Source organism: Oncorhynchus mykiss, chromosome 8 (assembly GCF_057628025.1).
Source record: "Oncorhynchus mykiss isolate SJ-2025 chromosome 8, ASM5762802v1, whole genome shotgun sequence".
Classification (NCBI taxonomy): domain Eukaryota; kingdom Metazoa; phylum Chordata; class Actinopteri; order Salmoniformes; family Salmonidae; genus Oncorhynchus; species Oncorhynchus mykiss.
Window position 1 is genome coordinate 4717843 of NC_143029.1, and position 144179 is coordinate 4862021.

A 144179-nucleotide genomic window follows, 5' to 3' on the forward strand; every position below is an offset into this window, starting at 1 on the left:
AAGCCTGAGGAGGAATGGAGGTGTCATCTCTTCTCCTCTCTGGTCTCCATTGACAGGTGGCACTTTGATCTCCAGCGCTCGAGGGCTTTTTGTCAACCCCGTGCATCTTGTCTCCGCTAGTCTCTGCCTCGTGCTGGTCCTACTCCAGACCGGATGGACAAACGCGCAATCACAGCGGAGCTTCAAGTGTGCACGTAATTAAAGTGTGATGTGATGCAATGTGATTCACCAGAATCAGACCATTACTACTGCTACTACACCTTCATTATAGTAGACCAGGGATCATCAACTATCACTTCCAGTACCCCATTATAGTAGACCAGGGATCATCAATTATCACTTCCAGTACTCCATAATAGTAGACCAGGGATCATCAACTATCACTTCCAGTACTCCATAATAGTAGACCAGGGATCGTCAACTATCACTTCCAGTACTCCATTATAGTAGACCAGGGATCGTCAACTATCACTTCCAGTACTCCATTATAGTAGACCAGGGATCGTCAACTATCACTTCCAGTACTCCATTATAGTAGACCAGGGATCGTCAACTAAGACTGCTGAACAGTTAATCAAGTGGTTACCCTGACAATTAACATTGACACCCTTTTAATTACTTATGTATCTTGTTTTGCACTGACTCTTTATGCACACTGACTGGACTCTACCCACACACTGACTGACTGGACTCTACCTACACACTGACTGGACTCTACCCACACACTGACTGGACTCTACCCACACACTGACTGACTAGACTCTACCCACATACTGACTGGACTCTACCCACACTGACTGGACTCTACCCACACACTGACTGGACTCTACCCACCCACACTGACTGGACTCTACCCACACACTGACTGGACTCTACCCACCCACACTGACTGGACTCTACCCACACTGACTGGACTCTACCCACACACTGACTGGACTGTACCCACACTGACTGGACTCTACCCACACTGACTGGACTCTACCCACACTGACTGGACTCTACCCACACTGACTGGACTCTACCCACACACTGACTGGACTCTACCCACACTGACTGGACTCTACCCACACTGACTGGACTCTACCCACACTGACTGGACTCTACCCACACACTGACTGGACTCTACCAACACACACTGACTGGACTCTACCCACACACTGACTGACTGGACTCTACCCACACTGACTGGACTCTACCCACACTGACTGGACTCTACCCACACTGACTGGACTCTACCCACACACTGACTGGACTCTACCCACACTGACTGGACTCTACCCACACTGACTGGACTCTACCCACACACTGACTGGACTCTACCACACTGACTGGACTCTACCCACACACTGACTGGACTCTACCAACACACACTGACTGGACTCTACCCACACACTGACTGGACTCTACCCACACACTGACCGGACTCTACCCACACACTGACTGTACTCTACACACACACTGACTGGACTCTACCCACACACTGACTGGACTCTACCAACACTGACTGGACTCTACCCACACTGACTGGACTCTACCCACAGAGTGACTGGACTCTACCCACACACTGACTGGACTCTACCCACACACTGACTGGACTCTACCCACACACTGACTGGACTCTACCCACACACTGACTGGACTCTACCAACACACACTGACTGGACTCTACCCACACACTGACTGGACTCTACCCACACACTGACCGGACTCTACCCACACACTGACTGTACTCTACACACACACTGACTGGAGTCTACCCACACACTGACTGGACTCTACCTACACACTGACTGGACTCTACCTACACTGACTGGACTCTACCCACACACTGACTGGACTCTACCAACACACACTGACTGGACTCTACCCACACACTGACTGGACTCTACCCACACACTGACCGGACTCTACCCACACACTGACTGTACTCTACACACACACTGACTGGACTCTACCCACACTGACTGGACTCTACCCACACTGACTGGACTCTACCCACAGAGTGACTGGACTCTACCCACACACTGACTGGACTCTACCCACACTGACTGTACTCTACCCACACACTGACTGGACTCTACCCACACACTGACTGGACTCTACCCACACACTGACTGGACTCTACCCACACACTGACTGGTCTCTACCCACACACTGACTGGACTCTACCCACACTGACTGGACTCTATCCACACACTCACACATACTTCACTGACACTCCAAAACACACACACACACACACACACACACGCCGCACACACACACACTTTAATAACGCTGCTGCTACTCTATTTGTATTAAACAGTGCATTAGAAAGTATTCAGGCTCCTTCACTCTCTTTCTCTGTTTGAGATTTGTTTTAAACACATTTAATATGTAAAAATCTACACACAATACATAATGAAAAAGGGAAAACAAGTTTAAAAAACAGAAATACCTCATAAACATAAGTATTCAGACCCTTTGCTATGAGAAATTAAACTCAAGTGAATTCTGTTTCTATTGATCATCCTTGAGATGTTTCTACAACTTGATTGGTGTCCACCTGTGGTCATTTCAATTGATTGGACATGATTTGGAAAGGCACACACCTGTCTATACAAGGTCCCACAGTTGACAGTTCATGTCAGAGCAAAAACCAAGCCATGAGGTCGAAGGAATTTTCCGTAGAGTTCCGAGACAGGATTGTGTCGCGGCAGAGATCTGGGGAAGGGTACCAAAACATTTTATAGCATTTTTATAGCATTTATAGCAAAACTGAACAATTGGAGGAGAAGGGCCTTGGTCAGGGAGGTGAACAAGAACCCGATGGTCACTCTGAAAGAGAGCTCCAGAGTTCCTCTGTGGAGATGACAGAACCTTCCAGAAGGACAACCATCTCTGCAGCACTCCACCAATCAGACCTTTATGGTAGAGTGGCCAGATGGAAGCCACTTCTTAGTAAAAGGCACATGACAGCCCGCTTGGAGTTTGCCAAAAGGCACCTAATAGACTCTCAGGTCATGAGAAACAAGATTCTCTGCTCTGATGAAACCAAGATTGAACTCTTTGGCCTGAATTCCAAGCGTCATGCCTGGAGGAAACCTGGCACCATCCCTACGGTGAAGCATGGTGGTGGCAGCATCATGCTGTGGGGATGTTTTTCAGCGGCAGGGACTGGGAGACTAGTCAGGATCGAGCAAAAGATTTACTGAACAAAGTACAGAGAGATCTTTGATGAAAACCTGCTACAGCGAGCCCAGGCCCTCAGACTGGGGCGAAGGTTCACCTTCCAACAGGACAACGAACCTAAGTACATAGCCAAGACAATACATGAGTGGCTTCGGGACAAGTCTCTGAATGTCCTTGAGTGGCCCAGCCAGAGCCCGGACTTGAACCCGATCGGACATCTCTGGAGAGACCTGCAAATAGCTGTGCAGCTATGACAGAGCCTGACAGAGCTTGAGAGGATCTGCAGAGAAGAATGGGAGAACTCCCCAAATACAGATGTGTCAAGCTAGTAGCGTCATACCCAAGAAAACTCGAGGCTGTAATCGCTGCCAAAGGTGCTTCAACAAAGTACTGAGTAAAGGGTCTGAAAACTTACAGTATGTCAATGTCATTTCAGTTTTTTAGTTTTATAAATTTGCTAAAATTTAAAAAAAAATAATAGTGTTTTTGCTTTGCCATTATGGGGTATTGTGTGTAGATTGATGATGAAAAAAATGTTTTAATCAATTTCAGAATAAGGCTGTAATGTAACAAAATGGGGAAAAAGTCAATAGATCTGAATACTTTCCAAATGTATTTCCTAATTGCCTAGTCACCTTCACCCACATCTACGTACTGTATTACATCAACTGCCTCATACACCATGGATATTGACCCAGTACTGGTACACCTTGGATATTGATCTCAGTCCTGGTACTCCTTGGATATTGACCCAGTACTGGTACTCCTTGGGTATTGACTCAGTACTGGTACTCCTTGGATATTGACTCAGTCCTGGTACTCCTTGTCTATTGACTCAGTACTGGTACTCCTTGGATATTGACTCAGTCCTGGTACTCCTTGTCTATTGACTCAGTACTGGTACTCCTTGTATATTGACTCAATACTGGTACTCCTTGTCTATTGACTCAGTCCTGGTACTCCTTGGATATTGACCCAGTACTGGTACTCCTTGGGTATTGACTCAGTACTGGTACTCCTTGGATATTGACCCAGTACTGGTACTCCTTGGGTATTGACTCAGTACTGGTACTCATTGGGTATTGACCCAGTACTGGTACTCCTTGGATATTGACTCAGTCCTGGTACTCCTTGTATATTGACTCAGTCCTAGTACTCCTTGGATATTGACTCAATACTGGTACTCCTTGTCTATTGTCTCAGTCCTGGTACTCCTTGTATATTGACTCAGTCCTGGTACTCCTTGGATATTGACTCAGTACTGGTACTCCTTGGATATTGACCCAGTATTGGTACTACTTGTATATTGACTCAGTCCTGGTACTCCTTGGATATTGTCTCAGTACTGGTACTCCTTGGATATTGACTCAGTCATGGTACTCCTTGGATATTGACTCAGTCCTGGTACTCCTTGTATATTGACTCAGTACTGGTACTTCTTGTCCTTTGACTGAGTCCTGGTACTCCTTGGATATTGACTCAATACTGGTACTCCTTGTATATTGACTCAATACTGGTACTCCTTGGGTATTGACTCAGTACTGGTACTCCTTGGATATTGACCCAGTACTGGTACTCCTTGGGTATTGACTCAGTACTGGTACTCCTTGGGTATTGACCCAGTACTGGTACTCCTTGGATATTGACTCAGTCCTGGTACTCCTTGTATATTGACTCAGTCCTGGTACTCCTTGGATATTGACTCAATACTGGTACTCCTTGTCTATTGTCTCAGTCCTGGTACTCCTTGGATATTGACTCAGTCATGGTACTCCTTGGATATTGACTCAGTCCTGGTACTCCTTGGATATTGACTCAGTACTGGTACTTCTTGTCCTTTGACTGAGTCCTGGTACTCCTTGGATATTGACTCAGTCCTGGTACTCCTTGTATATTGACTCAATACTGGTACTCCTTGTGTATTGACTCAGTACTGGTACTCCTTGTCCTTTGACTCAGTCCTGGTACTCCTTGGATATTGACTCAGTCCTGGTACTCCTTGTATATTGACTCAATACTGGTACTCCTTGGATTTTGAATCAATACTGGTACTCCTTGGGTATTGACTCAGTCCTGGTACTCCTTGGGTATTGACTCAGTCCTGGTACTCCTTGGATATTGACTCAGTCCTGGTAATCCTTGGGTATTGACCCAGTACTGGTACTCCTTGGATATTGAACTCAGTCCTGGTACTCCTTGGATATTGACTCAGTCCTGGTACTCCTTGAATATTGACTCAGTCCTGGTACTCCTTGAATATTGACTCAGTCCTGGTACTCCTTGGATATTGAACTCAGTACTGGTACTCCTTGTATATTGACTCAGTACTGGTACTCCTTGTATATTGAACTCAGTCCTGGTACTCCTTGGATATTGACCCAGTCCTGGTACTCCTTGGGTATTGACTCAGTCCTGGTACTCCTTGGATATTGAACTCAGTACTGGTACTCCTTGGATATTGACTCAGTACTGGTACTCCTTGGACATTGACTCAGTACTGGTACTCCTTGGATATTGACTCAGTACTGGTACTCCTTGGATATTGACTCAGTACTGGTACTCCTTGGATATTGAACCCAGTACTGGTACTCCTTGTATATAGCCTTGTTATTGTGTTTATTGTGTTGCTATTTCATTTGTCTTAGTTTTTAATGCTGAACTGTCGGGAATGTGCTTGTAAGTAACCATTTCACTGTTCAGTCTACAACTGTTGTATTTGGTGCATGTGACCAATAACATTTGATTTGATTTAATATTGAGTTAACCCCCCACACACACACACTTTTTGTGCTCAGAACAGCCTCAGTTCGTCGGGACATGGACTCTACAAAGCACTCCACAGGGATGCTGACCCCTTAATGACTCCAATGATTGTGGACCATTCTGGATGAGCACAGGAAACTGTTTGCGCATGAAAAACCCAGCAGCATTGCAGTTCTTGACACAAACCGGTACACCTGGCACCTACTACCATACCCTGTTAAAAGGCACTTAAAACTTTTGTCTTGCCCATTCACCCTCTGAATGGCGCACCTACACACTCCATGTCTCAGTTTTCTCAAAGCTTAAAAATCCTTCTTTAACCCGTCTCCTCCCCTCCATCTACACTGATTGAAGTGGATTTAACGCCAGGGTGACATCGATAAGGGATCATAGCTTTCGTCCTAAAATGTATATATTTCTTGATTCCATAATTTTTCTTTTAGATGCGTGTGTGTGTGTGTTGTTAATTGTTAGATACTACTGCACTGTTGGAGCTAGGAAGACAAGCATTTAGTTAGATACTACTGCGCTGTTGGAGCTAGGAAGACAAGCATTTAGTTAGATACTACTGCACTGTTGGAGCTAGGAACACAAGCATTTAGTTAGATACTACTGCACTGTTGGAGCTAGGAAGACAAGCATTTAGTTAGATACTACTGCACTGTTGGAGCTAGGAACACAAGCATTTAGTTAGATACTACTGCCTCTGTTGGAGCTAGGAACACAAGCATTTAGTTAGATACTACTGCACTGTTGGAGCTAGGAAGACAAGCATTTAGTTAGATACTACTGCACTGTTGGAGCTAGGAACACAAGCATTTAGTTAGATACTACTGCACTGTTGGAGCTAGGAACACAAGCATTTAGTTAGATACTACTGCACTGTTGGAGCTAGAAACACAAGCATTTAGTTAGATACCACTGCACTGTTGGAGCTAGGAAGACAAGCATTTAGTTAGATACTACTGCACTGTTGGAGCTAGGAACACAAGCATTTAGTTAGATACTACTGCACTGTTGGAGCTAGGAAGACAAGCATTTCTCTACATGATTTGAAGGGGATCATATCTTTCACCTGGATTCACCTGGTCGGTCTATGTCATGGAAGGAGCAGGTGTTCTTAATGTTTTGTCCACTCAGTGTATGTCTAGCTCAGCTCGGGGGTGTCACTCAGTAAACTCAGTCAGGTGTTATGCCATAAGGCCATGTCAGTTCAGGAAGATATTTGTTCATATTCACTGAATTCACATTGAGTTGAATAGAGAACATTAAATGGTTTATGTTTTAGAGTCTGTGTCATCCTGAATGACAGCTTGCTGGCAGCTTAGTGTATGAGGTTGGACCCACAACCCCTTCTGACTGAGACGGATGGATTAACTCATAGCTCAGACACAAATGGAACCCTATTCCCTACATAGTGCATTACTTTAGACCAGAGCCCTATTCCCTATATAGTGCACTACTTTAGACCAGAGCACTATTCCCTATGTAGTGCACTAGTTTTGACCAGAGCCCTGTGGATAATAGCTCTACACTGGGAATAGGGTGCCATTGGGGAGGAGATCAATATATGTGTAATTGAATGATTACGTACACACACACACACACACACACACACACACACACACACACACAGAGAGAGAGAGAGAGAGAGAGAGAGAGAGAGAGAGAGAGAGAGAGAGAGAGATCCATCCATCCATTTGGTACAACAAGAATGTCATTCAGAGGGTGTGTTCGAGTGGTAATCCTAACTAAGCCGACTGTAGACGGAACTCGGGGAGTTGCATCTTGCAATAGCCAAAAGTAAGACCCTGTAGTGGTTTTCCAACAGAAAAGTTCTGATCGTAACTCAGAAACTCTGTTTCAGTCACTTCTTTGGCCACGGTTGCGTGGGTCAAACAAAAACACCCTAACGATTGGTTGATACATAGTTCCTCCCACAATGCAGCAGAGGACGGCATGGTACAGTGGGTGAGTATCTACTGCAGAGAGACCTGAAGGAGACTTCCTCAACACCTGCATGACCTTTTGATCACTTTATTATTAAAGTTCATGCAATCGACAAGTTGTCGCAAGTCGGACATTTTCTATACCCATAATGTAACAACGATGGTCTCCGACTTGACAAAAGTGATCCACTCGAACGCGCCCAGTGACTAGGCAATCAGGCTATATCATAATAAACAGAGTAGCAACAGCATCTGCAAAGTGTGTCTATGTGTCACGACTTCTGCCGAAGTCAGTTCCTCTCCTTGTTCGACGGTCGACGTCACCGGTCTTCTAGCCATCGCCGATCCAATTTTCATGTTCCATTTGTTTTGTCTTGTTTTCACACTCACCTGGATTCAATTCCCTAATTACATGTTGTATAAGTTCCCTCTGTTTCCACCCATGTCCTTGTCGGGAATTGTTTATTTGTACGTTCTTGTGCCATGTGTGACTGGTGCGCTATGGGTTTTGTACCCATGTGCTATGTGTTACTGGTGCGCTATGGGTTTTGTACCCATGTGCTATGTGTGACTGGTTCACTACGGGTTTTGTACCCATGTGCTATGTGTGACTGGTGCGCTATGGGTTTTGTACCCATGTGCTATGTGTGACTGGTGAGCTATGGGTTTTGTACCCATGTGCTATGTGTGACTGGTGCGCTATGGGTTTTGTACCCATGTGCTATGTGTTACTGGTTTTGTACCCATGTGCTATGTGTTACTGGTTTTGTACCCATGTGCTATGTGTGACTGGTGAGCTATGGGTTTTGTACCCATGTGCTATGTGTTACTGGTTTTTGTACCCATGTGCTATGTGTTACTGGTTTTGTACCCATGTGCTATGTGTTACTGGTTTTGTACCCATGTGCTATGTGTTACTGGTTTTGTACCCATGTGCTATGTGTGACTGGTGAGCTATGGGTTTTGTACCCATGTGCTATGTGTGACTGGTGAGCTATGAGTTTTGTACCCATGTGCTATGTGTTACAGGTTCACTACGGGTTTTGTACCCATGTGCTTGTTGTTTTATATGCCGTTAGTTTTATATATTAAATTTGGCTATTCACCAAGTTCTGCTCTCCTGCGTTTGACCTCCCAGCCACCAGTTACGCACCCCTTACACTATGTGTGAGTGTGTGGCGTCACTCACTTTTAACAGAGGACAAAACTGAATAATTGTTTTTCTTCTGATAAATCTGCAGTTCCTCACGATAAAAGGACAGCGATTAATAAAGTTTGTTTTCAAAGTCAGTCTGTCAGCTCGTTCAAATCTGTCTCAGAGTTAATTTGATTAAAAGCTTCAACGGAAGGTCTCACAACCATACAGCTGTACCAACAACTACAGTCAAGTCAAAGAGGGGACAATGGATTCATAAATGAGGAAGACCTACAAGTGGGGAGATTTCTCTCCTCTCTCTCATTTTTTTTACAGACACAGATTTAAAAAAAAAAATCTCATATCACTAATTTGCTGATCCATACCTGTCATATATTTGCTGTATTTGATAAACGGTATTGTCCTTCAACTTGTAGGATTTGAAATAAGAGTAGTCATATTACAAATCTGGCGGTATGAAATAGTTATTTTAGCTGTATACGCTATTCATTAGAAATAGAAAGAATACAGTGGGAAAAAACTCTTTAAAGCACAATACATCTGTACATAATTGTACCTGAGAAATGGTTTTGCTATAAAGAACTCTCTGACCCCCCCCTGTTAGTTTTCTGTCATGAGAAGACCCACTCACATGCGGAGGACGAGCTCTTCAAGAAGCTCTTCATCGGGTACAACAAGTGGTCCAGACCCGTACCCAACATCTCAGACGTGGTCATCGTCAAGTTCGGACTCTCCATAGCACAGCTCATTGATGTGGTGAGTAGCGACTGACAGGACCTGTGGACAGAGGAAGAAAGGGACAGAGAAACAGAGAAACAGTTACAAACAGAAACAGAGAAACAGTAACAAACAGAAACAGTAACAAACAGAAACAGAGAAACAGAAACAAACAGAAACAGTAACAAACAGAAACAGAGAAACAGTAACAAACAGAAACAGTAACAAACAGAAACAGTAACAAACAGAAACAGAGAAACAGTAACAAACAGAAACAGTAACAAACAGAAACAGTAACAAACAGAAACAGAGAAACAGTAACAAACAGAAACAGTAACAAACAGAAACAGAGAAACAGTAACAAACAGAAACAGTAACAAACAGAAACAGTAACAAACAGAAACAGTAACAAACAGAAACAGTAACAAACAGAAACAGTAACAAACAGAAACAGTAACAAACAGAAACAGAGAAACAGTTACAAACAGAAACAGAGAAACAGTTACAAACAGAAACAGAGAAACAGTAACAAACAGAAACAGTAACAAACAGAAACAGAGAAACAGTAACAAACAGAAACAGTAACAAACAGAAACAGAGAAACAGAAACAAACAGAAACAGTAACAAACAGAAACAGTAACAAACAGAAACAGAGAAACAGTAACAAACAGAAACAGTAACAAACAGAAACAGAGAAACAGAAACAAACAGAAACAGTAACAAACAGAAACAGAGAAACAGTTACAAACAGAAACAGTAACAAACAGAAACAGTAACAAACAGAAACAGTAACAAACAGAAACAGAGAAACAGTAACAAACAGAAACAGTAACAAACAGAAACAGAGAAACAGAAACAAACAGAAACAAACAGAAACAGTAACAAACAGAAACAGAGAAACAGTAACAAACAGAAACAGTAACAAACAGAAACAGAGAAACAGTAACAAACAGAAACAGTAACAAACAGAAACAGAGAAACAGAAACAAACAGAAACAGTAACAAACAGAAACAGAGAAACAGTAACAAACAGAAACAGTAACAAACAGAAACAGAGAAACAGTTACAAACAGAAACAGTAACAAACAGAAACAGTAACAAACAGAAACAGAGAAAGAGAAACAAACAGAAACAGTAACAAACAGAAACAGAGAAACAGTTACAAACAGAAACAGTAACAAACAGAAACAAACAGAAACAGTAACAAACAGAAACAGAGAAACAGTAACAAACAGAAACAGTAACAAACAGAAACAGAGAAACAGTAACAAACAGAAACAGTAACAAACAGAAACAGTAACAAACAGAAACAGTAACAAACAGAAACAATAACAAACAGAAACAGTAACAAACAGAAACAGTAACAAACAGAAACAGTAACAAACAGAAACAGTAACAAACAGAAACAGTAACAAACAGAAACAGTAACAAACAGAAACAGTAACAAACAGAAACAGTAACAAACAGAAACAGTAACAAACAGAAACAGTAACAAACAGAAACAGAGAAACAGTTACAAACAGAAACAGTAACAAACAGAAACAGAGAAACAGAAACAAACAGAAACAAACAGAAACAGTAACAAACAGAAACAGAGAAACAGTAACAAACAGAAACAGTAACAAACAGAAACAGAGAAACAGTAACAAACAGAAACAGAGAAACAGTTACAAACAGAAACAGTAACAAACAGAAACAGTAACAAACAGAAACAGTAACAAACAGAAACAGAGAAACAGTAACAAACAGAAACAGTAACAAACAGAAACAGAGAAACAGTAACAAACAGAAACAGTAACAAACAGAAACAGAGAAACAGAAACAAACAGAAACAAACAGAAACAGTAACAAACAGAAACAGAGAAACAGTAACAAACAGAAACAGTAACAAACAGAAACAGAGAAACAGTAACAAACAGAAACAGTAACAAACAGAAACAGAGAAACAGAAACAAACAGAAACAGTAACAAACAGAAACAGAGAAACAGTAACAAACAGAAACAGTAACAAACAGAAACAGAGAAACAGTTACAAACAGAAACAGTAACAAACAGAAACAGTAACAAACAGAAACAGAGAAACAGAAACAAACAGAAACAGTAACAAACAGAAACAGAGAAACAGTTACAAACAGAAACAGTAACAAACAGAAACAAACAGAAACAGTAACAAACAGAAACAGAGAAACAGTAACAAACAGAAACAGTAACAAACAGAAACAGAGAAACAGTAACAAACAGAAACAGTAACAAACAGAAACAGTAACAAACAGAAACAGTAACAAACAGAAACAATAACAAACAGAAACAGTAACAAACAGAAACAGTAACAAACAGAAACAGTAACAAACAGAAACAGTAACAAACAGAAACAGTAACAAACAGAAACAGTAACAAACAGAAACAGTAACAAACAGAAACAGTAACAAACAGAAACAGTAACAAACAGAAACAGTAACAAACAGAAACAGAGAAACAGTTACAAACAGAAACAGTAACAAACAGAAACAGAGAAACAGAAACAAACAGAAACAAACAGTAACAAACAGAAACAGTAACAAACACAAACAGTACCAAACAGTAACAAACAGAAACAAACAGAAACAAACAGAAACAAACAGTAACAAACAGAAATAGTAACAAACAGAAACAGGGAAACAGTAACAAACAGAAACAGAGAAACAGAGAAACAGAAACAAACAGAAATAGAGAAACAGTAACAAACAGAAACAGAGAAACAGAAACAAACAGAAACAGTAACAAACAGAAACAGTAACAAACAGAAACAGTAACAAACAGAAACAGAGAAACAGTAACAAACAGACACAGAGAAACAGAAACAAACAGAAACAGAGAAACAGAAACAAACAGAAACAGTAACAAACAGAAACAGTAACAAACAGAAACAGTAACAAACAGAAACAGAGAAACAGTAACAAACAGAAACAGAGAAACAGTAACAAACAGAAACAGTAACAAACAGAAACAGAGAAACAGTTACAAACAGAAACAGTAACAAACAGAAACAGAGAAACAGTTACAAACAGAAACAGTAACAAACAGAAACAGAGAAACAGAAACAAACAGAAACAGTAACAAACAGAAACAGAGAAACAGAAACAAACAGAAACAGAGAAACAGTTACAAACAGAAACAGTAACAAACAGAAACAGAGAAACAGTTACAAACAGAAACAGTAACAAACAGAAACAGAGAAACAGTTACAAACAGAAACAGTAACAAACAGAAACAGAGAAACAGAAACAAACAGAAACAGAGAAACAGAAACAAACAGAAACAGAGAAACAGTAACAAACAGAAACAGTAACAAACAGAAACAGAGAAACAGTTACAAACAGAAACAGTAACAAACAGAAACAGAGAAACAGAAACAAACAGAAACAAACAGAAACAAACAGAAACAAACAGTAACAAACAGAAACAGTAACAAACACAAACAGTACCAAACAGTAACAAACAGAAACAAACAGAAACAAACAGTAACAAACAGAAACAAACAGAAACAAACAGTAACAAACAGAAACAGTAACAAACACAAACAGAGAAACAGAAACAAACAGAAACAAACAGAAACAAACAGAAACAGGGAAACAGAAACAAACAGAAACAAACAGAAACAAACAGAACCAGAGAAACAGAAACAAACAGAAACAAACAGAAACAAACAGAAACAAACAGAAACAAACAGAAACAGAGAAACAGAAACAAACAGAAACAAACAGAAACAAACAGAAACAAACAGAAACAGAGAAACAGAAACAAACAGAAACAAACAGAAACAAACAGAAACAAACAGAAACAAACAGAAACAGAGAAACAGAAACAAACAGAAACAAACAGAAACAAACAGAAACAAACAGAAACAGAGAAACAGAAACAAACAGAAACAAACAGAAACAAACAGAAACAGAGAAACAGAAACAAACAGAAACAAACAGAAACAAACAGTAACAAACAGAAACAAACAGAAACAAACAGTAACAAACAGAAACAGTAACAAACACAAACAGTACCAAACAGTAACAAACAGAAACAGAGAAACAGAAACAAACAGAAACAAACAGAAACAAACAGAAACAAACAGTAACAAACAGAAACAGTAACAAACACAAACAGTACCAAACAGTAACAAACAGAAACAGAGAAACAGAAACAAACAGTAACAAACAGAAACAAACAGAAACAAACATAAACAAACAGAAACAAACAGAAACAAACAGAAACAAACAGAAACAAACAGTAACAAACAGAAACAAACAGTAACAAACAGAAACAGAAACAAACAGTAACAAACAGAAACAAACAGTTACAAACAGAAACAGTAACAAACAGAAACAGTAACAAACAGAAACAGAGAAACAGTAACAAACAGAAACAGTAACAAACAGAAACAAACAGAAACAGTAACAAACAGAAACAGAGAAACAGAAACAAACAGAAACAGTAACAAACAGAAACAAACAGAAACAGTAACAATCAGAAACAGAGAAACAGAAACAAACAGAAACAGTAACAAACAGAAACAGTAACAAACAGAAACAATAACAAACAGAAACAATAACAAACAGAAACAGTAATAAACAGAAACAGTAACAATCAGAAACAGAGAAACAGAAACAAACATAAACAGTAACAAACAGAAACAGTAATAAACAGAAACAAACAGAAACAGTAACAATCAGAAACAGAGAAACAGAAACAAACAGAAACAGTAACAAACAGAAACAGTAACAAACAGAAACAATAACAAACAGAAACAATAACAAACAGAAACAATAACAAACAGAAACAGTAACAAACAGAAACAATAACAAACAGAAACAATAACAAACAGAAACAATAACAAACAGAAACAGTAATAAACAGAAACAAACAGCAACAGTAACAAACAGAAACAATAACAAACAGAAACAGTAATAAACAGAAACAAACAGCAACAGTAACAAACAGAAACAATAACAAACAGAAACAGTAATAAACAGAAACAGTAACAAACAGAAACAGTAACAAACAGAAACAGAGAAACAGAAACAAACAGAAACAGAGAAACAGAAACAGTAACAAACAGAAACAGAGAAACAGAAACAAACAGAAACAGAGAAACAGAAACAGTAACAAACAGAAACAGAGAAACAGAAACAGTAACAAACAGAAACAGAGAAACAGAAACAAACAGAAACAGTAACAAACAGAAACAGTAACAAACAGAAACAGTAACAAACAGAAACAGAGAAACAGAAACAGTAACAAACAGAAACAGTTACAAACAGAAACAGTAACAAACAGAAACAGTAACAAACAGAAACAGACAAACAGAAACAAACAGAAACAGTAACAAACAGAAACAGAGAAACAGAAACAAACAGAAAAAGTAACAAACAGAAACAGAGAAACAGAAACAAACAGAAACAAACAGAAACAAACAGAAACAGAGAAACAGAAACAAACAGAAACAGAGAAACAGAAACAAACAGAAACAGAGAAACAGAAACAAACAGAAACAGTAACAAACAGAAACAGGGAAACAGAAACAAACAGAAACAGTAACAAACAGAAACAGAGAAACAGAAACAAACAGAAACAGTAACAAACAGAAACAGAGAAACAGAAACAAACAGAAACAGTAACAAACAGAAACAGAGGAACAGAAACAAACAGAAACAGAGAAACAGAAACAAACAGAAACAGAGAAACAGAAACAAACAGAAACAGTAACAAACAGAAACAGAGAAACAGTAACAAACAGAAACAGTAACAAACAGAAACAGTAACAAACAGAAACAGTAACAAACAGAAACAGAGAAACAGAAACAAACAGAAACAGAAACAAACAGAAACAGAGAAACAGTTACAAACAGAAACAATAACAAACAGAAACAGAGAAACAGTAACAAACAGAAACAGTAACAAACAGAAACAGAGAAACAGAAACAAACAGAAACAGTAACAAACAGAAACAGAGAAACAGAAACAGTAACAAACAGAAACAGTAACAAACAGAAACAGAGAAACAGTAACAAACAGAAACAGTTACAAACAGAAACAGTAACAAACAGAAACAGAGAAACAGAAACAAACAGAAACAGAAACAAACAGAAACAGAGAAACAGTAACAAACAGAAACAGAAACAAACAGAAACAGAGAAACAGAAACAAACAGAAACAGTAAAAAACAATAACAAACAGAAACAGTGAAACAGAAACAAACAGAAACAAACAGAAACAAACAGAAACAGTAACAAACAGAAACAGAAACAAACAGAAACAGTGAAACAGAAACAAACAGAAACAAACAGAAACAGTAACGTAAGAGAAGAAACAGGGAAACAGTGACGAACAGAAACAGATAACAGAGAACAAACCAGCATCCGTGTGGAAATATCTTGTCTTGTTGTCGATGCCCCTGTGAATTGAGGCTTTTCTGAGTGCAAAACGAGGTGCTACTCAATATTAGGGTACTGTTCCTAATGTTTTGACAACCTCCTGCACCTCATCACTTCAGGCAACTTTTAACATGCTTTCCTATTGGATCACGGTTTCTCCGTGAACACTGCAGCCCTTGAGACAGGAAGAGAGGGAGAGAGCGAGTGCAACTTCACATCCATCAGGAGATTAAAGCGAAATGCTGCTGGCTATGTTATGTCTCTTTCTTGAACGTCATGAGAACCTCTACTGTTACTTTCCTGTAGGGAAAGGGCTCTCCAAACCTGTTCCTGGAGAGATACTGTCCTGTAGTAGCTGTCCAGGAACAGGGTTGGAAAGCCCTGGTATAAACCTACAGGACAGCAGCTCTCCAGGAACAGGGTTGGAGAGCCCTGGTATAAACCTACAGGACAGTAGCTCTCCAGGAACAGGGTTGGAGAGCCCTGGTGTAAACCTACAGCATTTCCCTCTACCCCTGTATTTCTCTGTATTTCTCAGTCTTTTGCCTCCTCTGTTTTCCGTTTACCTTTTTTCTTTCCCTTTCTGCAGGACGAGAAGAATCAGATGATGACCACCAACGTCTGGCTGAAACAGGTGATTCTGTCCATTCAGTATATATAGCATGTGTGATTCAGTCCATTCAGTATATATAAGCATGTGTGATTCAGTCCATTCAGTATATATAGCATGTGTGATTCAGTACATTCAGTATATATAGCATGTGTGATTCAGTACATTCAGTATATATAACATGTGTGATTCAGTACATTCAGTATATATAGCATGTGTGATTCAGTACATTCAGTATATATAACATGTGTGATTCAGTACATTCAGTATATATAGCATGTGTGATTCAGTACATTCAGTATATAGAGCATATGTGATTCAGTCCATTCAGTATATATAGCATGTTTGATTCAGTCCATTCAGTATATATAGCATGTTTGATTCAGTCAATTCAGTATATATAGAGCATGTGTGATTCAGTACATTCAGTTTATATAGCATGTGTGTGACTGAGGTGTTTCAGTACATTCAGTTTATATAGCATGTGTGTGACTGAGGTGTTTCAGTACATTCAGTTTATATAGCATGTGTGTGACTGAGGTGTTTCAGTACATTCAGTAGGTGTAATTTTTATTAGGATCCCCATTAGCTAACGCCGTAACGCTAGCTAATCTTCCTGGGGTCCAACACCAGTTAACAAGTTAACAAACAACCACAAATCAAGACTTCACAAACATTACAAGTAGACAATACATACAATACAAGTAGGAGATGCTATGGTGACCAGCGAGCTGAGATAAGGGGGGACTTTACCTAGCAGGGTCTTGTAGATGACATGGAGCCAGTGGGTTTGGCGACGAGTATGAAGCGAGGGCCAGCCAACGAGAGCGTACAGGTCGCATTGGTGGGTAGTATATTTGGGGGTGACTAGAGAGATATACCTGCTCGAGCGTGTGCTACAGGTGAGAGATGCTATGGTGACCAGCGAGCTGAGATAAAAGGGGACTTTACCTAGCAGGGTCTTGTAGATGACATGGAGCCAGTGGGTTTGGCGACGAGTATGAAGCAAGGCCAGCCAACGAGAGTGTACAGGTCGCAATGGTGGCTCCATGTCATCTACAAGACCCTGCTAGGTAAAGTCCCCCCTTATCTCAGCTCGCTGGTCACCATAGCATCTCCCACCTGTAGCACACGCTCCAGCAGGTATATCTCTCTATTCACCCCCAAAACCAATTCTTTCTTTGGCCGCCTCTCCTTCCAGTTCTCTGCTGCCAATGACTGGAACGAACTACAAAAATCTCTGAAACTGGAAACACTTATCTCACTCACTAGCTTTAAGCACCAACTGTCAGAGTAGCTCACAGATTACTGTACATAGCCCACCTATAATTTACACAATTTTGAACATGAAAAGTTATTAATAAACAAATTAGGCACATTTGGGAAGTCTTGACACAACATTTTGAACAGAAATGCAATGGTTAATTGGATCAGTCTAAAACTTTGAACATACACTGCTGCCATCTAGTGGTCAAAATCTATATTGCACCAGGGCTGGAATAATACATTATGGTCTTTCTCTTGTATTTCAAAGATGATGGTACAAAAATAACAGTTGTTTTTTTCTTTGTATTATCTTTCACCAGATCTAATGTGTTATATTCTCCTACATTCCTTTCACATCTCCACAAACTTCAAAGTGTTTCCTTTCAAATGGTATCAAGAAAATGCATATCCTTGCTTCAGTTCCTGAGCTAAAGGCAGTTAGATTTGGATATGACATTTTAGGCGGAAATTGAAAAAAAAGGGGCGGATCCGTAAGAGATTTTTAATAACAATATTATCTATCTGTTCTGACCATGATAAAACTGCGTCCAACATGATGCCTAGTAGTTTCGTTTTTTTCACTTGCTCTATATGCGTTCTATTCATCGACAAATTCAAGCATATATCTTGAACCAAATACAATACACTTAGTTTTAGAAATGTTCAACACCAATTTGTTCATATCAACCCACTCAGACACCATTCTTAGTTCACTGCTCAGTACATCTGTTAGCTCATTAAATTCTGATGCTGCGCTATACATTGTAGTCATTAGCCTACATGACCACTCTTGCTTTCTTCATTATTGAAGGTGCATCATTAGTGAAGATAGAGTAGAGAAGAGGGCCTAGGCAACTTCCTTGAGGAACACCACAGTTTATATCTTTATTGTTTGAAAGGATGCCATTAAATAAAACGTTTTGCCTTCTCCTGGATAGATAGCTTCCCATCCATGGTAGTGCTGCAGACTTAAAACCATAACATTTGAGTTTACCTAGTAACAGTTTATAATCAACTACATCAAAAGCAACACTGCACCAACTAACTTCCTGTCTTCCATACTCATTAACCAATCATCTGTCATTTGTGCTAAGGCCGTACTCGTAGGATGCCCTTCTTTGTATGCATGCTGGAAACCCGTTATCCGACCATTACATGAGAAATAATCCTAGATTTGTACAGATATAATTTACTTAACACAGGCAGCAAGCTTATAGGACAACTATTAGGACCATTGAATGCAGATTTTTTTAATTCTTAGGTAGTGGAATAACCTTTGACTCCTTCCAGACTTCTGGGCCCACCCCATACATCAAGCACTTATTACAAATATGAGAGATTGGAGCTGATATTTGGTTAGCCGTAACTCTAAACAATTCGGTGTCAAGATTATCTGTACCAGGTGACTTGTCATCCGAAAGAAACAACAGCGTCCTTTCTACCTCTTCCCTTTCTACTTGGTGAAATTCAAACCTGCATGGCCTCTCCTTCATGATCCAATCTTTTATAAGGTTATATCACATGGAGCCATCAGTTGGAATCATAGCATTCCTCAACTTGTCCACTTTGCCGGTAAAATATGAATTAAAGTAGTTTGCAATGTCATGTGGTTTCGTAATAAATTTACCATTTGATTCAGCAAAAGAGGCAGGCATGTTTGAATTCCTACCCATAATAGTGTTCAACGTTCTCCACAGTTTTTTCCCATCAGCCTTCACTTCATTGATTTTGCGCTGATAGAATCACTTCTTCTTTTCTTTGTTTGTCTTGGTCCCCAAGATTTCTTAATTTACAATAACTTTGCTTAGCAAAACAGAGTGCCAGATTTATCTGCTATCTTTCTGACGTTATAACGTTGAATCATTACATTTCTCAGCTCATCATCAATCCATGGGGGGCACCATTTGACCTCACAGTGCATTTTCTGAAAGGGGCGTGCTTATCAGCTGTACTCATCAATAACTTCTTAAAAGGGGCGTGTTTATCAGCTATACTCATTAATAACTTCATAAAGGGGCGTGTTTATCAGCTATACTCATTAATAACTTCATAAAGGGGCGTGTTTATCAGCTATACTCATTAATAACTTCATAAACAAACTTAGTGGCATTTCAGGATCATCCTCACTACACACTTCTAACCATTGTGCATTCTTAATCTCATCCACAAATTTGTCCTGATTGAACCCTCTGTAGGACCTTGGGTAGGTTACCTGAGGGCCAGCCTTTGGTATTTTAGTATTCCTAGTGAGTGAGTCCTGATTGAACCCTCTGTAGGACCTGTGGTAGATTACCTTAGGGCCAGGTATTGTAGTGTTCCTAGTGAGTGAGTCCTGATTGAACCCTCTGTAGGACCTTGGGTAGGTTACCTGAGGGCCAGCCTTTGGTATTGTAGTGTTCCTAGTGAGTGAGTCCTGATTGAACCCTCTGTAGGACCTGTGGTAGATTACCTTAGCGCCAGCCTTTGGTATTGTAGTGTTCCTAGTGAGTGAGTCCTGATTGAACCCTCTGTAGGACCTGTGGTAGATTACCTTAGGGCCAGCCTTTGGTATTGTAGTGTTCCTAGTGAGTGAGTCCTGATTGAACCCTCTGTAGGACCTGTGGTAGATTACCTTAGGGCCAGCCTTTGGTATTGTAGTGTTCCTAGTGAGTGAGTCCTGATTGAACCCTCTATAGGACCTGCGGTAAATTACCTTAGGGCCAGCCTTTGGTATTGTAGTGTTCCTAGTGAGTGAGTCCTGATTGAACCCTCTATAGGAACTGTGGTAGATTACCTTAGAGCCAGCCTCTGGTATTGTAGGGTTCCTAGTGAGTGAGTCCTGATTGAACCCTCTATAGGACCTGTGGTAGATTACCTTAGGGCCAGGTATTGTAGTGTTCCTAGTGAGTGAGTCCTGATTGAACCCTCTATAGGACCTGTGGTAGATTACCTTAGGGCCAGGTATTTTAGTGTTCCTAGTGAGTGAGTCCTGATTGAACCCTCTATAGGACCTGTGGTAGATTACCTTAGGGCCAGGTATTGTAGTGTTCCTAGTGAGTGAGTCCTGATTGAACCCTCTATAGGACCTGTGGTAGATTACCTTAAAGCCAGCCTTTGGTATTTTAGTATTCCTAGTGAGTGAGTCCTGATTGAACCCTCTATAGGACCTGTGGTAGATTACCTTAGAGCCAGCTTCTGGTATTTTAGTGTTCCTAGTGAGTGAGTCCTGATTGAACCCTCAATAGGACCTGTGGTAGATTACCTTAGAGCCAGCTTCTGGTATTTTAGTGTTCCTAGTGAGTGAGTCCTGATTGAACCCTCTATAGGACCTGTGGTAGATTACCTTAGGGCCAGCCTTTGGTATTGTAGTGTTCCTAGTGAGTGAGTCCTGATTGAACCCTCTATAGGACCTGTGGTAGATTACCTTAGGGCCAGCCTCTGGTATTGTAGTGTTCCTAGTGAGTGAGTCCTGATTGAACCCTCTATAGGACCTGTGGTAGATTACCTTAGGGCCAGGTATTTTAGTGTTCCTAGTGAGTGAGTCCTGATTGAACCCTCTATAGGACCGGTGGTAGATTACCTTAGGACCAGGTATTTTAGTGTTCCTAGTGAGTGAGTCCTGATTGAACCCTCAATAGGACCTGTGGTAGATTACCTTAGAGCCAGCTTCTGGTATTTTAGTGTTCCTAGTGAGTGAGTCCTGATTGAACCCTCTATAGGACCTGTGGTAGATTACCTTAGGGCCAGCCTTTGGTATTGTAGTGTTCCTAGTGAGTGAGTCCTGATTGAACCCTCTATAGGACCTGTGGTAGATTACCTTAGGGCCAGCCTCTGGTATTGTAGTGTTCCTAGTGAGTGAGTCCTGATTGAACCCTCTATAGGACCTGTGGTAGATTACCTTAGGGCCAGGTATTTTAGTGTTCCTAGTGAGTGAGTCCTGATTGAACCCTCTATAGGACCGGTGGTAGATTACCTTAGAGCCTCTGGTATTTTAGTGTTCCTAGTGAGTGAGTCCTGATTGAACCCTCTATAGGACCTGTGGTAGATTACCTTAGGACCAGGTATTTTAGTGTTCCTAGTGAGTGAGTCCTGATTGAACCCTCAATAGGACCTGTGGTAGATTACCTTAGAGCCAGCTTCTGGTATTTTAGTGTTCCTAGTGAGTGAGTCCTGATTGAACCCTCAATAGGACCTGTGGTAGATTACCTTAGGGCCAGCCTTTGGTATTGTAGTGTTCCTAGTGAGTGAGTCCTGATTGAACCCTCTATAGGACCTGTGGTAGATTACCTTAGGGCCAGCCTCTGGTATTGTAGTGTTCCTAGTGAGTGAGTCCTGATTGAACCCTCTATAGGACCTGTGGTAGATTACCTTAGGGCCAGGTATTTTAGTGTTCCTAGTGAGTGAGTCCTGATTGAACCCTCTATAGGACCGGTGGTAGATTACCTTAGAGCCTCTGGTATTTTAGTGTTCCTAGTGAGTGAGTCCTGATTGAACCCTCTATAGGACCTGTGGTAGATTACCTTAGGACCAGGTATTTTAGTGTTCCTAGTGAGTGAGTCCTGATTGAACCCTCAATAGGACCTGTGGTAGATTACCTTAGAGCCAGCTTCTGGTATTTTAGTGTTCCTAGTGAGTGAGTCCTGATTGAACCCTCTATAGGACCTGTGGTAGATTACCTTAGGGCCAGGTATTGTAGTGTTCCTAGTGAGTGAGTCCTGATTGAACCCTCTATAGGACCTGTGGTAGATTACCTTAGGACCAGCCTTTGGTATTGTAGTGTTCCTAGTGAGTGAGTCCTGATTGAACCCTCTGTAGGACCTGTGGTAGATTACCTTAGGGCCAGCCTTTGGTATTTTAGTATTCCTAGTGAGTGAGTCCTGATTGAACCCTCTATAGGACCTGTGGTAGATTACCTTAAAGCCAGCCTTTGGTATTTTAGTGTTCCTAGTGAGTGAGTCCTGACTGAACCCTCTATAGGACCTGTGGTAGATTACCTTAGAGCCAGCCTTTGGTATTTTAGTATTCCTAGTGAGTGATTCCTGATTGAACCCTCTATAGGACCTGTGGTAGATTACCTTAGGACCAGCCTTTGGTATTTTAGTGTTCCTAGTGAGTGAGTCCTGATTGAACCCTCTATAGGACCTGTGGTAGATTACCTTAGGGCCAGCCTTTGGTATTGTAGTGTTCCTAGTGAGTGAGTCCTGATTGAACCCTCTATAGGACCTGTGGTAGATTACCTTAGGGTCAGCCTCTGGTATTTTAGTGTTCCTAGTGAGTGAGTCCTGATTGAACCCTCTATAGGACCTGTGGTAGATTACCTTAGGGCCAGGTATTGTAGTGTTCCTAGTGAGTGAGTCCTGATTGAACCCTCTATAGGACCTGTGGTAGATTACCTTAGGGCCAGGTATTGTAGTGTTCCTAGTGAGTGAGTCCTGATTGAACCCTCTATAGGACCTGTGGTAGATTACCTTAGGACCAGCCTTTGGTATTGTAGTGTTCCTAGTGAGTGAGTCCTGACTGAACCCTCTATAGGACCTGTGGTAGATTACCTTAGAGCCAGCCTTTGGTATTTTAGTATTCCTAGTGAGTGATTCCTGATTGAACCCTCTATAGGACCTGTGGTAGATTACCTTAGGACCAGCCTTTGGTATTTTAGTGTTCCTAGTGAGTGAGTCCTGATTGAACCCTCTATAGGACCTGTGGTAGATTACCTTAGGGCCAGCCTTTGGTATTGTAGTGTTCCTAGTGAGTGAGTCCTGATTGAACCCTCTATAGGACCTGTGGTAGATTACCTTAGGGTCAGCCTCTGGTATTTTAGTGTTCCTAGTGAGTGAGTCCTGATTGAACCCTCTATAGGACCTGTGGTAGATTACCTTAGGGCCAGGTATTGTAGTGTTCCTAGTGAGTGAGTCCTGATTGAACCCTCTATAGGACCTGTGGTAGATTACCTTAGGGCCAGGTATTGTAGTGTTCCTAGTGAGTGAGTCCTGATTGAACCCTCTATAGGACCTGTGGTAGATTACCTTAGGACCAGCCTTTGGTATTGTAGTGTTCCTAGTGAGTGAGTCCTGACTGAACCCTCTATAGGACCTGTGGTAGATTACCTTAGAGCCAGCCTTTGGTATTTTAGTATTCCTAGTGAGTGATTCCTGATTGAACCCTCTATAGGACCTGTGGTAGATTACCTTAGGACCAGCCTTTGGTATTGTAGTGTTCCTAGTGAGTGAGTCCTGATTGAACCCTCTATAGGACCTGTGGTAGATTACCTTAGGGTCAGCCTCTGGTATTTTAGTGTTCCTAGTGAGTGAGTCCTGATTGAACCCTCTATAGGACCTGTGGTAGATTACCTTAGGGCCAGGTATTGTAGTGTTCCTAGTGAGTGAGTCCTGATTGAACCCTCTATAGGACCTGTGGTAGATTACCTTAGGGCCAGCCTCTGGTATTGGAGTGTTCCTAGTGAGTGAGTCCTGATTGAACCCTCTATAGGACCTGTGGTAAATTACCTTAGGGCCTTTGGTATTTTAGTGTTCCTAGTGAGTTCAACCAGGTTATGATCACTGTAACCTGGTGCCACTGATACAGCTTTAGAACAACGTTCAGCCATGTTAGTAAAAATGTGATCGATACAAATTGATGATGTAATACCAGACCTATTAGTGAACATGTTCTGGTTGGTCAAAACTTGGGTCAGGTTGCATGGCAACTGAAATAATTTTCTTTCTCATTGGACAGTTGGTGTAAAAAAAATATTTAAAAAAAATCAGTATTCATATCTCCCCAAAATATATTTCCCTATTGTTAGATGATACCTTATCCAACATTTAGCAAATTACATCAAGATATTTCACATCAGCACTAGGTGGCCTATAGCAGCAATCAACTAGTATAGGTTTCAAATGTGATCAATGAAACTCCACCCGTAGCGCCTCTAATCCATTCAACATTCAACATCCTGACGTTGTTTTACTGGAATGTGATTCTGGATGTAAACTGCAACTCCTCCCCCATATCTATTTCTGTCCCAACTTGAACAAATTATATCTATGTATAGAGATCTCAGCATCCTCAAAGGAAGAGTTCAAGTGAGTCTCTGATATTGCCAATACATGAATATTGTTTGACTGCACTACACAGCCTATTTCATGAATTTTGTTCCTTTAAACTGCATATATTTTAAGGGAGCAACTAACAGACCTTTCTTTATGAGATGTATATGTCCAAACATGAATCAATAGTTGGAATCTGAGAGAGAGAATACTCAGTCTGTGTGTGTGTGTGGCTGGAATGACTTGTGTCTGTCGCTCCTCCTAACTCTATGGGAGGGAGGGTGAACAATCAGTTTGTTATTCCTCAGGTATGCTATGTCACCTCGTTCTCTTGCAGCCTTCATAGCTGCTAGTAGTTCCTTTCTTCTTTGACGGACTGAATCAGAGAAATCCTCATTGATGAAGATGAAGGACCCTTTAATCTCTTTTTAAGGCATTTGGCTTTTTCAAGGACTGCAAGCTTATTGAGGAACCTGAAGAATTTCACTACATTTGGCCTGAGTCTGGTTCCATTGGCACCAACATTGGCACCACCATTGGCACCACCATTGGCACCACCATTGGCACCAACATTGGCACCACCAGTGCCCCCTGGTCCCCAGACCTGTGAGCAAGTTCCAGCTCAACCTGTTGATCCAATTGTAGCTCCTCAGGAGACAGCTTTTGAACCTTGTCCTCTGATTCAGCCCATGTCCCACTTCGGCTCTCCTGGATACCATCTATTACAATAATATTTATCCTTGATTGCCCATTCAGGTAATCAGCCTTCCCAGACATGTTCTGGAGGTCCTCCCTGACTGTGGTGATTTCATTCGGCCTTCCCAGACATGTTCTGGAGGCCCTCCCTGACTGTGGTGATTTCATTCTGCCTTCCCAGACATGTTCTGGAGGCCCTCCCTGACTGTGGTGATGTCATTCGGCCTTCCCAGACATGTTCTGGAGGCCCTCCCTGACTGTGGTGATGTCATTCGGCCTTCCCAGACATGTTCTGGAGGCCCTCCCTGACTGTGGTGATTTCATTCTGCCTTCCCAGACATGTTCTGGAGGCCCTCCCTGACTGTGGTGATTTCATTCTGCCTTCCCAGACATGTTCTGGAGGCCCTCCCTGACTGTGGTGAATTCATTCCACATAGAGGAACTGTTTCTGGGAAGTGTATCCTGTGTGGTCTTCAACACATCCACATCCTTCTGTATGAACAGAAGGCTTGTTTTAATGTCTTGTACATCTTCAGTCAGGTCGTCCAGACGTTTGTTGGTCGACTCCATGGTCATTTGTATGAAGCTTTTAAAGTTATTTTCCTGCTGAAGTAGGATTTCCTCATGGAAAACGTTCTGCTTCTGCAAGAGTTCACCTACCTGCCCAGCAGAGATGTGATCCTCATCTTTTTTTTCAGAGGCATGACAGTACTAATAGTAGGACGAGCCCGCTATTCACTCCGTGAAATGAGAGAAGCTGGCAGTAGAAAACTCTGGAAATCGGTAGTCCTAAAACCCGAGATAAATAGAAATGCGGTCCTAGCATCAAGGGCTAACCGGTTAGCATGCTTGGTGTCCAGCAGTAGTAGATCAGGTTGCCTAGCTTGATAGCTAGTAGCTAGGCTAGCTTCTTCGCCAATGTAGTACCACCTTGTTTGAGAAAAGGATCCCGGAACATATATCAGCGGTCCCAACGCTAACTGCGTCCCAGGATCCAGATATGAATAGGAAAACTACTGTAAACTTTTATTATCTAAGTAGGTAGTTTATTGTTAAAGTAAAACAAATCGAGTCTCTAGTCTTGTACTGCGCATGATGATGCAGAGTTTCCTCTAGGATTTTGCCTAGAGGACACCCTGCATATACAGTGGGGCAAAAAAGTATTTAGTCAGCCACCAATTGTGCAAGTTCTCCCACTTAAAAAGATGAGAGAGGCCTATAATTTTCATCATAGGTACACTTCAACTATGACAGACAAAATGAGAAGAAACAAAAATCCAGAAAATCACGTTGTAGGATTATTTATGAATTTATTTGCAAATTATAGTGGGAAAATAAGTATTTGGTCACCTACAAACAAGCAGGAATTCTGGCTCTCACAGACCTGTAACTTCTTCTTTAAGAGGCTCCTCTGTCCTCCACTCGTTACCTGTATTAATGGCACCTGTTTGAACTTATTATCAGTATAAAAGACACCTGTCCACAACCTCAAACAGTCAAACTCCAAACTCTACTATGGCCAAGACCAAAGAGATGTCAAAGGGCACCAGAAACAAAATTGTAGACCTGCACCAGGCTGGGAAGACTGAATCTGCAATAGGTAAGCAGCTTGGTTTGAAGAAATCAACTGTGGGAGCAATTATTAGGAAATGGAAGACATACAAGACCACTGATAATCTCCCTTGATCTGGGGCTCCGCGCAAGATCTCACCCCGTGGGGTCAAAATGATCACAAGAACGGTGAGCAAAAATTCCAGAACCACACGGGGGGACCTAGTGAATGACCTGTAGAGAGCTGGGACCAAAGTAACAAAGCCTACCATCAGTAACACACTACGCCGCCAGGGACTCAAATCCTGCAGTGCCAGACGTGTCCCCCAGCTTAAGCCAGTACATGTCCAGGCCCATCTTAAGTTTGCTAGAGAGCATTTGGATGATCCAGAAGAAGATTGGGAGAATGTCATATGGTCAGATGAAACCAAAATAGAACTTTTTGGTAAAAACTCAACTCGTCGTGTTTGGAGGACAAAGAATGCTGAGTTGCATCCAAAGAACATCATACCTACTGTGAAGCATGGGGGTGGAAACATCATGCTTTGGGGCTGTTTATCTGCAAAGGGACCAGGACGACTGATCCGTGTAAAGGAAAGAATGAATGTATTGTGGTATTTTGAGTGAAAACCTCCTTCCATCAGCAAGGGCATTGAAGATGAAACGTGGCTGGGTCTTTCAGCATGACAATGATCCCAAACACACCGCCTGGGCAACGAAGGAGTGGCTTCGTAAGAAGCATTTCAAGGTCCTGGAGTGGCCTAGCCAGTCTCCAGATCTCAACCCCATAGAAAATCTTTGGAGGGAGTTGAAAGTCCGTGTTGCCCAGCAACAGCCCCAAAACATCACTGCTCTAGAGGAGATCTGCATGGAGGAATGGGCCAAAATACCAGCAATAGTGTGTGAAAACCTTGTGAAGACTTACAGAAAACGTTTGACCTCTGTCATTGCCAACAAAGGGTATATAACAAAGTATTGAGATAAACTTTTGTTATTGACCAAATACTTATTTTCTACCATAATTTGCAAATAAATTCATAAAAAATCCTACAATGTGATTTTCTGGATTTTTTTCTCATTTTGTCTGTCATAGTTGAAGTGTACCTATGATGGCCTCTCTCATCTTTTTAAGTGGGAGAACTTGCACAATTGGTGGCTGACTAAATACTTTTTTGCCCCACTGTATGTAGCATGTGTGTGGCTGAGGTGTTTTCAGTACATTCAGAATGTATACTGTAGCATGTGTGTGACTGAGGTGTTTTCAGTCCATTCAGAATATATACTGTAGCATGTTTGTGACTGAGGTGTTTCAGTACATTCAGTTTAAATACTGTAGCATGTGTGTGACTGAGGGGTTTTCAGTATGAATTACGTAATTGGTTTGTTAAAGGGTTAATAGGCTCTTTCTGATGAGACCTCGAGGACCTGAACAACCTCTCGTCTCCTTGTGTGTGTTCTCCTCTTAGGAGTGGAATGACTACAAGCTACGCTGGAGACCGTCTGACTACGACAACGTCACATCCATCAGAGTCCCGTCTGAACTCATCTGGGTCCCAGACATCGTCCTCTACAACAAGTGAGTGACAGCGAAACTGTTGTTTGTCCTGAAATGGTCGTCATTAACGTAAAAGCAAAGTAGAGTTCGGGAGACTCCACGTCTAGTCCTATTTCAATGGTTAAATGTCGCCATCTACTGGGTTCCTGAATCATAAGCTTAACATCATAAATGGTTGACATTCAACAGATGCTCTTATCCAGAGTGAATTACAGGCACAATTAGGGTGCAAGTGCCTTGCTCAAGGGCACATCAACAGATTTTTCAACTAGTTGGCTCATGGATTCTCACCGACAACCTTTCAGTTACTGGCCCAATGCTCTAAACCGCTGGGCCGTCGTTTTCTCAAAAGTAATTTCCCGCTACAATGAGCTGACATCTGTGATCCCGTCTACATGTTATGGAGCACGACGCCACTAAGGATTTCATAGATGACAGGAGTCAATGTACCTGTTTCTGTTAGAGTGTTAATGATTTAACAGCAGCTGTAGGCCCAATCTTGATAAAGTTCTGATCTTAAACAGCCATCCCATCCCCAGTAATATACTGCCATGTTATCCTGATCCTAGAAATCCCCAGTAATATACTGCCATGCTATCCTGATCCTAGAAATCCCCAGTAATATACTGCCATGTTATCCTGATCCTAGCCATCCCCAGTAATATACTGCCATGTTATCCTGATACTAGCCATCCCCAGTAATATACTGCCATGTTATCCTGATCCTAGCCATCCCCAGTAATATACTGCCATGTTATCCTCCTCCTAGCCCTCCCCAGTAATATACTTCCATGTTATCCTGATAGACTTATCATTATGCTGCCATGTTATCCTGAACCTAGCCCTCCCCAGTAATATACTGCCATGTTATCCTGATCCTAGCCATCCCCAGTAATATACTGCCATGTTATCCTGATCCTAGCCATCCCCAGTAATATACTGCCATGTTATCCTCCTCCTAGCCCTCCCCAGTAATATACTGCCATGTTATCCTGATCCTAGCCCTCCCCAGTAATATACTGCCATGTTATCCTGATCCTAGCCCTCCCCAGTAATATACTGCCATGTTATCCTCCTGCTAGCCCTCCCCTGTAATATACTGCCATGTTATCCTGATCCTAGCCCTCCCCAGTAATATACTGCCATGTTATCCTGATCCTAGCCCTCCTAATAGTTTTCTCCTCATCTAAATTTATTCAACTTTCACGGCTGAATGTATCAGATTAAACTCCTAGTATTTAATGACTGGGTTTCACCTCATCAAGCTCTTCTGTATGATCACTATCAGTTAGTGAAATTAAAAAGGTGTGTGTCTGTGTGTGTGCGCGCACGCGTGTGAGAGATTTGAGGAAGATGTAATGATAGACGTATCATTATATCTCTAATCTACAGCTATTATCAGTGCGTATTAAAGCCATGATCAGGGATGTGTAGCTCTTCAGAAGAGGAGATAAATTACAGACTGCAATAGAGGAGATAAGTTCTGGAGATTGTTCCTGGAGGATCATAACTCTCTACCAAAACAATGGCTCTGAGTCATGTGTGTTTTGGTGTGTAAATAAACAAGTTGTGAGGTGCTGATAAGGTTCCTGTCATATTGAAATGTCAAATCCCAGCTAGCACATAACGTTCTGAGAACCTTATGTTTCTTAGAGCTTGGTGAGAGTGTGGTCGTCCTATGGTTATTTCACAAACAACCTTCCCGTCAATGTTCTGGGAATGGTGCAGGATAGGTGCTTGGCTTTGGAACATTCTCAGCACATTTAAGGAACTTGACAAAATAACTTTCTTTTCTTGGTATTTCATTATATTAACAGAACGTTTCCTAAATGTTCAATTTAACATTTAATTTCAATTTTGGTAATATTCTAGAAACGTTCTCCAACTGGTTTGGAATGGGAGTGTTCGGGTCCTACTAGCGAGACAACTTCCGGTAAAACTGAAGGGCGTGCAAGTGTCTTATATCTTATACATATAAGTGTCTTATATCGGATGAAAGCCTAAATTCTTGTTAATCTAATTGCTCTGTCCGATTTACTGTAGCTATTACAGCGAAAACCTGCCAAGCGATTGTTTGAGGATGGCACCCCACATCAAAATATTTTTCCACCATCACAGGTTTCATACATTCACAAATAACAATGAAATATTAATTTACTTTTTTGAAAATCTTCCTCTGATTTGTCATCCAAAGGGTCCCAACTATAACATGTAGTGTTGTTTTGTTAGATAAAATCCTTCTTTATATCCCAAAATGTCAGTTTGGTTGGCGCCCTCGATTTGAGCAATCCACTCGTTCAACTTGCAGAGATAGGAATCCGAACATCTACCCCTTAACTTTGTTTCAACAAGTCAAAATGCGGTTCTATTCACTCCTCAGATACTTTAAAATGTAATCAAACTATACAATTTCTTACGGAAAGAAGTATGTTCAATAGGAAACGCATTTTAGCAGGTGCGTAATGTCGTCATGTCACACACAAAAATGAATATCCAAGACTGTGTCCTTCTGCTAAAACAGATATTTCTTATTTGTTTTTGAAGTTACAAGCCTGAAACCTTGAACATAGACTGCTGACACCCTGTGGAAGCCATGGGAATTGCATCCAGGGAGCTCATTTTCAATATGACCGTACTCTTGCATTTCTAAGAAGATGGTCTCTCCAAAAAACTCCAGTTGGTTTTGCTTTGGATTTTCTCCTACCATTTTTATTGTGTTATATTCTCCTTCATTATTTCAACATTTCTACAAACTTCAAAGTGTTTTCTTTCCAGTGGTACCAATTATATGCATATCCTGGCCTCTGTGCCTGAGTAACAGGCAGTTTACTTTGGGCACATCATTCAGACAGGAAGTGGAGGAAAAAAGGGTCCTAGCCCTAAGAAGTTTAAGAATGTTAAGAAATAACGTACTCCTGTGGGAATATTATTAGGTCAGCATAACGTTTCATACAGGCTTCCTTATGGTTCTATTTAAATGTTCTCAAATTTTTATGAGAACGTTAAGAAAACTTTAGTAATCACATGTGTAAGTGTATGCCAAAGTAACCTTCACATAACCGATAATTTCCGTTCTCAGAACGTTAATAAAACCTCTCAGGGAACCTTTCAGATAACAAGAGTAAAACGTTCTCAGAACCTCCCTGGAGCATACTAAAACGTTCTCAGAGCCTCCCTGGAACCTAAGTAAATCGTTCTCAGAACCTCCCTGGAACCATAGTAAATCGTTCTCAGAACCTCCCTGCAACCTAAAAATGAGCTTTCCCTGAACAGAGGAAATGTTCAATTCTGCTCTCAAAACATGACAAAGACTCAGTTTTATCGGTCAGAAAATGTATGGCTTCATTCCCAGAACCAATTGGAAACCAAAAATGTATGTTCCACTACCCAAATATGCTAGCTGGTAAGTGGCCTTAACAATATTTTCAGGGAGCTAAATTTGCAAAAACTGGACTATTTACCAGATTGACAGAGTTATGTATTGCCTAACCCTGATAGTTTCAAGAATAATCTAAAAACGATTTTAATCATCGTTAGATTATTAATGTAAAGTCTACAACAATTCACAATGTCTAACACTGTACTGTACAACCATATAACTTTGTACAACAGGTTGGTCCAAACAAGTATTGTAATTTGTTGAGAAGCATGCATATATATATATACACAGTTGAAGTCAGAAGATTACATACACCTTATCCAAATACATTTAAACTCAGTTTTCACTTAATTGTCAATTCCTGACATTTAATCCTAATAAAAATTCTGTCTCAGGTCAGTTAGGATCAACACTTTATTTTAAGAATGTGACATGTCAGAATAATAGTAGAAATTTTTATTTATTTCAGTGTTTACTTCTTTCATCACTTTTCCAGTGGGTCAGAAGTTTACATACACTCAATTAGTATTTGGTAGCATTGCTTTTAAATTGTTTAACTTGGGTCAAATGTTTTGGGTAGCCTTCCACAAGCTTCCCAAAATAAGTTGGGTGAATTTTGTCCCATTCCTCCTGACAGAGCTGGTGTAACTGAGTCAGGTTTGTAGGCCTCCTTGCTTTTTCAGTTCTGTCCACAAATGTTCTCTGTGATTGAGGTCAGGGCATTGAGATGGCCACTCCAGTACCTTGACTTTGTTGTCCTTAAGCCATTTTGCCACAACTTCGGAAGTATGCTTGGGGTCATTGTTCATTTGGAAGACCCAATTGCGACCAACTTTAACTTCCTGACTGATGTCTTTATATGTTGCTTCAATATATCCACATAATTTTTCTACCTCATAATGCCATCTATTTTGTGAAGTGCACCAGTCCCTCCTGCAGCAAAGCACCCCCACAACATGATGCTGCCACCCCCGTGCTTCACGGTTGGGATGGTGGTCTTCGACTTGCAAGCCTCCCCTTTTTTCCTCCAAACATAACGATGGTCATTATGGCCAAACAGTTCTATTTTTGTTTCAACAGACCAGAGGACATTTCTCCAAAAAGTATGAACTTTGTCCCCATGTGCCGTTTCTGGCTTTTTTTATGGCGGTTTTGGACCAGTGGCTTCTTCCTTGCTGAGCAGCCTTTCAGATTATGTTGATATAGGACTTGTTTCACTGTGGATATAGATACTTTTGTACCTGTTTCCTCCAGCATCTTCACAAGGTCCTTTGCTGTTGTTCTAGGAATTATTTGCACTTTTCGCACCAAGGTACATTCACCACCGCTGCGGGGTCCCATGGTGTTTATACTTGCGTACTATTGTTTGTACAGATGAACGTGGTACCTTCAGGCATTTGTTAATTGCTCCCAAGGATGAACCAGACTTGTGGAGGTCTACAACTTTTTTTTCTGAGGTCTTGGCTGATTTATTTTGTATTTTTCCATGATGTCAAGCAAAGAAGCACTGAGTTTGAAGGTTGGCCTTGAAATACCTCCACAGGTACACCTCCAATTGACTCAAATTATGTCAATTAGCCCATCAGAAGCTTCTAAAGCCATGGAATCCTTATCTGGAATTTTCCAAGCTGTTTAAAGTCACAGTCACCTTAGTGCACGTAAACTTCTGACCCACTGGAATTGTGATACAGTGAATTATAAGTGAAATAATCTGTCTGTAAACAATTGTTGGAAAAAATACTTGTGTCATGCACAAAGTAGATGTCCTAACCGACTTGCCAAAACTATAGTTTGTTTACAAGAAATTTGTGGAGTGGTTGAAAAAACGAGTTTTAATGAAAGTGTACTTGTATGTAAACACCTAAGTGTATGTAAACTTCCGACTTCAACTGTATGCATATGACGCAAAAAATAGGCTACTTGTTTTGTATCTTAGAAATCACTGCGCACCTCATCAGCCCAACCAAGCAACTCATTAACTTGATCTCACTGTAAAAAGCGTCTAGACATTATCACCCATTGCTTAGCAGTAGGGGTTTTTAACAACGAGGTACCGACGGCAACAAAAGTTGTCATCTGCCTCTCCGACCGTCTGCCTCCGACCGTCTGCCTCTCCGACCGTCTGCCTCTCCGACCGTCTGCCTCCGACCGTCTGCCTCTCCGACCGTCTGCCTCTCCGACCGTCTCCGACCGTCTGTCTCTCCGACCGTCTGCCTCTCTGACCGTCTGCCTCTCCGACCATTGTTTGAAGTTTGAATAGCGCTCTCCCCCGGCCTATATTAACATGTCAGGACGACATATTGGCGAAACCTTATGCATCAGCATAATGTTTCTGGATATATAAAACGACTTGACAATAGAACAAAAGGAAATGCAGCTGGTTTCCTGTCTCTCCAGCTTCAGTTTGAAGTGATTGTGTTAGCTGTGTAGTTGGCTAACATTCACTAGAAAGAGCGTCACAGTGGGTGATATAAATAGTCAGTGTTATAATGACAATTTTCATTTATTTTTTACCTTTGTTTAACTAGGCAAGTCCATTAAGAACAAATTCTTATTTTCAATGACGTTTTTTTGGAACATTGGGTTAAAACCTCTTTGGGCTAGGGGGCAGAATTTTTACTTTTGGATAAATAGCGTGCCCAATTTCAACTTCCTGCTACTCATGCCAAGAATATAAGATATGCACATTATTCATATATTTGGATAGAAAACACTCTGAAGTTTCTAAAACTGTTTGAATCATGTCTGTGAGTATAACATAACTTATGTAGCAGGCAAAACCCAGAGGACTAACTGTTCAGATTTTGTTTTTGCCTCTCTCTGTTCCCTGACCTGTTATTGCCAAGGGATATTTCTTAGGTACCTGTTTCCAGTTCCTACCGCTTCCGCTGGATGTCCCCAGTCTTTGGAATTTGGTTGAGGTTATTCCTTTGTGCAATGAAGAAGTAGGCCAACTCGGAACTGGGGACACTTTTGTGAGTTGCGCAAGACGTGAAAAGTGGCGCTGGTTTGTTTTCTTTCCTGTATTGAACACAGATTTCCCCGTCTACAATTTGATCGATTATTAACGTTTAAAAATACCTAAAGTTGTATTACAAAAATAGTTTGAAATATTTTGGCAAAGTTTATAGGCAACTTTTGAAATATTTTGTAGTGATGTTGCATTTTTTGTAAGCTGTTTTTTTCTGGATAAAACACGCTTTATAAATGGACATTTTGGATATATATGGACGGAATTAATCGAACAAAAGGACCAATTGTGATGTTTATGGGACATATTGGAGTGCCAACAAAAGAAGCTCGTCAAAGGTATTGCATGTTTTATATTTTATTTCAGCGTTTTGTGTAGTGCCTGCAGGGTTGAAATATGCTAACTCCTTTGTTTACTGCTGGTGCTATCATTAGATAATAGCTTCTTATGCTTTCGTTGAAAAGCCTTTTTACAATCTGACATGTTGGCTGGATTCACAACGAGTGTAGCTTTAATTGAGTATCTTACATGTGTGATTTAATGAAAGTTAGAATTTTTATTTTATTTGAATCTGGCGCTCTGCATTTTCCCTGGCAATTGGCCAGTTGAGACATTTGCGTCCCGCCTATCCCTAACTAGTTTTAACTGCCTTGATCAGGGGCAGAACGACATATTTTTTTACCTTGTCAGCTCGGGGATTTTATCTTGCAACCTTTCGGTTACTAGTCCAACACTCTAACCACTAGGCTACCTGCCCGCCCAATAATGACCTTTTCTGTATATTTGGTCCGGCAGTAGGCTACAAGTATAGCCTGTAGTGTATATCTGCTTGATGAGCAAGATGATCGAGGCACTAAATTCAGCAGCACGGATAGCGCTAACACTTTCAGCAGAAGCACTAGCTGTGCCTTCCCACAGCAATCTGCCAGAACAAACGGTGCCAATCGAACTAACGACCTGAGGGTTTGGCTGGTAACGATGCCAATTATCTACGGTACAACAGCAACACAGCCGTGCAACAAAAACAAAAAAGGTATTTTAACACGCCCTCTCGTGTAAAAACCTCTGTTCTGCTCTCCTCTCCTCCCTCCAGTGCAGACGGTGAGTTCGCCGTGACCCACATGACCAAGGCCCACCTGTTCTACAATGGGAAGGTGCGCTGGGTTCCCCCGGCCATCTATAAGTCCTCCTGCTCTATAGACGTTACCTTCTTCCCCTTCGACCAGCAGAACTGTAAGATGAAGTTTGGCTCTTGGACCTACGACAAGGCTAAAATAGACCTGGAACGCTTCGAGGTATGGGATTGTATCAATCAAATCAAGCAAGCAATGTTGTACATGTGTTGTACAAGATGTGAATGACGTGGATAACGTGTGAATGCACAGTGTTTATTTGTTATACAGATCTTGAACCAGGCTACTGTATATGTTATTGCTAACTCCATTGCTGTCAGAAGCTAGTTTTCCATCCAACTCGCGACAGATTTTCATGTTAATTTTCTAGAATCGGCATAAAGAAAACAATTTTCCCCACCAGTGGTATTTCCATCAAACAGACTTGTCTGTTAAAATCCGTGGGTGATGATGTAGTGCACACAAAATGTACTTTTTCCATTTAAGTTTTCCAAGTGCAAAATAAACATTTAAAGTTCAATGTGTTTCCATCACATTTTATACGGACGACTTTGTCACAAAGAAACTGTTGCGTAAAATAGCAAATGTGAGCTTGATGAACTTCACAGTTTGGGGAAAGTGCATGGTGATGAGCTTGATGAACTTCATAGGGTGGGGAAAGTGCACGGTGATGAGCTTGATGAACTTCACAGGGTGGGGAAAGTGCACGGTGATGAGCTTGATGAACTTCACAGGGTGGGGAAAGTGCACGGTGATGAGCTTGATGAACTTCACAGGGTGGGGAAAGTGCACGGTGATGAGCTTGATGAACTTCACAGGGTGGGGAAAGTGCACGGTGATGAGCTTGATGAACTTCACAGGGTGGGGAAAGTGCACGGTGATGAGCTTGATGAACTTCACAGGGTGGGGAAAGTGCACGGTGATGAGCTTGATGAACTTCACAGGGTGGGGAAAGTAAACGGTGATGAGCTTGATGCTCTTTTCCAATACAACTCGAGGGTCTTATTCTGGTGACGTGATCATCGATGCATGGCTGCCGATTGACAAATCTCGCTCTTTTGTCAACAATAATCTCATCATGCTGGATGTGCCGAGAGGCGGAAAAAGATCCCAATTGTCATACTTGAGTAAAAATAAAGATATCTTTAATAGATTAATTAATTAATACATTTTACTACTTCACTCAAGTGAAGTAACCGTCGCCTAGTAAAACATTACCTGAGTAAAAGTCTAAAAGTATTTGGTTTTAAATATTAAAAATGGCAAAAAGTGTCTGAATACTTTCCGAATGCAGTGTATGTAAGTAACAAAATTAAATGTAATTGCTAAAATACTTAAGAATCAAAGTAAAAGTATGAATCATTCCTTATATTTAGCAAACCAGACGATTTTACTGATAGCCAGGGACACACTCCAAGGCTCAGACATAATTTACAAATGAAGCATTTGTGTTTAGTGAGTTCACCACATCAGAGGCAGCAGGGATGACCAGGGATGTGCTCTTGATAAGTGCGTGAATTCTCACAATTCTCCTGTCCTGCTAAGCATTCAAAATGTAACTAGTACATTTGGGTGTAAGGGAAAATGTATTGAGTAAAAAGTACATAACATTTTCATTAGTTGTCAAAAATATAAATAGTAAACTACAAATACCCCCCGAAAAACTACTTAAGTAGCAAAATGTATTTTTATGTGCAATAAGTCATCACGCACAGCCTTTTATCCGCAACAAGTCAATTTGATGGAAACATATCATAGGCCAGGTCGCAATTGTAAATGAGAACTTTTTCTCAACTTGCCCACCTGGTTAAATAAAGGTGAAATAAAAATAAATAAATAAATGAATATAAATAAATCTGGTGGGGAAAACGCGCAGATTTGCATGAAAATCTGGCGCCAATTGAATGGAAACGTGGCTAGTGTCAAGCCACACAGAGAGTAGAATCACACTGGCACCAGACAAGTGTGACAAAGGAACACTTGAAGCTCATCTCCATCCCCTAGAACCCGACAGACCCGAACCACTATATTTATACAGTATGATATAAGTTTATAGATGTCTTGTGATGCCATATGAAGTCTTTGAAGAGTGGGACGGTTGATCTCTATCCCCTAGAACACTGTGGATCTGAACAACTACTGGGAGAGTGGAGAGTGGGCCATCATCAACGCAGTGGGAACCTACAACACCAAGAAGTACGACTGCTGTCATGAGATCTACCCTGATATCACCTACTTCTTCATCATCAGACGGCTGCCTCTCTTCTACACCATCAACCTGATCATCCCCTGTCTGCTCATCTCCTGTCTGACCGTCCTAGTCTTCTACCTCCCCTCAGGTAGGTCCTAGTCTTCTATCTTCCCTCAGGTAGTTCCTAGTCTTATATCTCCCCTCAGGTAGGTCCTAGTCTTCTATCTCTCCTCAGGTAGTTCCTAGTCTTCTATCTCCCCTCAGGTAGGTCCTAGTCTTCTATCTCCCCTCAGGTAGATTCCTAGTCCCCCCCCAGGTAGGTCCTAGTCTTATATCTTCCCTCAGGTAGGTCCTAGTCTTCTACCTCCCCTCAGGTAGGTCCTAGTCTTCTATCTTCCCTCAGGTAGTTCCTAGTCTTCTACCTCCCCTCAGGTAGGTCCTAGTCTTCTATCTCCCCTCAGGTAGGTCCTAGTCTTCTATCTCCCCTCAGGTAGGTCCTAGTCTTCTATCTCCCCTCAGGTAGGTCCTAGTCTCATCTCAGGTATGGTCCTAGTCTCCCCTCAGGTAGGTCCTAGTCTCCCCTCAGGTAGGTCCTAGTCTCCCCTCAGGTAGGTCCTAGTCTCCCCTCAAGTAGGTCCTAGTCTCCCCTCAGGTAGGTCTTAGTCTCCCATCTCCCCTCAGGTAAGTAGATTAACAGAGAATGTCCGTAATGTTACCGGTGTAAAACGGTTGGCTAGTTAGAGGTGAAGCTAGTAGAGTTTCAATCGGTGACATCACTCACTCACTCAGAACTTGACGTATTTGTTGTTTTCCTTTTTGCTCTGCAAGAGCCACTGCCTTTTTGGAGCAATAACTAATGATGAGTTGTCGGTGACTGTTGTTCGATGTGTTCAGAGGGTCCCTGGTTCGAGCCCAGGTTTGGGCAAGAGAGACGGAAGCAATACTTTTTAATTTTTTTTTAGCTAACGTCCCCATCTAGTGGAGGTTTTGGAACATCACAGGTTGATACAACTGAAAATAGTCCAGATTTCACACACATATTGTATATATACAGTGCCTTGCGAAAGTATTCGGCCCCCTTGAAATTTGCGACCTTTTGCCACATTTCAGGCTTCAAACATAAAGATATAAAACTGTATTTTTTTGTGAAGAATCAACAACAAGTGGGACACAATCATGAAGTGGAACAACATTTATTGGATATTTCAAACTTTTTTTTGCTGTAAGTCGCTTGGGGTATGTCTCTATCAGTTTTGCACATCGAGAGACTGAATTTTTTTCCCATTCCTCCTTGCAAAACAGCTCAAGCTCAGTGAGGTTGGATGGAGAGCATTTGTGAACAGCAGTTTTCTATGTGATAATGTCTAGCTGAAAATGTGGAGGTGAAGTCCAGGAAGGTCTTCACTTCTCCCTGGTTCTCCGCCTGACAACTCCACTTCCTGTTGTTGTCCTTCCTCTGGAGAGTCGCAGTCAGAGTGATGTCACAGTCAGAGTGCTGTCACAGTCAGAGTGCTGTCACAGTCAGAGTGCTGTCACAGTCAGAGTGATGTCACAGTCAGAGTGATGTCACAGTCAGAGTGATGTCACAGTCAGTGTGCTGTCACAGTCAGAGTGATGTCACAGTCAGAGTGATGTCACAGTCAGAGTGCTGTCACAGTCAGAGTGCTGTCACAGTCAGTGGTCTTTGTGAGCTGGTATCCGGAGTCTCCCTGCAGCTCAGTACCTGTCTCATCCACCCAGCTCAGACTATCATATAAGAAACAGCTTCCAGTTCCAGCCCAGATGGTCTGAAAGCACCTTAAGGTCACTGGTCGATCAGGCCTTAGATCCCTGGGGGTGGACAACGACACTAAGACAGAAATTAATATATTTTAACTTAACTGTTAAAGATACATAAAATACATATATTAATGGATTATTTGACTAAAAACCAACTGGGTTGAAACAGTGATATTCACTGGTAAGAAGATTCACATTCACAAAAGCAACCTCTCCACGTTGGGGTCCACCCTCGGTAAAGGTATTGTAGACACTGGTATTATCCAGCATCCTCGGCTCTGACATGCTGAACATGTCGAGAGCAGTCAGACTCTCAGACCCTCAGTCTCTCAGCTCCTCTCTGAGGTTTCTGTTCTAACCTGTCCCTCCACAAACCAACTCAGTGATGGGCTTGTGGAGATCTCCAAAAACACCATGCAATTGAGGAGCAGTTTGGTTAAACCACGTTGGGACACAGCAGACTGACGTCGTTTCCCACATTGGAGTACAGAGAGTCACCACTGACCCCTGGATAGAGAGAACACGTTCCAGGATAGAGAGAACATGTTTCTGGATAGAGAGAACACGTATCTGGATAGAGAGAACACGTTTCTGGATAGAGAGAACACGTTTCTGGATAGAGAGAACACGTTTCTGGATAGAGAAACGTTCCAGGATAGAGAGAACATGTTTCTGGATAGAGAGAACACGTTTCTGGATAGAGAGAACACATTTCTGGATAGAGAGAACACGTTTCTGGATAGAGAGACGTTCCAGGATAGAGAGAACACGTTTCTGGAATAGAGAGAACACGATTCTGGATAGAGAGAACATGTTTCTGGATAGAGAGAAAACGTTTCTGGATAGAGAGAACACGTTTCTGGATAGAGAGAACATGTTTCTGGATAGAGAGAACATGTTTCTGGATAGAGAGACGTTCCAGGATAGAGAGAACACGTTTCTGGAATAGAGAGAACACGTTTCTGGAATAGAGAGAACACGTTTCTGGATAGAGAGAACACGTTTCTGGATAGAGAGAACACGTTTCTGGATAGAGAGAACACGTTTCTGGATAGAGAGAACACGTTTCTGGAATAGAGAGAACACGTTTCTGGATAGAGAGAACACGTTTCTGGATAGAGAGAACACGTTTCTGGATAGAGAGAACACGTTTCTGGATAGAGAGAACAAGTTTCTGGATAGAGAGAACATGTTTCTGGATAGAGAGAACACGTTTCTGGATAGAGAGAAAACGTTTCTGGATAGAGAGAACACGTTTCTGGATAGAGAGAACACGTTTCTGGATAGAGAGAACACGTTTCTGGATAGAGAGAACATGTTTCTGGATAGAGAGAACACGTTTCTGGATAGAGAGAACACGTTTCTGGATATAGAGAACACATATCTTAGAAAACGTCTCTTTTGTGCACATTGTGGTGTTTTGTTTTGGACAGTTACATGCTGAAATACAAATTCTGTGTTAAATAAATAAATACATACATCATTAAAACCATTTAATGCTGAACTTTAGGCTTCTAGTGAACAATGATACTCAACATATTTTGAGTTGAATGTGTGACTCAAGTGTTGGAGTGGTTGTTTAAACGGCAGTCCAAGAAGCCCCTTTCCCCCATAGCAGGGTTTGAGACGTTGTTTAAATGACAGTACAGGAAGCCCCTTTCCCCATAGCAGGGTTTGAGACGTTGTTTTAACGGCAGTACAAGAAGCCGTTAAACATTCCCAGTGGGTCAGAAGTTTACATACACTCAATTGGTATTTGGTAGCATTGCCCTTAAATTGTTTACTTGGGTCAAATGTTTTGGGTAGCCTTCCACAAGCTTCCCACAATAAGTTGGGTGAATGTTGGCCCATTCCTCCTGACAGAGCTGGTGTTACTGAGTTGGGTTTGTAGGCCTTCTTGCTCGCACACGCTTTTTCAGTTCTGCCCACACATTTTCTATAGGATTGAGGTCAGGGCTTTGTGATGGCCACTCCAATACCTTGACTTGGTTGTCCTTAAGCCATTTTGCTACAACTTTGGAAGTATGTTTGGGGTCATTGTCCATTTGGAAGACCCATTTGCGACCAAGCTTTAACTTCCTGACTGATGTCTTGAGATGTTCCTTTAATATATCCACATAATTGTCCTACCTCATGATGCCATCTATTTTGTGAAGTGCACCAGTCCCTCCTGCAGAAAAGCACCTGATGATGCTGCCACCCCCGTGCTTCAAAGTTGGGATGGTGTTTTTCGGCTTGCAAGCCTCCCACTTTTTCCTCGAAACATAATGATGGTCATTATGGCCAAACAGTTCTATTTTTGTTTCATCAGACCAGAGGACATTTCTCCAAAAAGTATGATCTTTGTCCCCATGTGCAATTGCAAACCGTAGTCTGTCTTTTTTATGCCGGTTTTGGAGCAGTGTCTTCTTCCTTGCTGATTGGCCTTTCAGGTTATGTCGATATAGGACTTGTTTTACTGTGGATATAAATACATTTGTACTTGTTTCCTCCAGCATCTTCACAAGGTCCTTTTCTGTTGTTCTGGGATTGATTTGCACTTTTCGCACCAAAGTACGTTCATCTCTAGGAGACAGAACGCGTCTCCTTCCTGGTACCTTCAGTCATTTGTAAATTGCTCCCAAGAATGAACCAGACTTGTGGAGGTCTTGTCTTTTTATGTTCCAATGATGTGTAAATGACAAAGTAGAAGTCCTAACCGACTTGCCAAAACTATAGTTTGTTAACAAGAAATTTGTGGAGTGGTTGAAAAACGAGTTTTAATGACTCCAACCTAAGTGTACGTAAACTTCCGACTTCATCTGTATCTATCAGGTGGTTGAATTATGTTGAATATCATATTTGATAAGTCATAGTTTCTTTGAACTTGTTTCAATGTTGACAGTAAAATGTTATATTTGAATCAATTTCATTGTTGCAATTTCAGGCCTTCGACTTAAATAAAGACATACCTACCTATATTGAAATAAAATGTGAAGCCACAGTCAAACAATTCCTGCCTGAACAGTGACTCCTACTGGTATATGAAGGCTAATGTATGTCAGTGAGAACTAGTCTACTGTACCATCCAGATGCCTACCTCTATGTACCCTGTTCAGCTTTGGAAACAAGCAGCGTTCGTTTCTTCTGAGCGGTCATGTCAACACCTATGGATACTGATGCACGTCCATACTCCTTTGCGTTGACCAATAGACTACCCGAATAATGTCGACAGGTTAAAAGTAACTCCTTCTTCTTTTCTTAAACAAGCTGTATGTGAAAGTGAATTCGGAGTGAGGTTGGGTTTATTTTGGCTACGTTGACATCTGATTTACCCAAAGGACACCATCATTTCAACGTGAAGCTAAGTTTACTATCATTCATTCATGACTGATCTTTTGAAGTTACCATTAGCTCTATAAATACGATGCCAAATTCATGATATTAATATTAAACCTTAACATTTGGAAATTGTCTTTTACAAATATGATATTCATCATTTATATGGATGAGATAATATCCAAATGTAAGTGTCTCTTTTTTGATTTCACAAATGTTCTATTCTATTTATAGGGCTAAGTTGCCAAAAGGCAGTCTTTTCCATGGTAACAAACCTTTCTGTTTAGTTTATACCCCTGGTAAAGGCAGTCTTTTCCATGGTAACAAACCTTTCTGTTTAGTTAATACCCCTGGTAAAGGCAGTCTTTTCCATGGTAACAAACCTTTCTGTTTAGTTTATACCCCTGGTAAAGGCAGTCTTTTCCATGGTAACAAACCTTTCTGTTTAGTTAATACCCCTGGTAAAGGCAGTCTTTTCCATGGTAACAAACCTTTCTGTTTAGTTAATACCCCTGGTAAAGGCAGTCTTTTCCATGGTAACAAACCTTTCTGTTTAGTTAATACCCCTGGTAAAGGCAGTCTTTTCCATGGTAACAAACCTTTCTGTTTAGTTAATACCCCTGGTAAAGGCAGTCTTTTCCATGGTAACAAACCTTTCTGTTTAGTTTATACCCCTGGTAAAGACAGTCTTTTCCATGGTAACAAACCTTTCTGTTTAGTTAATACCCCTGGTAAAGGCAGTCTTTTCCATGGTAACAAACCTTTCTGTTTAGTTAATACCCCTGGTAAAGGCAGTCTTTTCCATGGTAACAAACCTTTCTGTTTAGTTAATACCCCTGGTAAAGGCAGTCTTTTCCATGGTAACAAACATTTCTGTTTAGTTAATACCCCTGGTAAAGGCAGTCTTTTCCATGGTAACAAACCTTTCTGTTTAGTTAATACCCCTGGTAAAGGCAGTCTTTTCCATGGTAACAAACCTTTCTGTTTAGTTAATACCCCTGGTAAAGACAGTCTTTTCCATGGTAACAAACCTTTCTGTTTAGTTAATACCCCTGGTAAAGGCAGTCTTTTCCATGGTAACAAACCTTTCTGTTTAGTTAATAACCCTGGTAAAGGCAGTCTTTTCCATGGTAACAAACCTTTCTGTTTAGTTAATACCCCTGGTAAAGGCAGTCTTTTCCATGGTAACAAACCTTTCTGTTTAGTTAATACCCCTGGTAAAGGCAGTCTTTTCCATGGTAACAAACCTTTCTGTTTAGTTAATACCCCTGGTAAAGGCAGTCTTTTCCATGGTAACAAACCTTTCTGTTTAGTTAATACCCCTGGTAAAGGCAGTCTTTTCCATGGTAACAAACCTTTCTGTTTAGTTAATACCCCTGGTAAAGGCAGTCTTTTCCATGGTAACAAACCTTTCTGTTTAGTTTATACCCCTGGTAAAGACAGTCTTTTCCATGGTAACAAACCTTTCTGTTTAGTTAATACCCCTGGTAAAGACAGTCTTTTCCATGGTAACAAACCTTTCTGTTTAGTTAATACCCCTGGTAAAGGCAGTCTTTTCCATGGTAACAAACCTTTCTGTTTAGTTAATACCCCTGGTAAAGGCAGTCTTTCCCATGGTAACAAACCTTTCTGTTTAGTTAATACCCCTGGTAAAGGCAGTCTTTTCCATGGTAACAAACCTTTCTGTTTAGTTAATACCCCTGGTAAAGGCAGTCTTTTCCATGGTAACAAACCTTTCTGTTTAGTTAATAACCCTGGTAAAGGCAGTCTTTTCCATGGTAACAAACCTTTCTGTTTAGTTAATACCCCTGGTAAAGGCAGTCTTTTCCATGGTAACAAACATTTCTGTTTAGTTAATACCCCTGGTAAAGGCAGTCTTTTCCATGGTAACAAACCTTTCTGTTTAGTTAATACCACTGGTAAAGGCAGTCTTTTCCATGGTAACAAACCTTTCTGTTTAGTTAATACCCCTGGTAAAGGCAGTCTTTTCCATGGTAACAAACCTTTCTGTTTAGTTAATACCCCTGGTAAAGGCAGTCTTTTCCATGGTAACAAACCTTTCTGTTTAGTTAATACCCCTGGTAAAGGCAGTCTTTTCCATGGTAACAAACCTTTCTGTTTAGTTAATACCCCTGGTAAAGGCAGTCTTTTCCATGGTAACAAACCTTTCTGTTTAGTTAATACCCCTGGTAAAGGCAGTCTTTTCCATGGTAACATAACTGTTCTGTTAAGTTGCAAAATACACAAAACAAAGGTTTTTTCTTCTACTTAAATGTGTGAAAAGCCTAATCCTTTACTGTAAATTGATATTTTGTGGTTAAACTGAAATACCACTTAATAATTTCTTGATAATTTCTCTCTGCCCAACATTAGAAAAACAGATTTGTTCTATACTTGTGTTTGTGTGTGTGTGTGTGTGTGTGTGTGTGTGTGTGTGTGTGTGTGTGTGTGTGTGTGTGTGTGTGTGTGTGTGTGTGTGTGTGTGTGTGTGTGTGTGTGTGTGTGTGTGTGTGTGTGTGTGTGTGTTTTGGGGGGGGGGTTGGATTGGTAGCAAAAATACACATTTCCATTTCCTGCAAGATAGTAAGTAAAGTCTGTTTGTTTCTTCTTCTCCTCTTTCTCCTCGTTGTTTCAGACTGTGGGGAGAAGATCACTCTGTGTATCTCCGTCCTCCTCTCCCTCACCGTCTTCCTGCTCCTCATTACGGAGATCATCCCTTCCACCTCCCTGGTCATCCCTCTGATTGGAGAGTATCTCCTCTTCACCATGATCTTCGTCACTCTCTCCATCGTCATCACCGTGTTTGTCCTCAACGTCCACCACCGCTCCCCGGGGACCCATAAGATGCCTCGGTGGGTCCACTCTGTCTTCCTGGACCTGATCCCCAGGTGGCTGTTCATGAGGCGACCCGCGCCGGACGGACGGAGACGCAGGTTGTTGATGCTCCAGCAGGGGGCAGCGGTGGCACGGTACCAGGGACGGACCATCAACCCCAGACCAGCAGGTTAGGTGCTGATAATGATGAGGACCACATGGGAAATAAGTCCCTAGTCTCTGTTTGCATCCCAAATGGCACCATGTTCCCTATATGCTTCCCTGACCAGGACAAATGGCACCATGTTCCCTATATGCTTCCCTGACCAGGACAAATGGCACCATAGTCCTTCTAAACTGCCCTGACCAGGACAAATGGCACCATATTACTTCTATAATGCCCTGACCAGGACAAATGGCACCATATTCCTTCTATACTGCCCTGACCAGGAAAAATGGCACCATGTTTCCTATATACTGCCCTGACCAGTACAAATGGCACCATATTCCTTCTATACTGCCCTGACCAGGACAAATAGCACCATATTCCTTCTATATATTGCCCTGACCAGGACAAATGGCACCATGTTCCCTATATACTGCCCAGACCAGGACGTACCACCAACACCACTACCAGACTACCAGATGAGTTTCTTTACATTTTTAACCAGAAAGTCCCATTGAAGTCAGATAACCTTTTTCCTAGGTGAGACCTGAGGCCAAATCCACAAAGAGCCTCTTTAGTGATAAGAGTCCCACCTAGTGGACAGATATTTAGGAGACCTCATGAGCTGTCCTCACCAGTTCAGAGTTGAGGCCTAATTCATAGTATATGCCTAAGTACTTATAAACTCTAGGATAATAAATAATCACATATTTTTCTTTAAATTATTTCATGAACCTAAATCCTGTTATTTCAAGTTGTCCCTTTGGAGCACATGCTGAAGCGATTTAGAGTAGATGAACGGGGCCGGATAAAGATTTCACAGGCCGCAGGGCTTTGTTTTTTTCAGAACAGCTTCAGTTCTTCGGTTCATGGACTCTGCAAGGTGTTGAAAGCGTTCCACAGGGATGCTGGCCCATGTTGACTCTACAAGGTGTTGAAAGCGTTCCACAGGGATGCTGGCCCATGTTGACTCCGATGCTTCTCACAGTTGTAGTTGGCTGGACGTCTTTTGGGCATTTGATCATTTTTGACACATGAAACCGTTGCAGAAATCGTTGCAGTTCATGACACAAAGCGTTGCGCCTGGTACCTACTACCATACCCTGTTTAAAGGCACTTCAATCTTTTGTCAAAGGATTCTCAGACCATGAGATCCAAAAATTCTCTGGTCTGATGAAACCAAGATTGAACTCTTAATGCCAAGCGTCACGTCTGGAGGAAACCTGGCTCCATCTCTACGGTGAAGCATGGCGGTGGCGGCAGCATCAACCGTGTGGGGATGTTTTTCAGCGTTATGAACTGGGAGACTAGTCAGGATCAAGGGAAAGATGAGTGGAGAAAAGTACAAAGAGATCCTTGATGAAAACCTGCTCCAGAGCACTCAGGACCTGAGACTGGGGTGAAGGTTCACCTTCCAACAGGACAACGACCCTAAGCAACACAGCCAAGGCAACGCAGGAGTGGCTTCGGGACAAGTTTCTGAATGTCCTTGAGTGGCCCAGCCAGAGCCCGGACTTGAACCCGATCGAACATCTCTGGAGAGACCTGAAAATAACTGTGTAACCCCATCCAACCTAACAGAGCTTGATTTTTTCTTATGTTTTATGATGTTCATATAATGTTCATATGATGTTCATATGTTTTTAATCTATATATGTTGTATTTACTCCCATAGAAGAGACAACTCTTTGGGGCCCTTCCCAGACCCATATTAATCCCAGTCTTCCACTAACAACCACTCTCAGTGAACATGTCTTTAAAGTCCAAGACTAGAACATCTGCGTCCTGAATATCAGCCCTATATGTATTTCAAATTTCTCAAATTAATTTCCCTTCTTTCTCCCAGGTCTAGGCCTTCCTCCCTTCCTCAGCACCTCAGCCAGCTGGCTCCGGGACGGAGGAGGGACAACGGAGGACCTCCAAAGACGGACCCTTTGTTATGAGGACCTTGAGCTGGGGGAGCTGACGTCTTACTTCTCCTTCCGTCCTCCGTCACCCAGACCTCCGGGCTCCACCCCTCCGCCCCAGCAGAACCATCCACACCCAGGGGCAGGGCAGCCTCATAACCGCCTGGATGGAGGGGTTGAAGGAGGAGGAGGTGGGGTGAATAGAAGGGTTAACCCGACCCAGCGACCGGCTAACTTGGTGTCAGACTCTAGAGAGATAGAGTTCCCTCTGTCTCCCAGCGTGATACGTGCTCTGGAGGGACTGCACTATATCGCAGACCACCTGAGGGCAGAGGACGCAGACTTCAGTGTGAGTATTTATGTTATACAGATCCTTTGTATTCCACTAAAAGGATCTTTCCATTTCTGAAATGCCAAGTATCTACAATGACTACCCAGAAAACCATTTGGCAGTGACGGTACACCGGTATACTGGTTATGACAGGCATACAGCAACACAGATGAACGAGGTAGCATTTGTAGCTCTAATATTGCACATAGCCTCTATTTTTTGTTGTTGTAGAACATTCAATTACAATGATTGTTCAATTTAAACCATCATGTTCATTGCACTCAATCCAACTAAAAGTGTTATCATTCATTCATATGTCTCTCTCGCTCATCTCTCTCTCATCTCTCTCATCTCTCTTTCTCTCTCTCATCTCTCTCATCGCTCATCCCTCTCTCTCTCTTTCTTTCTCTCATCGCTCTTTCTCTCTCTCATCTCTCTCTCTCTTTCTCATCTCTCTCTCTCTTTCTCATCTCTCTCTCTCATCTCTCTTTCTCTCTCATCTCTCTCATCTCTCTCTCCATCCAGGTGAAGGAAGATTGGAAGTACGTTGCCATGGTGATCGACCGTATCTTCCTGTGGATGTTTATCATTGTGTGTCTCCTAGGAACCATTGGACTCTTCCTCCCTCCCTGGCTGGCTGGCATGATATAGGACCTGGACTCTTCCTCGCTCCCTGGCTGGCAGGCATGAAATAGGACCTGGACTCTTCCTTCCTACCTGACCAGAATGATATAGGACCTGGACACTTCCTTCCTACCTGGCCAGTATGATATATGACCTGGACTCTTCCTTCCTACGTGGCCAGCATGATATAGGACCTGGAAGCTTCCTTCCTTCCTAGCTGGCCAGCATGATATAGGACCTGGACACTTCCTTCCTACCTGGCTGGCCAGCATGATATAGGACCTAGAATCTTCCTCCCTCCCTGGCTAGCCAGCATGATATAGGCCCTGGACTCTTCCTCCCTCCCTGGTTGGCCAGCATGATATAGGACCTGGACTCTTCCTCCCTCCCTGGCTGGCCAGCATGATATAGGACCTGGACGCTTCCTTCCTACCTGGCTGGCCAGCATGATATAGGACCTGGAAACTTCCTTCCTACCTGGCTGGCCAGCATGATATAGGACCTGGACACTTCCTCCCTACCTGGCCAGCATGATATATGACCTGGACGCTTCCTTCCTACCTGGCTGGCCAGCATGATATAGGACCTGGAAACTTCCTTCCTGCCTACCTGGCCAGCATGATATATGACCTGGACTCTTCCTTCCTACCTGGCCAGCATGATATAGGACCTGGACACTTCCTTCCTGCCTGGCTGGCCAGCATGATATAGGACCTGGACTCTTCCACCCTCACTGGCTGGCTGGCATGATATAGGCCCTGGACTCTTCCTTCCTACCTGGCTGGCCAGCATGATATAGGACCTGGACACTTCCTTCCTACCTGGCTGGCCAGAATGATATAGGACCTAGACTCTTCCTCCCTCCCTGGCAGCCTGAATGATATAGGACCTGGACTCTTCCTTCCTACCTGGCCAGCATAATATAGGACCTAGACACTTCCTCCCTGGCTGGCCAGCATGATATAGGACCTGGACACTTCCTCCCTGGCTGGCCAGCATGATATAGGACCTAGACACTTCCTCCCTGGCTGGCCAGCATGATATAGGATCTGGACACTTCCTTCCTACCTGGCTGGCCAGCATGATATAGGACCTGGACACGTCCTTCTTACCTGGCTGGCCAGCATGATATAGGACCTGGACTCTTCCTTCCTACCTGGCTGGCCAGCATGACATAGGACCAGTACTCTTCCTCCCTCCCTGGCTGGCCAGCATGATATAGGACCTGGACTCTTCCTCCCTCCCTGGCTGGCTGGCATAATATAGGCCCTGGACTCTTCCTTCCTACCTGGCTGGCCAGCATGATATAGGACCTAGACTCTTCCTCCCTCCCTGGCTGGCCTGCATGATATAGGACCTGGATTCTTCCTTCCTACCTGGCCAGCATAATATAGGACCTAGACACTTCCTCCCTGGCTGGCCAGCATGATATAGGACCTGGACACTTCCTCCCTGGCTGGCCAGCATGATATAGGACCTAGACACTTCCTCCCTGGCTGGCCAGCATGATATAGGACCTGGATACTTCCTTCTTACCTGGCTGGCCAGCATGATATAGGACCTAGACACTTCCTCCCTGGCTGGCCAGCATGATATAGGATCTGGAAACTTCCTCCCTCCCTGGCTGGCCAGCATGATATAGGACCTGGACACGTCCTCCCTCCCTGGCTGGCCAGCATGATATAGGACCTGGACTCTTCCTTCCTACCTGGCCAGCATGATCTAGGACCTGGACTCTTCCTCCCTGGCTGGCCAGCATGATATAGGACCTGGACTCTTCCTCTACCTGGCCAGCATGATATGGGACCTGGACTCTTCCTTCCTACCTGGCTGGCCAGCATGATATAGGACCTAGACTCTTCCTCCCTCCCTGGCTGGCCTGCATGATATAGGACCTGGATTCTTCCTTCCTACATGGCCAGCGTAATATAGGACCTAGACACTTCCTCCCTGGCTGGCCAGCATGATATAGGACCTGGACTCTTCCTCTACCTGGCCAGCATGATATGGGACCTGGACTCTTCCTTCCTACCTGGCTGGCCAACATGATTTAGGACCGGGGGTCTGGGCCTGAGATCTACCATGCCTGGCCGGCATGATTTAGCATCTGGGGTCTGGGCCTGAGATCTACCATTCCTGGCACAGGACTGGCTGGCATCACCTAGGGCCAGTAGACGTAACCTCTACCTTCTGCCCCCGGAGCAGGCAGTGGTACTAGCACTACGACAACGGTGTGCAGTAACTTCAACCACTAGGTTGTTTTTTTTGCAAAAATAATGGTTTTAGGAAGATGATTAACTGTTACGAAACATCGTATCCAAGCAGGCAGAAGACCGTCGGGCACAGTAACAGTGCAAACGAGCTCTCTAGTGGAAGCTTTCTGTTCCACATAGGAATAAACACAACTGAGGAAGTAACTAGGTGAATGACTGGCACTACCAATGTACTGCTTCATAACAATATCAAACACATGCTGTTGTGGTAATAAATACTGTATAAACAGAAACGCATGTTTTGGGAATTTGGGAGTCGATAGGAAAAGAAAATGTCAGATTTTAGTAACTGATTTAACGTTTGCACCAAGAGTACTGATTGAAGTCTTTACATTGGCCTAACGTACGAAAATGGGAACATCCTCCAAAAAAAACACCAAAAAATGTTTGTTAATAACATTTACGACACAAATGATAATTTTTGTAACGTTGGGACTATAAATATTCTATCGGCACAAAACTTAGTTCTGAGATATTGAGTATTAAAGTTTTCACAGCCTTGATCTCAGAAATGTTTTGATGTGAATTCTTCTTTCATAACCCAGTAAGGTCATGACCTTAAAGGTCAAAGGCACAAGTACAGAGTATCAAAAATCCTGAGACATTTGTAAAACAGTTTTATTAGGGGGGGGGGGGGGGTGCAATCACAGGTAGATAGAACCTTATGGCTCCAAAATGTCAATCTAATACACATCTAAGTTTTAAAGAAGACTATAGCTATTTGAATACATAAATGATAGATGAATACCCTATTTAGATCAAATAGAGTCAGAACACCTTTCATAAAATGTATTACAATCATCAGAGTACTTATTGTCATCACCGACCAGTGTGTTGTTGTTTTGTTGCTTGCGTTCCATTATTGTTGGCTAGACTAGCCTAGACCATACTTAGGAGGGAGATGGTAAAGACGTGTTCTGATTAGTTCGCCTGTATTGGTTCATGCTTGTGATTGGATTGCAGATAGCGCCATGTTCAAATGGCTTTATGCAGATATAATTTTCCAGTTTTTCATTTTTTTTCCCCCCACTTAACATTAACTTTAAACAAAAAAAGTATAATTTCACAGATATATGAATTACCATCTAAAGATCAATTATATGTAACTAATTCCTTCTTGACTAAAGATGTATAGTCCCCAAGGTCTTGTTTTGTCACAGTGTCTGGCATGTTTATTTAAGATCGGTCCATTGTCTCTATCCATGATGATACAGATGAGTACAAGATAAGGGGGGGGAAACATTGAAGGGTGCAGGATATTCAAATATTAACTGGCATTTTCCTAACTTTCCTAAATTCTCTATCATAGCACAGAAAACATACTTTTACCTAAATATATATATATTTAAAAAAAAATACAATACTGTCAGTTAAATTTAATATACTAACCTGATGTAAAAACAGAAAGGTAATGGGTATTATATCTATTTGGTCAAACTCTTAGTCTAGGAACAAATATTCCACATTCCATGAAACAACACATATGCAAATTAATACATCTATTGATCTGGCCAGTAATACTAGAAACATGTGAAAATAACCTAGAAGTAATTTAACCTGGATACCTAAACAGATAGAGAAACTATTTAAAATAACCGATACAATTCAAGACACGAGATGATACAGAAATCTTTTCTGGTAGTTTGAATTCTGACACACTTAATTCAACTTAAAATGAAACCTTGACCACTGTACTCCCGAGTCCATCCATTCAGTCGCAACATACTTGGCTCTGTTCCGTCCTCCAGCTTAAAAAACAAAAGATGTGGGGGGGTGTCCTGTGGGTATTTACCCCACTATGGGGTCTCCGGTTTGGGCTTGGCCAGGTTGGCCCTGACCCTGGCCTGGTCCACAGCATCCAGAAGGTTCTTCCCATCCATGGCCAGGTTGTGTGCTGCGGTCAGCATCTGTTTCTTACACTCTTCCTTCAGAGAGGTGACGGCGTTCTGCTGGGCCAGACGCATCTTACTGATCAACTCTGACATGTCGTTGTTCAACAGCTTCTGGGTCCCCTCGATCTGACCAAGGGGAGGAGAGAAGGGAGAGAGGGAGTGGGGAAGAGGAGACAGGGAATAGTTAGTCAACTATGACATGTCGTTGTTCAACAGCTTCTGGGTCCCCTCGATCTGACCAGGGGGAAAGAGGGGGAGGAGAGAAGGGAGAGAGGGAGTGGGGAAGAGGAGATAGGGAATAATTCGTCAACTCTGACATGTCATTGTTCAAATTGACCAGGGGGACATATGAGAGAGGAGGAGAGGAGAGGACAGAAGAGTGGATGAGATAGATATTATACGACAGTCTAGATGCTGGTCTGTTTTCTGCTTAATAATATGATATATAATTACTCTTACCTCTGTCCTAATGGACTTATGGAGGGTCGGCAGAATATCATCCACACTGCGTATCAGACTCCTTAAGGTCAGCCCTACAGACTGGAGAGAGAGAAGACCGTTGACCTTCATAATGCAGCTGTATATATAGCTTATTACTACTATCATACAGTGTTTGAAGTCAGCAGCTCCATGTCTTACCTTGATGACGGTGATGTACTCCTCCGGCTGTAGTGTGTTCACATCGTTCTTCAGCTGCACCACCACCTGGACCAGCTCCATGACCGCCTGGTACACCTTATCATCTGAACGGTCTAGCTCTGCAGTGGGGCGGGCCTGGGCTGTAGGGACGACCTGGGTTGTAGGGCCGGCCTGGGTCGTAGGGCCGGCCTGGGTCGTAGGGGCGGCCTGGGTCGTAGGGGCGGCCTGGGTCGTAGGGGTGGCCTGGGCTTTAGGGGCGGCCTGGGCTTTTGGGCCGGTGAGATGCAGGGGCTTGTCTGGCGGGGCTGGTTTTCAGAGTGGAGAGTAGGATGAGAGAACAAGAATAAAAGGGGAGAGGGGATGAGAGAACAAGAATAAAAGGGGAGAGGGGATGAGAGAACAGGAATGAAAGGGGAGAGGGGATGAGAGAACAGGAATGAAAGGGGAGAGGGGATGAGAGAACAGGAATAAAAGGGGAGAGAGGATGAGAGAACAGGAATGAAAGGGGAGAGGGGATGAGAGAACAGGAATAAAAGGGGAGAGGGGATGAGAGAACAAGAATAAAAGGGGAGAGGGGATGAGAGGACAGGAATAAAAGGGGAGAGGGGATGAGAGAACAGGAATGAAAGAGGAGAGGGGATGAGAGAACAGGAATGAAAGGGGAGAGGGAATGAGAGAACAGGAATGAAAGGGGAGAGGGGATGAGAGAACAGGAATGAAAGGGGAGAGGGGATGAGAGAACAGGAATAAAAGGGGAGAGGGATGAGAGAACAAGAATAAAAGGGGAGAGGGGATGAGAGAAAAGGAATGAAAGAGGAGAGGGGATGAGAGAACAGGAATGAAAGGGGAGAGGGGATGAGAGAACAGGAATGAATGGGGAGAGGGGATGAGAGAACAGGAATGAAAGGGAGAGGGGATGAGAGAACAGGAATAAAAGGGGAGAGAGGATGAGAGAACAGGAATGAAAGGGGAGAGGGGATGAGAGAACAGGAATAAAAGGGGAGAGGGGATGAGAGAACAGGAATAAAAGGGGAGAGGGGATGAGAGAACAAGAATGAAAGGGGATGAGAGAACAGGAATAAAAGGGGAGAGGGGATGAGAGAACAGGAATAAAAGGGGAGAGGGGATGAGAGAACAGGAATAAAAGGGGAGAGGGGATGATAGAACAGGAATGAAAGGGGAGAGTGGATGAGAGAACAGGAATGAAAGGGGAGAGGGGATGAGAGAACAGGAATGAAAGGGGAGAGGGGATGCGAGAACAGGAATGAAAGGGGAGAGGGGATGAGAGAACAGGAATGAAAGGGGAGAGGGGATGAGAGAACAAGAATAAAAGGGGAGAGGGGATGAGAGAACAGGAATAAAAGGGGAGAGGGGATGAGAGAAAAGGAATGAAAGAGGAGAGGGGATGAGAGAACAGGAATGAAAGGGGAGAGGGGATGAGAGAACAGGAATGAAAGGGGAGAGGGGATGAGAGAACAGGAATGAAAGGGAGAGGGGATGAGAGAACAGGAATAAAAGGGGAGAGAGGATGAGAGAACAGGAATGAAAGGGGAGAGGGGATGAGAGAACAGGAATAAAAGGGGAGAGGGGATGAGAGAACAGGAATAAAAGGGGAGAGGGGATGAGAGAACAAGAATGAAAGGGGATGAGAACATGAATGAAAGGGGAGAGTGGATGAGAGAACAGGAATAAAAGGGGAGAGGGGATGAGAGAACAGGAATAAAAGGGGAGAGGGGATGAGAGAACAAGAATGAAAGGGGATGAGAGAACAGGAATGAAAGGGGAGAGTGGATGAGAGAACAGGAATGAAAGGGGAGAGGGGATGAGAGAAGAGGAATAAGAGGGGATGAGAGAACAGGAATAAAAGGGGAGAGGGGATGAGAGAACAGGAATAAAAGGGGAGCGAATGAGAGAGCAAGAATAAAAGGAGAGGGGATGAGAGAGCAAGAATAAAAGGAGAGGGGATGAGAGAACAGGAATGAAAGGGGAGAAGGGATGAGAGAACAGGAATGAAAGGGGAGAGAGGATGAGAGAACAGGAATAAAAGGGGAGAGGGGATGAGAGAACAAGAATGAAAGGGGATGAGAGAACAGGAATGAAAGGGGAGAGTGGATGAGAGAACAGGAATAAAAAGGGAGAGGGGATGAGAGAACAGGAATGAAAGGGGAGAGTGGATGAGAGAACAGGAATAAAAGGGGAGAGAGGATGAGAGAACAGGAATGAAAGGGGAGAGGGGATGAGAGAACAGGAATAAAAGGGGAGAGGGGATGAGAGAACAGGAATAAAAGGGGAGAGGGGATGAGAGAACAAGAATGAAAGGGGATGAGAGAACAGGAATGAAAGGGGAGAGGGGATGAGAGAACAGGAATAAAAGGGGAGTGGATGAGAGAGCAAGAATAAAAGGAGAGGGGATGAGAGAGCAAGAATAAAAGGAGAGGGGATGAGAGAACAGGAATGAAAGGGGAGAGGGGATGCGAGAACAGGAATGAAAGGGGAGAGGGGATGCGAGAACAGGAATGAAAGGGGAGAGGGGATGAGAGAACAGGAATGAAAGGGGAGAGGGGATGAGAGAACAGGAATGAAAGGGGAGAGGGGATGAGAGAACAGGAATAAAAGGGGCGAGGGGATGAGAGAACAGGAAAGAAAGGGGAGAGTGGATGAGAGAACAGGAATAAAAGGGAAGCGGATGAGAGAACAGGAATAAAAGGGGAGAGGGGATGAGAGAACAGGAATAAAAGGGGAGAGGGGATGAGAGAACAGGAATGAAAGGGGAGAGGGGATGAGAGAACAGGAATAAGAGGGGATGAGAGAAGGAGAGAAGATAAAAGCTGTGTCTTTTAGACCTACACCTGATACCACCAGATATTCTATTTCTAGGATATTCTTAATTCAGGTTTACCACTCACCATGTCCAGTCTCTGGTTCTGGTAACTGCAGACAGAGAGAAAAATAAGATTATAAGACAATGACTATATTGACCTGATAAAGAAAGATGGCACCGCAGTGGATAGTGGCCGTCTGACGGGCTCCTGGCCAATTCTGCTATTTTTTGTCTTTTTTTTTATGCTGATCGTAACTTTTTTTTTGCATAATGTCTCTGTCATCATTTCCTAATGACCAAAACATTGCTGTTCCGATGTCCAGAAGCTATCAGTAAACTCAATTTGGATGAAAATGTCTACATCGACAAGTCAGGAGCTCTGGATGTTCTGCTTACTCAGGACCCAGGCCCTAATCGCCGGGACTCGAAAGAGGAAGCGGCTGCTGGCAGGCGAGGCGGCATCCTGACGAGACTACGTCGGCGAGCAAATAGACGCCATTTCCCTCTGTTCTATTGGTGAACGTTCAGTCACTGGAGAAAAAACTGGATGAGCTCCTTTCGAGACTATCCTATCAACCTTAAAAAAAACTGTAACTCTCTTATGTAATTTCTATGAGTCGTGCCTGAACGAGGACATGGATAACATACATCTTGTTGGGTTTTCTACGCAGAGTCAAGACTTGGACGGCAGACTCGAGTACGATGAGGGGAAGAGCTGGTGTGTGATCTCTAATGTTATTAAGGAAGTCTCAAGTTTTTGGCTCGCCTGTATTAGAATACCTGATGATAAACTGTAGACCACACTATCTGCCAAGAGAGTTTATCTATATTTTTTTTGTAGCAGTCTATTTACCACCACAAACCGATGTGGGTACTAAGACCGCTCTCAACGAGGTGTAAAGGGCCATAAGCAAACAAGAACATTCACATCCAGAGGCGGTGTTTCTAGTGGCCAGGGATTTTAATGCAGGGAAAATGTCATCTGTTTTACCAACTCTGACCAAAACAGCGTGTCACCTATGAAACATGTCACCTATGAAACATGTTACCTGTGAAATATGACACCTGTGAAACTAGAGGCGACAAAACTCTAGATCACTTTTATTAAACACACAGAAACACATGCAAGGCCCTCCCTTGCCATCCCTTTGACAAATCAGATCATGGCCCTATCATCCTACTTCCTGCTTACAAGCAAAAAACTCAAACAGGAAGTATCAGTGACATGCTCAATACACAAGTGGTCTGATGAAGCGGATACTAAACTACAGGACTGTTTTGCTAGCAAAGACTGGAATATGTTCCAGGATTCATCCGATGGCATTGAGGAGTACACCACATCAGTTACCGGCTTCATAAATAAGTGCATCGACGACGACCCCACAGTGACCGTACGTACATACCCCAACCAGAAGCCATGGATTACAGGCAACATCCACACTGAGCTAAAGGCTAAAGCTGCCACTTTCAAGGAGCAGGACTCTAACCTGAAGTTAGAGTGATGTTAGTGGACTACAGGAAAAAAAGGACCGACCACTTTCAATGAGCTGGACGATTATAAGAAATCCTGCTACGACCTCCGATGCGCCATCAAACAGGCAAAGAGTCAATACAGGACTAAGATCAAATCTTATTATGTCGCCTCTGATGCTCAGTGGATGTGGCAGGGCTTGGAAACGATCACGTATTACAAAGGGAAGCCCAGCCGCGAGCTGCCAAGCAACGCAGGCCTACCAGATTAGTTAAATGTCTTCAATGCTCATTTCGAGGCAAACAACACTGAACCATCCATGAGAGTACCAGCTGTTCCAAACGACTGTTCTGGAACTGTTGTGTGATCTTGCTGTCCATAGCCAATGTAAGACCTTAAAAAAGGTTAACATGCGTAAAGGCCAAGGGGCCAGACGGAATACCAGAATGCGTACTCAGACTCTTTACTCTTTTTAACCTATCCCTGATTGAGTCTGTAATACCAACTTGTTTCAAGCTGACCACCATGCCCAAGAACACCAAGGTAACCTGTCTAAATGACTATCGCCCCGTAGCACTCACATCTATAGACATAAAATGCTTTGAAAGGCTGGTCATGGCTCATATCAACACCATCATCCCAAAAGCCCTGAACCCACTTCCAATTTACATACCGCCCCAACAAATCCACAGAGAATAGAATCTCTATTGCACTCCACACTGCCCTCACCCACGTGGAGAAAAGAAACACCTATGTAAGAATGCTGTTCATTGACTACAGCTCAGCATTCAACACCATAGTCCCCTCCAAGCTCATCACCAAGCTCAGGACCCTGGGACTGAACACCTCCCTATGCAACTGGATCCTGGACTTTCTGCCGGGCCACCACCAGGCATATAACACATCCCCCACGCTGACCATCAACACGGCGGCCCATCAGCGGTGGTGCTTAGTCCCCTCCTGTACTCACTGTTCACCCACGACTGCATGGCCGAACACGACTCCAACACCATCATCAAGTTTGCTGATGACATGATGATGGGAGGACTGATCTCGATAAGGCTATAGGGAGGTGGTCAGAGACTTGGCAGTGTGACACCAGGATGAGATTCAGATTCAGATCTTAGAGACCCGTTCAGATCTGAGAGACCCGTTCTGATCTTAGAAACCCGTTCAGAACTGAGAGACCGTTCAGAACTGAGAGACCGTTCAGATCTGAGCGACCCGTTCTGATCAGAGAGACCCGTTCTGATCAGAGAGACCTGTTCAGCCCTGAGAGACCCGTTCAAATCTGAGAGACCCGTTCTGACCAGAGAGACCCGTTCAGCTCTGAGAGACCCGTTCTGATCAGAGAGACCCGTTCAGCTCTGAGAGACCCGTTCAGATCTGAGCGACCCGTTCTGATCAGAGAGACCCGTTCTGATCAGAGAGACCTGTTCAGCTCTGAGAGACCCGTTCAAATCTGAGAGACCCGTTCTGACCAGAGAGACCCGTTCTGACCAGAGAGACCCGTTCTGATCAGAGAGATCCGTTCAGCTCTGAGAGACCCGCTCTGATCAGAGAGACCCGTTCTGATCAGAGAGACCCGTTCTGATCAGAGAGACCCGTTCTGATCAGAGCGACCCGTTCAGCTCTGAGAGACCCGTTCTGACCAGAGAGACCCGTTCAGCTCTGAGAGACCCGTTCTGACCAGAGAGACCCGTTCAGATCAGAGAGACCCGTTCTGATCAGAGAGACCTGTTCAGCTTCGAGAGTCAAAAGGGAAGAGAAAGAAACCTCTGACTGGGTGCTGCAGCTCCATCAATAAACACGCGATATTGGCCAAATGATTCACCTCAGGGTTCAACTGTCTGAGATTTAAGCACAAATGCATCAAGGCATTGCATGAATATAGGCCGGTAGACCTAGGCATCCGCTGTATGCTATTAATATTAAATACATCTAAAGTAAGAGAAGCTTAGGCCTAGCCCTAGAGAAACCGTGACAACGACAGAACCCTTATTTAACCAGGCAAGAACACATTTTTTTACAATGACAGCCTACCGGGGAACCGTGGGTTAACTGCCTTGTTCAGGGGGCAGAACAACAGATTTTTACCTTGTTCTCGACACACATTTATTTTTCCCTTGTCATACTGGGTACTACTGCTATACTGAGACCAAATTAGAAGGAGGCTAATTCGTTAATCTTCGATCAGAGTATATGTTTTATAGAGATAAGCGATATATTGTCAGGTTAAAGGAGAAACTATGGTAGATCTACATTCATCCTCACCTCGAGTTCTATTCTGTTGGAATACGTTGGAGCACCGCCTTCATTGAGCTGCAGTAGCCAAGCCTAATAATAGCTACAGCACATCAATAATTCACAAAAGATGATTTATTTTGCTATTACCCTAATAAAGTCAAGTCATTGTTTATAGAGAAAATACCAACAGTTGATCACAGCGCATTCGGAAAGTATTCAGCCTTGTTCCACATTTTGTATTCTAAAATCGCTTCAATACATATTTTCCTCATCAATTTATGTAAAATACCCCATAATGACAAATCCCCAAATACCCCATAACGACAAAGCCCCAAATACCCCATAACGACAAAGCCCCAAATACCCCATAACGACTAAGCCCCAAATACCCCATAGCGACAAAGCCCCAAATACCCCATAACGACAAAGCTCCAAATACCCCATAACGACTAAGCCCCAAATACCCCATAACGACTGAGCCCCAAATACACCATAACGACAAAGCCCCAAATACCCCATAACGACTGAGCCCCAAATACCCCATAACGACTGAGCCCCAAATACACCATAACGACAAAGCCCCAAATACCCCATAACGACTGAGCCCCAAATACCCCATAACGACTGAGCCCCAAATACACCATAACGACAAAGCCCCAAATACCCCATAACGACTGAGCCCCAAATACCCCATAACGACTGAGCCCCAAATACCCCATAACGACAAAGCCCCAAATACCCCATAACGACAAAGCCCCAAATACCCCATAACGACTGAGCCCCAAATACCCCATAACGACAAAGCCCCAAATACCCCATAACGACAAAGCCCCAAATACTCCATAACGACTGAGCCCCAAATACACTATAATGACAAAGCCCCAAATACCCCATAACGACAAAGCCCCAAATACCCCATAACGACTAAGCCCCAAATACCCCATAACGACAAAGCCCCAAATACCCCATAACGACTGAGCCCCAAATACCCCATAACGACTAAGCCCCAAATACCCCATAATGACAAAGCCCCAAATACCCCATAACGACAAATCCCCAAATACCCCATAACGACAAAGCCCCAAATACCCCATAACGACTAAGCCCCAAATACCCCATAACGACTAAGCCCCAAATACCCCATAACGACTAAGCCCCAAATACCCCATAACGACTAAGCTCCAAATACCCCATAACGACTAAGCCCCAAATACCCCATAACGACTAAGCCCCAAATACCCCATAACGACTAAGCCCCAAATACCCCATAATGACAAAGCCCCAAATACCCCATAACGACTAAGCCCCAAATACCCCATAACGACTAAGCCCCAAATACCCCATAACGACAAAGCCCCAAATACCCCATAACGACAAAGCCCCAAATACCCCATAATGACAAAGCCCCAAATACCCCATAATGACAAAGCCCCAAATACCCCATAACGACTGAGCCCCAAATACCCCATAATGACAAAGCCCCAAATACCCCATAACGCCTGAGCCCCAAATACCCTATAACGACAAAGCCCCAAATACCCCATAACGACAAAGCCCCAAATACCCCATAATGACAAAGCCCCAAATACCTCATAACGACTGAGCCCCAAATACCCTATAACGACAAAGCCCCAAATACCTCATAATGACTAAGCCCCAAATACCCCATAATGACAAAGCCCCAAATACCCCATAACGACTGAGCCCCAAATACCCTATAACGACAAAGCCCCAAATACCCCATAACGACTGAGCCCCAAATACCCCATAACGACTGAGCCCCAAATACCCCATAACGACTAAGCCCCAAATACCCCATAACGACTAAGCCCCAAATACCCCATAACGACTAAGCTCCAAATACCCCATAACGACTAAGCCCCAAATACCCCATAACGACAAAGCCCCAAATACCCCATAACGACAAAGCCCCAAATACCCCATAATGACAAAGCCCCAAATACCCCATAACGACTGAGCCCCAAATACCCCATAATGACAAAGCCCCAAATACCCCATAACGACTGAGCCCCAAATACCCTATAACGACAAAGCCCCAAATACCCCATAACGACAAAGCCCCAAATACCCCATAATGACAAAGCCCCAAATACCCCATAACGACTGAGCCCCAAATACCCTATAACGACAAAGCCCCAAATACCTCATAATGACTAAGCCCCAAATACCCCATAATGACAAAGCCCCAAATACCCCATAACGACTGAGCCCCAAATACCCTATAACGACAAAGCCCCAAATACCCCATAACGACTGAGCCCCAAATACCCCATAACGACTAAGCCCCAAATACCCCATAACGACTAAGCCCCAAATACCCCATAACGACAAAGCCCCAAATACCCCATAACGACTGAGCCCCAAATACCCTATAACGACAAAGCCCCAAATACCCCATAACGACTGAGCCCCAAATACCCCATAACGACTAAGCCCCAAATACCCCATAACGACTAAGCCCCAAATACCCCATAACGACTGAGCCCCAAATACCTCATAACGACTAAGCCCCAAATACCTCATAACGACTGAGCCCCAAATACCCCATAACGACTAAGCCCCAAATACCTCATAACGACAAAGCCCCAAATACCTCATAACGACTAAGCCCCAAATACCTCATAACGACTAAGCCCCAAATACCTCATAACGACTAAGCCCCAAATACCTCATAACGACAAAACGAAAACTAGTTTCAGAAATACTTTATATGCATAAGTATTCAGAACCTTTTGCTATGAGACTCGAAATGGAGCTCAGGTGCATCCTGTTTTCGATTGATCATCTTTGAGATGTTTCTACAACTTGATTGGAGTCCACCTGTGTTAAATTCAATTGATTGGACATGATTTTGAAAAGGCACACACCTGTCTATATAAGGTCTCACAGTTGACAGTGCATGTCAGAGCAAAAATCAAGCCTAGAGGTCGAAGGGGCAAAGGTTGATCTCTCAACAGGACAACGACCCTAAGCACAAAGCCAAGACAATGCTGGAGTGGCTTCGGGACAAGTCTCTGAATGTCTTTGAGTGGCCCAGCTAGAGCTCGAATTTGAACCCGATCCAACATCTCTGGAGAGACCTGAAAATAACTGTGCTGCAACTCTCCCCATCCAACCTGACAGAGCTTGAGAGGATCTGCAGAGAAGAATGGGACTCCCCAAATACAGGTGTGCCAAGCTTGTAGCATCCTAACCAAGAAGACTAAATACTGTAATCGCTGCCAAAAGTGCTTCAACAAAGTACTGATTAAAATGTCTGAATACTTATGTAAATGTGATATCAGTTTTTTATTTGTAATACATTTGCAAGAATTTCAAAAAATCAGTTTTTGCTTCGTCATTATGGGGTATTGTGATGTCATTATGGGGTATTGTGATGTCATTATGGGGTATTGTGATGTCATTATGGGGTATTGTGATGTCATTATGGGGTATTGTGATGCCATTATGGGGTATTGTGATGCCATTATGGGGTATTGTGATGCCATTATGGGGTATTGTGATGTCATTATGGGGTATTTTGTGTAGATTGATGAGAAAAGTATTTAATCAATTTTAGAATAAGGCTGTAACGTAACAAAATGTAGAAAAAGTCAAGAGGTTTGAATATTTCCCGAAGGCACTGTATCTACCTCAATTACCTCGTACCCCTGCACGTTGACTCAGTACTGGATCTTCCTGGTACTCCCTGTTATAGCATGGCAGTGTAGCCTAGTGGTTAGAGCGTTGGGCCAGTAACCGAAAGGTTGCTTGATCGAATCCTCTGAGCTGACAAGGTAAAAATCTGTCGTTCTGCCCCCTGAACAAGGAAGTTAACCCACTGTTCCTAGGCTGTCACTGTAAATAAGAATTTCACTTGCAACTTTAAAAAATAGCCATGTTTTTTTTCTTCTTGTGATTCGTTATTCACTGGGTTTTATTTTATTCCTCGTGTCACTATTTCTTTGTTATTTGTAAAAAAGAATTATCTTTCTCTTTGCATTGTTGGAAAGGACCTGTAAGTAAGCATTTCACTGACAGTCAACACCTGTTGTTTACGAAACATGTGACAAATAACATTTGATTAAAATGTTTTGATAATCATACCACATATATACAGCTACACTACAGTTTAAACATTCTGTAATTTCACAGTACAGTAAAGTAAGTTATGAATTCGTTAAAAAAAAATCATTGTGAACTCAAGTAAATGGATCGAACCGCAACTAAAACAATAGAAAATGATAATACAGTAAACTGTACGTGCAGATATAATGCTTTATAAGCATCTATTAGCCGTTATTATAACGTCTTATAATAAACAGCAACGTATGTTACATATACCAGTGGGTTGGTGGGGCCCTCCTGTCCCATGGGGCCCTGTAAAGAAACATGTAGGTTCCGATTCATTCGACACAATATCAACACCGACCCACTACTGGCCACGGACCCCATGGTCCTCACATGGACCATCAATTTACAGAACACAGAGAGTTATAGGGTTATATATATGAGTTATAGTTACTAGGAATACGGGATGGTTGTTAGGATTACCGGATGGTTGTTAGGATGGAATAGGGGATGGTTGTTAGGACTACCGGGTGGGTGATTGTTAGGATGGACAAGGGGGTGGTTGTTAGGACTACAGGATGGTTGTTAGGGTGAATATAGGATGGTTGTTAGGGTGGAATACAGGATGGTTGTTAGGACTACAGGATGGTTGGTAGGATGGACTATAGGTTGCTTGTTAGGACTACGGGATGGTTGTAAGGGTGGAACCCAGGATGGTTGTTAGGACTACAAGATGGTTGTTGTTAGGACAACAGGGTGGTTGTTAGGACTATGGGATTGTTGTAAGGACTATGTGACAGTTATTAGGACTATGGATTTGTTGTTAGGGCTGCAGGATTGTTGTTAGGACTCCGGGACTGTTGTTAGGACTAGGGGATGGTTGGCAGGATGGACTATGGGATGGTGGTCAGGGCATTCTAAGGGTTGGTTGTTAGGACAGACCAGGAGATGGTTGCTAATGTGGATAGGGGGCCGGTCCTTAGGTTGGAAATGGGGCTGGTTAAGATGGACTAGGTCTAGGGGTTTAAAGGTCGGAGGTATATTGCCCACCAGGAGTCTCTCCTCCTTGGTCAGCCACTTGTTGTCCTCCATCATCTGTTGTTTCTGATGTCTCATTGTCTCCTGCATACGCTCTCTCTCCATCTGCCACAACCGCTGGGCGTCCTCCTTACTGGACGGCTCCACCATCAACTCTCCCTCCTGGTGGAAGGGAGACATGCACACACACACGCACACACACGCACGCACACACACACACACACACACACACGCACACAAACACGCAGGCACACACACACACGCAGGCACACACACACACACGCAGGCACACACACACACACGCAGGCACACACACACACACGCAGGCACACACACACACAAACACACGCACACAAACACGCACACAAAAGCATGCAAGCACACACACAGACAGACACACACACCCACACACACACACACACACAGTACAGAGCAAGTAATACAGTAGCCTTGCTTGTTGGGCTTGTAGCAATAACACAAGGCTTTAAAGGGCAAGGACATATGACTGGGACAGTCCTCAAGACTACAACTAGATAACTAGTCTAAAAGGAAGGAAACTACAACTAGATAACTAGTCTAGATGGAAGGAAGGAAACTAGAACTAGACAACTAGTCTAAAATGAAGGAAACTAGAACTAGTTAACTTCATTGGGCTAGGGGGCAGCATTTTCACGTTCGGCTGAAAAGCGTGCCCAGAGTAAACTGCCTGCTACTCAGTCCCAGGTGCTAATATATGCATATTATTAGTAGTATTGGATAGAAAACACTCTGAAGTTTCTAAAACTGTTTGAATGATGTCTGTGAGTATAACATAACTCATTTGGTAGGCAAAAACCTGAGAAAAATCCAACCAGGAAGTGGGAAATCTGAGGGTTGTAGTTTTTCAACTCATTGCCTAGCGAATACACAGTGTCTATTGGGTCATATTGCACTTCCTAATGCTTCCACTAGATGTCAACCGTCTTTAGAACATTGTTTGATGCTTCTACTGTGAAGTGGGGGTGAATGAGAGGGGATTGAGTCAGAGGAATGCAGAGAGGCATGAGCTGACCACGTGCTTCACGTGAGAGTTACCTTGCTTTCCATTGCATTTCTACAGACAAAGGAATTCTCCGGTTTGAACATTATTGAAGATTTATGATAAAAACATCCTAAAGATTGATTCTAAACTTCGTTTGACATGTTTCTACGGACTGTAACGTAACTTTGACTTTTCGTCTGCACCTAGTGATTGTGCGTCATGAATTTGGATTACTGGGCTAAACGCGTGTACAAAAAGGAGGTATTTGGACATAAATGATGGACTTTATCGAACAAATCAAACATTTATTGTGGAACTGGGATTCCTGGGAGTGCATTCTTATGAAGATCCTCAAAGGTAAGTGAATATTTATGATGCTATTTCTGACTTCTGTTGACTAAACAACATGGCGGATATCTATTTGGGTTGTTTTGGAAACTTGAACTAGATAACTAGTCTAAAAGGAAGGAAACTAGAACTAGTTAACTAGTCTAAAAGGAAGGAAACTAGAACTAGTTAACTAGTCTAGAAGGAAGGAGACTATAACAGTCAGACCCTGATCTGTTTCACCTGTCCTTGTGATTGTCTCCACCCCCTCCAGGTCTTATTTTCCCCAGTGTATTTATCCCTGTGTTTCCTGTCTCTCTGTACCAGTGTATTTATCCCTGTGTTTCCTGTCTCTCTGTGCCAGTGTATTTATCCCTGTGTTTCATGTCTCTCTGTACCAGTGTATTTATCTCTGTGTTTCCTGTCTCTCTGTATCAGTGTATTTATCCCTGTGTTTCCTGTCTCTCTGTACCAGTGTATTTATCTCTGTGTTTCCTGTCTCTCTGTACCAGTGTATTTATCTCTGTGTTTCCTGTCTCTCTGTACCAGTGTATTTATCTCTGTGTTTCCTGTCTCTCTGTACCAGTGTATGTATCTCTGTGTTTCCCGTCTCTCTGTACCAGTGTATTTATCTCTGTGTTTCCTGTCTCTCTGTACCAGTGTATGTATCTCTGTGGTTCCTGTCTCTCTGTACCAGTGTATGTATCCCTGTGTTTCCTGTCTCTCTGTACCAGTGTATGTATCTTTGTGTTTCCTGTCTCTCTGTACCAGTGTATGTATCTCTGTGTTTCCTGTCTCTCTGTACCAGTGTATGTATCTCTGTGTTTCCTGTCTCTCTGTACCAGTGTATTTATCCCTGTGTTTCCTGTCTCTCTGTACCAGTGTATTTATCTCTGTGTTTCCTGTCTCTCTGTACCAGTGTATTTATCCCTGTGTTTCCTGTCTCTCTCTGCCAGTTTGTCTTGTATGTTTCCAAGTCAACCAGCGTTTTTCCCGTTCTCCTGCTTTTTGCATTCTCCTTTTTCCAGTCCTCCCGGTTTTGACCCTTGCCTGTTTCTGGACTCTGTACCCGCCTGCCTGACCATTCTGCCTGCCTTGATCACGAGCCTGTCTGCCACCCTGGACTCTGATCTGGTTTTGACCTTTTTGTCTGTCCAAGACCATTCTCTTGCCTACCCCTTTGGATTAATAAATATTGTAAGACTCCAACCATCTGCCTCCTGTGTCTGCATTTGGGTCTCGCATTGTGCCGTGATAATAACTAACTAGATATCTAGTCTGAAAGGAAGGAAACTAGAACTAGATAACTAGAGTCTAGAAGGAAGTCGACTAGAGCTAGATAACTAGAGTCTAGAAGGATGTAGACTAGATAACTAGTCTAGAAGGAAGTAGACTAGAACTAGATAACTAGTCTAGAATGAAGTAGAATAGCACTAGATAACTAGTCTACAAGGAAGTAGACTAGCACTAGATAACTAGTCTAGAAGGAAGTACACTAGCACTAGATAACTAGTCTACAAGGAAGTAGACTAGACCTAGATAACTAGTCTAGAAAGAAGTAGACTAGCACTAGATAACTAGTCTACAGGGAAGTAGACTAGCACTAGATAACTAGAGTCTAGAAGGAAGTAGACTAGACCTAGATAACTCGTCTCACCCCCATGCTGCGTCGTCGTGGAGATATCACGGGAACCACCAAGCTGTTGCTCATGGAGTCGACAGGAGAGGTGTAGTCACAGGGACTGGCCAGGTCTGGAGAGCTGGCACAAAGGGCCTCATTCAGCTGAATGTGCAGGCCGATACCATTTCCAAAACGACCCCCAGGTTTCATCCTGCAGGGCTGGAGACAGGGGCAGAATCGATGACGAGCGGTTAGTAACTTATATGCAAATGCTAACAACGCTATGACAGAAAGACATTGATGCAGAAGGTGTGTGTGTGCGGGGGGGGGGGGGGGGGGGGGTCATCTAGAAGATACTGTAAGATACTACCTTAGGAGGAGGTTCGTTGAAGTTGATCTTGGCGTCAAAGAACTTGGTGGAGCGTTGTCTGTCTCTCTCTCTCTCTACCTCCTGCTCCTTCTCCATCCGATGGACGTCACTGTCCCAGATCACAGAGACAGTTTAGTAGGTGGCATGTTAGGCACTTGGAAGACAAGGGACAAATAGTTTGCAACAATGAGACCCTGGATTCCATTCCAGTCAGATTCCAGTGTTACATCAGGCTTGACATTGAAATGATCTGACACATCTGCTGTAATTTTAGAACCAGCGACAGCACTACGAGTTGTCTGATTGGCTAGATTGTCGCTTTAATTTCACTTGAGGACCAATCAAGGTAGAGTTTGTTTACCATACGGTGTCCAAACACCTAACAGGGTGGCTGCTGTATTCCTTTTGATGTCTGTGTGTCCAGGGATCTCATCTCAAGAACTAGAAACACAAACTCTCTCGATCATACCGAGCCATGTTAACATCTCAACAATAACTACAACTTGCTGAGTCATGTCAACAACTCAACATTAACTACAACTCAGGCTAGAGTAACTGATCTTGATGACAGATTTGATCAATGTAAAGTTATTAAAGATGATCGATCTAAAATCTCAAACTATTGAAGGACTTTTTTCTGTGCCGAAAGACTCCTTTCGTTTTATTGACACTGGTGTTGGCTCCGTCCAGTCCTCAAGCATTGGGCAACTGAGATATATATTGTTATGCTTTTCTTGTTGATCTCTGGTAATGTGGGACCAAACCCTTGGCCGGTAGATACCATGCAATCTCTACCGACTCTCTATGATTTAAAAACACAGAGCAGATTTTGGCCCCTTGCATGTTGTCAGATGTCTATTTCCAAAAATAGACATGATTATAATAATGGGCCAAAACGACAAAATGCAGACGTAATGGTTTTATCAGAAACTTGACGAAATAAATCTATGTCAAATAACTTGCTCTATTGATGGGTACACATTTTATTTTTAATGGATAATCTGCTAGGTGGTTGCTACCTAAAGTCCCCAGGACATTCACAGTATTAGGCAAGACTGCCTTCTCTTCTTGTGAACCAGACACATGGAAAAATCTACAATCCATGCTTCATCTAGATGTGTTAGTGCCTCTGAATGGAATAGTCTACAATCCCTGCTTCATCTAGATGTGTTAGTGACTCTGAATGGAATAGTCTACAATCCCTGCTTCATCTAGATATGTTAGTGCTACTGAATGGAATAGTCTACAATCCATGCTTCATCTAGATATGTTAGTGACTGAATGGAATAGTCTACAATCCCTGCTTCATCTAGATATGTTAGTGCCTCTGAATGGATTTAAAATATAGATGGGAGGCTCTGTTACAGAGGAGTGTAAATTATTTTTTTTAGTCTGGATCTGGATCTAGTCTGTTGTATTGTTGTATGTTTTAATTCTGTAATGTATTGATTGTTGCTGCCTTCTTGGCCAGGTCTCCCTTGAAAAAGAGACTCTGGGTCTCAATGGGCTTTTCCTGGTTAAAAAAAAGTAAAATAAATACAAATTATTGTAGATGTAATATGATCAATGTAAAGTTGTTGACAACGTAATATGATCAATGTAAAGTCGTTGAAGACTTAACTTGATCAATCTAAGAACCACGGAGAAAGTTGATTACACGTTACTGAAATTGCGAAGGAAAATAGTTTGCTCTTGAATCTATGTTAACCAGAAGGACGGCAGGATGTTGGTATTCATTTGGTATTAATCGTTTCATCTTACTATCCAAATGCATTGTATGCAGCCGGCTATACACTGGTATCCCCCTGTGGAGCGGTTTGTACCTAAAACATTCCCCATTCAGGCTGCAAAGATGTTGATTTCCTCCTTAACTCGATGTAATTGCCAGACGGTGGAAAGAAACTGAGGCAATATTCATACTTTCTTTATGAAACACTGTGTTCCACCACCATGCTAGAGTGGCTAACACTACTTCCTGATGTTGCACCCTGCTGCAACCTGATTGGCTGAACGCTATACGCAACAACCGGGACTATCATTCCTAGGCATCGGTCACATTAGCATGGTAATGGACATTTCGATTCCGCTTCTTACACCAGATCTTGACAAGCTGCTCACTAAGCACAGCAAGGGCGGTTGGACTGTTCTGCTGTTCTGCTATTCCAGGAACGTGCAACCGAAGAGAGATACCATGAGTGGACACAGAATATCAACTGAGATGGATCCTGAGGGAAATTTGGCTTACAAGTAAACGTCTTGAGTGTTCTTCATGAATAATGTGTCTCAGAAGATTCTGTCCGTGAATGATGCAAACCGGAAAAAACATGAAAGACAGAGTTAATGAGTTCTTGAGGTCACCGAGAAAGTCTGGCCTGCTCTCACTTATCTAAGGAATTAGTCTGGACATGGCCTGCTCTCAATTAACTAAGGAATTAGTCTGGACATGGCCTGCTCTCCCTTAATAACTAAGGAATTAGTCTGGACATGGCCTGCTCTCCCTTAATAACTAAGGAATTAGTCTGGACATGGCCTGCTCTCCCTTATCTAAGGCATTAGTCTGGACATGGCCTGCGCTCCCTTATCTATGGAATTAGTCTGGACATGGCCTGCTCTCCCTTATCTAAGGAATTAGTCTGGACATGGCCTGCTCTCCCTTATCTAAGGAATTAGTCTGGACATGGCCTGCTCTCCCTTATCTAAGGAATTAGTCTGGACATGACCTGCTCTCCCTTATCTAAGGCATTAGTCTGGACATGGCCTGCTCTCCCTTATCTAAGGAATTAGTCTGGACATGGCCTGCTCTCCCTTATCTAAGGAATTAGTCTGGACATGGCCTGCTCTCCCTTAACTAAGGCATTAGTTATGCAGTATTTACATTATAACATGGCATCAGAAGTGATATTTGTGATATCTGACTAAGATTATAACATGGTATCAGAAGTGATATCTGACTAAGATTATAACATGGCATCAGAAGTGATATCTGTGATATCTGACTAAGATTATAACATGGTATCAGAAGTGATATCTGACTAAGATTATAACATGGCATCAGAAGTGATATCTGTGATATCTGACTAAGATTATAACATGGTATCAGAAGTGATATCTGACTAAGATTATAACATGGCATCAGAAGTGATATCTGTGATATCTGACTAAGATTATAACATGGCATCAGAAGTGATATCTGTGATATCTGACTAAGATTATAACATGGCATCAGAAGTGATATCTGTGATATCTGACTAAGATTATAACATGGCATCAGAAGTGATATCTGTGATATCTGACTAAGATTATAACATGGTATCAGAAGTGATATCAGTGATATCTGACTAAGATTATAACATGGTATCAGAAGTGATATCTGACTAAGATTATAACATGGTATCAGAAGTGATATCAGTGATATCTGACTAAGATTATAACATGGTATCAGAAGTGATACCTGTGATATCTGACTAAGATTATAACATTGTATCAGAAGTGATATCAGTGATATCTGACTAAGATTATAACATGGTATCAGAAGTGATATCTGACTAAGATTATAACATGGTATCAGAAGTGATATCTGTGATATCTGACTAAGATTATAACATGCTATCAGAAGTGATGTCTGTGATATCTGACTAAGATTACAACATGGTATCAGAAGTGATATCTGTGATATCTGACTAAGATTATAACATGGTATCAGAAGTGATATCTGACTAAGATTATAACATGGTATCAGAAGTGATACCTGTGATATCTGACTAAGATTATAAAATGGTATCAGAAGTGATGTCTGTGATACCTGACTAAGATTACAACATGGTATCAGAAGTGATATCTGTGATATCTGACTAAGATTATAACATGGTATCAGAAGTGATATCTGACTAAGATTATAACATGGTATCAGAAGTGATACCTGTGATATCTGACTAAGATTATAACATGGTATCAGAAGTGATATCAGTGATATCTGACTGAGATTATAACATGGTATCAGAAGTGATACCTGTGATATCTGACTAATATTATAACATGGTATCAGAAGTGATATCTGTGATATCTGACTAAGATTATAACATGATATCAGAAGTGCTTCAATCTCGTCAAATACAAAACAGGTGAGATTATTTCAGAGAAATTAATAATGTTCATTGAGTTTTGTTGGAGTTTAGAGTCATGAAAAGTACTTAACAGCTAACAGCTCTCTCATGTCTCTTCGTTGAGTAGCCGGAGCGGAGCCGTTGCCATGGATACTCAGGCTCAGACCCACCATGAGCAGAGCGCATGCAGAGCGAGCAGAGCACAGGGAGCGTGTGACAGACCGAGAGGAGCAGCTAATTGGATTTACTAACGGAGGAAGTCACTTCTGGTTTCGGGTAGAAGCAATTGGGCCTGGGTAGTTATACGGTCTGAACGTCACGGCCATAGGTAGGAATCAGACTTAAAATGAATGTCTATGCAGGGCTCTTAACCCTACCCTTTTCAAGTTCTCTCTTTGTGGCTCTCAGATCTATATAAGGTCATGTGAGTATTGTACGTGATGTTTACCAAAAAGAGGTTCTCAGATCTATGAAAGGTCATGTGAGTATTGTCCATTCAAGTATCCAGGCCAGGGTAGGATCTATTCTTGACGACTTTCTTGGGTGAAGTAAGAATCACGAAAAACTCAAGACTATTCCAAATACTTTACGGGACATTTGTAGGTAGATTACAGTACCTTATCTTGACAACCAGCTCAGTGAAGGAGGGTCTGTCGCGGGGGTCGTAGGACCAGCAGCGGGTCATGAGGGAGTAGAGGGCAGGAGGGCAGTTGTCAGGTTTGGGTAGTCGGATGCCCTGCTCCAGCTGGTTAATGACGTCACGGTTCTCCAACCAGAAGAAAGGCTGCTGCCCCTGGCTCAGGATCTCCCAAATACACACGGCTAGGGGCGGTGGAGAGAGAGAGGGAGTTACACAGATACATACCGCTATGGAGAGAGAGACAGAGAGGACTGAGAGTCAAATAGCCTTGCTATTGAGAAAGGCCGCCGTAGGCAGACCTGGCTCTCAAGAGAAGACAGGCTATGTGCTCACTGCCCACAAAATGAGGTGCAAACTGAGCTGCACTTCCTAACCTCCTGCCCAATGTATGACCATATTAGAGAGACATATTTCCCTCAGATTACACAGATCCACAAAGAATTCGAAAAACAAACCACATTTTGATAAACTCCCATATCTACTGGGTGAAATACCATGGTGTGCCATCACAGCAGCAAGATTTGTAAGGGCAACCAGTGAAGAACAAACACCATTGTAAATACAACCCATATTTATGTTTATTTATTTTCCCTTTTGTACTTGAACCATTTGTACATTGTTACAACATTGTATATATATATATATATATATATATATAATATTACATTTTTAATGTCTTTATTGTTTTGAAACTTCTGTATGTGTAATGTTTACTGTTAATTTTTACTGTTTACTTCACTTTTGTATATTATTTACCTCACTTGCTTTGGCAATGTTAACACATGTTTCCCATGCCAATAAAGCCCCTTGAATTGAATTGAGAGAGAGAGAGCGAGATAAAAAAGAGAGAGAGAGCAAGAGAGAGAGAGAGATAGCGAGAGCAAGAGAGAGAGATATGCAGGCACACAGAAATGACCACCCCCCCCCCCCCCCCAAAAAAAATGAAGACAGACTTACCGAACATCCAAACATCGCTAGCCGTGGTGAATCGCCTGAAGTTGATGGATTCTGGAGCCATCCATTTGATAGGTAATCGAGTCACAGAGGCTGTGGAAATGATTCAGAAAGATGACAGTAATGTTTGTATATATTTAGAAATGAAACACTATTTAAGATGTTATTACTTCGTGTACGATGGAAACGCGTCTTCTGCTTTTTCCCCAACCACTCTGATCTACAGAGCCAGAGGGGCGGCAGGTAGTCTAGTGGTTAGAGTGTGGAGGTGGCAGGTAGCCTAGTGGTTAGAGTGTAGAGGTGGCAGGTAGCCTAGTGGTTAGAGTGTAGAGGTGGCAGGTAGCCTAGTGTTTAGAGTGTGGAGGCGGCAGGTAGCCTAGTGGTTAGAGTGTAGAGGAGGCAGGTAGCCTAGTGGTTAGAGTGTAGAGGAGGCAGGTAGACTAGTGGTTAGAGTGTAGAGGTGGCAGGTAGCCTAGTGGTTAGAGCGTAGAGGCGGCAGGGTAGCCTAGTGGTTAGAGCGTAGAGGCGGCAGGTAGCCTAGTGGTTAGAGTGTAGAGGTGGCAGGTAGTCTAGTTGTTAGAGCGTAGAGGAGGCAGGTAGCCTAGTGGTTAGAGTGTAGAGGCGGCAGGTAGACTAGTGGTTAGAGTGTAGAGGTGGCAGGTAGCCTAGTGGTTAGAGTGTAGAGGTGGCAGGTAGTCTAGTGGTTAGAGCGTAGAGGAGGCAGGTAGCCTAGTGGTTAGAGTGTAGAGGCGGCAGGTAGACTAGTGGTTAGAGTGTAGAGGTGGCAGGTAGCCTAGTGGTTAGAGTGTAGAGGTGGCAGGTAGTCTAGTGGTTAGAGCGTAGAGGAGGCAGGTAGCCTAGTGGTTAGAGTGTAGAGGCGGCAGGTAGACTAGTGGTTAGAGTGTAGAGGTGGCAGGTAGCCTAGTGGTTAGAGTGTAGAGGCGGCAGGGTAGCCTAGTGGTTAGAGCGTAGAGGCGGCAGGTAGCCTAGTGGTTAGAGCGTAGAGGCGGCAGGTAGCCTAGTGGTTAGAGCGTGGAGGCGGCAGGTAGCCTAGTGGTTAGAGCGTTAAGTAACCGAAAGGTTGCAAGCTTGAATCCCCGAGCTGACAAGGTAAAAATCTGTTGTTCTGCCCCTGAACAAGGCAGTTAACCCACTGTTCCTAGACCGTCATTGAAATTAAGAATTTGTTCTTAACTGACTTGCCTAGTTAAATAAAATAATAAATAAATGCACACAAAAACACAGGAGAGTCTGGATGTTAACTGCAGCTCTGATATTGCTCATCCATTTATTTATATATTCTTAATTACATTCTATTACTTTAGATTTGTGTGTATTGTTGGGAAATTGAATCCCTGAGCTGACAAGGTAAACATCTGTCGTTCTGCCCCTGAACAAGGTAGTTAACCCACCGTTCCTAGGCCGTCACTGTTGGAGCTAGAAACACAAGCATTTTGCTACACACGCAATTAACATCTGCTAAACACGTGCATATGACCAATAGAATTTGATTTGGTTTGCTTTGATTAGAGCTGGATGAAACCGTTTTTTTGCATTGAGTGCTTCCACCATTTTGAAATAGTCAACTTGGTGGGATGGCCTGTGTGTGGTTAAGGAAGGATCATTTGATTCCATCCAACTCATCGAAGTAGTAGAAGAAGAAATGGACTAATTCGAAATGGAGGTGGCGCTACCCATGAGCCCATGATGGGACAGCTTCACAGAACAGTTGTGTATCTCTATGGAGCACACCGATCACCGACCACCCCATACCTTTATAATACTCTTCATCCTCAATGTATCTCGACAGGCCAAAGTCTCCCAGCTTAACACAGTCTGCTGTGGCCACCAGGACGTTCCTCACCGCTATGTCTCTGTTGGGACACAGTAAACGGGTTAGTTGAACTGGTCCAATAACAACACAGGGTTTTTGTTGTTCCTGCTATGTCTCTGTTGGGACACAGTAAACGGGTTAGTTAAACTGGTCCAATAACAACACAGGGTTTTTGTTGTTCCTGCTATGTCTCTGTTGGGACACAGTAAACGGGTTAGTTAAACTGGTCCAATAACAACACAGGGTTTTTGCTGTTCCTGCTATGTCTCTGTTGGGACACAATAAACGGGTTAGGGGGATGCTACTTTACTGCATGGATGTCAATGTATTACATACCTAGGAGTGTAATGGAGAGTTGTGTTATCTGAAGAGGAATATGGTGGCCAACATGGGATATGGGTGTCAAGATGGGATATGGGTGTCAAGATGGCTGTCCTACCTGTGCACCATGTTGATTCCCTCTAGTCTAGGTAGACCTACCTGTGCACCATGTTGATTCCCTCTAGTCTAGGTAGACCTACCTGTGCACCATGTTGATTCCCTCTAGTCTAGGTAGACCTACCTGTGCACCATGTTGATTCCCTCTAGGTAGACTAGAGCTTTGCAGATCTGCAGGCTGAAGAGAACTAGCGTAATGTTGGTGAGTTTGTTCTTGTTCTCTGTTAGGTAGTTCTTAAGCTGAAAAACAAAAAGAACAGAATTATGGGATGGCAGACTAGAGAGGAGGAACCCACCTCCTATTTGAGAAGGACCGGTCACACAAATGTCCTCGATGGCAAAGGTCGGCATGGATACTGACATTTATCGGCGTAGTAACAAATTACCTTGCGTCCCCAAAACTGTTCAAACCCCTCTTGTTGGAGGAGAGAAAATGTTGCAGTTTAAAGCTAATTTCCTGCAATTCTACATGTTGCAATGGGGGGGGGTCGAAGTCTCCTATTCACTGAATTTGGCCATGATAACTACAACATGTAGGTAGCTGGTTAGCCTGCTAGTTTAACAACTGGACATTTCTGACAGGTTATAAACAGGTTATAAACAGGTTGTAAACAGGTTATAAACAGCTCTTTAAAGGTCTGTCAGTGAATGACATAAGAGGAAAACTGCCCATGCACAACCGAATTTCAAAATTACACCATACTATTATTACAACCGAATGAACCAATAAGTAAAGTTTATAGTAAACTCTCCCTGTATGACATCATCCTCGTGTAACCTGGCTGTCGGGTCTCTCACCTCTCCATACTGGTAGAGCTCCATCACGATCCAGACAGGGTTCGCCTCTATGACACCGATCAGACTGACGATGTGGGGGTGGTTCAGGTTCTTCATGATCACTGGAGAATGGACAAGTTTAACAATTCAACTTTTCCTTCAATTTTCATATGAAAGCTACTTACGACAGTGAGGCATACTCACTTATTAAAGTCCCAATCCCATAAAAAAATTGATTTGACTGGTACCAGTGATATAGATATATATATATTGACATATCCTTTAACGAGTCGGACAAAAAAGGAAATCAGATCCAAGGCTTTTGCATGAAGAAAAGACGCCGTAAAAGGGGCCGCAGATCGGGCATCCTTCTGAGAATCCGGAGGCGAGTAAGGGAAACTCCCACTGCCTTCCATCCTTCTGAGAATCCGGAGGCGAGTAAGGGAAACTCCCACTGCCTTCCATCCTTCTGAGAATCCGGAGGCGAGTAAGGTAAACTCCCACTGCCTTTCATCCTTCTGAGAATCCGGAGGCGAGTAAGGTAAACTCCCACTGCCTTCCATCCTTCTGAGAATCCGGAGGCGAGTAAGGGAAACTCCCACTGCCTTCCATCCTTCTGAGAATCCGGAGGCGAGTAAGGTAAACTCCCACTGCCTTCCATCCTTCTGAGAATCCGGAGGCGAGCAAGGGAAACTCCCACTGCCTTCCATCCTTCTGAGAATCCGGAGGCGAGTAAGGTAAACTCCCACTGCTCTCTGTTTTTTCTAGCAACGTGCAATCATTGGAAAATAATATTGATGACCTTACGAATAAGATTATCCTACCAACGGCACATTAAACACTGTAACATCTTATGTTTCACCGAGACGTGTCTGAACGACGATACAGACAATATAGAGCTAGCGGGATTTTCCATGCACCGGCAGAACAGAGACACTACCTCTGGTAAGACGAGGGGTGGGGGTGTGTGTCTATTTGTCAATAACAGCTGTCTAATATTAATAGAAGTCTCAAGGTGTTGCTCACCTGAGATAGAGTACCTTATGATAAGCTGCAGACCATACTATCTACCAAGCAAGTTCTCATCAGAATGAAGCTGACTGCTCTCAACCAACTCTTTATGAGGCCATATGCAGAAACAGACACTAGTCTATCTCCTGTTTCTGTAGTGAGACAGCTTGATGTACCAGGACACCCCCTGGACAGGACACTAGTCTATCTCCTGTTACTGTAGTGAGGCAGCTTGATGTACAGGACACACCCTGGACAGGACACTAGTCTATCTCCTGTTACTGTAGTGAGGCAGCTTGATGTAGCAGTACACCCTCTGGACAGGATGCAGGGCCTTACCCCCAGTCTATCTCAATGCTGAGTGCCAAACGGAGACTAAATCGGGTCCCATTTTTTGTATTTGGTACACTCTTAGAAAAAAAGGTTGCTATCTAGAACCTAAAAGGGTTCTTTGGCTGTCCCCATCAGAGAACCCTTTGAAGAACCCTTTCGGTTCCAGGTAGAACCATATTGGGTTCCATGTAGAACCCCTGTCCCCAGAGAGTTCGACATGGAACCCAAAATAGTTATTCTACCTGGAACCCAAAATAGTTCTACCTGGAACCAAAAAGGGTTCTCCTATGGGGGATGGTCAAAGAACTCTTTCTAAGAGTGTTTGACTCTCAACCTTCCAATCAATCTGAGGTTTGAACTCTCAACCTTCCAATCAATCTGAGGTTTGAACTCTCAACCTTCCAATCTCAGTGCAACCATTCTAACTACAAGACCAGTGAGTTGGAGAAGTGACGAAGAAGTGTGATCAGTATTTGATGTGTACCTGCTTCACTCATGAACTTCTCCATGACGTCAGGTGAACAGTCTTTACAGGTCTTCACCGCCACGCTTAGCCTCTCCCCATTCTGGTTCAGAAACAGTCACACACACACACACACACACACACACACACACACATTAGTGAGATAAATATTTTGTCTAGTTAGGAACATTTGAGGTATTATAACTGACTGTGCGAGTAGGATGTCGGGAGATATACTTGCCGATTTTTTGTACATTCCTTCATAGACCTCCCCGAAAAACCCCTCGCCAAGGATCCGTCCCAGAACAATGTCATGTCTGTCAATTCCATACTTCACCACTGGAACCAAGTATACAACAACACAATGAGTAGCTGCCATGGAATTAGACTATAGAAAATGTAATACAGAACATAGAACATAGAGTACAGAACATAGAATACAGAGCATAGAACCTAGAGTATAGAACCTAGAGTTAGAGGATAGAATACAGAACATAGATAACAGAACATAAAATATAGAACCTAGAATATAGAGCCTAGAGTATAGAAAATAGATCAGAAAATATAGAACAGAGTATAGAACATATAGTATAGAGAACATAGAGTAAAAAAACTAGAGTTGCAGAATATAGAATATAGAATAGAGTATAGAACAGAATACAGAACACAGAAAACAGAACACAGAGCATAGCATAGAGAATATAGAACATAATGTAGAGAACGTAGAGTATAGCACATAGAACATAGAGTATAGAACATAGAGCACATACAGTTAAGTTGGAAGTTCACATAAACCTTAGCCAAATACAATTAAACACAGTTTTTCCACAATTCCTGACATTTAATCCTAGTACAATTCCCCGTCATAGGTCAGTTAGAATGACCACTTGATTTTAAGAATGCGAAATGTCAGAATAAAAGTAGAGAGAATTATTTATTTCAGGTTTTATTTATTTCATCACATTCCCAGTGGGTCAGAAGTTTATATACACTCAATTAGTATTTGGTAGCATTGCCTTTAAATTGTTTAACTTGGGTCAAACGTTTCAGGTAGCCTTCCACAAGCTACCCACAATACGTTGGGTGAATTTTGGCCCATTCCCCCTGACAGAGCTGGTGTAACTAAGTCAGAACATAGAGTATAGAACAGAGTATAGAACATAGAGTATAGAACAGAGTAGAGAACATAGAGTATAGAACATAGAGTATAGAACATAGAGTATAGAACATAGAGTTTAAAACACAGAGTATAGAACATAGAGTATAGAACATAAAGTATAGATGATAGAGTTTAAAACAAAGTATAGAACATAGAGTATAGAACATAGAGTATAGAACATAGAGTATAGAACATAGAGTTTAAAACAAAGAGTATAGAACATAGAGTATAGAACATAGAGTATAGAACATAGAGTATAGAACAGAGTAGAGAACATAGAGTATAGAACATAGAGTATAGAACATAGAGTATAGAACAGAGTATAGAACATAGAGTTTAAAACAAAGAGTATAGAACATAGAGTATAGAACATAGAGTATAGAACATAGAGTATAGAACAGAGTATAGAACATAGAGTATAGAACAGAGTATAGAACATAGAGTATAGAACATAGAGTAGAGAACATAGAGTATAGAACATAGAGTATAAAACATAGAGTTTAAAACAAAGAGTATAGAACATAGAGTATAGAACATAGAGTATAGAACATAGAGTATAGAACAGAGTATAGAACATAGAGTATAGAACATAGAGTTTAAAACAAAGAGTATAGAACATAGAGTATAGAACATAGAGTATAGAACATAGAGTATAGAACAGAGTATAGAACATAGAGTTTAAAACAAAGTATAGAACATAGAGTATAGAACATAGAGTTTAAAACAAAGAGTATAGAACATAGAGTATAGAACATAGAGTATAGAACATAGAGTATAGAACAGAGTATAGAACATAGAGTATAGAACAGAGTATAGAACATAGAGTATAGAACATAGAGTAGAGAACATAGAGTATAGAACATAGAGTTTATAACATAGAGTATAGAACATAGAGTATAGAACATAGAGTTTAAAACAAAGTATAGAACACAGAGTATAGAACACAGAGTATAGAACATAAAGTATAGAACACAGAGTTTATAACATAAAGTATAGAACATAGAGTAGAGAACATAGAGTATAGAACATAGAGTTTATAACATAAAGTATAGAACAGAGTATAGAACATGGAGTATAGAACATGGAGTATAGAACATAGAGTATAGAACATAGAGTATAGAACAGAGTATAGAACATAGAGTATAGAACAGAGTTTAGATCATAGAGTATAGAACATAGAGTATAGAACATAGAGTATAGAACATAGAGTTTAAAACAAAGTATAGAACATAGAGTATAGAACATAGAGTATAGAACATAGAGTATAGAACATAGAGTATAGAACATAGAGTATAGAACATAGAGTATAGAACAGAGTTTAGATCATAGAGTATAGAACATAAAGTATAGAACAGAGTTTAGATCATAGAGTATAGAACATAAAGTATAGAACATAGAGTATAGAACATAGAGTTTAAAACAAAGTATAGAACATAGAGTATAGAACATAGAGTTTAAAACAAAGTATAGAACACAAAGTATAGAACATAGAGTATAGAACATAGAGTATAGAACATAGAGTTTAAAACAAAGTATAGAACATAGAGTATAGAACATAGAGTATAGAACATAGAGTATAGAACATAGAGTATAGAACATAGAGTATAGAACATAGAGTATAGAACAGAGTTTAGATCATAGAGTATAGAACATAAAGTATTGAACAGAGTTTAGATCATAGAGTATAGAACATAAAGTATAGAACATAGAGTATAGAACATAGAGTTTAAAACAAAGTATAGAACATAGAGTATAGAACATAGAGTTTAAAACAAAGTATAGAACATAGAGTATAGAACATAGAGTATAGAACATAGAGTTTAAAACAAAGTATAGAACATAAAGTATAGAACATAGAGTATAGAACATAGAGTATAGAACATAGAGTATAGAACATAGAGTATAGAACATAGAGTTTAAAACAAAGTATAGAACATAGAGTATAGAACATAGAGTATAGAACATAGAGTATAGAACATAGAGTATAGAACATAGAGTATAGAACAGAGTATAGAACATAGAACAAAAAGTATAGAACATAGAGCATAGAACATAGAACATAAAGTATAGAACATAGAGTATAGAACATAGAGCATAGAACATAGAACAAAAAGTATAGAACATAGAGCATAGAACATAGAACATAAAGTATAGAACATAGAGTATAGAACAGAGTATAGAACATAGAACATAAAGTATAGAACAGAGTATAGAACAGAGTATAGAACATAGAACATAAAGTATAGAACATAGAGTATAGAACATAAAGTATAGAACATAGAGTATAGAACATAAAGTATAGAACAGAGTATAGAACATAGAACATAAAGTATAGAACAGAGTATAGAACAGAGTATAGAACATAGAACATAAAGTATAGAACATAGAGTATAGAACATAAAGTATAGAACATAGAGTATAGAACATAAAGTATAGAACAGAGTATAGAACATAGAACATAAAGTATAGAACATAGAGTATAGAACAGAGTATAGAACATAGAACATAAAGTATAGAACATAGAGTATAGACAGTAAAAGTCTACATCAGGCTCCTTAGATACTATGCTATAAGTGTCTTCCATCTTGATAAAGAGTGCGCCTCTACTTACCAGACTTTGGTCGTTCGTCAATCTCAGCGTAGATGTCAGATCCTGAACGATGGACAATATTTGATGATGTCAGTTTGTGTTAAAAACAGATGGGTCAACTTGAAAACATACAGTGTAGCCCTGCCCCTACAGTACTAGTTTCAAACAATTCAAAACAGTCACTGTAATGCACAAATTATTCATAATATTAGTAAAACAAAGATGAAGTCAGTCGTGGTAGATGAAAACTCACCCATGCTATATCTGAAGGAGTCCGTGTTCTCCGTTTGACTACAGAGTGGGAGGAGAGACAGCAAGAGGAGGAGAGGAGAGGATCATCAATCCTGGGTTTGAGGTAGGTCCTCAATACACCAGGCACACTGTTACAGTAACACTGCCTGTCTCTGTTATACATCTATCTGACAGCATCATGTCTAGTAACACTGCCTGTCTCTGACAGCATCATGTCCAGTAACACTGCCTGTCTCTGACAGCATCATGTCTAGTAACACTGCCTGTCTCTGTGATACATCCATCTGACAGCATCATGTACAGTAACATTGCCTGTCTCTGTGATACATCTATCTGACAGCATCATGTCTAGTAGCACTGCCTGCCTCTGTGATACATCTATCTGACAGCATCATGTCTAGTAACACTGCCTGTCTCTGTGATACATCTATCTGACAGCATCATGTCCAGTAACACTGCCTGTCTCTGTGATACATCTATCTGACAGCATCATGTCTAGTAACACTGCCTGTCTCTGTGATACATCTATCTGACAGCATCATGTCTAGTAACACTGCCTGTCTCTGTGATACATCTATCTGACAGCATCATGTCTAGTAACACTGCCTGTCTCTATGATACATCTATCTGACAGCATCATGTCCAGTAATACTGCCTGTCTCTATGATACATCTATCTGACAGCATCATGTCCATTAACACTGCCTGTCTCTATGATACATCTATCTGACAGCATCATGTCAAGTAACACTGCCTGTCTCTGTGATACATCTATCTGACAGCATCATGTCCAGTAACACTGCCTGTCTCTGTGATACATCTATCTGACAGCATCATGTCCATTAACGCTGCCTGTCTCTGTGATACATCTATCTGACAGCATCATGTCCATTAACACTGCCTGTCTCTATGATACATCTATCTGACAGCATCATGTCAAGTAACACTGCCTGTCTCTGTGATACATCTATCTGACAGCATCATGTCCAGTAACACTGCCTGTCTCTGTGATACATCTATCTGACAGCATCTTGTCCAGTAAAACTGCCTGTCTCTGACAGCATCAGGTCCAGTAACACTGCCTGTCTCTGACAGCATCATGTCTAGTAACACTGCCTGTCTCTGTGATACATCTATCTGACAGCATCATGTCTAGTAACACTGCCTGTCTCTATGATACATCTATCTGACAGCATCATGTCCAGTAACACTGCCTGTCTCTGTGATACATCTATCTGACAGCATCATGTCTAGTAACACTGCCTGTCTCTGTGATACATCTATCTGACAGCATCATGTCTAGTAACACTGCCTGTCTCTATGATACATCTATCTGACAGCATCATGTCCATTAACACTGCCTGTCTCTATGATACATCTATCTGACAGCATCATGTCAAGTAACACTGCCTGTCTCTGTGATACATCTATCTGACAGCATCTTGTCCAGTAAAACTGCCTGTCTCTGACAGCATCATGTCCAGTAACACTGCCTGTCTCTGACAGCATCATGTCCAGTAACACTGCCTGTCTCTGACAGCATCATGTCCAGTAACACTGCCTGTCTCTGACAGCATCATATCCAGTAACACTGCCTGTCTCTGACAGCATCATGTCCAGTAACACTGCCTGTCTCTGACAGCATCATGTCCAGTAACACTGCCTGTCTCTGACAGCATCATGTCCAGTAACACTGCCTGTCTCTGACAGCATCATGTCCAGTAACACTGCCTGTCTCTGACAGCATCATGTCCAGTAACACTGCCTGTCTCTGTGATACATCCCATGTTTCAACAAGTACTAAATATTCCTGTTTTGTTTCAGCAAAATGACTTGTTATGGAAATGACATAAAAGAAGAGGACTGGCCACCCCACATAGCCTGGTTCCTCTCTAGGTTTCTTCCTAGGTTTTTGCCTTTCTAGGGAGTTTTTCCTAGCCACCGTGCTTCTACACCTGCATTGCTTGCTGTTTGGGGTTTTAGGCTGGGTTTCTGTACAGCACTTTGAGATATCAGCTGATGTACGAAGGGCTATATAAATACATTTGATTTGATTTGAAGCCCAAAATATTAAGCCTTGTTCAAGAGAAAGTGAATCCACTCACTTCGTGGGAAGGTCTGGCAGGGAACTTCGTAAATTGGCATCTGTGGGGTCACATAAGAAGTCACATTGGTTCAGTAGACTTACGAGGGATGAGAAAATCGAATTAGACCGTTGTGATGCACTCTTTCAGTGTATCCCCCTTAGTGTTTCTCCTACCATAAAATTCACAGGGCTGGGACTACCTGATCCCCCTTACCTTTGTTTGGTCTAGCGATGAACGACTCATCAGTGGCGTGCTCAGAGCGACAGTAACCGTCAATAAGGTCCACCATATTTTCTGCCATCGCAAACTTAGTCACGTTGATAGACAGAGGCTGACGAAGAAGATACCAACCATTCACGTTAATGACAATAACTGCAATTACAATCACATTACAAACACTATACAAAGATTATAATGTCATAGGGGTGATAGACTGATAGGCTTTCAGGGCAAAATATTTATTTAAGATGCAGGCTTTTAACTCAACGATCACATCAATCAAAATGTTTTGTAAAAACAAAGACTTACGGACACAGCTCTCTAGTTAGAATTTAGCGCCTGTATTCATAATGTCTCTAGTTAGAATTCAGAGCCTGTATTCATTATGTCTCTAGTTAGAATTCAGAGCCTGTATTCATTATGTCTCTAGTCAGAATTCAAAGCCTGTATTCATTATGTCTGTAGTTAGAATTCAGAGCCTGTATTCATTATGTCTCTAGTCAGAATTCAGAGCCTGTATTCATTATGTCTCTAGTCAGAATTCAGAGCCTGTATTCATTATGTCTCTAGTCAGAATTCAGAGCCTGTATTCATAATGTCTCAGAATAGTTGTGCTGATCTAGGATCAGGTTCCCCCCTGTCCATACAACCTTTTTCATTGTGATCTAGGATCAGGTTCCCCCCTGTCCATATAACCTTATTCATCTAAAAGGCAACGCTGTTCCTATGTCAGCAGTCCTACTCCGAGTCTCTTTGTGAATGTTGGCCCAGGCCTCACTACCTTGTTTTACGTGACTGACTCGGTCCATGTTCTGATTGAGCACACGTTTTCTTCATCTATTTTAATGTGTACCTGTCTGGCTCCGTCTATGTCCAGGTTGAGGAGGGCTTTGCCGTCACTCTGAGATGAACACTTGATGCTCTTGATCTGTTTGAAATCCGCTAGACACACAGGCTGGTGGGGATAAGAGAGACACAATTAAATGATACACTTATCAGCCACAGGTGTAGGGTAAAGGTTGACACGGGAACAGGACTCCCGGGGACAGGATTCCCGGGCGACAGGACTACCGGGGACAGGACTCCCGGTGGACAGGACTCCAGGGGACAGGACTCCCGGGGACAGGACTCCCGGGGACAGGACTCCAGAGTGGCACAGCAAACTAAGGCACTGCATTACAGTGCTAGAGGTGGCCCTACAGACACTGGTTCGATCCCGGGCTGTATCACCAGCTGTGATCAGGAGTCCCATAGGGCGGAGCACAATTGGCCCAGCGTCGTCCGGGTTAAGGGAAGGTTTGGCCGGTGGGACCTACTAGGCTCATTGCGCTCTAGCGATGCCTTGTGGTGCAGAGCCTGCAGGCTGACCTCGTCAGTCAGTCGAACAGTGTTTCCTCCGACACATTGGTGCGTTTGGCTTCCAGGTTATTAAGCGTGCGGATGTTAAAGAAGAGTGGTTTGGCGGGTCATGTTTCGGAGGACGCATGACTCAACCTTTGCCTCCAGAGACCATTGAGGAGTTGCAGTGATGAGACAATTATGAAATTGGGGAGAAAAAGGGTGGTGAAATAAATAAATCAACTATTGGGGGTCCTGTGGGATTCTGGTTCTAGGGATCAAGTTTGGGACAGGACAGAATGGACAGTACAGGACTAGTTATAAACATAGTTTTTTTTGTGTGTTTTTGGGGGAGAATATGTAATGTGTAGAAGATTTTATTTAAAAACTGAATAGGCCTAATATAGTTTACTTAATATTAATAAATTAGTTCATGTAATTTCACCCCTCCTCTTCCATCAGCTCACTCTCACGCCTCGCTCCAGTTACAGCCATGTCCACAGCGCAATCACTACTTTACCTCAGATGCCAACGTACAGTCAGTGAATGAATGAATCCTTCAAGAGATGAATTGAGTTCAACCGACTCTGGGTAAGTGGAAGGGTTGCCTTCATTGCCAAACTCTGATAATGTGGTTGTTATCAGCTGTGTGCAGGGCAGGATACTGTCTGGTGAGCGCCGAACAGTAGCCAAACAGAGCAGTTGCTATGGCGAGATTATTTTTTGCATTTGTGATTTCTGTGTATAAAATTAGCACGGGACGGGGAGTAATTTCACAGGGACAGAACAGGAAAGTTCAGTCGTTATAGAACAGTTGCCGAAACAGGACAGTACGGGAAAAGATTTGACAGGACAAGACAGGACAGGAATGGGTTTTCACTCCCGTGTCAACCTCTACACTTTTAGACAAAAAAAGGTTTCCTAAAGGGTTCTTCGGCTGTCCCCGTAGGAGAACCCTTTTTGGTTCCAGGTAGAACTCTTTTGGGTTCCATGTAGAACCCTCTGTGGAAAGGGTATTACATGGAACTCAAAAGGGTTCTACCTGGAATCAAAAGAGTTCTACAGAAGGGTTCTTCAAAGGGTTCTCCTATGGGGATAGCTGAAGAGCAGTTTTGGTTCTAGTTAGCACCTTTTTTCTAAGAGTGTAGTGCAGGGTGAAGTCACATTTACATTTTAAGTAATTTAGCAGACGCTCTTATCCAGAGCGACTTACAATTAGTGCATTCCTCTTCAGCTAGGTGAGACATATCACAATAGTAGCAAGTACATTTCCCCCACAATGCTCAGTAGACGCTGACCTTGGTTCAGTTTAGCATTTTCCATACTAATGGTTAATCTATCACTCGGGGGAAACTTCACCCCGGACCCCTCACAGGCTGGGGATGGGGCATGAAGAACAGGAGAATATCGGCCAGAAATCATTCACGACAATGCAATGAAAATGAACAAATAGCAAGATATATAGCATCCTGCTTACTGCTGAGTCTATATGGCTGGGTTGGTGAATGCTTAACGCTGAGTCTATATGGCTGGGTAGGTGAATGCCCTGCATGCTTACCGCTGAGTCTATATGGCTGGGTTGGTGAATGCCCTGCATGCTTACCGCTGAGTCTATATGGCTGGGTTGGTGAATGCCCTGCATGCTTACCGCTGAGTCTATATGGGTGGGTTGGTGAATGCCCTGCATGCTTACCGCTGAGTCTATATGGCTGGGTTGGTGAATGCCCTGCATGCTTACCGCTGAGTCTATATGGCTGGGTTGGTGAATGCCCTGCATGCTTACCGCTGAGTCTTTATGGGTGCGTTGGCGAATGCCCCTGGCTCCAATCACCAGCTCTACTGACAGACTCCAACCTTGCTGTGGACAAACAGTGTGGTTGCAACATAACTTTCATGTCTTGACAAACTTCAGACTCATACAATATTTTCTGTGAAGTGAGCCGTGAGAAAAGGAAAATCCAGAGCATGTCTAATTGTAGATTATTGCATCATTTGTGGTGGAAATGTGATCAGGAAAATGAGATGATACGTACTGACAGTACCTCACTCAGGTATTTACTGCGTACTGACAGGACCTCACTCAGGTATTTACTGCGTACTGACAGGACCTCACTCAGGTATTTACTGTGTCCTGACAGGACCTCATACTGACAGGACCTCACTCAGGTATTTACTGTGTACTGACAGGACCTCACTCAGGTATTTACTGTGTACTGACAGGACCTCACTCAGGTATTTACTGCGTACTGACAGTACCTCACTCAGGTATTTACTGCGTACTGACAGGACCTCACTCAGGTATTTACTGCGTACTGACAGGACCTCACTCAGGTATTTACTGTGTCCTGACAGGACCTCATACTGACAGGACCTCACTCAGGTATTTACTGTGTACTGACAGGACCTCACTCAGGTATTTACTGTGTACTGACAGGACCTCACTCAGGTATTTACTGCGTACTGACAGGACCTCACTCAGATATTTACTGTGTACTGACAGGACCTCACTCAGATATTTACTGCGTACTGACAGGACCTCACTCAGGTATTTACTGCGTACTGACAGGACCTCACTCAGGTATTTACTGCGTACTGACAGGACCTCACTCAGGTATTTACTGTGTACTGACAGGACCTCACTCAGGTATTTACTGCGTACTGACAGGACCTCACTCAGGTATTTACTGTGTACTGACAGGACCTCATACTGACAGGACCTCACTCAGATATTTACTGTGTCCTGACAGGACCTCACTCAGGTATTTACTGTGTCCTGACAGGACCTCACTCGGGTATTTACTGTGTACCGACTGCAAATACCTGAGTGCGGCCCTTCCTAATTGTATTGTTTGTAAAGCCAACAGCAACACGAACCACCAGTTCGCAGGGGTAGACCTCCTCGTCAACGTTGATGAATTCCGTGAGCGTTTTGAAGAAGCGAACCATACACTCCTCCTCCTTCAGAGTAGCGTACTGCTGGAAGGTCTGGGTGATCAGCTTCCGAAGAGGACGAGACTGGGACAGAACATCACACATTAGACGACATTTTCATAACCCTATTTGATGTCAAATAGTAAACAGCGCGGTAAACGACACTGCCAGCATAGAAATGATCAGAAATGAACAGAAATTATCAGAAATTAACAGAAATTCTCTTTGTTGACATAATAGTTACAGCTAGGCTCATTATTAAAAACGTTGTAGAAACTTCCAATAATATGTTGAACGATCATGTGGAAATCAAAATTCATAAATGTACCTTCATGCGGTCAATGAGCTCCTGTGGGAAGAACAGGTTCAGCCCCACGTCCTTCCTTCATTGGTCAAAATAAATCACATTCAGAGAGACCAGTTAGAATAAACCAACCAATCAAACCAACGTGATAGAAAAGTTAGGTAAAAAACCAACCAATCAAACCAACGTGACAGAAAAGTTAGGTAAAAAACCAACCAATCAAACCAACGTGATAGAAAAGTTAGGTAAAAAACCAACCAATCAAACCAACGTGATAGAAAAGTTAGGTAATAAACCAACCAATCAAACCAACGTGATAGAAAAGTTAGGTAAAAAACCAACCAATCAAACCAACGTGATTGAAAAGTTAGGTAATAAACCAACCAATCAAACCAACGTGATAGAAAAGTTAGGTAAAAAAACCAACCAATCAAACCAACGTGATTGAAAAGTTAGGTAAAAAACCAACCAATCAAACCAACGTGATAGAAAAGTTAGGTAAAAAACCAACCAATCAAACCAACGTGATAGAAAAGGTAGGTAAAAAACCAACCAATCAAACCAACGTGATAGAAAAGTTAGGTAAAAAAAACAACCAATCAAACCAACGTGATAGAAAAGTTAGGTAAATGAAGGTTGCTACCAACAAACGTATAAATGTAAGTACTTACTCTAGTAACTCAAAGTTGGACTTCTTCTCCAAACCTTTAGCGTTCATGTCTTTATAAAACCTCCTGAGGACCAAGCAGAAAAACACAGTTTTATTTTTAACCGACTCAGTGATGTTTCCCGGCTTTTAAATGATTCATATATTTTTAAAGATCCTATTAAAATGTTCTGTATGGTGGAGGAAAAGCTTCTAAGCGTTTCACTGTAATCGTTTACACCCATTGTATTCTGTCATGTGACAAATAAACGTGAATTTGAATTGATTTGGAACAACGTGACATAACGAGGCTCTACTACGGACAAACCCACTGTGACGTGGATGACGTCTACACGTTAACAAGAGGATACATAAGGAAACTCACCTGATCTCCAGACAGCCCAGCTGCAGGGCCATCCCATCACTGACCTTACTGGCATGGTACTGCATGTAGTCACTACGCACCTAACACAGACCCAAGATGGCATAGAGAGACCACATGTACTGTTGTTAACGGGTTAGTTACGCTGCATTTCATCTTTGACCTTACTGGCATGGTACTGCATGTAATCAGCACGCACCTAACACAGGCAATATCGAGAGAACACGTTCATTGTTATCTACATGTAGTCACTATACACCTAACACAGGCAATATCGAGAGAACATGTTCATTGTTATCTACATGTAGTCACTATACACCTAACACAGGCAATATCGAGAGAACACGTAATTAACTGTTGAAGTCACTCAGCCTGGTCTCATAGTCTAGACGTAATATAGTACATGTAAATCCGGGACACTCAAATTAGTATGGTATGTTATGTTTGCTGTTAATATATAAAGACAGATGGCTACTTAAGGCTTAAACCAAAGTAGGGTGGTTGGTTGGGTTAGATGGGTGGGCGTATAACGTGAACGTCTAGCAACCCAAAAGGTCCCATCAGGGACAACTTTATATAATTAGCAATTTTTCAACTACTTACTACTTTCTAGCTACTTTGCAACCACTTAGCATGTCAGCTAACCCTTCCCCTAACTATGACCTTAACCTTTCAATCTAACTCCTTAACTTAGGAGTTAGATTAAACCTAGCTAAACCTAGCTACATAGTCAGAGTATTAATGTGCTCTCTACATAGTCATAGTATGAATGTGTTCTCTACATAGTCAGAGTATTAATGAGTTCTCTACATAGTCAGAGTATTAATGTGTTCTCTACATAGAGTATTAATGTGTTCTCTACATAGAGTATTAATGTGTTCTCTACATAGTCAGAGTGGTAATGTGTTCTCTACATAGTCAGAGTGGTAATGTGTTCTCTACATAGTCAGAGTATTAATGTGTTCTCTACATAGTCAGAGTGGTAATGTGTTCTCTACATAGAGTATTAATGTGTTCTCTACATAGTCAGAGTGGTAATGTGTTCTCTACATAGTCAGAGTGGTAATGTGTTCTCTACATAGTCAGAGTGGTAATGTGTTCTCTACATAGAGTATTAATGTGTTCTCTACATAGAGTATTAATGTGTTCTCTACATAGTCAGAGTGGTAATGTGTTCTCTACATAGTCAGAGTATTAATGTGTTCTCTACATAGTCAGAGTGGTAATGTGTTCTCTACATAGTCAGAGTACTAATGTGTTATCTACATAGAGTACTAACTAATGTGTTCTCTACATAGTCAGAGTATTAATGTGTTCTCTACATAGTCAGAGTGGTAATGTGTTCTCTACATAGTCAGAGTACTAATGTGTTATCTACATAGAGTACTAACTAATGTGTTCTCTACATAGAGTACTAATGTGTTCTCTACATAGAGTACTAACTAATGTGTTCTCTACATAGAGTACTAATGTGTTCTCTACATAGTCAGAGTATTAATGTGTGCTCTACATAGAGTATTAATGTGTTCTCTACATAGTCAGAGTGGTAATGTGTTCTCTACATAGTCAGAGTATTAATGTGTTCTCTACATAGAGTACTAATGTGTTCTCTACATAGAGTACTAATGTGATCTCTACATAGAGCACTAATGTGTTCTCTACATAGTCAGAGTAATAGTGTGTTCTCTACATAGTCAGAGTATTAATGTGTTCTCTACATAGTCAGAGTATTAATGTGTTCTCTACATAGAGTACTAATGTGTTCTCTACATAGAGTACTAATGTGTTCTCTACATAGAGTATTAATGTGTTCTCTACATAGAGTACTAATGTGTTCTCTACATAGTCAGAGTATTAATGTGTTCTCTACATAGTCAGAGTATTAATGTGTTCTCTACATAGAGTACTAATGTGTTCTCTACATAGAGTACTAATGTGTTCTCTACATAGAGTATTAATGTGTTCTCTACATAGAGTATTAATGTGTTCTCTACATAGAGTACTAATGTGTTCTCTACATAGAGTATTAATGTGTTCTCTACATAGAGTATTAATGTGTTCTCTACATAGAGTACTAATGTGTTCTCTACATAGTCAGAGTATTAATGTGTTCTCTACATAGAGTACTAATGTGTTCTCTACATAGAGTACTAATGTGTTCTCTACATAGAGTATTAATGTGTTCTCTACATAGAGTACTAATGTGTTCTCTACATAGTCAGAGTATTAATGTGTTCTCTACATAGAGTATTAATGTGTTCTCTACATAGAGTATTAATGTGTTCTCTACATAGTCAGAGTGGTAATGTGTTCTCTACATAGTCAGAGTATTAATGTGTTCTCTACATAGTCAGAGTGGTAATGTGTTCTCTACATAGTCAGAGTGGTAATGTGTTCTCTACATAGTCAGAGTACTAATGTGTTATCTACATAGAGTATTAATGTGTTCTCTACATAGAGTACGAATGTGTTGTCTACATAGTCAGAGTATTAATGTGTTATCTACATAGAGTACTAATGTGTTATCTACATAGAGTACTAACTAATGTGTTCTCTACATAGAGTACTAATGTGTTCTCTACATAGAGTACTAATGTGTTGTCTACATAGTCAGAGTACTGCTTGCTGCCTACTGTACCTGTTGATAGAAATACAGCAGTGTAGTACTGTCTTCTTTAAACTTTTCCAGGAAGTTGACTGGAATGTAGCGGACTCTCAGGTCATACCTGTGGAGAGATGAAAATAAACATACTTCAGAGTAGCAGTCTTCAACTGATGAACGTACCTCTGCTTTAGAGTAGCAGTATTTAACTGATGAACGTACCCATATTTTAGACTAGGAGTCTACAACTGATGAACTACCCATATTTTAGAGTAGAAATTCTTCAACCTTCAAGCACCACCCCAACACTGTATATTTTACAGTGGAGGTTGAAGCAGAAACAAACTCCTTTGTCTGCGACTCTTTCGTCTCGTGGCTCCATGAAGAAACTTCCTTTAAACTCCTTTAAACAAGGCTGTCGTACATTGGTTCACTTATGCCCTGAAATAAATGTGTTCATATGAGCAGGAATAGTGTATATACATTTGTTCATATGGGCAGAATATTGGAAGGCCAAACCGAAAACCCATGGTCCTCATTATACATTAGCAAAAATAAATAGTTGCATGTCTTGTGTTGTCATCAGGTGAATGATAAGGGCAAGGAGAAATAATCAACATCCGTCTCCCCTTCTCCACCTCCTCAATCCGTGTCCCACTCCTCCTCCTCCTCCCTGTCCCACTCCTCCTCCTCCCTGTCCCACTCCTCCTCCTCCACCCCTGTCCCACTCCTCCTCCACCCTGTCCCACTCCTCCTCTGCCCCCCCTGTCCCACTCCTCCTTCTCCACCCTGTCCCACTCCTCCTCCCTGTCCCACTCCTCCTCCAGCCCTGTCCCACTCCTCCTCCAGCCCTGTCCCACTCCTCCTCCAGCCCTGTCCCACTCCTCCTCCAGCCCTGTCCCACTCCTCCTCCTCCACCCTGTCCACTCCTCCTCCTCCACCCCTGTCCCACTCCTCCTCCTCCTCCCCTGTCCCACTCCTCCTCCACCCCTGTCCCACTCCTCCTCCACCCTGTCCCACTCCTCCTCCTCCTCCTCCACCCTGTGACACTCCTCCTCCTCCACCCTGTCCCACTCCTCCACCCTGTCCCACTCCTCCTCCCTGTCCCACTCCTCCTCCAGCCCTGTCCCACTCCTCCTCCAGCCCTGTCCCACTCCTCCTCCTCCACCCTGTCCCACTCCTCCTCCTCCACCCCTGTCCCACTCCTCCTCCTCCTCCTCCTCCTCCTCCACCCCTGTCCCACTCCTCCTCCACCCTGTCCCACTCCTCCTCCATCCCTGTCCCACTCCTCCATCCACCCCGGCCCACTCCTCCATCCACCCCTGTCCCACTCGTCCTCCACCCCTGTCCCATCCCTCCACCCCTCCTCTCACCTCCACTCTGCCTCCACGTGATGACTCTCATAGCGTTGCTCCACCTCCCCCACGGTCAGGTCTGGATGGAGCCAGTGGAGCTCGTCTGACTTGAGGTGCTTCAGCAGCAGACCATAGCAGCCTTTATACTGGATGTTAGGTCCCAGTCTACCACTGGTCAGGATAGACTGGACTATAGCCTGGGGGAGAGAGACCAGTATGGAGTCAGTCTGAGTTAAAATGATACCACTGGTCAGGATAGACTGGACTATAGCCTGGAGGAGAGAGACCAGTATGGAGTCAGTCTGAGTTAAAATGATACCACTGGTCAGGATAGACTGGACTATAGCCTGGGGGAGAGAGACCAGTATGGAGACCGTCACAGTTATTAAAATGATACCACTGGTCAGGATAGACTGGACTATAGCCTGGGGGAGAGAGACCAGTATGGAGACCGTCACAGTTATTAAAATGATACCACTGGTCAGGATAGACTGGACTATAGCCTGGAGGAGAGAGACCAGTCTGGAGACCGTCACAGTTAAAAGGATACCACTGGTCAGGACAGACTGGATGTTACAAACCCCTTTGGCATTGCAGTCTAGGGGGGATGAAAACGAGACATGTAACATATCTGAAAAGGAACAGTGAGAACTAATAACATCAGACAACCCAACTTTACCGTCAAACACTGGGGTTTATTGTTCAAACACACGCTAATGAGGGGGGGAAAAGGGGCTGAGCAAGGAGGCCTACAAACCTGACTCAGTTACACCAGCTCCGGGGGGGGGGGGGGCTGAGCAAGGAGGCCTACAAACCTGACTCAGTTACACCAGCTCCGGGGGGGAGGGGCTGAGCAAGGAGGCCTACAAACCTGACTCAGTTACACCAGCTCCGGGGGGGAGGGGCTGAGCAAGTACGCCTACAAACCTGACTCAGTTACACCAGCTCCGGGAGGGGAGGGGCTGAGCAAGGAGGCCTACAAACCTGACTCAGTTACACCAGCTCCGGGGGGGGGAGGGGCTGAGCAAGGAGGCCTACAAACCTTACTCAGTTACACCAGCTCTGGGGGGGGGAGGGGCTGAGCAAGGAGGCCTACAAACCTGACTCAGTTACACCAGCTCCGGGGGGGAGGGGCTGAGCAAGGAGGCCTACAAACCTGACTCAGTTACACCAGCTCCGGGGGGGAGGGGCTGAGCAAGTACGCCTACAAACCTGACTCAGTTACACCAGCTCCGGGAGGGGAGGGGCTGAGCAAGGAGGCCTACAAACCTGACTCAGTTACACCAGCTCCGGGGGGGGGAGGGGCTGAGCAAGGAGGCCTACAAACCTTACTCAGTTACACCAGCTCTGGGGGGGGGAGGGGCTGAGCAAGGAGGCCTACAAACCTGACTCAGTTACACCAGCTCCGGGGGGGGGGAGGGGCTGAGCAAGGAGGCCTACAAACCTGACTCAGTTACACCAGCTCCGGGGGGAGGGGCTGAGCAAGGAGGCCTACAAACCTGACCCAGTTACACCAGCTCCGGGGGGGGGGAGGGGCTGAGCAAGGAGGCCTACAAACCTGACTCAGTTACACCAGCTCCGGGGGGGGGAGGGGCTGAGCAAGGAGGCCTACAAACCTGACTCAGTTACACCAGCTCCGGGGGGGGGGGGGGGCTGAGCAAGGAGGCCTACAAACCTGACTCAGTTACACCATCTCCGGAGGGGGAGGGGCTGAGCTGGACCCAAGGAAAGAACTAATAAATATCCCCAAAAAACCTAAGCTAATCTAACCTGCTTCATGAACAGCTGGCTAACTAACCAATAAAATACAGTGGGTGGTCCGCCCAGTTCTAACTAGGGTACTTAGACAGTGTTTTCCTACGGGTAATGTATGCCCATGGGCGACCAAGCTTGGTATCTATAAACTATAACTAAGTAACTAAGTGACATCTGTGCAGAATTGACGATAAATAAATGATATGTCTTATTTCAAACAACTGCAGTTCAAATATCCATTTCCAACTCCCAAGGGGTTGTCCACACCATGACCAGAAGCATACTTCCTTTCCTACAACAGATCCTCAATCAATGTATCCATCCTATCAATCAAAATGGCAATCAATCAACTCATCAACCAATAAATAAATCAATCAATCACCTGTATTTATGTATATTACATGAATGGATGTATATCAAATGTATTTATGTACATCAAATGTATTTATGTACATCAAACGTATTTATGTGTATCAAATGTATTTATGTATATCAAATATATTTATGTATATTACATGTATTTATGTACATCAAATGTATTTATGTACATCAAATGTATTTATGTATATGGAATGTATGTATATATATATAAAATGTATATTACATGTATTTATGTACATCAAATGTATTTATGTACATCAAATGTATTTATGTATATGGAATGTATGTATATATATATAAAATGTATATTACATGTATTTATGTACATCAAACGTATTCATGTGTATCAAATGTATTTATGTATAGTACATGTATTTATGTATATTACATGTATTTATGTGTTTCAAATGTATTTATGTACATTACATGTATTTATGTACATCAAATGTATTTATGTGTATCAAATGTATTTATGTATAGTACATGTATTTATGTATATTACATGTATTTATGTACATCAAATGTATTTATATACATAAAATGTATATTACATGTATTTATGTATATCAAATGTATATTACATGTATTTATGTACATCAAACGTATTCATGTGTATCAAATGTATTTATGTATAGTACATGTATTTATGTATATTACATGTATTTATGTACATCAAATGTATTTATATACATAAAATGTATATTACATGTATTTATGTGTATCAAATGTATATTACATGTATTTATGTGTATCAAATGTTTTATGTACATCAAATGTATTTATGTACATCAAAGGTATTTATGTACATCAAATGAATTTATGTATATTACATGTATTTATGTATATCAAATGTATTTATGTGTATCAAATGTATTTATGTACATCAAACGTATTTATGTATATTACATGTATTTATGTATATTACATGTATTTATGTATATTACATGTATTTATGTATATCAAATGTATTTATGTATATATATATAACAGCTGGTCAAAGTGTAGTTAATCACCCTGATCTTCCAGGAGCTGTCACACTTGACCAGTTTGAAGTTTTTCCCCAGGGTGTTGTTGGTGGAAAAACAGACTTTGAGGATCTTGGTGGGTCCCCCCTCCCCGCTGAAGGGGCTCTGTTGTGGGCCGTCGTTGTGGCCGGGGCTGGGTAGCCTCCAGGACAGGGTGGTAGTGTCTCCCTGCATCACCTCGTACATTCTCACGGTAGAGAGAATGATAACGTCATACTGATGTCACACCTGGGGAGAGGGCGAGAGAGGGAGAGGGAGAGTGAAAGAGGAGGGGGGAGAGAGAGAGGGATGGGGGGAGATAGAGAGAAAGAGGAGGGGGGAGAGAGAGAAAGAGGAGGGGGAGAGAGAGAGGGAGAGAGAAAGAGAAGGGGTAGAGAGAGAAAGAGGAGGGGGGAGAGACAAAGAGGAGGGGGGAGAGAGAGAAAGAGGAGGGGGGAGAGAGAGAAAGAGGAGGGGGAGAGAAAGAGGAGGGGGAGGGAGAGGGAGAGAGAAAGAGGGGGAGAGAGAGAAAGAGGAGTAGGAGAGAGAGAAAGAGGAGGGGGAGAGAGAGAAAGAGGAGGGGGAGAGAGAGAAAGAGGAGGGAGAGAGAAAGAGGGGGGAGAGAGAGAGGGACAGGGGGGGGGGGGGGTGTTATTGCCATCATCCCTAGTTTGAGACAGAGAGGGTGGTCAGTCAGAAAGATACCAGGTAACTTTCCCACTCTGGATCCATCCAGTCAAAACCCAGAACTTCAGTTCAGCCGTGACATGATTTATATAGTAATAATGCTATGCGGTGTACTGTAGTGTCAGATGTGGTTGTGACTCACTTTACAGTTGATTTACAGATGTGATCTACTGATATAGCCCAACATTCCTGTCTTTCACTTCATGTGAAGGCCTGTATTAGTCACAAGGTAAGCTCGCAGCGGCACGGCGTGTAGGCCCTACACACACCACGTTCAGTATCTATTCTACTGTAGCAGAGAACATAGTGCTATGTAGAACCATTTGTCTCAGTAGTAGAACACTCTGACAAAATGGTTCCCGATAGAACCCTTTCAGGTGAGATATAAAAATAAAAAAAACTTTTTGGTTACTAATCGAGTAGCAACCTTTCAGAGGTTATAACAGTGGGGAGAACAAGTATTTGATACACTGCCGATTTTGCAGGTTTTCCTATTTACAAAGCATGTAGAGGTCGGTAAATGTTTATCATAGGTACACTTCAACTGTGAGAGACGGAATCTAAAACAAAAATCCAGAAAATCACATTGTATGATTTTTAAGTTAATTAATTTGCATTTTATTGCATGACATAAGTATTTGATACATCAGAAAAGCAGAACTTAATATTTGGTACAGAAACCTTTGTTTGCAATTACAGAGATCATGCGTTTCCTGTAGTTCTTGACCAGGTTTGCACACACTGCAGCAGGGATTTTGGCCCACTCCTCCAAACAGACCTTCTCCAGATCCTTCAGGTTTCGGGGCTGTCTCTGGGCAATACGGACTTTCAGCTCCCTCCAAAGATTTTCTATTGGGTTCAGGTCTGGAGACTGGCTAGGCCACTCCAGGACCTTGAGATGCTTCTTACGGAGCCACTCCTTAGTTGCCCTGGCTGTGTGTTTCAGGTAGTTGCCATTCTGGAAGACCCAGCCACGACCCATCTTCAATGCTCTTACTGAGGGAAGGATGTTGTTGGCCAAGATCTCGCGATACATGGCCCCATCCATCCTCCTCTCAATATGGTGCAGTCATCCTGTCCCCTTTGCAGAAAAGCATCCCCAAAGAATGATGTTTCCACCTCAATGCTTCACAGTTGGGATGGTGTTCTTGGGGTTGTACTCATCCTTCTTCTTCCTCCAAACACGGCGAGTGGAGTTTAGACCAAAAAGCTATTTATTTGTCTCATCAGACCACATGACCTTCTCCCATTCCTCCTCTGGATCATCCAGATGGTCATTGGCAAACTTCAGACGGGCCTTGACATGCGCTGGTTTGAGCAGGGGGACCTTGCGTGTGCTGCAGGATTTTATTCCATGTTACTAATGGTTTTCTTTGAGACTGTGGTCCCAGCTCTCTTCAGGTCATTGACCAGGTCCTGCCATGTAGTTCTGGGCTGATCCCTCACCTTCCTCATGATCATTGATGCCCCACGAGGTGAGATCTTGCATGGAGCCCCAGACAGAAGGTGATTGACCGTCATCTTGAACTTCCATTTTCTAATAATTGCGCCAACAGTTGTTGCCTTCTCACCAAGCTGCTTGCTTATTGTCCTGTAGCCCATCCCAGCCTTGTGCAGGTCTACAATTATATCCCTGATGTCCTTACACAGCTCTCTGGTCTTGGCCATTGTGGAGAGGTTGGAGTCTGTTTGATTGAGTGTGTGGACAGGTGTCTTTTATACAGGTAACGAGTTCAAACAGGTGCAGTTAATACAGGCAATGAGTGGAGAACAGGAGGGCTTCTTAAAGAAAAACTAACAGGTCTGTGAGAGCCAGAATTCTTACTGGTTGGTAGGTGATCAAATACTTATGTCATGCAATAAAATGCAAATTCATTACTTAACAATCATACAATGTGATGTTCTGGATTTTTGTTTTAGATTACGTCTCTCACAGTTGAAGTGTACCTATGATAAAAATTACAGACCTTTACATGCTTTGTAAGTAGGAAAACCTGCAAAATCGGCAGTGGATCAAATACTTGTTCTCCCCACTGTATGTGGAACCAGAGGTTATATGTGGAACAAGAGATTCTATGTAGAACAATAGGTTTTATGTGGAACCAGAGGTTATATGTGGAACCAGAGGTTCTATATGGAGAGGTTCTATGTGGAACCAAAAAGGGTTCAATATGATCTGAAAAGAGGGTTCTCCTACAGGTGACATATGGTTGTATATGGCACTCTTAGTTTCTGAGCGTGTTCTGTATAAAAAAAACAAAAAAACAACCTTGGTTGATTTTCTTCAGAAATCATTTGGAAATATAAAGGTAACAAACAACATTGAATAACATTTCAAACCCTGAAGTGTTGAACCTAAAGCCGTGCTTGACATAAACCAATGACAGTAACAACATGAACTTGTTTGACCACAAAGCTGTAAAGGATAAACACCAGAGAAATCCCCAGACCTTTAACAAGGCACTAGGAGTGAGAACAAAAAGGAGTCTGTTTTCTTATCTCTCTCAATAGTATGTTAAGCAACAAGCATACTTCACCCAGCTTCATTTTATGTGTGTTCTAAGGAATGGGGGGACGGGGGGGGGGTCAACACAGTAGAGAATTGTGATATTATTTTTGACGATATTTTATTGATTCTATGACTTTCTATGGAGAAAACAAATGTTGTTAGGTAGTTAATGTTAATTAGCGCTAGTCGGATGTACCTGCGCCAAAACTCTGAATTCTCTCCTTCTATAGCTTGGCCTGAATCTTATTTTCCAATGGTACCTCTCCTCCCACAAACAGAACCTCTATATTCTAGATGTTCCTGCCAAAAACATAACCTCTATATTCTATATGTTCCTGCCACAAACATAACCTCTATATTCTAGATGTTCCTGCCACAAACAGAACCTCTATATTCTATATGTTCCTGCCACAAACAGAACCTCTATATTCTAGATGTTCCTGCCACAAACAGAACCTCTATATTCTATATGTTCCTCCCACAAACAGAACCTCTATATTCTAAATTCAAGGCAAAAGAAACAGCTGCACATCTGAAAAATTAGGAATTTCCAAACTACCTGACTGATTAACTGACTAGCTGGCTGACTGACTGACTGACTGACTGAATGGCTGACTGGCTGACTGGCTGACTGGCTGAATGACTAACTGACTGGCTGGCTGACTGACTGGCTGACTGGCTGACTGAATGACTAACTGACTGGCTGACTGACTGACTGACTAACTGACTGACTGGTTGACTGGTTGACTGGTTGACTGGCTGACTAACTAACTGACTGACTGACTGACTGACTAACTGACTGACTGACTGCCTGATTGACTAACTGACTAACTGACTGACTGACTGGTTGACTGGCAGACTGACTGACTGACTGGCTGGCTGGTTGACTGGCTGGGGAAAAGGGTGTGGGGTCTGAGCCTTGGTTAAACTGGAGTGTAAGTCAAAAGGAAAGTCAAACATATGCAAACAAAAGTACTGTCCAATAGTAGTAAGTAAAGCCCTACTTCTCTCACTTATAGTAGTAGTAAGTAAAGCCCTACTTCTCTCACTTATAGTAGTAGTAAGTAAAGCCCAACTTCTCTCACTTAGTAGTAGTAAGTAAAGCCCTACTTCTCTCACGTAGTAGTAGTAAGTAAAGCCCTACTTCTCTCACTTATAGTAGTAGTAAGTAAAGCCCTACTTCTCTCACGTAGTAGTAGTAAGTAAAGCCCTACTTCTCTCACTTATAGTAGTAGTAAGTAAAGCCCTACTTCTCTCACTTATAGTAGTAGTAAGTAAAGCCCTACTTCTCTCACTTACAGTAGTAGTAAGGAAAGCCCTACTTCTCTCACTTACAGGAGTAGTAAGTAAAGCCCTACTTCTCTCACGTAGTAGTAGTAAGTAAAGCCCTACTTCTCTCACTTATAGTAGTAGTAAGTAAAGCCCTACTTCTCTCACTTATAGTAGTAGTAAGGAAAGCCCTACTTCTCTCACTTATAGTAGTAGTAAGTAAAGCCCTACTTCTCTCACTTACAGTAGTAGTAAGTAAAGCCCTACTTCTCTCACTTATAGTAGTAGTAAGGAAAGACCTACTTCTCTCACTTACAGGAGTAGTAAGTAAAGCCCTACTTCTCTCACTTATAGTAGTAGTAAGTAAAGCCCAACTTCTCTCACTTATAGTAGTAGTAAGTAAAGCCCTACTTCTCTCACTTATAGTAGTAGTAAGTAAAGCCCTACTTCTCTCACTTACAGTAGTAGTAAGTAAAGCCCTACTTCTCTCACTTACAGTAGTAGTAAGTAAAGCCCTACTCCACTCACTTACAGTAGTAGTAAGTAAAGCCCTACTTCTCTCACTTATAGTAGTAGTAAGCAAAGCCCTACTTCACTCACTTACATGAGTAGTAAGTAAAGCCCTACTTCTCTCACTTACAGTAGTAGTAAGTAAAGCCCTACTCCAATCACTTACAGTAGTAGTAAGTAAAGCCCTACTTCTCTCACTTATAGTAGTAGTAAGTAAAGCCCTACTTCACTCACTTACATGAGTAGTAAGTAAAGCCCTACTTCTCTCACTTACAGTAGTAGTAAGTAAAGCCCAACTTCTCTCACTTATAGTAGTAGTAAGTAAAGCCCAACTTCTCTCACTTATAGTAGTAGTAAGTAAAGCCCTACTTCTCTCACTTATAGTAGTAGTAAGTAAAGCCCTACTTCTCTCACTTATAGTAGTAGTAAGTAAAGCCCTACTTCTCTCACTTACAGTAGAAGTAAGTAAAGCCCTACTTCTCTCACTTACATGAGTAGTAAGTAAAGCCCTACTTCTCTCACTTACAGTAGAAGTAAGTAAAGCCCTACTTCTCTCACTTACAGTAGAAGTAAGTAAAGCCCTACTTCTCTCACTTATATTAGTAGTAAGTAAAGCCCTACTTCACTCACTTACAGTAGTAGTAAGTAAAGCCCTACTTCTCTCACTAACAGGAGTAGTAAGTAAAACCCTACTGCTCTCACTAGTAGTAGTAAATAAAGCCCTACTTCTCTCACTTATCTCACATTGAAGCATAAGAACCAGTAAGCACATTGTCAACATCTGCAGCTAACATACCTGGACGGGGCCTGGTCAATACACCTCACCAGAAAAACACCCCTATTATTGCTTGTTGTCGCAACTACACAGTACGCACCTTAGTATATCTTCCCATGTTAACATCTCTGTTATGTTATCGCTCCATAACTGAGGACCTGGTTTATGTCTGTCTGTCTGTTAAGTCTGTGGTGTCGTTGTGCAGAGCAGAGCTGGGTGTGTCTCTGGCTTTGTGTTCTCAGAGCTTCAGCTGTTGTTGGAGAGGGGTGCTGTTTTGTTAGCCTGAGGCTCTGAATTCCTCAACTAGGGCCCGTGCATGTCTCTCACTCTGTGTGTGTGTGTGTGTGTGTGTGTGTGTGTGTGTGTGATGAGCCTGGGAGACACTCCCCACACTGTTGCTAAAAGCTAGCACCACCACCTGGGTGTGTGGGAAGGAGGGTTGGAGGGAGGGAGGTATGGAGGGAGGGAGAGAGGTATGGAGGGAGGTATGGAGGGAGGGAGAGAGGTATGGAGGGAGGTATGGAGGGAGAGAGGGAGGGTCTAGACGGGGCCGATATCTACATTCCTAATGCTCATGTGAGAGCTGAGATACATATTTAGGAATGGGTGAAAGCAGTGATAACTCAGCATTTCCCGTTCAATCATTTTCATGGAATTGTTCATGTTTCAGAGCGTTTCGATAATCAATAATTCTGTGAACGCAGAAAGATCAACATGGTCAGTTGCTAATAAAGTTGATCAGTTTGGGATGTTTTCTTTTTAGAAAAGGAAAGCAGAGGTGCGTTTCCTGTCTTGCGTAACGGCACACCGTTCTCTATTAGTAGTTGAACTGGGGAAAAGTTGGGAACTTCTTAGTGTTTTCTTTCCGCAAATTAGATATGCAACTGTTGATGAAGCAAAAAATCCTTATAATAATTTTGGGGGGGTAATATCAGCCTCTCAAAATATCCCACATAGCTGCATTTGGGTTTTTGACTATAATATCGCATGGTACAGCAAACAACAGCCTGTCAGCCCATCATACAAGTTGTCGTGAATCTCTTTACTTGTTGATACAACCTCTCTCAGCATTGTGTAACATTGGGTAACAGTGAGTAACATTGGGTAACAGTGGGAAACATTGGGAAACATTGGGAAACATTGGGAAACATTGGGAAACATTGGGTAACATTGGGTAACAGTGGGTAACATTGATACAACCCCTCTCAGCATTGGGTAACAGCGGGTAACAGTGGGTAACATTGGGTAACATTGGGTAACAGTGGGAAACATTGGGAAACATTGGGAAACATTGGGAAACATTGGGTAACAGTGGGTAACATTGATACAACCCCTCTCAGCATTGGGTAACAGCGGGTAACATTGGGTAACATTGGGTAACATTGGGAAACATTGGGTAACACTGGGTAACATTGGGTAACACTGGGTAACAGTGGGTAACAGTGGGGAACATTGGGGAACAGTGGGTAACAGTGGGTAACAATGGGTAACAGTGGGTAACACTGGGTAACAGCGGGTAACAGTGGGTAACAGTGGGTAACAGTGGGTAACAATGGGAAACAGTGGGCAACATTGGGTAACAGTGGGTAACATTGGGTAACAGTGGGTAACAGTGGGTAACAATGGGAAACAGTGGGTCACTTTGGGTAACAGTGGGTAACATTGGGGTAACAGTGGGTAACATTGGGTAACAATGGGAAACAGTGGGTCACTTTGGGTAACAGTGGGTAACATTGGGGTAACAGTGGGTAACATTGGGTAACAGTGGGTAACATGGGGTAACAGTGGGTAACAATGGGTAACATTGGGTAACATTGGGTAACAACGGGTAACAGTGGGTAACAGTGGGTAACAATGGGTAACAGTGGGTAACATTGGGTAACAACGGGTAACAGTGGGTAACATTGGGTAACATTGGGTAACAGTGGGTAACAGCGGGTAACACTGTGTAACAGTGGGTAACATTAATACAACCAAAACCCTAGTGTTGCAAGCGTCATGCTCTACCAACTGAGCCACACGAGACCCAATCTATTGTCAGTTAACATGCCTGTATTACTAGCAGACGTACAGTAACAGGATCTCTGATGCTGGTTAGATTGAGCTACAGCAACAGATAATCAATTGAGCTGGGAGACATCTCACACAAATACGCACACACACACACACCTGTCCTGCCCCTTCTTCTGACACACACACACACACACACACACACTGACACCGTCGTGCCAGCACGTTAGTTGTTATGGAAACAAGGCTCTCATGAGAGATCTTATCAGCCTGTGAGATACCGTAACTATTTCAACACAGACACAGACACCACACACTCTTAGAACAAAAAGGTTCTATCTAGAACCTTAAAGGCTTCTTCGGCTGTCCTCATAGGAGAACCTTTTAATAAAGAACAATTTTCGGTTCCAGGTAGAACCATTTCGGTTCCAGATAGAACCCCTTTCAGTTCCATGTAGAACCTTTTTCGCAGAGGGCTCTACATGGAACCCAAACAAGTTCTACCTGGAACCCAAACAGGCTTATACCTGGAAGTATTGAACTATATAGGCGATGGATTCAATCAATCATCTGTATTCAATCAATCATTCTCAATCGATCACCAAAGAAAGCAAAGGTAACTGAACTAAATGACTATTGGCACCTAGCACTCACTTCTATCATTATGAAGTGCTTTGAGAGGCTAGTTTAAAACCTCTTTAGGATAGGGGACGCTTGCATCCCACTTGGGCAATAAACAGGGAAAATGCAGCGTGGCAAATAAAAAAAAATGATATAAAATCAAACCTTCATTAAATCACACATGTAAGACACTCAATTAAAGCTACACTTCGTTGTGAATCCAGCCAACATGTCAGATTGGAAAAAGGCTTTTCGGCGAAAGCATAAGAAGTAATTATCTGATGATAGCACAACAGTAAACAAAGAGGGTAGCATATTTCAACCCTGCAGGCGCTACACAAAACGCAGAAATAAAATATAAAACCTGCCTTACCTTTGACGGGCTTCTTTTGTTGGCACTCCAATATGTCCCATAAACATCACAATTGGCCCTTTTGTTCGATTAATTCCGTCCATATATATCGAAAATGTCCATTTATTTGACGTGTTTGATCCAGAAAAAAAAAAACAGTTTCCAAAAAATACCTGACACCCTAGACCCACTGCAATTTGCTTACCGCCCCATTAGATCCACAGATGATGTAATCACCATCGCACTGCAAACTGCCCTATCCCACCTGGACAAGAGGAATACCTACATCCGAATGCTGGTCATTGACTTCAGCACAACATTCAAAATCATAGCACCCTCCAAGCTCATTAAGCTTGGGGCCCTGGGACTGAACCCCGCCCTGTGCAACTGGGTCCTGGACTTCCTGATGGGCCACCCCCAGATGGTGAAGGTAGGAAACAACACCTCCACTATGCTGATCCTCAACACAGGGGCCCCACAAGGGTCCCCTCTTGTACTCTCTGTTCACCCATGATCACGTGGCCACACACACCTCCAAATCAATCAAATTTTCAGATGACACAACAGTATTGGTCTTGGCCCCTAAGACCCTCAGAAATGTTTACCGTTTGGGGGGTACTGTGCTGCTGGAGGGACTGGTGCACTTCACAAAATAGATGGCATCATGAGGGAGGAAAAATTGGTGGATATATTGAAGCAACATCTCAAGACATCAGTCAGGAAGTTAAGGCTTGGTCCAATGATGGCGAGCTTTACACCACTCCAGCCGACGCTTGGCATTGTGCATGGTGATCTTAGGCTTGTGTGCAGCTGCTTGGCCATGGAAACCCATTTCATGAAGCTCCCGACGAACAGTTGTTGTGCTGACGTTACTTCCAGAGGCAGTTTGGAATTTGTTAGTGAATGTCGCAACCGAGGACAGACAATTTTTACACGCTAAGTCTCGGTGGTCCCGTTCTGGGAGCTTGGCCTACCACTTTGCGGCTGAGCCGTTGTTGCTCCTAGACATTTCCACTTCACAAAAACAGCTCTTACAGTTGCTGTGGAAGCTCTAGCAGGGCAGAAATTTGACAAACTTGACTTGTTGAAAAGGTGGCATCCTATGACAGTGCCACATTGAAAGTCACTGAGCTATTCATTAAGGCCATTCTACTGACAATGTGTCGCTATGGAGATTGCATGGCTGTATGCTGAATTTTTATACACCTGTCAGCAGAGGGTGTGGCTGAAATAGCCGAATCCGCTCAGTTGAAGGGGTGTCCACATACGGTACTATACACTGTATATATATATATGTCTGTGTGTGTGTGTGTGTGTGTTTTTGTTTGTGTGTCTGTGTGTGTGTGTGTGTGTGTGTGTGTGTGTGTGTGTGTGTGTGTGTGTGTGTGTGTGTGTGTGTGTGTGTGTGTGTGTGTGTGTGTATGTATAGAGTTTTTGAGTGTGCATAAAGTCAGTGTAAAAACATTTAATGAAATTAAAAGGGTCCATGCAGCCATTTGGATAGCCGTTTAGTTAGCTATTTAGTTAGCTATTTGGTTAGCTATTGGGTTAGCTATTTGGTTAGCCATTTGCTTAGCCATTTGGTTAGCCGTTTAGTTAGCTATTTAGTTAGTTATTTAGTTAGCTAGTTGGTTAGCCATTTAGTTAGCCATTTAGTTAGCCCTTTAGTTACCATTTAGTTAGTTATTTAGTTAGCTATTTGGTTAGCCATTTGGTTAGCCGTTTAGTTAGTTATTTAGTTAGTTATTTAGTTAGCTATTTGGTTAGCCATTTAGGTAGCTATTTAGTTAGCCATTTGGTTAGCTATTTGATTAGCCATTTGGTAAGCTATTTAGTTAGCTATTTAGTTGGCTATTTAGCAGTCGTATGGCTTGGGGATAGAATCTGTTCGGGATCCATAAGGGGTTTTAATAGAGGTCCTGGATGGCAGGGATCTCGGCCCCAGTGATGCACCTGGGTTGTCCGCACCCTCTGTATCGCCATGCGATCGGTGCAGTGGACACACCAAGCGGTGATGCAGCCAGTCAATATGCTTGTCAATGGTGCAGCTGTAGAACTTTTTGAGGATTTGAGGGCCCGTATGCTGTCGCGCCATCTTCATGACTGTTTGAATGTGTGTGGACCATTTTTATGTCTTTAGCAAATTGGATACTGTCATACTGTCATACTTCGAGATGGCCACTGGTCTTACAGTTTGGGATATTTTGTTGTGATTTGGTGAGGGAGGATAAATTATCTGGGGAGAAAGGTTAGGTTATAATTGCCTTGGAATTATTCCTGTGCTATCAATCTGTGGAATCCATGTAGCAAAATAGAATGTAAGATCGCAAGACTTGGGGGATGGTTGTACGAGGTTAAGGTCATAGTAGAATAGAGGAATCTAGGTTAAGGTCATAGTAGAATAGAGGAATCTAGGTTAAGTTCATAGTGGAATAGAGTAATCTAGGTTAAGGTCATAGTAGAATAGAGGAATCTAGGTTAAGTTCATAGTGGAATAGAGTAATCTAGGTTAAGTTCATAGTGGAATAGAGTAATCTAGGTTAAGGTCATAGTAGAATAGAGGAATCTAGGTTAAGTTCATAGTGGAATAGAGTAATCTAGGTTAAGGTCATAGTAGAATAGAGGAATCTAGGTTAAGTTCATAGTGGAATAGAGGAATCTAGGTTAAGTTCATAGTGGAATAGAGTAATCTAGGTTAAGGTCATAGTAGATTTGAGGAATTTGAATAGAAATTCCTCAACATGTCTACTGCATGTCTGTTGACACACAACAGGGAAGCATCTACAGGTGGAATATCCAAAATGTCGCCCACGTTAATTGTGTGTGTGTGTGTGTGTGTGTGTGTGTGTGTGTGTGTGTGTGTGTGTGTGTGTGTGTGTGTGTGTGTGTGTGTGTGTGTGTGTGTGTGTGTGTGTGTGTGTGTGTGTGTGTGTGTGTACTGCTTCTTTTCTTACAATATAAAGAGTCGTATATTAATATATAATGTTAATATATTGTATTATACAGTAGTAGTGTATAGGAAACAGTCATTACTCAAACAGGGGGATATGTCAAGAATCTCTGTAATTAATATAGTATCGTATAGGAAACAGTCATTACTCAAACAGGGGGATGTGTCAAGTCTTGTCTGTCTCTGTAATTAATATCAGTCATTCAGGACAGGAGCTGTCTCCTTTATTACGCAATACGCATTTCTATGTATCATCACTAGTAATGTTCAATCAGCCATTGACAGAAATACCATGGTTATGACATATTTTTTAATGAAATGCTCCCATAATGTTTCATTCAAGGCATTACACACCTTCTTCTAATCCATAAAATCTGTTTAACAAACTGAAAAACCAATGTCTGAAAACTGACACTACGTAAGACAGATCAGGTGACCTCTGAGGCCACGAATGCAGACCCCCCCCCCCCCCCCCCAAAGAGTCAGTATACAAAGACTTGATTTGGAGTTGGAATAGTTGACTTGGAGTTGGAATAGTTGATTTGGGTTGGAATAGTTGATTTGGAGTTGGAATAGTTGATTTGGAGTTGGAATAGTTGACTTGGAGTTGGAATAGTTGATTTGGAGTTGGAATAGTTGACTTGGAGTTGGAATAGTTGATTTGGAGTTGGAATAGTTGACTTGGAGTTGGAATAGTTGACTTGGAGTTGGAATAGTTGATTTGGAGTTGGAATAGTTGATTTGGAGTTGGAATAGTTGATTTGGAGTTGGAATAGTTGAGTTGGAGTTGATAGGTTTGATTTGATGTTGATAAGGTTGATTTGGAGTTGGCAGAGTTGATAGGCTTGAGTTGGAGTTGGTAGAGTTGATTTGATGTTGATAAGGTTGATTTGGAGTTGGCAGAGTTGATTTGGAGCTGGCATAGTTGATTTGGAGTTGGCAGAGTTGATTTGGAGTTGATAGGGTTGATTTGGAGATTATAGGGTTGATTTGGCATTGATAGGTTTGAGTTGGAGTTGGCAGAGTTGATTTGGAGTTGATAGGTTTGAGTTGGAGTTGATAGGGTTGAGTTGGAGTTGGCTGAGTTGATTTGGAGTTGATGAGAATGATTCGGAGTCAATGAGGTTGAGTTGGAGTTGATAGGGTTGAATTGGCAGAGTTGAGTTGGAGTTGATGGGAATGATTCGGAGTCGATGAGGTTGAGTTGGAGTTGATGGGAATGATTCGGAGTCAATGAGGTTGAGTTGGAGTAGGTAGGGTTGAGTTGGAGTTGGTAGGGTTGATAGGGTTGAGTTGGAGTTGATGGGGTTGAGTTGGAGTAGGTAGAGTTGAGTTGGAGTTGGTAGGGTTGATAGGGTTGAGTTGGAGTTGATAGGCTTGAGTTGGAGTAGGTAGGGTTGAGTTGGAGTTGGTAGGGTTGATAGGGTTGAGTTTGAGTAGGTAGGATTGAGTTGGAGTTGATAGGAATGATTTGGAGTTGATAGGGTTGATATGGAGTTGATAGGGTTGAGTTGGAGAAGGTAGGTTTGAGTTGGAGTAGATAGGGTTGATATGGTTGAGTTGGAGTAGGTAGGGTTGAGTTGGAGTAGGTAGGGTTGATATGGTTGAGTTGGAGTTGATAGGGTTGAGTTGGAGTAGGTAGGGTTGAGTTGGAGTTGGTAGGGTTGATAGGGTTGAGTTGGAGTTGATAGGGTTGAGTTGGAGTAGGTAGGGTTGATAGGGTTGAGTTGGAGTAGGTAGGGTTGATAGGGTTGAGTTGGAGTTGATAGGGTTGATAGGGTTGAGTTGGAGTTGATAGGGTTGAGTTGGAGTTGGTAGGGTTGATAGGGTTGAGTTGGAGTTGATAGGGTTGAGTTGGAGTTGATAGGGTTGAGTTGGAGTAGGTAGGGTTGATAGGGTTGAGTTGGAGTTGATAGGGTTGAGTTGGAGTAGGTAGGGTTGATAGGGTTGAGTTGGAGTTGATAGGGTTGAGTTGGAGTAGGTAGGGTTGATAGGGTTGAGTTGGAGTAGGTAGGGTTGATAGGGTTGAGTTGGAGTTGATAGGGTTGAGTTGGAGTTGATAGGGTTGAGTTGGAGTTGATAGGGTTGATAGGGTTGAGTTGGAGTTGATAGGGTTGAGTTGGAGTTGATAGGGTTGAGTTGGAGTTGGTAGGGTTGATAGGGTTGAGTTGGAGTTGATAGGGTTGAGTTGGAGTTGATAGGGTTGAGTTGGAGTAGGTAGGGTTGATAGGGTTGAGTTGGAGTTGATAGGGTTGAGTTGGAGTTGATAGGGTTGAGTTGGAGTAGGTAGGGTTGATAGGGTTGAGTTGGAGTTGATAGGGTTGAGTTGGAGTAGGTAGGGTTGCATACTGCGGAGTCATAACCCCAGGTGCTGGAATGCGCGCAAACAATATTCACCTGAACAGACTTGCAGTGATAATGGAGATTCTTCCAACTCTACTCAGGTAGCAAATGCAATGCTTTCATATATCTGCACTGGTAAAAGCACTCACACCGTCAAGAAATGTCAATCACCTTACTCATATGTTCTATCCTCAGGAGTTGAAAGGGTTGAGTTGGAGTTGAAAGGGTTGAGTTGGAGTAGGTAGGGTTGATAGGGTTGAGTTGGAGTAGGTAGGGTTGATAGGGTTGAGTTGGAGAAGGTAGGTTTGAGTTGGAGTAGGTAGGGTTGATAGGGTTGAGTTGGAGTAGGAGGGTTGAGTTGGAGTAGGTAGGGTTGATAGGGTTGAGTTGGAGTTGATAGGGTTGAGTTGGAGTTGATAGGGTTGAGTTGGAGTAGGTAGGGTTGATAGGGTTGAGTTGGAGTAGGTAGGGTTGATAGGGTTGAGTTGGAGTAGGTAGGGTTGATAGGGTTGAGTTGGAGTTGATAGGGTTGAGTTGGAGTTGATAGGGTTGAGTTGGAGTAGGTAGGGTTGATAGGGTTGAGTTGGAGTTGATAGGGTTGAGTTGGAGTAGGTAGGGTTGATAGGGATGAGTTGGAGTAGGTAGGGTTGAGTTGGAGTAGGTAGGGTTGAGTTGGAGTAGGTAGGGTTGAGTTGGAGTTGGTAGGGTTGATAGGGTTGAGTTGGAGTTGATAGGGTTGAGTTGGAGTTGATAGGGTTGAGTTGGAGTAGGTAGGGTTGATAGGGTTGAGTTGGAGTAGGTAGGGTTGATAGGGTTGAGTTGGAGTAGGTAGGGTTGATAGGGTTGAGTTGGAGTTGATAGGGTTGAGTTGGAGTTGATAGGGTTGAGTTGGAGTAGGTAGGGTTGATAGGGTTGAGTTGGAGTTGATAGGGTTGAGTTGGAGTAGGTAGGGTTGATAGGGTTGAGTTGGAGTTGATAGGGTTGAGTTGGAGTAGGTAGGGTTGAGTTGGAGTAGGTAGGGTTGAGTTGGAGTAGGTAGGGTTGAGTTGGAGTTGGTATGGTTGATAGGGTTGAGTTGGAGTTGATAGGGTTGAGTTGGAGTAGGTAGGGTTGAGTTGGAGTTGATAGGGTTGAGTTGGAGTTGATAGGGTTGAGTTGGAGTAGATAGGGTTGAGTTGGAGTAGGTAGGGTTGAGTTGGAGTTGATAGGGTTGAGTTGGAGTACATAGGGTTGAGTTGGAGTAGGTAGGGTTGAGTTGGAGTTGATAGGGTTGAGTTGGAGTTGATAGGGTTGAGTTGGAGTAGATAGGGTTGAGTTGGAGTAGGTAGGGTTGAGTTGGAGTTGATAGAGTTGAGTTGGAGTTGGTAGGGTTGAGTTGGAGTTGGTAGGGTTGAGTTGGAGTTGGTAGGGTTGATAGGGTTGAGTTGGAGTTGGTAGGGTTGAGTTGGAGTAGATAGGGTTGATATGGTTGAGTTGGAGTTGGTAGGGTTGAGTTGGAGTAGATAGGGTTGATATGGTTGAGTTGGAGTAGGTAGGGTTGAGTTGGAGTAGATAGGGTTGATATGGTTGAGTTGGAGTTGATAGGGTTGAGTTGGAGTTGATAGGGTTGAGTTGGAGTAGGTAGGGTTGCATACTGCGGAGTCATAACCCCAGGTGCTGGAATGCGCGCAAACAATATTCACCTGAACAGACTTGCAGTGATAATGGAGATTCTTCCAACTCAACTCAGGTAGCAAATGCAATGCTTTCATATATCTGCACTGGTAAAAGCACTCACACCGTCAAGAAATGTCAATCACCTTACTCATATGTTCTATCCTCAGGCTTCATGTTTATATTATAACTCATATGATGGTATAATTTTGACCGACTTCAAACGACCCACTAATAGTTTAGTTTCGAGTAAAACGTAAACAATAATTGATAACTCCAACCGCTTTGACCGGAGGTAATCGTCTGCTACGCCTCCCAAGACCGGAATCTGAGTTTACACATCTGACATTTAAAAAACACATTGAAGTTATTAGATTTGCGTCTCACCTAGTTGAAGGACATGTTCCTCCACGAGCATCTGCACAGAAATGTTCTATGGTTATTTCTAATAGATTGGTTCCTAGTCCTGACTGACTCTGGCTCCAACAGTATGTGGAACAGGTATTTACTCGAGCCAAACCACTCCCTTGCCTTGGTAGGTAGGTCACTTCCTTATTTCTGTAGCGTGGACCTCTCTCTCTCTCTCTCTGTCAGTGTCTTTTGTGTTTTAGGAAAATAAAGGATATTATGTTGTAATCAGCTTTGCAGTTTTTATTTTTTTATAACCCATAGACATATTGGTGTCGGGCTATGTTTGCTGTAGGACTACAGTATATTGTCTTTGCTGTAGTAAACATGCAAAAGCTATTTCAAAGTACTGGGATAATATATAGATCCGAATGTTTCCAGTGTGTTTTCCATTGAAAGGATTGTTTTTTCTATTTATTTAATATTTTTTTTACCTTGATTTAAGGCAAGTCAGTTAAGAACAAATTCTTATTTACAATGACGGCCTACCAAAAGGGCAACAGGCCTCCTGCGGGGACGGGGGCCTGGGATTATTTTTTTTATTTTTTTTAAATATAGGACAAAACGCACATCACAACAAGAGAGAAAACACAACACGACATAAAGAGAGACCTAAGACAACAACATAGCAAGGCAGCAACACATGACAACACAGCATGGTAGCAACACAGCATGGTAGCAACACAACATGGCAACAACATGGTAGCAACACAACATGACAACAACACAGCAAAGGGTAGCAACACAGCATGGTAGCAACACAGCAAAGGGTAGCAACACAGCATGGTAGCAACACAACATGGTAGCAACACAACATGGTAGCAACACAACATGGTAGCAACACAGCATGGTAGCAACACAATATGGTAGCAACACAACATGGTAGCAGCACAGCATGGTAGCAGCACAGAATGGTAGCAACACAACATGACAACAACATGGTAGCAACACAACCTGGCAGCAGCACACCATGGTAGCAACACAACCTGGCAGCAGCACAACATGGTAGAAGCACAAAAACATGGCACAAACATTATAGGGCACAGTCAACAGAACAACAAACAACAGACAACAATACATCACACAAAGCAGCCACAACTGTCAGTAAAAGTGTCCATGATTGAGTCTTTGAATGAAGAGATTGCGATAAAATGATACATGGTATATAAAGTCCACATTTCCATTTACCTCAAACGATCCATAACGCACAATAAGAATAATATGTAAGCCTTCTACAAGACAAAGGGTTGACTGATTTGGGAGGCATCTTTTTTTTTTATAGGCTAATGATATTATTTCCACAGCCAGATATCCACCCTGGAGTTTTCCAATAACAAATATATTGACCAGTAGAGGGCAGTATAGATCTAAACACACCACTGGCCTCCGCTGCCATCTCAGACACTACCTACCTTAGTTCAAAACTTGCCCTTTAGAGTCTGTATTAAAATCTCTTTAGAGGCTGTATTAAAAGCCCTTTAGAGACTGTATTAAAAGGCCTTTAGAGGCTGTATGAAAAGCCCTTTAGAGGCTGTATTAAAAGCCCTTTAGAGGTTGTATTAAAAGCCCTTTAGAGTCTGTATGAAAAGCCCTTTAGAGTCTGTATTAAAAGCCATTTAGAGTCTGTATGAAAAGCCCTTTAGAGTCTGTATGAAAAGCCCTTTAGAGGCTGTATTATAAGCCCTTTAGAGTCTGTATTAAAGGGGAGCAGTATCCAAAGACAGGAACAATACAACAGGGTTGAAATAAGAGGGTTGACATAACTGTAGTTCTGTTCTAGGTACTAGACAGAAGGTTAGAAGGTTGATATAACTGTAGTTCTAGGTACTAGACAGAAGGCTAGAGGGTTGATATAACTGTAGTTCTAGGTACTAGACAGAAGGCTAGAGGGTTGATATAACTGTAGTTCTGTTCTAGGTACTAGACAGAAGGCTAGAGGGTTGATATAACTGTAGTTCTGTTCTAGGTACTAGACAGAAGGCTAGAGGGTTGATATAACTGTAGTTCTGTTCTAGGTACTAGACAGAAGGTTAGAGGGTTGATATAACTGTAGTTCTAGGTACTAGACAGAAGGTTAGAAGGTTGATATAACTGTAGTTCTAGGTACTAGACAGAAGGCTAGAGGGTTGATATAACTGTAGTTCTAGGTACTAGACAGAAGGTTAGAGGGTTGATATAACTGTAGTTCTAGGTACTAGACAGAAGGCTAGAGGGTTGATATAACTGTAGTTCTGTTCTAGGTACTAGACAGAAGGCTAGAGGGTTGATATAACTGTAGTTCTAGGTACTAGACAGAAGGCTAGAGGGTTGATATAACTGTAGTTCTGTTCTAGGTACTAGACAGAAGGTTAGAGGGTTGATATAACTGTAGTTCTAGGTACTAGACAGAAGGTTAGAGGGTTGATATAACTGTAGTTCTAGGTACTAGACAGAAGGCTAGAGGGTTGATATAACTGTAGTTCTAGGTACTAGACAGAAGGCTAGAGGGTTGATATAACTGTAGTTCTGTTCTAGGTACTAGACATAAGGCTAGAGGGTTGATATAACTGTAGTTCTAGGTACTAGACAGAAGGCTAGAGGGTTGATATAACTGTAGTTCTAGGTACTAGACAGAAGGTTAGAGGGTTGATATAACTGTAGTTCTAGGTACTAGACAGAAGGCTAGAGGGTTGATATAACTGTAGTTCTGTACTAGGTACTAGACAGAAGGTTAGAGGGTTGATATAACTGTAGTTCTAGGTACTAGACAGAAGGTTAGAGGGTTGATATAACTGTAGTTCTAGGTACTAGACAGAAGGCTAGAGGGTTGATATAACTGTAGTTCTGTTCTAGGTACTAGACAGAAGGTTAGAGGGTTGATATAACTGTAGTTCTAGGTACTAGACAGAAGGTTAGAGGGTTGATATAACTGTAGTTCTAGGTACTAGACAGAAGGCTAGAGGGTTGATATAACTGTAGTTCTGTTCTAGGTACTAGACAGAAGGCTAGAGGGTTGATATAACTGTAGTTCTAGGTACTAGACAGAAGGTTAGAGGGTTGATATAACTGTAGTTCTGTTCTAGGTACTAGACAGAAGGTTAGAGGGTTGATATAACTGTAGTTCTGTACTAGGTACTAGACAGAAGGTTAGAGGGTTGATATAACTGTAGTTCTGTTCTAGGTACTAGACATAAGGCTAGAGGGTTGATATAACTGTAGTTCTGTTCTAGGTACTAGACAGAAGGTTAGAGGGTTGATATAACTGTAGTTCTAGGTACTAGACAGAAGGTTAGAGGGTTGATATAACTGTAGTTCTAGGTACTAGACAGAAGGCTAGAGGGTTGATATAACTGTAGTTCTGTTCTAGGTACTAGACAGAAGGCTAGAGGGTTGATATAACTGTAGTTCTGTTCTAGGTACTAGACAGAAGGTTAGAGGGTTGATATAACTGTAGTTCTAGGTACTAGACAGAAGGTTAGAGGGTTGATATAACTGTAGTTCTGTACTAGGTACTAGACAGAAGGTTAGAGGGTTGATATAACTGTAGTTCTGTTCTAGGTACTAGACAGAAGGTTAGAGGGTTGATATAACTGTAGTTCTGTTCTAGGTACTAGACAGAAGGTTAGAGGGTTGATATAACTGTAGTTCTAGGTACTAGACAGAAGGTTAGAGGGTTGATATAACTGTAGTTCTGTTCTAGGTACTAGACAGAAGGTTAGAGGGTTGATATAACTGTAGTTCTGTTCTAGGTACTAGACAGAAGGTTAGAGGGTTGATATAACTGTAGTTCTAGGTACTAGACAGAAGGTTAGAGGGTTGATATAACTGTAGTTCTGTTCTAGGTACTAGACAGAAGGTTAGAGGGTTGATATAACTGTAGTTCTGTTCTAGGTACTAGACAGAAGGTTAGAGGGTTGATATAACTGTAGTTCTAGGTACTAGACAGAAGGTTAGAGGGTTGATATAACTGTAGTTCTAGGTACTAGACAGAAGGTTAGAGGGTTGATATAACTGTAGTTCTGTTCTAGGTACTAGACAGAAGGTTAGAGGGTTGATATAACTGTAGTTCTAGGTACTAGACAGAAGGTTAGAGGGTTGATATAACTGTAGTTCTGTTCTAGGTACTAGACAGAAGGTTAGAGGGTTGATATAACTGTAGTTCTAGGTACTAGACAGAAGGTTAGAGGGTTGATATAACTGTAGTTCTAGGTACTAGACAGAAGGTTAGAGGGTTGATATAACTGTAGTTCTAGGTACTAGACAGAAGGCTAGAGGGTTGATATAACTGTAGTTCTGTTCTAGGTACTAGACAGAAGGTTAGAGGGTTGATATAACTGTAGTTCTAGGTACTAGACAGAAGGCTAGAGGGTTGATATAACTGTAGTTCTGTACTAGGTACTAGACAGAAGGTTAGAGGGTTGATATAAATGTAGTTCTGTTCTAGGTACTAGACAGAAGGCTAGAGGGTTGATATAACTGTTGTGTATTAGACAGTCACAGCTGCTATGAGGGTTCAGGTCTGGAGCCTCAGCCAATACCAACCCTGGGTCAACAGCACTGCAGCAACACAAAAACACTGGCTAGATGAACGACACAGAACTACAGCACCAACACCAACACACTGGCTAGATGAACGACACAGAACTACAGCACCAACACCAACACACTGGCTAGATGAACTACACAGAACTACAGCACCAACACCAACACACTGGCTAGATGAACGACGCAGAACTACAGCACCAACACCAACACACTGGCTAGATGAACGACGCAGAACTACAGCACCAACACCAACACACTGCCTAGATGAACTACACAGAACTACAGCACCAACACCAACACACTGGCTAGATGAACGACACATAAATACAGCACCAACACCAGCACACTGGCTAGATGAACAACACAGAACTACAGCACCAACACCAACACACTGGCTAGATGAACGACGCAGAACTACAGCACCAACACCAACACACTGGCTAGATGAACAACACAGAACTACAGCACCAACACCAACACTGGTCAGCAATGGGGGCAATAGCAAACACCACAATTTCATCTGCATACAGATGTTGTTTTCTGTGTTTTTTGTGTGTTTTTTTAATGTAAATATTGAAAAGAACTGGACCAAGAATCAATCCCTGTGGGACACCCATTGTTATGTCCAGAAAACCTGATTTAACACCAACAGTAAATACACACTGTGTTCTATCCTTTAAATCCTTTTCAAACCAGCTACATTGAAGCTTCTGAATTAAGTAATGAGTAAAAGGCTCTAGACCGGGTCACAAAAAAAAAAAAACTCACAGTATTTCTTCTTCAAACATTTAATTAAGAACATAATTTAAAACCATACGAAGTAGCAGAGATGATCCTATGACCTGGTCTGAAACCTGATTGGTGTACATTTAGAACGCATTTTGTAATTAATCTAAGTTGAGTATTTTAACCAAGGGTTCTAGAATTGTTGCTAGGCAAGAGAGTTTGGACATGGGGGCGATCATTATTTAGGTCACACGGGTCACCGTCTTTTTGTGAAGGGTGGAGTATATGGGCCGCATTCCAAACCCTGGGGATGGTACCAGAAATAGATTCTGCAATCAGAGAAGCAGAAAGCTGCAGCATGAAAGGATCAAGCCCCAGTGGATTTAAAAAAAAAAAATTTACATCAATCTTGCGCAAGGCGTCTAGCACATCACAAGTAGAAAGTTGTTGAAATAAAAAATAAAGATTCACTAGAAGTTGACCGACCTTCCAATGAGCCAACTAGAGTCTGAATGAGGGGCTGGCAGTCAACTGACTGGCAAACCAGGGTCAATTAAACCACAGTTTATTTCAAATAAAAAACGTTTTTTCTCAGTAATGAGGTCAGAGTCTGGCACAACTTGCTTAGGCAGGGAAAGGGGGGAATTTCCACGCTTCAGTGCTTGAAACTGTTTTCCAAAATGTAGACGGATCACCAGCAGAGTGTTCAGTGACCACTGACCCCACCCTCAAGGAAACTCCCAGAAGGCTTTGGGTGTAAAGGTGAAAACATGGAATGCTTTGATCTAACATAGCTCCAATGCACCCTCCCTATCCCTCTCTCTACCCCACCACTACCCCCCTCTCTCTACCCCACCACTACCCCCCTCTCTCTACCCCACCACTACCCCTCCTAACCTGACCCTACCCCCCCTTTCTCTACCCCACCACTACCCCTCCTAACCTGACCTTACTCCCTCTCTCTCTCTACCCCACCACTACCCTTCCTAACCTGACCTTACCCCCCCCTCTCTCTACCCCACCACTACCCCTCCTCACCTGACAATACCCCCCCTCTCTCTACCCCACCACTACCCCTCCTAACCTGACCTTACTCCCTCTCTCTCTCTACCCCACCACTACCCCTCCTAACCTGACCTTACCCCCCCTCTCTCTGTACCCCACCACTACCCCTCCTAACCTGACCTTACTCCCTCTCTCTACCCCACCACTACCCCTCCTCACCTGACAATACCTCCCCTCTCTCTACCTCACCACTACCCCTCCTCACCTGACCCTACCCCCCCTCTCTCTACCCCACCACTACCCCTCCTAACCTGATCCTACGCCCCCCTCTCTCTACCCCACCACTACCCTTCCTAACCTGACCCTTACCCCCTCTCTCTACCCCACCACTACCCCTCCTAACCTGACCCTACCCCCCCCTCTCTCTACCCCACCACTACCCTTCCTAACCTGACCCTTACCCCCTCTCTCTACCCCACCACTACCCCTCCAAACCTGACCACTACCTTCCGTTCTCTCTTCTCTTAATGATTGCTAAAAATATGCCTTTCCTTGATGGTCTCTGAGTCTACAAAAGAGAGTCCACATTCCAACAACATCATTGACCTCTTTATTTTCCAGGGGTCGAACCAATGTTGATCGTTGTGACATCATTGTTCTGCTATTCCACAATGGTTTTAGCAGCGGTAGTAGTCAGTTTGCTCACCCCTGACCTCTAACCTCTACCCTGTGGAAAATATTGGACACCTGCAGTACTAAAGTAAAGGCCATGAGGCCGAGACCAACCAGTGGGAACTCCTGTGGGTCCTACGATGTGGAGTTGAGAGGAGGAAGAGGAGAGGGGGAAGAGGGGAGTAGAAAGAGGGGAGTAGAAAGAGGAGAGGAGGAAGAGGAAAGTAGGAAGAGGAGAGTAGGAAGAGGGGGGAGGAAGAGGAAAGTAGGAAGAAAAGAGGAGGAAGAGAGTAGGAAGAGGGTGGAGGAAGAGGAAAGTAGGAAGAGAAGAGTAGGAAGAGGGAAAGAAGGAAGAGGAGAGTAGGAAGAGGAGGGAGGAAGAGGAGAGTAGGAAGAGGAGAGTAGGAAGAGGAGGGAGGAAGAGGAGAGTAGGAAGAGGAGAGTAGGAAGAGGGGGAGGAAGAGGAGAGTAGAAAGAGGAGAGTAGGAAGAGGGGGAGGAAGAGGAGAGTAGAAAGAGGAGAGTAGGAAGAGGAGGGAGGAAGAGGAGAGTAGGAAGAGGGGGAGGAAGAGGAGAGTAGAAAGAGGGGGGAGGAAGAGGAGAGTAGGAAGAGGAGGGAGGAAGAGGAGAATAGGAAGAGGAGAGTAGGAAAAGGGGGAGGATAGGGAGAGTAGGAAAAGGGGGGAGGATAGGGAGAGTAGGAAGAGGAGGAGGAAGAGGAGAGTAGGAAGAGGGTGGAGGAAGAGGAAAGTAGGAAGAGGAGAGTAGGAAGAGGGGGGTTGAAGAGGAGAGTAGGAAGAAGGGGGAGGAAGAGGAGAGTAGGAAGAGGAGAGTAGGAAGGGGGAGAAAGAGGAAAGTATGAAGAGGAGAGTAGGAAAAGGAGAGGAGGAAGAGGAGAGTAGGAAGAGTAGAGAAGGAAGAGGAAAGTATGAAGAGGAGAGTAGGAAGAGGGTGGAGGAAGAGGAGAGCAGGAAGAGGAGAGCAGGAAGAGGGGGAGGAAGAGGAGAGTAGGAAGAAAAGAGGAGGAAGAGAGTAGGAAGAGGGTGGAGGAAGAGGAAAGTAGGAAGAGAAGAGTAGGAAGAGGGAAAGAAGAAAGAGGAGAGTAGGAAGAGGTGGGAGGAAGAGGAGAGTAGGAAGAGGAGGGAGGAAGAGGAGAGTAGGAAGAGGAGAGTAGGAAGAGGGGGAGGAAGAGGAGAGTAGAAAGAGGGGGGAGGAAGAGGAGAGTAGGAAGAGGAGGGAGGAAGAGGAGAGTAGGAAGAGGAGAGTAGGAAAAGGGGGGAGGATAGGGAGAGTAGGAAAAGGGGGGAGGATAGGGAGAGTAGGAAGAGGAGGAGGAAGAGGAGAGTAGGAAGAGGGTGGAGGAAGAGGAAAGTAGGAAGAGGAGAGTAGGAAAAGGGGGGTTGAAGAGGAGAGTAGGAAGAAGGGGGAGGAAGAGGAGAGTAGGAAGAGGAGAGTAGGAAGGGGGAGGAAGAGGAAAGTATGAAGAGGAGAGTAGGAAAATGAGAGGAAGAAGAGGAGAGTAGGAAGAGGAGAGAAGGAAGAGGAAAGTATGAAGAGGAGAGTAGGAAAAGGGGGGATGAGGGGGAGAGTAGGAAGAGGAGAGGAGGAAGAGGGGGGATAGGGAGAGGAGGAAGAGGGGGGATAGGGAAAGGAGGAAGAAGAGAGGAGGAAGAGGGGGGATAGGGAAAGGAGGAAGAAGGGAGGAGGAAGAGGGAAAGAAGGAAGAGGAGAGTAGGAAGAGGGGGGAGGAAGAGGAGAGTAGGAAGAGGGGGGAGGAAGAGGAGATTAGGAAGAGGAGGGAGGAAGAGGAGAGTAGGAAGAGGAGAGTAGGAAAAGGGGGGAGGATAGCGAGAGTAGGAAAAGGGGGGAGGATAGGGAGAGTGGGAAGAGGAGGAGGAAGAGGAGAGTAGGAAGAGGGGAGTAGAAAGAGGAGAGTAGGAAGAGGGGGGATGAAGAGGAGAGTAGGAAGAGGGAGGAAGAGGAGAGTAGTCAGAGGGAGGAAGAGGAGAGTAGGAAGAGGGGAGTAGAAAGAGGAGAGGAGGAAGAGGAAAGTATGAAGAGGAGAGTAGGAAGAGGGAGGAAGAGGAGAGGAGGAAGAGGAAAGTAGGAAGAGGAGAGGAGGAAGAGGGGAGTAGAAAGAGGAGAGGAGGAAGTGGGGAGTAGAAAGAGGAGAGGAGGAAGAGGAAAGTAGGAAGAGGAGAGGAGGAAGAGAAAAGTAGGAAGAGGAGAGGAGGAAGAGGAAAATAGGAAGAGGAGAGTAGGAAAAGGTGGGAGGAAGAGGAGAGTAGGAAGTGGTGGGAGGAAGAGGAAAGTAGGAAGCGGAGCGTAGGAAGAGGTGGGAGGAAGAGGAGAGTAGGAAGAGGCGGGAGGAAGAGGAAAGTATTATACAGACCTGGCCTGTAGACTGGCCTGTATTATAATAGATCTGGCCTTTATTATAATAGATCTGGCCTGTATTATAATAGATCTGTCCTGTATTATAATAGACCTGGCCTGTATTATAATAGACCCAGTATTATAATAGACCCAGTATTATAATAGATCTGGCCTTTATTATAATAGATCTGGCCTGTATTATAATAGATCTGGCCTGTATTATAATAGATCTGTCCTGTATTATAATAGACCTGGCCTGTATTATAATAGACCCAGTATTATAATAGACCCAGTATTATAATAGATCTGGCCTTTATTATAATAGATCTGGCCTGTATTATAATAGACCTGGCCTGTATTATAATAGACCTGGCCTGTGTTATAATAGACCTGTCCTGTATTATAATAGGACCAGTATTATAATAGACCTGTCCTGTATTATAATAGACCTGGCCTGTATTATAATAGACCTGGCCTGTATTATAATAGACCTGGCCTGTATTATAATAGACCTGGCCTGTATTATAATAGACCTGGCCTGTATTATAATAGACCTGTCCTGTATTATAATAGGACCAGTATTATAATAGACCTGTCCTGTATTATAATAGACCTGGCCTGTATTATAATAGACCCAGTATTATATTAGACCCAGTATTATAATAGATCTGCCCTGTATTATAATAGACCCAGTATTATAATAGACCTGGCCTGTATTATATTAGACCCAGTATTATAATAGACCTGGCCTGTATTATAATAGACCTGTCCTGTATTATAATAGACTCAGTATTATAATAGACCCAGTATTATAATAGACCCAGTATTATAATAGACCTGGCCTGTATTATATTAGACCCAGTATTATAATAGACCTGGCCTGTATTATAATAGACCCAGTATTATAATAGACCCAGTATTATAATAGACCCAGTATTATAATAGACCTGGCCTGTATTATAATAGACCCAGTATTATAATAGACCTGGCCTGTATTATAATAGACCCAGTATTATAATAGACCCAGTATTATAATAGACCCAGTATTATAATAGACCTGTCCTGTATTATAATAGACCTGGCCTGATTTATAATAGACCCAGTATTATAATAGACCCAGTATTATAATAGACCCAGTATTATAATAGACCCAGTATTATAATAGACCCAGTATTATAATAGACCTGTCCTGTATTATAATAGACCTGGACTGATTTATAATAGACCTGGCCTGATTTATAATAGACCTGGCCTGATTTATAATAGACCTGGCCTGTATTATAATAGACCTGTACTGTATTATAATAGACCTGTCCTGTATTATAATAGACGTGGCCTGATTTATAATAGACCTGGCCTGTATTATAATAGACCTGGCCTGTATTATAATAGACCTGTCCTGATTTATAATAGACCTGGCCTGTATTATAATAGACCTGTACTGTATTATAATAGACCTGTACTGTATTATAATAGACCTGGCCTGATTTATAATAGACCTGGCCTGATTTATAATAGACCTGGCCTGTATTATAATAGACCTGGCCTGTATTATAATAGACCTGTCCTGATTTATAATAGACCTGGCCTGTATTATAATAGACCTGTACTGTATTATAATAGACCTGGCCTGATTTATAATAGACCTGGCCTGATTTATAATAGACCTGGCCTGTATTATAATAGACCTGGCCTGTATTATAATAGACCTGTCCTGATTTATAATAGACCTGGCCTGTATTATAATAGACCTGTCCTGTATTATAATAGACCTGTCCTTTTTTTAAACATCCTAAAGTTCATACATCATCTCTGCAAATTAGATTAGATCATTAGACCTGGCATGAATCCTATAAGGCATATATATATCCTGTGTGTGTGTGTGTGTGTGTGTGTGTGTGTGTGTGTGTGTGTGTGTGTGTGTGTGTGTGTGTGTGTGTGTGTGTGTGTGTGTGTGTGTGTGTGTGTGTGTGTGTGTGTGTATATATAGATATATGGGTGGTTGTGTGGCCCAACCATCAGGGACATAGACCATTCAGCTGTTGAGTGTGGGTTCAAATCCCACACTGGGACACAGTGCTGATAAACAATAGATTAGATTAGAACCATGAAGTGTGAGGGTATCGTCCCCTGGGGGAGTACTGTATGACGTGTGAGCTGGAGGAACGGAATGAGAAAGGAATGTGTAAGAGTGTAAGAATGATCTGGATCAAATACCAGAACCATCTACAGTCTGTTGAACTGGATCAAACATCAGAACCATTTACAGTCTGTTGAACTGGATCAAACATCAGAACCATCTACAGTCTGTTGAGCTGGATCAAACACCAGAACCATCTAAAAATCTACTGTCTGTTGAACTGGATCAAACATCAGAACCATCTTCTGTCTGTTGAACTGGAAATAAAGTTTTTGTAGGATCATAAATGAAAACATTTGGTCAGCAAGAAGTAAATTGCCAGATGAAAGACATCAAAATGCCCCAACATCAATCAGTCACAGAAATCAACACCATTGCAGTCATGAGATATTACATATAATTTCAAGCTGTCCTTCTGAGCCTGTAACAAAGACATGTGAATCAATATGCTCCGAATGGCTCAGATATTCAGATGAAAGACACACACACACAAGCAGCCTGACCGGCAGAAGAAATCACAATAAGATGCAGGGGGAGGGGTATAGAGAGGGGTAATGATGTCATCTCTTGTGGCTCAGATGATAAGCGTGTGCATGTGTGTGTGTGTGTGGATAAACTAAGCTGGGTTTGAGATAATGGGGACATTTCAGGAGAGATGATGTCATTTTTCCACCTCTCTCTCTCTCTCTCTCTCTCTCTCTCCCTCCCTCCCTCCCTCCCTCCCTCCCCGCCCCCACCCTCCTTCCCTCTCTTCCTTCCATCCTTAATCCCCTCCCTCCCTCTGGTGCAGGTGACTCTTTGGTCTAGCTCTTTGAATCCAAAATGCAAGGGTTGAGTTGGCTTCTGAATAGCCAAAGAGCTTAGCGTGTGAGCTACAGCCTGGGATGTATGGGGCTTCTTATACTGTGAGGGGGGGGGGTAGTTCTTCTATCCTTGGGGGGGATTGGGCCGTGATCGGCGGTCCCAGAGGGTAGCTCACAATTGGCCCAACGTCATCCGGGTTAGGTACTGGTAGGTCAAGATTGTAAATAAGAATTTGTTCTTAACTGACTTGCCTAGTTAAATAAAGGTTCAATAAAGGTTAAATTAAACCATTTAAAAATACAACTTCAGAGGTCCTCTATCAAAATATTTCTGGGACTTTACAGCCCTCAGAGGTCCTCTATCAAAATATTTCTGGGACTTTACAGCCCTCAGAGGTCCTCTATCAAAATATTTCTGGGACTTTACAGCCCTCAGAGGTCCTCTATCAAAATATTTCTGGGACTTTACAGCCCTCAGAGGTCCTCTATCAAAATATTTCTGGGACTTTACAGACCTCAGAGGTCCTCTATCAAAATATTTCTGGGACTTTACAGCCCTCAGAGGTCCTCTATCAACATTTTTCTGGGACTTTAAAGCCCTCAGAGTTCCTCTATCAAAATATTTCTGGGACTTTACAGCCCTCAGAGGTCCTCTATCAAAATATTTCTGGGACTTTACAGCCCTCAGAGGTCCTCTATCAAAATATTTCTGGGACTTTACAGCCCTCAGAGTTCCTCTATCAAAATATTTCTGGGACTTTACAGCCCTCAGAGGTCCTCTATCAAAATATTTCTGGGACTTTACAGCCCTCAGAGGTCCTCTATCAAAATATTTCTGGGACTTTACAGCCCTCAGAGGTCCTCTATCAAAATATTTCTGGGACTTTACAGCCCTCAGAGGTCCTCTATCAAAATATTTCTGGGACTTTACAGCCCTCAGAGGTCCTCTATCAAAATATTTCTGGGACTTTACAGCCCTCAGAGTTCCTCTATCAAAATATTTCTGGGACTTTACAGCCCTCAGAGGTCCTCTATCAAAATATTTCTGGGACTTTACAGCCCTCAGAGTTCCTCTATCAAAATATTTCTGGGACTTTCCAGGCCTCAGAGGTCCTCTATCAAAGTATTTCTGGGACTTTACAGCCCTCAGAGGTCCTCTATCAAAATATTTCTGGGACTTTACAGCCCTCAGAGGTCCTCTATCAAAATATTTCTGGGACTTTTACAGCCCTCAGAGGTCCTCTATCAAAATATTTCTGGGACTTTACAGCCCTCAGAGGTCCTCTATCAAAATATTTCTGGGACTTTACAGCCCTTTAGAGGTCCTCTATCAAACTATTTCTGGGACTTTACAGCCCTCAGAGGTCCTCTATCAAAACGTTTTCAACCAAGCAGCTGCTGTCTCTGATACTGTTTTCTCTTTGTTTATTTTGACAGTTCCGTTCTCATTGTGGCTGTGAAGAGTGCTTCGCCTCAGAGGATTATGTATCCAGTGCCAAACAAAACACACAGATTCAGATGCAAATGACGAGAATTAAGATGTCAATATCTTATGATTCATATGTTGTGATACAAATCCCACATGGCTCATATCAAACTGAAGACCTAATGTATTAAGGAGTATGTCAACCACATTACATGTTGTCATTAGACTTACCACCAGAACCATCCCTTTCTCTTTGCCCCAGAAGTGCTGATATCAAATTGAAGGTAATTCTAGTACTGTACATGATATATATCTCCTATTGAGAGTAATTATAGTACTGTACAGCATATATATATCCTATTGAGAGTAATTCTAGTACTGTACAGCATATATCTCCTATTGAGGGTAACTATAGTAATGTACAATATATATATCCTATTGTTTTTCAGTATCCTGTTTCTTAAGTTACTTTTCTTAAATTGCTTGCAAGTGTTGTGTTTTTATTGCGTTGCAATTGTAAATATTGTGAATTTCTATAATTATGTGCATAGCAGTTTGCGGGTGGGGGTGATGCAACTTCTTCAACAGGTGGGTGGAAAAATTTGCCCAGACGGCCATATCGGTCAGCTAATAAAATCAAATATAATCATATTTCATTGGTAACATACACGTGTTTAATAGATGTTATTGCGGGTGTAGTGAAGATGTCCTGGAGGGTAGGTAGTTTTGGTATTTTGGTATTTTATTAGGATCCCCAGTAGCTGTTCCAAAAGCAGTAGCTACTCTTCCTGGGGTCCACACAAAACACAGAACACAGAACACAGAACACAAAACACAGAACACAAAACACAAAACACAGAACACAGAACACAGAACACAGAACACAAAACACAAAACACAAAACACAGAACACAGAACACAGAACACAGAACACAAAACACAAAACACAGAACACAGAACACAAAACACAGAACACAGAACACAGAACACAGAACACAGAACACAAAACACAAAACACAGAACACAGAACACAGAACACAGAACACAGAACACAGAACACAAAACACAAAACACAAAACACAGAACACAGAACACAGAACACAGAACACAGAACACAGAACACAGAACACAAAACACAAAACACAGAACACGAAACACGAAACACAAAACACAAAACACAGAACACAAAACACAAAACACAGAACACAGAACACAGAACACAAAACACAAAACACAGAACACAGAACACAAAACACAGAACACAGAACACAGAACACAAAACACAAAACACAAAACACAAAACACAAAACACAGAACACAGAACACAGAACACAAAACACAAAACACAGAACACAAAACACAGAACACAGAACACAGAACACAAAACACAAAACACAAAACACAAAACACAGAACACAGAACACAAAACACAAAACACAGAACACAGAACACAAAACACAAAACACAGAACACAAAACACAGAACACAGAACACAAAACACAAAACACAGAACACAGAACACAGAACACAGAACACAGAACACAGAACACAAAACACAAAACACAAAACACAAAACACAGAACACAGAACACAGAACACAAAACACAAAACACAGAACACAGAACACAGAACACAAAACACAGAACACAGAACACAAAACACAAAACACAGAACACAAAACACAAAACACAGAACACAAAACACAAAACACAGAACACAGAACACAGAACACAGAACACAAAACACAAAACACAGAACACAAAACACAAAACACAAAACACAGAACACAAAACACAAAACACAAAACACAGAACACAGAACACAGAACACAGAACACAAAACACAGAACACAAAACACAGAACACAAAACACAGAACACAGAACACAGAACACAAAACACAGAACACAGAACACAGAACATGACATAATACAGAACATTAATAGACAAGAACAGCTCAAGGACAGAACTACATACAGCTGAAGTTGGAAGTTTAAATACACTGATGTTGGAGTATTTAAAACTAGTTTTTCAACTCTCCACAAATGTCTTATTAACAAACTATAGTTTTGGCAAGTCGGTTAGGGCATCTACTTTGTGCATGACACAAGTCATTTTTCCAACAATTGTTTACAGATTATTTCAGTTATAATTCACTGTATCACAATTCCAGTGGGTCAGAAGTTTACATACAGTAAGTTGACTGTGCCTTTAAATAGCTTGGAAAATTCCAGAAAATTATGTCATGGCTTTAGAAACTTCTGATAGGCTAATTGACATCATTTGAGTCAATTGGAGGTGTACCTGTGGATTTATTTCAAGACCTACCTTCAAACTCAGTGCCTCTTTGCTTGGCATCATGGGAAAATCAAAAGAAATCAGCCAAGACCTCAGAGAAAAAATTATAAACCTTCACAAGTCTGGTTCATCCTTGGGAGCAATTCCCAAATACCTGAAGGTACCACATTCATCTGTACAAACAATAGTACGCAAGTATAAACACCATGGGACCACGCAGCCGTCATACCGCTCAGGAAGCAGACACGTTCTGTCTCCTAGAGATGAATGTACTTTGGTGGGAAAAGTGCAATTCAATTCCAGAACAACAGCAAAGGACCTTGTGAAGATGCTGGAGGAAACAGGTTCAAAAGTATCTACAGTATATCCACAGTACAACGAGTCCATAACCTGAAAGGCCGCTCAGCAGGAAGAAGCGACTGCTCCAAAACCACCATAAAAAATGCCAGACTACATTTTGCAACTGCACATGAGGACAAAGATCATACTTTTTAGAGAAATGTCCTGTTTGGTCATAACGACGATCGCTATGTTTGGAGGACAAAGGGGAGGCTTGCAAGCCGAAGAAAACCATCCCAACCATGAAGCACGGGGGTTGCAGCATCATGTTGTGGGGTTGCTTTGCTGCAGGAGGGACTGGTGCACTTCACAAAATAGATGGCATCATGAGGTAGGACAATGATGTGGATATATTAAAGGAACATCTCAAGACATCAGTCAGGAAGTTAAAGCTTGGTCGCAAATGGGTCTTCCAAATGGACAATGACCCCAAGCATACTTCCAAAGTTGTGGCAAAATGGCTTAAGGACAACAAAGTCAAGGTATTGGAGTGGCCCTCACAAAGCCCTGACCTCAATCACATAGAAAATATGTGGGCAGAACTGAAAAAAGCGTGTGCGAACAAGGAGGCCTACAAACCTGACTCCAGTTACACCAGCTCTGTCAGGAGGAATGGGCCAAAATTCAGGGACTTTTTACCAGGATTAAATGTCAGAAATTGTTAAAAAAATATAGAAAATAAAAAAAGTTTTTAATGTACTTTGCTAAGATGTATGTAAACTTCTGACTTCCGACTTCAAACGTACATTTGTTTTAAATGCACACGTAGCCTACATATCAATGCATATACACACACTATCTAGGTCAAATAGGGGAGAGGCGTTGTGCCGTGAGGTGTTGCTTTATCTGCTTTTTGAATCCAGGTTTGCTGTTTATTTGATCAATATGAGATGGAAGGAAGTTCCATGCAATAATGGCTCTATATAATACTGTACGCTTCCTTGAATTTGTTCTGGATTTGGGGACAGTGAAAAGACCCCTGGTGGCATGTCTGGTGGAATAAGTTGTGCAGACCGCACCACCCTCTGAGACATGCTCTCCAGGACTACAGGAAAGGGTACTTTTGTGAAAAAATACTTGTAAAAAATTTATAACATTCAGGGGGTGCTGCAGCATCCTATACTTCCCACGACTATGGTTGTGTGCTCCCTTGAAAAAGAGGGCTTGGTCTCAATGGGATTCCATGTTTAAACAAATGTAAAGACTCTCCTTTTCACTTTGACAATTAGACTAAACAAAACATGCCTCAGCATTTCAAATAATAATCTATTATATAACATCCCATGTCCTTGGAATAACTTCCACTGGGTTCCACTTGCTACATAACAAACACAGTCCTGGGATGTCTATCTGTAGTTTCACTCTAAAGCCCAGGCGGTGCAGTCCTGGGATGTCTATCTGTAGTTTCACTCTAAATCCCAGGCGGTACAGTCCTGGGATGTCTATCTGTAGTTTCACTCTAAAGCCCAGGCGGTACAGTCCTGGGATGTCTATCTGTAGTTTCACTCTAAAGCCCAGGCGGTACAGTCCTGGGATGTCTATCTGTAGTTTCACTCTAAAGCCCAGGCGGTACAGTCCTGGGATGTCTATCTGTAGTTTCACTCTAAAGCCCAGGCGGTGCAGTCCTGGGATGTCTATCTGTAGTTTCACTCTAAAGCCCAGGCGGTACAGTCCTGGGATGTCTATCTGTAGTTTCACTCTAAATCCCAGGCGGTACAGTCCTGGGATGTCTATCTGTAGTTTCACTCTAAAGCCCAGGCGGTACAGTCCTGGGATGTCTATCTGTAGTTTCACTCTAAAGCCCAGGCGGTACAGTCCTGGGATGTCTATCTGTAGTTTCACTCTAAAGCCCAGGCGGTACAGTCCTGGGATGTCTATCTGTAGTTTCACTCTAAATCCCAGGCGGTACAGTCCTGGGATGTCTATCTGTAGTTTCACTCTAAAGCCCAGGCGGTACAGTCCTGGGATGTCTATCTGTAGTTTCACTCTAAAGCCCAGGCGGTACAGTCCTGGGATGTCTATCTTTAGTTTCACCCTAAAGCCCAGGCGGTACAGTCCTGGGATGTCTATCTGTAGTTTCACTCTAAAGCCCAGGCGGTACAGTCCTGGGATGTCTATCTGTAGTTTCACTCTAAAGCCCAGGCGGTGCAGGCCTGGGATGTCTATCTGTAGTTTCACTCTAAAGCCCAGGCGGTGCAGTCCTGGGATGTCTATCTGTAGTTTCACTCTAAAGCCCAGGCGGTACAGTCCTGGGATGTCTATCTGTAGTTTCACTCTAAAGCCCAGGCGGTGCAGGCCTGGGATGTCTATCTGTAGTTTCACTCTAAAGCCCAGGCGGTGCAGTCCTGGGATGTCTATCTGTAGTTTCACTCTAAAGCCCAGGCGGTACAGTCCTGGGATGTCTATCTGTAGTTTCACTCTAAAGCCCAGGCGGTACAGTCCTGGGATGTCTATCTGTAGTTTCACTCTAAATCCCAGGCGGTACAGTCCTGGGATGTCTATCTGTAGTTTCACTCTAAAGCCCAGGCGGTACAGTCCTGGGATGTCTATCTGTAGTTTCACTCTAAAGCCCAGGCGGTGCAGTCCTGGGATGTCTATCTGTAGTTTCACTCTAAAGCCCAGGCGGTACAGTCCTGGGATGTCTATCTGTAGTTTCACTCTAAAGCCCAGGCGGTACAGTCCTGGGATGTCTATCTGTAGTTTCACTCTAAAGCCCAGGCGGTACAGTCCTGGGATGTCTATCTGTAGTTTCACTCTAAAGCCCAGGCGGTGCAGTCCTGGGATGTCTATCTGTAGTTTCACTCTAAAGCCCAGGCGGTACAGTCCTGGGATGTCTATCTGTAGTTTCACTCTAAAGCCCAGGCGGTACAGTCCTGGGATGTCTATCTGTAGTTTCACTCTAAAGCCCAGGCGGTACAGTCCTGGGATGTCTATCTGTAGTTTCACTCTAAATCCCAGGCGGTACAGTCCTGGGATGTCTATCTGTAGTTTCACTCTAAATCCCAGGCGGTACAGTCCTGGGATGTCTATCTGTAGTTTCACTCTAAAGCCCAGGCGGTACAGTCCTGGGATGTCTATCTGTAGTTTCACTCTAAAGCCCAGGCGGTACAGTCCTGGGATGTCTATCTGTAGTTTCACTCTAAAGCCCAGGCGGTACAGTCCTGGGATGTCTATCTGTAGTTTCACTCTAAAGCCCAGGCGGTACAGTCCTGGGATGTCTATCTGTAGTTTCACTCTAAAGCCCAGGCGGTACAGTCCTGGGATGTCTATCTGTAGTTTCACTCTAAAGCCCAGGCGGTACAGTCCTGGGATGTCTATCTGTAGTTTCACTCTAAAGCCCAGGCGGTGCAGTCCTGGGATGACCCCGCTGCCTGTGACTACTGGACTATCACTTTTCGCTAACACATACGTGCACACACCCACACACGTGCACACACACACACACACACGTGCAATAACCCACGCACGTGCACACACCCACACACGTGCACACACCCAAACACGTGCACACACCCACACACGTGCACACACACACACCCACACACGTGCACACACCCACACACGTGCACACACCCAAACACGTGCACACACCCACACACGTGCACACACCCACACAGGTGCACACACCCACCCACACACACACACACACACACACACACACAGCTCAAGCTGTATCTGAACAAAATGACCCTCCAATACCAGAAGCAGGTGTAAAAACATATGATTATCATATATGTAATCTCTCTCCCCACCACACATTGAACACATGCAAACAATACATATTATCACACTTCACAAAGTCACAGGGCACGCGGCTTTGCTTCACACCTCAAAAAAGGAGAACTTAAAACAGAACGTACAGTACATTCTGGTTGAATGTTCTTGACTGTTTCCACATTTTGTTGCGTTACAGGCTGAATTTTAAATGGATTTCAATTTAGATATTTTGTCACTGGCCTGCACACAATAATGTGGATTTGTTTATTTATTTATTTTACAAATTAATACAAAATGAAAAGGTGAAATGTCTTGAGTCAATAAGAATTCAACCCCTTTGCATTAATTAGTTCAGGAGTAAAAATGTGCTTAACAAGTCACATAATAAGTAGCATGGACTCACTCTGTGTAATTATGGTGTTTAACATGATTTTTGAATGACTACCTCATCTCTGTACACCACACATTCAATTACTGTAAGGTCCCCCAGTCGAGCAGTGAATTTCAAACACAGATTCAACCACAAAGACCAGGGAGGTTTTCCAATGTCTCACAAAGAAGGGTGCCTATTGGTAGATGGGTAAAAAAAAACAGACATTGAAGTTATTAATTGCACTTTGGATGGAGCATCAATACACCCAGTCACTACAAAGATACAGGCATCTTTCCGCTCAGGTATTTCACTATGAGGGGAAAGGAAAGGGGATACCAAGTCAGTTTACTATTATATATTATATTATATATTATATTACTATTATATATATGTTTTTTTAGGGGGTGGATCATCTTTAATATTGCAGATAGATTGTTGCTTCCATCAATGTAAATGTTGGCAAAGTTTCAAATGAGGAGAATCTCTTATAAAATGAGTTCAGGTTAACATTTCCCCAATATATTTTTTAGGTAAATGTATACAGTTGAAGTCAGAAGTTTACATACATCTTAGCCAAATAAATTTAAACTCAGTTTTTCACAATTCTTGACGTTTAATTAATTAGTACAAATTCCCTGTTTTAGGTCAGTTAGGATCACCACTTTATTTTACGAATGTGAAATGTCAGAATAATAGTAGAGTGAATGATTTATTTCAGGTTTTATTTCTTTCATCACATTCCCAGTGGGTCAGAAGTTTACATACACTCAATTAGAATTTGGTAGCATTGCCTTTACATTGTTTAACTTGGGTCAAATGTTTCGGGTAGCCTTCCACAAGCTTCCCACAATAAGTTTGGTGAATTTTGGCCCATTCCTCCTGACAGAGCTGGTGGAACTGAGTCAGGTTTGTAGAAAATGAGAAAAAATAATCCAGAACTTATTTTCCACCATAATTTGCAAATATATTTATTAAAAATCCTGATTTGTAGGATTTTTAATAAATATATTTGCAAATTATGGTGGAAAATAAGTATTGGTCACCTACAAACAAGCAAGATTTCTGGCTCACACAGACCTGTAACTTCTTCTGTAAGAGGCTCCTCTGTCCTCCACTCGTTACCTGTATTATTGGCACCTGTTTGAACTTGTTATCAGTATAAAAGACACCTGTCCACAACCTCAAACAGTCACACTCCAAACTCCACTATGGCCAAGACCAAAGAGCTGTCAAAGGATACCAGAAACAAAATTGTAGACCTGCACCAGGCTGGGAAGACTGAATCTGCAATAGGTAGGCAGCTTGGTTTGAAGAAATCAACTGTGGGAGCAATTATTAGGAAATGGAAGACATACAAGACCACTGATAATCTCCCTCGATCTGGGGCTCCACGCAAGATCTCACCCCGTGGGGTCAAAATGATCACAAGAACTGTGAGCAAAAATCCCAGAACCACACGGGGGGACCTAGTGAATGACCTGCAGAGAGCTGGGACCAAAGTAACAAAGCCTACCATCAGTAACACACTACGCCGCCAGGGACTCAAATCCTGCAGTGCCAGACGTGTCCCCCTGCTTAAGCCAGTACATGTCCAGGCCCATCTGAAGTTTGCTAGAGAGCATTTGGATGATCCAGAAGAAGATTGGGAGAATGTCATATGGTCAGACGAAACCAAAATATAACTTTTTGGTAAAAACTCTACTTGTTGTGTTTGGAGGACAAAGAATGCTGAGTTGCGTCCAAAGAACACCATACCTACTGTGAAGCATGGGGGTGGAAACATCATGCTTTGGGGCTGTTTTTCTGCAAAGGGACCAGGACGACTGATCCGTGTAAAGGAAAGAATGAATGGGGCCATGTATCGTGAGATTTTGAGTGAAAACCTCCTTCCATCAGCAAGGGCATTGAAGATGAAACGTGGCTGGGTCTTTCAGCATGACAATGATCCCAAACACATCGCCCGGGCAACGAAGGAGTGGCTTCGTAAGAAGCGTTTCAAGGTTCTGGAGTGGCCTAGCAAGTCTCCAAATCTCAACCCTATAGAAAATCTTTGGAGGGAGTTGAAAGTCCGTGTTGCCCAGCAACAGCCCCAAAACATCACTGATCTAGAGGAGATCTGCATGGAGGAATGGGCCAAAATACCAGCAACAGTGTGTGAAAACCTTGAAGACTTACAGAAAACGTTTGACCTCTGTCATTGCCAACAAAGGGTATATAACAAAGTATTGAGATAAACTTTTGTTATTGACCAAATGCTTATTTTCCACCATAATTTGCAAATAAATTCATTAAAAATCCTACAATGAGATTTTCTAGATTTTTTTTTCTCATTTTGTCTGTCATAGTTGAAGTGTACATATGATGAAAAATACAGGCCTCTCTCATCTTTTTAACTGGGAGAACTTGCACAATTGGTGGCTGACTAAATACTTTTCCCCCCTTTTTCCCTGTACTTGTCACTGAATTCAGTACTTCCTGGTTCCATGTTTCAAACAGTTATTTCAGTTATATTAAAACCATGAAAATCACAAAATATTTGCCTTGATATACTGTATACCTTATATACAGTGGGGAGAACAAGTATTTGATACACTGCCGATTTTGCAGGTTTCCTACTTACAAAGCATGTAGAGGTCTGTAAATGTTTATCATAGGTGCACTTCAACTGTGAGAGACGGAATCTATAACAAAAATCCCGAAAATCACATTGTATGAGTTTTAAGTAATTAATTTGCATTTTATTGCATGACATAAGTATTTGATACATCAGAAAAGCAGAACTTAATATTTGGTACACAAACCTTTGTTTGCAATTACAGAGATCATCATTTCCTGTAGTTCAGGAAGGATTTTGGCCCACTCCTCCCTACAGACCTTCTCCAGATCCTTCAGGTTTCGGGGCTGTCGCTGGGCAATATGGACTTTCAGCTCCCTCCAAAGATGTTCTATTGGGTGCAGGTCTGGAGACTGGCTAGGCCACTCCAGGACCTTGAGATGCTTCTTACGGAGCCACTCCTTAATTGCCCTGGCTGTGTGTTTCGGGTCGTTGTCATGCTGGAAGACCCAGCCACGACCCATCTTCAATGCTCTTACTGAGGGAAGGAGGATGTTTGCCAAGATCTCGCGATACATGGCTCCATCCATCCTCCCCTCAATACGATGCAGTCGTCCTGTCCCCTATGCAGAAAAGCATCCCCAAAGAATGATGTTTCCACCTCCATGCTTCACGGTTGGGATGGTGTTCTTGGGGTTGTACTCATTCTTCTTCTTCCTCCAAACACGGCGAGTGGAGTTTAGACCAAAAAGCTCTATTTTTGCTCTCATCAGTCAACATGACCTTCTCCCATTCCTCCTCTGAATCATCCAGATGGTTATTGGCAAACTTCAGATGGGCCTGGACATGCGCTGGTTTGAGCAGGGGGACCTTGCGTGCGCTGCAGGATTTTAATCCATGACGACGTAGTGTGTTACTAATGGTTTTCTTTGAGACTGTGGTCCCAGGTCTCTTCAGGTCAATGACCAGGTCCTGCAGTGTAGTTCTGGGCTGATCCCTCACCTTCCTCATGATCATTGATGCCCCACGAGGTGAGATCTTGCATGGAGCCCCAGACCGAGGATGATTGACCGTCATCTTGAACTTCTTCCATTTTCTAATAATTGCGCCAACAGTTGTTGCCTTCTCACCAAGCTGCTTGCCTATTGTCCTGTAGCCCATCCCATCCTTGTGCAGGTCTACAATTTTATCCCTGATGTCCTTACACAGCTCTCTGGTCTTGGCCATTGTGGAGAGGTTGGAGTCTGTTTGATTGAGTGTGTGGGCAGGTGTCTTTTATACAGGTAACGAGTTCAAACAGGTGCAGTTAATACAGGCAATGAGTGGAGAACAGGAGGGCTTCTGAAAGAAAAACTAACAGGTCTGTGAGAGCTGGAATTCTTACTGGTTGGTAGGTGATCAAATACTTATGTCATGCAATAAAATGCAAATGAATTACTTAATTAATCCTCTCCTCCTCTCCCTCTCCCTGGACCTATGATACAAATTACAGACCTCTACATGCTTTGTAAGTAGGAAAACCTGCAAAATCGGCAGTGGATCAAATACCCTTAGTTGTTCTAGAGGTATAGACTATATTATGAATACCCTTAGTTGTTCTAGAGGTATAGACTATATTATGAATACCCTTAGTTGTTCTAGAGGTATAGACTATATTATGAATACCCTTAGTTGTTCTAGAGGTATAGACTATATTATGAATGCCCTTAGTTGTTCTGGAGGTATAGACTATATTATGAATACCCTTAGTTGTTCTGGAGGTATAGACTATATTATGAATACCCTTAGTTGTTCTAGAGGTATAGACTATATTATGAATACCCTTAGTGGTTCTGGAGGTATAGACTATATTATGAATACCCTTAGTTGTTCTAGAGGTATAGACTATATTATGAATACCCTTAGTTGTTCTAGAGGTATAGACTATATTATGAATACCCTTAGTGGTTCTAGAGGTATAGACATGTATAATTCATACCATCAGTGGTTCTGGAGGTATAGACTATATTATGAATACCCTTAGTGGTTCTGGAGGTATAGACTATATTATGAATACCCTTAGTTGTTCTGGAGGTATAGACTATATTATGAATACCCTTAGTTGTTCTGGAGGTATAGACTATATTATGAATACCCTTAGTTGTTCTGGAGGTATAGACTATATTATGAATACCCTTAGTTGTTCTAGAGGTATAGACATGTATAATTCATACCATCAGTGTTTCTGGAGGTATAGACTATATTATGAATACCCTTAGTGGTTCTGGAGGTATAGACTATATTATGAATACCCTTAGTTGTTCTGGAGGTATAGACTATATTATGAATACCCTTAGTTGTTCTAGAGGTATAGACTATATTATGAATACCCTTAGTTGTTCTAGAGGTATAGACTATATTATGAATACCCTTAGTTGTTCTAGAGGTATAGACATGTATAATTCATACCATCAGTGGTTTTGGAGGTATAGACTATATTATGAATACCCTTAGTTGTTCTAGAGGTATAGACATGTATAATTCATACCATCAGTGGTTTTGGAGGTATAGACTATATTATGAATACCCTTAGTTGTTCTAGAGGTATAGACTATATTATGAATACCCTTAGTGGTTCTGGAGGTATAGACTATATTATGAATACCCTTAGTGGTTCTGGAGGTATAGACTATATTATGAATACCCTTAGTTGTTCTAGAGGTATAGACTATATTATGAATACCCTTAGTTGTTCTAGAGGTATAGACTATATTATGAATACCCTTAGTTGTTCTAGAGGTATAGACTATATTATGAATACCCTTAGTTGTTCTGGAGGTATAGACTATATTATGAATACCCTTAGTTGTTCTGGAGGTATAGACTATATTATGAATACCCTTAGTTGTTCTGGAGGTATAGACTATATTATGAATACCCTTAGTGGTTCTGGAGGTATAGACATGTATAATTCATACCATCAGTGGTTCTGGAGGTATAGACTATATTATGAATACCCTTAGTTGTTCTAGAGGTATAGACATGTATAATTCATACCATCAGTTGTTCTAGAGGTATAGACTATATTATGAATACCCTTAGTTGTTCTAGAGGTATAGACTATATTATGAATACCCTTAGTTGTTCTAGAGGTATAGACATGTATAATTCATACCATCAGTGGTTCTGGAGGTATAGACTATATTATGAATACCCTTAGTTGTTCTAGAGGTATAGACATGTATAATTCATACCATCAGTTGTTCTAGAGGTATAGACTATATTATGAATACCCTTAGTTGTTCTAGAGGTATAGACTATATTATGAATACCCTTAGTTGTTCTGGAGGTATAGACTATATTATGAATACCCTTAGTGGTTCTGGAGGTATAGACTATATTATGAATACCCTTAGTGGTTCTGGAGGTATAGACTATATTATGAATACCATCAGTTGTTCTAGAGGTATAGACTATATTATGAATACCATCAGTTGTTCTAGAGGTATAGACTATATTATGAATACCCTTAGTGGTTCTGGAGGTATAGACTATATTATGAATACCATCAGTTGTTCTTGAGGTATAGACTATATTATGAATACCCTTAGTTGTTCTAGAGGTATAGACATGTATAATTCATACCATCAGTGGTTTTGGAGGTATAGACTATATTATGAATACCCTTAGTTGTTCTAGAGGTATAGACTATATTATGAATACCCTTAGTGGTTCTGGAGGTATAGACTATATTATGAATACCCTTAGTGGTTCTGGAGGTATAGACTATATTATGAATACCCTTAGTTGTTCTGGAGGTATAGACTATATTATGAATACCCTTAGTTGTTCTAGAGGTATAGACTATATTATGAATACCCTTAGTTGTTCTAGAGGTATAGACTATATTATGAATACCATTAGTTGTTCTAGAGGTATAGACATGTATAATTCATACCATCAGTGGTTCTGGAGGTATAGACTATATTATGAATACCCTTAGTTGTTCTAGAGGTATAGACTATATTATGAATACCCTTAGTTGTTCTGGAGGTATAGACTATATTATGAATACCCTTAGTTGTTCTAGAGGTATAGACTATGTTATGAATACCCTTAGTTGTTCTATAGGTATAGACTATATTATGAATACCCTTAGTTGTTCTAGAGGTATAGACATGTATAATTCATACCATCAGTGGTTTTGGAGGTATAGACATGTCTCCTCTCCTCTCCTCTCCTCACCTCTCCTCTCCTCTCCTCACCTCTCCTCTCCCTTCCTACCTCTCCTCTCCTCTCCCCTCTCCTTTTCCCTTTCCTACCCATGTCCTCCTCTCCTCCTCCCTTTCCCTCTCCCTCTCCTCCCCCCTCTTTCTCTCCCTCTCACCCACTCCTCCCCCTCTCCAGTGTGTTAATGATGTACAGGTGTCTCCTCTGGGTTAGGAGTCCCAAGGGGGTGATCATGGGGGCAGCCAGGGGATGACATCACCTAACCCTGCATGACCGGGGGACTGACGTGTGTGTGTGTGTGTGTGTGTGTGTGTGTGTGTGTGTGTGTGTGTGTGTGTGTGTGTGTGTGTGTGTGTGTGTGTGTGTGTGTGTGTGTGTGTGTGTGTGTGTGTGTGTGTGTGTGTGTGTGTGTGTGTGTGTGTGTGTGTGTGTGTGTGTGTGTGTGTGTGTGTGTGTGTGTGTGTGTGTGTGTGTTTGTGTGCGTGTGTGGTGTTGATCCTGATGTCATTGTTTGTCTCAGGGGTCCTGTCCACCCACACATCTCAGATGAAAAGAGTGGAGAAAGTTTTGGAAGCTATTTCTGTCCGGCTACATGTCTCTCCCCTGACAGGACACTGAACAAACACACACTTCCTTTGCTAATTCAGGACCGGGCTTTCCATAACCACCATTAGGTCCAAAATGGCACGCTTTTCCCTATTTAGTGCATTATGGGCCCTGGTCAAAAGTAGTGCACTGTATAGGGAATAGGATCTCATTTGTGACACAGAACATGTATCTAATGTCAAAGGCTTGTCTTGTGAATCTCCTTTGAAAGTGCTTCCTTTTAGTTCAGGAAAACCAACCCTTAATAATGTCTGAAAGTGCCAACCCTTTATAATGTCTGAAAGTGCCAACCCTTTATAATGTCTGAAAGTGCCAACCCTTAATAATGTCTGAAAGTGCCAACCCTTTATAATGTCTGAAAGTGCCAACCCTTAATAATGTCGGAAAGTGCCAACCCTTAATAATGTCTGAAAGTGCCAACCCTTAATCATGTCTGAAAGTGCCAACCCTTAATCATGTCTGAAAGTGCCAACCCTTAATAATGTCGGAAAGTGCCAACCCTTAATAATGTCTGAAAGTGCCAACCCTTAATAATGCCTGAAAGTGCCAACCCTTTATAATGTCTGAAAGTGCCAACCCTTTATAATGTCTGAAAGTGCCAACCCTTAATAATGTCGGAAAGTGCCAACCCTTAATAATGTCTGAAAGTGCCAACCCATACCATCCACAACCCAACCACACCCCTAATACACGACCCATACCACCCACAACCCAACCACACCCCCAATACAAGACCCATACCACCCACAACCCAACCACACCCCGAACACAATACCCATACCACCCACAACCCAACCACACCCCTAATACAATACCCATACCACCCACAACCCAACCACACCCCTAATACAAGACCCATACTACCCACAGACCAACCACACCCCTAATACAAGACCCATACCACCCACCACCCAACCACACCCCGAATACAAGACCCATACCACCCACAACCCAACCACACCCCTAATACAAGACTCACACCACCCACAGACCAACCACACCCCTAATACAATACCCATACCACCCACAAATCAAATCAAATCAAATGTATTTATATAGCCCTTCGTACATCAGCTGATATCTCAAAGTGCTGTACAGAAACCCAGCCTAAAACCCCAAACAGCAAGCAATGCAGGTGTAGATGCACGGTGGCTAGGAAAAACTCCCTAGAAAGGCCAAAACCTAGGAAGAAACCTAGAGAGGAACCAGGCTATGTGGGGTGGCCAGTCCTCTTCTGGCTGTGCCGGGTGGAGATTATAACAGAACATGGCCAAGATGTTCAAATGTTCATAAATGACCAGCATGGTAGAATAATAATAAGGCAGAACAGTTTAAACTGGAGCAGCAGCACGATCAGGTGGACTGGGGACAGCAAGGAGTCATCATGTCAGGTATTCCTGGGGCATGGTCCTAGGGCTCAGGTCCTCCGAGAGAGAGAAAGAAAGAGAGAATTAGAGAGAGCATATGTGGGATGGCCAGTCACAGACCAAACACACCCCATA

The 144179-nt window shown here is 42.5% G+C and overlaps 2 protein-coding genes and 1 pseudogene across 3 annotated transcripts; 1 reads left to right on the forward strand and 2 right to left on the reverse strand.

Moving 5' to 3' along the window:
* Nucleotides 1-3216: 3216 nt before the first annotated feature.
* LOC110529268 (neuronal acetylcholine receptor subunit alpha-2) lies at nt 3217-51983 on the forward strand. Its single transcript, XM_090183183.1, has 9 exons — nt 3217-3262; nt 9620-9795; nt 16751-16795; nt 28776-28885; nt 36308-36509; nt 38464-38686; nt 46271-46639; nt 48462-48871; nt 49379-51983. Exons 1-9 carry the CDS (start codon nt 3217-3219, stop codon nt 49502-49504), a joined length of 1707 nt encoding a protein of 568 aa, XP_090039309.1. The 3' UTR covers nt 49505-51983.
* On the reverse strand, nt 39497-43455 carry LOC149981371 (uncharacterized; annotated as a pseudogene).
* Nucleotides 51984-52896: 913 nt separating the features above from the next.
* On the reverse strand, nt 52897-115084 carry LOC110529162 (protein-tyrosine kinase 2-beta). Of its 2 annotated transcripts, none has more exons than XM_036984589.2 (28): nt 114892-115084; nt 98835-99074; nt 95704-95882; nt 94367-94454; nt 91732-91811; nt 91372-91434; nt 90725-90779; nt 90340-90480; nt 89249-89323; nt 86981-87082; nt 86122-86239; nt 85927-85966; nt 83824-83861; nt 83592-83633; nt 80063-80160; nt 79843-79924; nt 78036-78136; nt 77362-77477; nt 76739-76839; nt 74969-75058; nt 73989-74193; nt 69269-69377; nt 68935-69117; nt 65942-66091; nt 57188-57212; nt 54282-54586; nt 54102-54182; nt 52897-53768 (listed from the first exon to the last, which is right to left on the reverse strand). In XM_036984589.2, the coding sequence occupies exons 2-28, from the start codon at nt 99030-99032 to the stop codon at nt 53547-53549; spliced, it is 3087 nt and encodes a 1028-aa protein (XP_036840484.2). In that variant the 5' UTR covers nt 99033-99074; nt 114892-115084; the 3' UTR covers nt 52897-53546. The 2 variants fall into 2 exon arrangements, with proteins under 2 accessions (XP_036840484.2, XP_090039210.1); XM_090183084.1 differs by lacking the exon at nt 114892-115084 and adding an exon at nt 104676-104867.
* Nucleotides 115085-144179: the final 29095 nt, after the last annotated feature.

Excerpts from the sequence above, each read along its gene's own strand:
- LOC110529268 (XM_090183183.1), top strand. The coding sequence starts at position 3,217 with ATGAAAACCTGCTACAGCGAGCCCAGGCCCTCAGACTGGGGCGAAG. Across the intron at positions 3,263-9,619 it reads GCCCTCAGACTGGGGCGAAG|AACTCTCTGACCCCCCCCTG; the intron begins GTTCACCTTCCA and ends TTTGCTATAAAG. Across the intron at positions 36,510-38,463 it reads TAGACCTGGAACGCTTCGAG|AACACTGTGGATCTGAACAA; the intron begins GTATGGGATTGT and ends TCTATCCCCTAG.
- LOC110529162 (XM_036984589.2), bottom strand. The coding sequence starts at position 99,032 with ATGTACGAGGTGATGCAGGGAGACACTACCACCCTGTCCTGGAGGCTA. Across the intron at positions 83,862-85,926 it reads CTGCCAGACCTTCCCACGAA|TCAAACGGAGAACACGGACT; the intron begins GTGAGTGGATTC and ends CCCACTCTGTAG. Across the intron at positions 79,925-80,062 it reads AAGGAATGTACAAAAAATCG|AATGGGGAGAGGCTAAGCGT; the intron begins GCAAGTATATCT and ends TTTCTGAACCAG.